The 144,179-nt window shown below is 36.2% G+C and overlaps 1 protein-coding gene across 1 annotated transcript; it reads right to left on the minus strand.

Annotated features, from left to right (window-relative positions):
* Window positions 1-7,885: 7,885 nt before the first annotated feature.
* Window positions 7,886-115,092, minus strand: ROS1 (ROS proto-oncogene 1, receptor tyrosine kinase). Its single transcript, XM_081296146.1, has 39 exons — window positions 115,006-115,092; window positions 108,877-109,078; window positions 108,162-108,238; window positions 106,619-106,741; window positions 105,983-106,167; window positions 105,124-105,221; window positions 97,184-97,680; window positions 95,683-95,895; window positions 94,832-94,942; window positions 93,692-93,870; window positions 91,539-91,730; window positions 88,118-88,218; window positions 75,264-75,478; window positions 74,780-74,940; window positions 74,265-74,409; window positions 71,867-72,129; window positions 69,615-69,678; window positions 69,123-69,325; window positions 66,964-67,166; window positions 65,807-66,093; window positions 62,957-63,136; window positions 62,662-62,712; window positions 50,795-50,997; window positions 49,317-49,461; window positions 48,327-48,559; window positions 48,059-48,235; window positions 41,928-42,096; window positions 40,381-40,498; window positions 37,472-37,662; window positions 35,732-35,815; window positions 32,374-32,509; window positions 30,869-31,031; window positions 29,216-29,280; window positions 27,708-27,837; window positions 21,992-22,089; window positions 21,575-21,778; window positions 20,363-20,497; window positions 14,585-14,748; window positions 7,886-9,171 (listed from the first exon to the last, which is right to left on the minus strand). The coding sequence occupies exons 1-39, from the start codon at window positions 115,016-115,018 to the stop codon at window positions 8,861-8,863; spliced, it is 6,489 nt and encodes a 2,162-aa protein (XP_081152272.1). The 5' UTR covers window positions 115,019-115,092; the 3' UTR covers window positions 7,886-8,860.
* Window positions 115,093-144,179: the final 29,087 nt, after the last annotated feature.

The following is a 144,179-nucleotide window of genomic DNA, read 5'->3' on the forward strand; positions in this document are numbered from 1 at the left end:
CAAGATTTCTTTATAAAACAGCTTTATTGACAATTTGCATGCAAATAACTTATATTGTGATTGTGTTTGTTAAGGACTTTTCCCTGTATTCCATTTTTCCTTATTAGAGTTTTAGAATTTATTATATACTCCTAAAATCTGGAGAAAAGAAATAAATATCCTAAGAACAGTGCCATTATTACACTTGCCATTTGTAGGTAATTGAAGGCATGACATTTACACAAGCAACAGAGTTAAGCAAGTTTCATATTTTCTGAACTCTTCCTGATTATCCATAAATAAATGTGAATCTAATAATACAAAAACAGTATCTGCAAAATAAATTCTGTTTATCCCAAATCAATCTCTCTCTCTCTCTCTCTCTCTCTCTCTCTCTCTCTCTCACACACACACACACACACACACACACACACATATATATGCAAGGCTAAAGAGAAATTAGAGACATCATGCCCTCAGACAGGCACAGATACAAATGATTATTCTCACTTGACAGACCAACTGTACCGCTCTTTCCTTGTATTTCACTCCAGCCCCAGAGGGCTGGATCAGGAAAGAGACACTCGATAGCTTCTGGTTCCGTGGTTGAAATATTTGTGAAGTTAACGCATAATCTGAAAGCAGAAGCTAATAAATTATAGGGTGCTAATTGGAGCTAGAGTGGAGTTGTCAATCATGTTATCCTAAACACAGAGAGACCCTCATAACCTAAAAAGGCAAGGCAGCCTCCTAGAACAACTCCCAGTTGTTTCCAGCCATGACCTCCAAACTTGCGTCCAGGCTGAGTGGCACTGACAGCAGAGGTGATTGTGCTAATCCAAGTTGACTTTAAGAGAGAGACAAACCTTCTTGCAGGAAAAAGAATAAAATATTTTGCTGAAAGTTTAATGTTTAGCCTTTAGGGAAATATATATTGAACTTACTAGAATAATTATGACTTTCATTAAAACATGTTACCCTTCATCTGGAATCTTTTACTTTAAAAAGAAACAAGTTAACTCAAAAAGAGAAAAGTTTTTCTACAATGGAGTGTCAGGTCTCAAATGATAGTATTTCTCAATGACAGTATTTCTCTGAGTTTTTCAATCTATTCTTGAAAAGCTAATCTCCTCTAACTAAAATATCCAAATTTCCTCTGCATTACTGGAATTCAATTGTTGCACTAGATAAACAGAAGCTGCATGTTTCCCATTCCTTTGTTTTGTCCTTAAAATCTCTTAGTAAGCTCCAGTTCTACTTAAATCCCAACATTTCAAAATGTCTTAGTGGAAAGCTCAAACTATCCTTCCTCTCATCATCATTTTCATTTCCTATAAAAAAAAACGCACAAGTTAATCAATTATCATTACATGAAAGAAATTTACATTAAAGGTAAACTAAACTTTGGAAAACAAAAGAACTTAAAAATTTTGATTCCAATCACAATTTGTACCACTTTACTGATGCAGTTACTGTTCAGAAAAATTTGCCCCCATTAATTTTTTGAAATTCATACTTCGATCTTTGCTTGTATTTACATTTAGGCAAGTATACTATTTACCTTATAATTTGGAAGCTTCTTTAGAATACTTTAAACAAAATTTATTTTCACTAAGGAGAGAAAAAAAATTTAAGGCTTTTTAAATTCTCAACACACATTTGATAGAAACAACAATTATGATTTGATCATTGGTGAGAATGTCACAGACTCCTTTCTTTTATTGCTAATTCTCAAACAACAGCCTTGCCCTCATTTTTTGGCAAATGTATTATCAACCAATAATGGTAGTGTTTATAAATAAGATGAAAAAAAAAACAAACCAATGTTTATGTTTTGTTGTTGTTATTGCTATTTACTTTTACTATGTACAATCCTGTTTCCTTTTTCTTCTTCTAGTACATTTTGCTCAATGTGTCATCTGTTCCAGAAAGCAACTGGATATTTTTTCCATAGCATTTTATGACATTTTTTTCACGTTTGTACCTGCTGTTTTATGGAATTTCTTGATATCTCTGGAAGCACTGCGTAAAAGTGCTATATTATCACAATTATTCCACCTTGCTTTATGGCGTGTGAAATTTCATTCTTTACCTCAGGGAGTTTCTTCTCTACTATCAGAAACTGACAGAAGGGTGTTGACAGACTGATTTTGGTAAGAAACACAGAGAACAGAGGTTAAGATGTTTGTTCTTCCTTGTTCAAAAGCTTCCTTTTAAAAAAAAAAATTCTTCACTCACACTTTTTTAAAGGAGTAAGAAAAGGATCTAGGGAATTAAGTCCAAACCCTGAGGGAAAAGTACTATGAATTTGCATTCAATTGGAATTAGCTCAACAGAATGGAAACATTGGTTGAATTTTCAAGAGAATTAGACTTAAGAAAGTAAAAGAGAAATTCTGTTATCAATAACTTGCAGTAATTTTTTGTAAAAGATCAAATTACAGTAAACCCATCTTTCCTTAATGAAAATTTCCTATGTTTACAGTCTGTCTCTTGGTATGCAAACAATCTTGTACTTTGATAATGAACAGTGAGAGATTTTTAAATAAAGCCTCAAAATATGAAAAAAAAGAAAGAAAATTATTCATGATCTTGTAGTTACCCATTCCAAATTATTTAGTTAATAAACAAAAATGGTAATGGTGGATATCAAGATTTTGCATGAAAACTTGAGAAGTTTAGTCATTTGATGTTTAAAGAATGGTGATATTGTGAATGGGACTGAAATTTTTAAAAATTCCACCCACACACACACAGAGAGATACAAAAATGTATGGAAAGTAAAAAAGAAAAATAAACAACACTCCACAGCCACCATCTGCACCTACATTAACCAGTTGGTATAGCTGAATCATCCTGTGTTGCAGGACAGCAGCAAATGCAAGACATTGACTATTTAAAAAGCTATACAGTTTAACAGTGTATGGTTTTTCAGGTCATAAAGCTCTGAATACATTTTTCGTGTTATTTTTGGGTGCATATTTAATTTGTGTCACCTCATTCATCACAGAGATTTCTAACTTGAACTCAGTTCACATCGTTTATTCTTCTTAGAAAGAAAATGCTTTTCTTATAAAGAAAAGAAAATGGTTTGCATGATCTGCTTCTTGGCCTTTCTTCTCCTTTATGTCTGTATCAATGCTCTAAAAGAAGTAAGAGCTGTCTTCTCAGTTTTCAAGAGGATATAAACTTACCATCAGATAAGATCTAGCCCAATGTTACACTATATAGATATTACCAGGTCTAGCTTAAGTTCTGCCACTTCTCTGAAGCTTTGTCTCTATACCAGATCACAGTAAATGATCTCACCTGTATGAGAACTCTCAGCACCTATACCTAATGCTGCTTGACACTTGTATAAAGCCAACCTCTGTAATTCAGGACTTCACAGGCTGCAGTAGTCCTAAAGTTTTTTTTTTCTTCACTCATTGACATAAGATTTTTTTTTTATCCCGCACTTAGTGTTAGCCACCATGAACAGGTACCACCAATTACTGTGAAAACACAAACTAGTGCATTAAAATATTTTATTCAGTTATATACAAATAAATTTAAAAATATGTGTTGATCTAAGGTTTAAAGTACAAGTTAAAAAAAAAAGTCTTCTGGAAGCCTGCTCAATAAAGAAAATCCTAGTATTAAAATGAGTGGAGAGAGATTCTGTCGCATTTAGTAGGAGCCAATTAGTGTCAAATATCATTTTCCCATGCTTGTATCCTGAGTGTCAATCTCTGTGTTCTGCTCAAGGACATCACTTCAACAGTTACCTTTTCTTCTTTTTGCATTATTGTTTTTTCCTCCCCATTGGATCATTCCCATTAAGAGAAAAGAGACTGTAATATTTGAGAATAAAACAGCAAAAACAAGGCCAAAAAAATCCTCCCTGGACCTCACATCCTTGTTCCCTCTCACCCACATACATACTTTTTTCAGTGCTGGGTATGGAACCTGTGAATGCCAGGCAAGCACTCTACACCAAGGTACCTCCCAGCCCCTTATTCTCTTCAAATGGCAAAACACCTTAAATGAGTTATCACCTAGCTCTTTTCAAGTACATTTTTATTTTCTCTTGTTTCCACTCTAATTTGGTTTCTATTTACACATTTGTCTTGGCCATTTGGGTCCCTGTGGCAAAACCTGAAATTCTTTTCTCAGTAGAATTTGTTTCATCATCAATAGTGTGGATCCTTTAAGAAGACGCTGAGACGTGTATCATACACTCATACGTTCTAGCAACATACATATTCTAGACTGACCTAGCAACTGTCGTTGGGGCTAATATTTGGTTTAACTTGTCACTTTTCAGTCATTCTCCAGCATTCTTCTAGTTTCTTCAGGAACTTGATGTTGATTTTTCTTTATTATTTGGGCTGAGATAGGGAAAGGAGAGAGGCGGTTTCAGAGCTTCACTTGACCTTCCACTGTGGTATCTTTTGACCTTACCCACAGGGCAAGAACCTGGTGAGAGGGCTACTGCAACCATAAAGTATGGAGATCCCAATTATACATTTAAGGAGCAGAGAAATGACCACTGGGTGGGGCTGTGGACCCAGTGGATGCATTGTAAGTTAGACTTTAGCCCCACAAGCCCCTCTGAGAGAGAGGGGTGATGATGATACTATAGGTCTCTGACTCCCAGTGTCTGCTCAGATCCTGTATCCAACAGTCTGCAGTGTCTCGGAATCCTCATTACAGTACACCTGCAATGGCATTACAATGTCCTTCAACCTAGAACCTGTTCTATAGTAAATGGGTTGCTGCTCTGAAAACAAGCTCAAATCTAGGAATTGAATAAGGATCATGATTTTTCTTTGAATGAGTGTGTGAGCCCTCTGCCCCTCCATTTTTTCCTTTGGATGGCTAATTTTAGGTGGCAACTTGACTCAAGAGAAACCAGATGGTAAAGCATTATTGGGTATGTCTGCAAGGGTGTTTCTGAAAGAGATTTGTCTTTGAATTAGTGGACAGAGTAAGGAAGATCTGCCCTCACTCAGTGTGGTAGCCATCATCTAGTCAACTAAGAGCTCAGATAGAACAAAAAGAAAGAAGAAAGGTAGGAGAGTTCCTTCCTCTCTCTCTCTCTCTCTCTCTCTCTCTCTCTCTCTCTCTCTCCTCTTTCTCTCTCTTGTCTGTCTATCTATCTATCTATCTATCTATCTATCTATCTAGTCTTTAGACTCTGGGTCTTATAACATCAAACCCCCTATCCTCACCTCACCAATTTCCCAAGCTTTTGGCCTTGGAATTAGTTACATCATTGGCTCTTCTGGGTCTGAGCATTTGGGACTTGAACTGAACCATGCTACCAGTTTCCTTAGTTCTTCAGCTTGCACATGGGTCTTCACATAATACATAATTTGGGGAGCCAGTTCCCCTAAAGAATTTCATATCTTCTATCATCTATCTAATATAGCTACCTATCTATCTATCTATCCACCCAAGTTTTGGTTCTGTTTCTCTAGAGAACTCTAATAGCCTTCTACTAACCATGGATGCTCAAGACTGGCTTCCCATTTATTCTTCCCTAGGAACAAAGGGATTTATTAACCATCTTCACAACTCTTTATGGACAAGTGCTTTTGGATGCCTCCCATTATCGTGCATAGGAGGTCCCCTGGCTTCTGGTGGTCAACTAAAGCTATCTTGTCTTCATTATTTCAATCTTTCATCATGCCCATGAGTGTTTATAAGCCCAGCTCTGGGACCAGCTATGGCAAGTAACCATTGCTAACTTCTTAGTGATGCTTAGAGATGCCCTTGCATCAACATAGTCCTTATGACTTTGGTGAATAGGGGAGGGGGTCTTCTGGCCTCACATAACATGCCCATATCAGCATTCCCACTTCCTCAACCATTTTATTCCTTTCTGTAACTTTTTAGGGGGGATGGAATCAACATTCATTGTCACCAGACATCCAAGGCCACTCTAGCCACAAATTTACTTCGACTCCATGGGTCTTTTCCACGTAGGTTAAATCTCACATTCCAGAAAAGTCTCACTCAGTTGAATGAATTCTTGCTTATTTAACCTTACCTTCTCATCTCATAGTTCAGGCACCTTCAGAATGTAATTTCAATTGTACCTGGCTTCTGCCAGTGCATTTTAGCTAATGCTTGGAGCTACTTTGGGATATTAACTCTTTCTTTCTTTATCAGACTCAGAAAATCATTAAGATATGCTGGAATTTAATTCTAGATATTGACTTGGCAGTCAGGAGGGGAAAGGAGTGCAACGTATGTTTTCTGTTTCAGAAGAGGCCTCTCTGGTTACTTCCTCTACAAAGTGCTAGCTCTTATTGTACATGCTCTGAGGGATCAGAAGGGTCTACTGAGTCAAAATTCTTGGAACATTGTTACAGTTTGGGTATTAGGTATTCTCCCAAAGTTCCTATGTTAATGCAGGAATATCCAAAGTGAAATGATCAGATTATAAGAGCCATGATTATTGGTCCATCTTAGTTTGAATAGACTAATTGGATGGAAACTGTAGGAAAAGGAAGAAATGGCAGGAGGAAGTGAATCTCTGTAGGCATACCCTGGAAGGGTTCATCTTACCTACAGCTCTTTCTCTACTCTTTCTGCTTCCTGGCCACCATGAGCAGAGCAGCTTTCCTTCATCACACCCTCCCACCACAATGTTCTGCCTCATCTTGGACCCAGAACAATGGAGTCAGCAGAACCTGAACTGAGACTTCTGAAACCATGATCCCAAATGAAATTTGCCTCCTCTAAGTTGCTCTGTTAGAGTATTTTGGTCACAGCAACAAAAACCTGCTGAATGCAGACATCCACCCACATACCCCCATTCTGTTTTTCGGGATCCCAGGTTTTTCAACAGATCTCCCTTGACTGAAACTTTAAACGTCTAGAACTCCACAACACTACTGAATGCTGAGTTTGCTCATAAGGATATTTGTTTGTTGTAAAGTCTACTCCCCTAAACAGCATACTAGAATATAATCTCTATCTATAGAAGGTGAGATGCACTTAAATAAGGGGTAAAAAGGGGGTAACTTGCTGAGTCTTGGGCAGGCTTAAGAACCAGGCTTAAAGGCAATGGAGCAAGGAGCAATGGCAAAGAGTAGACAGCAGAATGAGTCCAGTCCAGCCTGACTACAAGCTGCCAGAGTAGAGTCACTCTGCTGACTCTGCTGGCCTTGGACACTGGAGGCCACCTCCCACAGCACTGCCACCTCTGTGCCAGGAGTCAGACCAACTGCACTTGCTACCATTGCTGGGAATACTTGTTCTGGTTCTTGTTTCTTTACAGGCTTAACTCTCAATGAGAAGCCTGAGTGGTGGGGTCTGGGCATAAGGACCAGTGCACATGCCTGCCTTCTTCCTGAAAGAGGTGCCACGAGAGCAAATAGAACACAGCTCCCAACAGCACAGTAAAGGTGAAGCAATTCCTTGATGAAAGAAGGGACTTCATTTCCTAGGCTAACCCAAAGAATGACAGATGCCCATCAGAGGATCCCCAGAGCTGAAAGAAAACATCCTGCCATTATCAGAGGAGTATCAGATGTTGCAAGTAACAGTAAATCCTGGACCTTAACTTAGAGGTTGTTCCCCTAGAATTCTGAATTCACTTCCCTGCTCACATTCAGCCAGCTATCTCTTCATGTTCTCAGGTGGCAGGCAAATTAAAAGATTAATTATCCAAGGTGAAAGCAGACACATGGTCCTCTTCTACAGTAGTTTTTAGCAAATATCATAATCAGAACGTTTTTACTGTATACATCCCGTATACAGCCACTGAATAACACAGAAAAGAGTTAGTGGTATTGTTGATGCAATTGGAATTTTGAGATTTAAACAGGTAATTCCAAAAAAATATCAGTTTTAAGGAAGAATATTTCTCTGAAGAATTTTTAAAATAGTTCTCATATAAGAATTTATTATTTTATACCATTGTTAAAAATCATGTAGTTTGAATTAACATTATATAATCACATTTCTTAATTTCAAGGATGATACTAGACACAACCTTAAGGATTTTATGCATAAAAATAGACATGGCAAATAAAAACAGTCTTTTTTCTTTCTTTTTATTTTGTTATTGTTATATTTTTGTTCTGACTTGTTTTGGGTTTTTGCAGTGCTGGGGATGAAACCCAGAACTACACATGCTAGGCAAGTTCTCTACTACTGAGCCATAATCCCAGCCCCCCAAACAATCTTTATATTAGTTAATTTTCATAATAGCACACTAGTCACAGGACAATTTTTATGCAATCCAGAGATTGCAGAATGCTCAACTTTAAGACTCAAAGATCTTCATGGTCCTGTTTTCAGTATGTCTGAAGCTACTCTTTTAAGCTTCCAAAATACAAAAACACAAAAATTTTATAGTTATGATTAAAGATAGTTTATTGGAGTGATAGCTTTCCAAATGATTCTTGTATCACCAGTGCTGGCTCCTCCTGTATGTGTAGACATCAGTAATCATTTCCTCAGTTCTCTTTGAGACAATCTGTAACTGAGTGGGCCCCGCAGTGTGCTTCTTCCTTCAGGTCCCTGAACTGACCTATTTCTGTCTCAAAATTTTTTAATTGCAGCCCAGGCTGAAGGGTAGGTGATATCTTCAAGGACTGCATGGGAGAGGACAGCAGTGTTTTGTTTCCAGACTTAATGTCTCTTCCTGGGCTTTCCACACACATGGTTATTCACCCCATAATTCCACTGAAGGAATTATGGATTAGGAATTAGGCTGTTGGTATGGGGATTGCAGCAAATGAAACGAAAAGGCTCTCAGAACCCAGACTAGAACTAAGGAACTTTCAGTATTAAATTAGAGTCAGCCCACCACCACATCTACCATTCTTTTCTTTCTGTAACCACTCAGTGGGTGTGTTTCAACTCTGATTTCCCAGGCAGCACAATTAATCAGACCCATCTCCATATCCACTGTGAGCGAGACAGGCATAGTTCAGGCCTTCGAGCTTGCCAGGAGGGCAGTAAGCCACTTGTTTTTCTTGGCAGAAATCTTTGTCTGCATGTGGTTCCTTCTCTTCTTTCCTCAGACTACAAGATTCAGATTCCTTGGGGCAGAGAGGACCCTCTGAATTTTCTGCACCTTGACTGCTTTCTGTGGCAAGGACCATATAGTTTAACCCTTCTTGGTTCTTGGTTTCCATTAAAGCAACTGGCATAACGTCATCTGAATTCAAACTAATTATATTGCCATCTTCACCTGTGAAGAAGCAAGAATGTTATTCTAGCACCTACTCAATTTCCTTTATTTGTAATAATACACAGGTTGTATGAGAATTATGACAACACCAACTTTATAGATCTGTTTAGCAAACATTTATGAGGACCATTAAGTGCTGGGAAGACAAACAGAAACAAGACATTCTCCTGGCCTTGAGGTTGCACCAGTCCTAGTAAGGAAGCAGCTATATTACTATAGAAGGTGATGAGCACTTAAATAAGAGTCTATAGTAAATACAGTGAGGGTGCAGAGGCAATTAACTCCGCCTTAACAAATGGAACAGGTCATGGTCTTTGTGCCAGAAATTAGGTGGCTCCCAGATAGCTCTTTGTCTAAAACACTTATCTTCCATCCTGCCATAGCAGCCAAAAAAACTACCTTAAAAGCTTTATTCCTTTAGATTTAGCAATTTAATTACTTCTTAAGATAATATGCACTGAATGCCTATACAGGTCAGGCTATATTCTAGGTACTGATGATACAAAGTTGCTGCTCTTCGGAGTTTACATTTTAATGGGGAGAGGCAGACAATGAACTGCCAGACAGCTGATTCTATGTCAGGTGTTGAGAAGCATGATGGAGGACAATTTGGCAGAGTAGGGGGCAAGAGAATTATGGTGGTGGAAAGAGGCTGCTATTTGAGATGGGGCATCAGCAAAGTGCTCTTTCATGAAGTGAAATTCTAGCCGAGACACAAATTAAGTACGGGAATTCACCATTTGCCTATCTTAAAGGATCATCCAAGGAGAGAGAGAGAAAGGCAAGAACAAGGGTCCAAAGGCAGGAACAGGCTGGTATGGATTGAAGAACAGCCAGGCAGCTAATGTGGCTGGTCCTCCTCAGTCATCCCCCTGGGTTAAATATCATATGAAACTATTAATGCTAATTGGCATGTAAAACTGGCATGCTTATGACCTTAAAAGGGAACATATATAAACCTAGCAAATTTTGATCATGGGGTCGAGGGAGAAGGTCAAAGACATGAAACATTAGTAACTGTTAGGATTACTACTGATTCTGTGAGCTCTTTTAGAGCACTTACTACATGCCAGACTCTATTCTAACTATATATGTATGCTCACTAATTGTTCTCCTATTAATTAGGTTTTAGAATTGACCCCAATGAACAGATGAGGAAAATGAGGCATAGAGGAGTTAAATAATTTGCCAAAGTTCACTCTGCTGGAATGAGTCTGTGTCCTCCCAGCAGGGTGGGTAGAGTTGCCATGCTGTGTGAGGAGGAGCCATGTGGGCAGTGTGCCTTGCAGAAGTCCTTGGGAAGCACAAAGACTGGACACCCAAGGGCGAGGAGGAGTGGCTGTCAGCAGGAAAACGGGCAGTGAGAGGGTGACTGGCCTTCTTCACAATTATGCTCATATTACTTTGCTTTTGTCTACTTATGTCATACATTTTCAATTCTGTGAACATAATAAATACTCAATTATTGTCTCAGAATTACCACGGTAGTATACTTATTGCCAATTTACATTTTCGTAGGCATGCCCCAGATGAGACTATGGGACAAAATGGGTTAAAGGTGACCTCCTCACATAAGGAAATAAGAGGTCCCATAGAAACCTAACTACAGAGATTCTGAGACATATCACAAAATTATAAGGAATCAAAATGATACTTATGCAATATAAACATCAATACAGAAACATTAACTCTGAGAACTGCTTGTTTTTGTTTGTTTGCTTGCTTGCTTGTTTGTTTATGCAGTGCTTTCCACTCTCTGGGTATTCCTACCTGGATGAGAAATTTATAATCAGAAGCATTGCTGTCTTTTCATAAAGTATCATTTTAAAAATCAGAAGCGTTTCAGAAGACAGATGATAGCCCTTCCCTTTCTCCTCATCACCCTTCGAGCAGGAAGGGCATTCCAACATGTGCCCTTATTGGGTGAGGCCTGCTGGCCTGCTTACCTTGTGCACATAGCCCCCATGTGCACCCAGGCTTGGGTTATTTGGAATGAACTTAAGTTGATATAGGAGAAAAAATAAAATTATTTCAAAGGATTAAGGGGTATTGTACCTGTTTAGGGAATTTAATGGATCTACCTATTTATCATGTTCCACACCTAAACTACAAAACTGATTGTATTATAAGAGGATACAAATTATATCCCCACTCTATATCATGAGCTGTATATTTCTTTTGCAAATCCCCCCTATTGCTGAAGAACAAGATGGCCAAGCTACAAATGGGGCCCTTGGGCATCATCTCATTTTGTTCAAAATCATCATGGATCACATGAATCATCTGAAAAATCATTTCAAACCTCATAAGTAGTTGGACAGTGTTGTAAAATATCTCCCCCATAGAAAAATTTCATCAGATGCCAATCCATGCTGGAAACCTGTGGAAGGACCCAGCTGTTATGATTATTTCCAACATGTACTGGTAGTCATTGAGAAACTCGAAAGAATAACTTGCTAGGTGTGCTGGTAGCAATAGAAAATATTTTAAAATGTTAGGAAGAAATAAGATATTTGAGTAGTTTGATGACCCATGATTAGGAAAACTAGGATTTTTTTTAAAGGGCTTAAAGAAATTAGGCTAAAGGAAAGTTTAGAATTTCAACAAATACTTACATCTATAATATAGGTCTTCCCACCAGCTACATCAATGTCATACCTTTAAACCTTTAAATATTACATTGGAAAACTTGTACCAAAATATGATTTTAATTTTTTTTTGCTTGTTGAGGTTTTGAGAAATAATGTTTTATATGAGATAAATATTTTTTTTGGCAAATTTTGCTGCCATGTCAGAGAAAAAAAAAAAACATTAGCTAACTACTTCATTGGTTCCTACCACTTAGAGCAATATTTAGTAACTTGACCCTGGCAAGCTTTCAGCAATTAATACATCTTCTTGTTGCATAAAAAGCTTCTGAGAGACAGTGGTAATGGGAGCAGATTGTTTTGTTTATTTTTACCTAGAAATTATTTAATAGCCCACAGGTCAGACCTAAAGGCAGATACCCTGAAAAATACAATGTGTGCTCAGTAACCTCTTTAAGAGGGAAATATTAAAATAAAGCCTGCCGAGTAAGACAGGGTATTTACAGATGAGACATATGCCGGCTGACTGGCTATGTTTAGAACAGCAGAGGAGCATTTAGATTTGTTTCCTGTGGAACTCTCTGGGACTGATGAGGTGATGTTTACACAAATGTTTGGATGAAGTCACTAGGATATTTTTACTAGATGCCCAGATATGTTACTAATCTTCTCTCTCTATCCCCTCTCTACCCCATTAGGTCAGTAGGACCATAGGATAGGCATGGCTTCCTGTAATCCTAGGGTGTTTTATTTAAAAAAAAAAAAAAAAAAACTTCCAATGGCTTTCTTATCTTCTTACATATTTCCACAATAACAATGAAAACAGACACCTTATTGCTTTGTTAAATATACTCAACTGTCAATAAAGCAGCGTTACTAACATATTTTTATTTTTTAAAAAAGCAATTAAGTTTAGATTCACCTTGCAGGAACTGTTCCACTATTCCTATCCTTAAAAGATTGCAAACTCTTTCATTGTATTTTCTTCGTCTTTCCTGATTCTCTTGTTCCATCATGCTCTCAATTATCAAATTTTTAGTATTTTTCATACCTCTTTTCTTTATTGGTTTTCAGGATTTACATCCATTGCAAATAACAGAATGATTGTTGCTCTTTTACTAAATTTACACTTCCCTCATGGCCCAGAACTGCTTGTTTCTTTCTTAAGTTATCATAGCTGAATTATATTCCCTGTTAAACTCTTCTTATATCATTATTCTAAATATTTATGTCAGCTTCTGTACTTTTATGAACAACACTTAGAATTTTAATTCTTTTTAAATGTTTTAGTTGTAGATGGACACGATACCTTTATTTACTTAATTAATTTATTTTTATGTGGTGCTGAGGATAGAACCCAGTGCCTCACACATGTCAGGCAGGAGCTCTACCACTGAGCCACAACCCCAGCCCTAGAATTTTAATTCTTACTGCCAACAGATGGGCAGCTAAATAAACTTGGTATGACCAGGACAAAATGGTGTATCTCTTCCAACAGCCCCTGGAGTAAGAAGTCATTTTATTACATCTCGCTGTGCAGCACACTATTGATAACATCATAGGGGAATATGTGGGCAATTTCCTTACCACCGCCACAGCTGTATGTGATGGCTGAGATCAAAGACGCAAAAATGGAACCAAACTCTGGCCCCATCTCAGCAGTGTAATCATGGGAAAGTTGCTAAACCTCATTTTCACCATCTGTAAGACTGATTATAACACTTCATACAGCTATTGGAGTATTTAAGAAGTGAATCTACATAGCATAGTGAGTGGAACATAAAAAGTGCTAAAATAAAATTAACTAAGATTGCAATTAAAATACTTTCACAAAACAGATTTTGTTCTGTATCTTCAGTAAATCATTTGTTACCTTTCTCAGCTTCATAGATCAACTAAGGGATAGAGCATGGTAAAAAGATTTCACCCCAGACCTCCAAGAGTCTATGGAAATTTCTGATAGAGTCTAAGATACAGATAAACCCTCAGGCCCATTGTGGCGGTCTCTGTGATTTTTATAAAATGTGGTTTACATACTGGAAGGAAAGGATTCCATGACCAAAGAGTTGAGTTTTAAAATGAAATGTAAGTCAACTGTAAAAATCCATACATCCCTCTGGAAAGCTGACTGTCTGTGCAGCATTTGTTTAATCTTTCTTCAAGATCCCTTCTCCTTTGGGTTTCCATGACAATGCTCCCCTGTGGCTTTCCTCTTCCCTTTCTGCCTTCTCTCTACCGGCCCGCCATCTTTCTTAGTCCCTCACAGGCACACATACCAAACAATACACATTTTGCAGGAAAACATACAAATAAAAAGATATTCATTAAAGTAATTAGAATGGTTGCCTGGCTGGGGAAGGGAAGGAAATAGAACAGGAGAGGAATATGGGGACAAAGGGACTGAACAAATAAACAAAATAAGAGAGAAGCCCCACATAGGCCAGTGATAATAATGTGCCATAAATGGAGAGACTATAATTAACCCAACTCTGCACTTGAGGTCCAAACTAGTCTAAGGCAGGGAGGAGGAGGTGAACAGATCTCATGAAAGCATAGCCTAGTATGTTAATTCTTTCCCTAAAATTATCTTACAATATAAATCCAGGGACCATAGCACTATTTTAAAAAATTTAGTCTACAAAACAAAATAATTTTCAAGGAGGAAAATTATTTCATCATCATCACTTAATTGTGATGACCATGGTGACAGTATATTATTTCTTACCTACCCTAAAATTTCTTCTGTGTACATTCTATTTAATCTTGATCAGTTCTCATTGGGGAAAAAAAAAAAACTAGAAAATACTTGAAAAAATCAAACTTACCTTCAAAGCCTTCATTTAGGACTCCACTGGAGTTTGCCTCATCTCTGCACTGAGAAATACTACTTAAGGAAAAATTTCTGAATAACTGAAGCTGGTCTTGAATTTTCTGGAAAGTAGGCCTTTCCTCGGGTTCTTGAGCCCAGCATTGGGTCATTAAATTCCACCTGAATATGTGGATAAATACAGAAAAATAAATGATGATTGGATATCATTATTGGTAACCCAGGTAAGATCATTTTAGAAGTGAAAAACTTTGAGTTATTTCCAGGTTTTCATAACTTATTTAAGCGAACAAACAAAAACTTTGGATTCATATTTATGAGTCGCTTGCAATACTATCTTTAATAGATAACACCTTTCTTTAAAAAAAACTGACATTATCTTAATAGTTATTAATCCAAACAAATAGATGGAAGAATCTCTGTCAACAAAATCTTAACAGGACATAGGGGAAAAAGGAAATTTAGAAGTGCAAGTTAGACTGTTTCCATCTGGACATAACATTCTACCTTCTTAATAATGGTAGGTCTCCCCCTGAAAAAGTAGGGGGTCCCCTGCTCAGTGACCTCTTATGCTCCTTCCAAACTGGAAGACAGTAGGCAGTTGCTCTATGCCTTTGGGGTTGCTCACCTGATTTATCTGAAGCCTGAAGAGGACTGAGAACCTAATTACCCAATACCTTCACCCTCCCAAGGCTATCTATGAAGTTGTCTTCTTTCTACATTTCCGCAGAGCTTGTAAGTAGTGAGGTTTCTATTGATTTCTCTTTTTTATTAGACTGTTCTTATATACAGTTTTCATTCACACCTGGTACTTAATACACTAACAAAGAACTAAAGGATTTTAAATAATTCTCTCCTTCTCCAAAACTTGGTTTTCAAGTCTACTAAATTTACAAAAATTGTCAAATACCTGCTCTAATTTTTTTTATTTTTCTGGAGCTAGGAAGCAGATTGGGGCAGAGACAAGAAATATTAGTTCTTCCATGCTGGAAGAAAAATAAATTGTTCAAATTATGTTAACTTCTTTTAAAAAGCACTTAAGAAAATAAACATGAGTTCTAATAGAGATGGAGCATTTTTGGTAAGTTGCTCACAGAAGGTCTCTCTAAAGATATGACATTTAAGCCCAAGAACTTTATAGGAAAATAAGATGCTAGTCATGGGAATAGGGTGTGGATAGGAAAGCACACTAGAAGAGGGAAAAGCATGTGTAAAGTCCTAAATTTGGAAAGAGCTTGGCACAATCAGAACCTGAAAGAAAGCCAGTGTTACTGAAGTACAGTCATTGAGGGGAGAGAATGAGATGAGATCAGAAGAGAAAGGTGAGATCATGCAGGTCTCCCAGACCAGGCAAGGAACTGGATTTTATGTCACTACAATGAGAAGCTGTTGAAGGTCTTAAAGAAGGCATGCTTTTTACATTTTCCAAGGATTTCTCTAGCTGACAGACAGTGGGTTGTAGAGGGACCAATTGGAAGCTATTAAGGAAGGCTAGAAGAAAGAGAGTGATGGTTTGATTTAAAGTAATTAATGGAACTAAAACAAGATTATTCTCAATCACCAGGTGACAATGACCCAGAAATCATCATAGGTATTGAGTCTAAAATAACTAGTATCTATTTTAGGATTATAATCTTCAATCTCCTATAATGTGGCATATGAACTCCACTTCCACTTACTTCACTTCTTGATAAGCACCTCAGGTCAGAGTTAGCATATCAGGGTATGATAGGGAAATATAAACATTGGGTTTTGGGTTTTGGGGGTTTTTTTTGTTTGTTTGTTTGTATATTGATCTGATGACTTTTCATATGTATCACACATAATTTATAATCTGATCAGAAGAATACAAAACTTGGCTCCATTTTTACAAAATTAGAGTCATAGCTGAAAAATAACTGAAACACATCCTAATAGGTTGCATTTTTCTTTATAACCCTTGCCACGTAGAAATAAGGATGATACACAGATCACAATGGAGGATTATTAGATTTGACGTAAGATATAAAAACTAATATCAAATCATGGAACTTAAACAGTTAAAAGAAGAAGGTTGATGACTAATCTCAGTGTTGTGTTGAGATTTAAGAGGAGGAAGAAAAGCATTGTAATTATCCACCAGAAGCATATCTGAGAATAAATGTGATTATGTTTCAAAGATATCACCAAGGTACAGATAAAATCTCTCAAGACTTGACATATTTAAGTGATGAAGGCTTTACTTATAGTACTTATTTATAACCTGCTTCATTCCACAAAAGTTTCCATATGTTCAGTAGACCATGAGGAAGGAAGGAAGGAAGGAAGGAAAGAAGAAAGGAAGGAAGGAAGGGAGGGAGGGAGGGAGGGAGGAAGGAGGGAAGGAAGGGAGAAGGAAGCGAGGAAGGGGAGGAGGAGGGTGAGGACAAAGAAGTCATCCTCATGGCTGACACTTAGTCACCTACTTCTCATCTATACATTCACTGTACCCTTGAAAAGTTCTGCCTTTTGTTTCATCTAGTAATCCATTTAAGCAGTTATTCCTACTGTTTTTCATCTTTGGAGGTTTTAATTTACATTGAATCCAATCATTACTTTTTTAAAAATTTTACACCTTTTTTAAAATAACTTCTTGATGGCAAAACACATGCTCTGTTAGTATATAAAACTTTTCAGTTCCACCATCCAGGGACAAATGAAGAATAAGAAAAGAGGAGCTATATTAAATATAAATCATCTAAAAGTCAAGAATACAACCTGTGCTTTCAAATAGCAATAAACTGGCAATGGAATGAAATAGAGAGACTTTTAAGAATTTCAAAATACCAAGAACAGAATTTCTTGCCTTTTTCAGTAAACTTACAGTTTCTATAGCTGTGGCATAGGGGGATTGTCCCTCAGAAAAGTGCACCTGTCATTGTTCAGTATCATGCTTTATACACTGCAGTAATTACAGTTATAAATAATCAAAGATATTACTCAGATAATAATCTAAATAAACTTGCTGGTCCTTCAAGTTCATTAAAATTTACATGATTTGGCTGCACTATTCTACAAAAATATGCATTTATGCTTGAAGTATCTTGTTTGTCTAAGTATCCAGCTTCAAATTCCTCTACTCACTGTATGAACTCTTTGTTCCTCTTTGCCTTGATTTTTATTTTTTAAAATAGGATGGGACTCATTAGCTGTGTTCAATATTAATCTCTATGCTTATTAGAGTCCTAGAATTCATGAAGCCATTGACGTTGAACAAAGGAAAACTCCATAGCATCTTTTAGTGTTAAGGGGGCAGGTATTTAAACAAAGCTCATAAAATACAGATTTCAAAAATCCCTTACTCATTATACTCAGTCTTGGAGAGACCCAAGATACAGTTGTACATATTTTTTCAGAAATGAAAAGAAGAGGGTGAGACTCCTGCTGCTGTGACACATCTGTCATAGAACCCCCAAGAGCTCTCACTTGAGGTAGACTGCCCTTTGATCCTGTTTCTTCTCAGACTGGTGTAGTTGTTGTGCAAACTAAAGCTGAAGAGAAGACTGATGGCTGGGCTTTCCCCCCTCCACACATCTGAGCCTATGGAGAGAGGGGCAGGAATGCTCTGAATCCTGCATTCCACTAATAGCTAAAACAGCATAGCCATCTATAGGCTCACCTGACCCAGAGTGCATCCAGGTGCTGAGAATTTAAGCAGTGAATAGAAGAAGGTGCAGCGTGGCTCAGTGCAGACTTTCAACCTCTAAGCTGGGCCTGTGATCTCAGAGGACTGCTTCAAATAAAAATCAGTTCCCTCTGTACTCTAAAGAGAGTAGTTAATCTTTATCATGACAACTTAAGGCCTTGACCAGATTGAATGGCATCACCAAGAGCTCCATTTCCTAGCACAGCTTGTTTTGCAGGTTGGCAGTGGATCTTAACCCTTCCTGGAGCTCTGCAGAGTCATGCAGCACGTGGAAGTCTTGGAGCATTGCTCCCTTTTTTTAAAAAAATTAATAATGTAGAAATGAACTTTAACACCCCCTAGTGAAAAATCTGGGTTTCAAGGAAACTGGATTTTCATAAAAATTAGGATAATAATGTATTCAACCAATGAATTATTCAAGAGAACACCAGATAGAATATTATCTTTTCCCACTCTTATCAGGAATACTTTCCTAGCATTTTTGTAGCACTTCTTCTTCCTCCTCCTTCTAGTTGCATTTGTGCATACCTTTGGATGGAACAAAATTCATCAGACCTATATTTTTCTGCAGTGCAAATCAGCAATTTGTTATTCATCTCCATTCTCCCCAAACAAAATAATTAAATAAATCGGTCAAAATTTATAATTCAGTATCTATTACTAACGTGCCTGTACAAAAATATTGTATAATTATGAAGAGGCACATTACCTGCTCCTCAGGGGGACATACCAATAAAAATTTAAGAGCATAAGGAAAACTCTGCAATTGAAATTTTGGGGGACATTTCTCAGTGCTTGAGAGAAGTGTTAGAATGCAAAATAGATTAATGGTTACTTAAACTTCATTTCATATTCAGGTATGCTGCGGTTTTTTCCTTAAGCCATAGGTGAAATTTTTTAAATTTTTGAATGATTTCTTATCTCTAATTTGCAGAAATTTTCCCCATCTCTCCCCCAAAGGCTCATGAATAACTTTTTTTTAGGCACTGTTACCAAATCTGATCAAGTGTGTACATATCTCATCTCTTTAAAAATATTCCAGAAGTTGTAAAAGCTAAATTAGAAATGAGTAGTATTGCAGAAACATTCACCAGTAGAACACCAATCAAGGTGCCCAGCTCTTAATCATCTGTTGGCTCAGGGCTGAATAATCCTCTAAATAACACTGCATAGTCAAGGCAGTACAACCATGGTGTGCATCCGCATACTGCTAATTCCTTTTGCACTTGTCTGTACCACACAGTTTAGCACTTTATTACATGCTGGCTGGTCACCCAACTGCACCGTGTGTGTCTTTTCATTCAAAATACATTCCAAGATGCAGAAGAGCTGTGGTGCTAGTATAAAGACATTTGTACTCCACACAATCCTCGGCTTGGTATTGTGTATATAATTGAGATATTTGGTCATTTGTTCTTTCAGAACCTCTTAGGTAAAGTGTCAAGACTTGATATTTCTTCTGAGGTTCTTCACAGGAGGCAAATGAGTACCCAAGCATAATAACCTAGCACTTTGTTTTCACTCAGATTGAGACAAAAATTACTCTCTCTTCTGGGGATCACTATCAGAATTCTATAGTGGTGAGGATCAATTTGATAGAGTCACTAATATTTAGTCATTTTGTGTTAAGTTCATAAACAGATCACAATATGTATAATTTTTAGTAATACTATTTCCCATGGAAAATTATCAGTTAGATTAACAAAGGCAATATGACTTTGAAACAGTATATTCTTATTAAATAGGGCCTTTTAATTAAGATATTATCCAAATCACATCTCCCAAAATAAAATTAACAAATTCATGTACACACAGACAAACATACTTATTCATACACACAAAGCTATGTCTATTTGTTAGAATTAACTTGACAGGAGTACAAATAAACTCTACTGTCCAAATGTTTGTTTCTGAGTAAGCTGTCACATGCATATATAAATAAGAAGAAACTATAATGTGTTTAGTAAATTAAGTGTCACAATCAATCCACAGATTATGTGGCATACACAAATATATAAATTCCAGTTTTTATTTTAAAATGCCATATCAATGAGGCCTAAGATAATACACATTTTTGTTTGGGGGATGCTTGTGTTAATATAATTAACTTACAGATCATCAGGACAATTTCTTGGTGGTTCCAATCTCCCTCCTGTTTGCACATAGTTTAAAACATCAAGGTTGGAATGAGCTGGATAAGGCTGGTGACCAAGAGTTAAAATCTCCCAAATCAGAATTCCAAAAGACCTAAAGATATAAAGGGTTGGCTTTAATTATACTTATTAGAGATATCAGGTTTACAATAGGTTCTTCAACATAAATTATTCCTGTGACTATGGGGCCTACTTTTGTGGTTGACATTATTGGCCTCATAACAGGCAAATAGGAGACTTGAAAAAAGTTAGAACTTAAGAAAATGTAGCACAGTACACTGCATATGGGTCAATACTTCAAAAGTAATAAGAAAACTTAGTGGGGGCACATGCACACAGAGACAAATGCACACAGATGCACATGCACACATACACACACTCATGCATGCATGTACACATGCACACACAGATGCGTGTGTCTCATACATGCTTGCACACTGTTCCTCCCCCAGCTAAAACTTTATTATGGATTCCACTGCACATGGCTTTAGATAATCAGTGTGTGGACACTCATGTGGGTAAACAAGAGAGCACTTCACTATTTCTCACATTGAGGGGGATAGAATACTGGTAAACATAGAAAGAATCAATTTTATCTCAACCAAAATTTTGCCTAGGGCCAGCTCAACTTAACAGTCACTGGACAAATCTTTACATTTAAGCAACTCTAATCAAAAGTTGGAAGTCAAGTAGCAAAAATGAGGAATCTTATTCAAATAATAAAAATATGTCCAAACCTCCCCAATATCCTACTCTTTTTGCCATCTATGATTTAAAGTCTACCTGTGAATCAATCACCAAGAAACCCAAAATAGCAGACTTCTGGGCACATATTTGGGTATTAATTCATAAGCACCAATTTGTATTTGTCATATGCCTGTGGAAAGTAATAAAACACTTGAAGTAAATCTCTCTCTTTAGTATACAATTGTAAAATAAAGGATCAAAACTGATTGGGAGAGGAATGTAAGTGGCAGAGACCCAGGAATAGTTGCATCTTGACAACCAGCTTTCACATTAGCTTGAAGAAAATCGCTTAACCTCTCCGGTCTTCTGTTTTCTCACATTTAAAAGAAAAACGGTATTAGATGTTCTTTAAAGATCCTTTCTGACTCTGATGTTTGATGTTTGATGTTTCTGCCTGTGTTTCTCTGTGTCCCATTAGGCTCACCATACATCAGACTGAGTAGTGAAGATTCCATCCATCAAACTTTCTGGAGCCATCCACCGAACAGGGAGCAGGCCTTCCCCTCTCTTTCTATAATAATCATTTTTATAGATGTCCCTCGCAAGTCCAAAGTCCCCAATCTTCACTATCCGTGAAGGACTGGTATAGTCTTTCACAGACACAAGGCAATTCCGAGCTGCCAGATCCCTATGAGAGAAATTATATTTAATAATAAAGTTCTGGAGAAGAGATGAGTAACACTTGTAGGTAGTATAGAAGAGAGACTTCTTACAGAAATATTGCTGTTTTGAAGGAACAAAAATGTGTAAGTATCTTGTGTGATGTGTCCAAACTACAGGTAATATGGTACTAATGTCCATAGTAATCTTTTAAACAATATATTCCTCTTAGAGTCTATACCTGTGAATGAAGTGCATCTGCTCCAAGTAGACACAGCCTTTTGAAATATCTACACACACATCTACCAGGTCAACCAAGTTGAGTAAAGGACCATGAAGCTATGAGAAATTAAGGAAAAATTATTAGTACTTTCCCATTTTGCACAAAATATATACATATAAGTGTGACTATTTGGACACATTCATATATATTCACATACACATTTGTATATGATGTTCTGAAGAAATTTCTAGTTATGTTTACAATAATTCAAATAAGAGAAAAATGTTTTATATGATTTCTATCGAAACATACATAAATGAAAGACTATATTTATAATAAGGAGAGTTGATATGGGAAAAATCTCACAGTATAAGATTAGACAGACCAACATTTGAAAACTAATTCTGTTATTAACTAGTTATGTGAACTTGCTTAAATTGCTTAATTTACCAAGTAACTTTCTCATATGTAAAATGGACATGTAAAATGACCTTTAAAAAATCAAAATAAAATCTGTAATATTGTTGAGACACAGCAGGTACTTGATAAACAGTAGCTGTTCTCATGAATAGCAATAATATTTGACCAGTTCTACTTGTTTTAATTATTGGCCCTGGCACTCTAACATATCAATCAAGACTATGAAGTAGTTCCTCATATGAGAGTCTCATAAAATTGTTAGTAATACTCTTGGCTAAAAAAGAAGAAGAAAAAAAAAAGCCAGCGCAAATATAAACTGGAGCCAGTACTGGTTGCAGGTGAAAAAAATCAGTGAAAAATTTTATTCACAGCATATGGAAAAAAAAATCAAAGTTCCTTCCTGAAGGACATGATCATACATTGTGCCTTTCCATTTTCCTGCAATTACCTGGTTTGGGCTTTTTTTCACTCCTAATCTGATGCATTGAAAAACTTCCCATCTCTTCAGCTTCTTATACTTCCAGTAGATCGCCTTGTTGTGCCACTTCCTGTAAATTCCATTATAAATTCCTGAGTACCTCCCACCCCACCCCCTGCCTGTGGCAGCCCCAGACTTCACCAGCCTCTCTATATGTTCATTTTACTTCCTCTCATAATCTTTTGCTTCAGTCATTCTGGGATACATGTTGTTGCTTATAATTTCTCCGCATTTCTCAATCTCTCTTCTTTTTTTTTTTCCTATGATATTTTTCCCCCTTGGGATGATCTCCTTGTTCTTGATTTCCATCAACATCCTTTAATGAGCATCTCAAATGACTCCCAACCTCCAAATCCCTCAATTCCTCATGCAGAGGTGCTTTTAAGCGCTGCTCTCCGAGCCTTCTCTAACAATCTCAAATCTTGCCCTGAAACTAGTGATAATCCTACTATTCTGGGATTTAGTGTTGCCATAGCCCCACACAACTACACCTAGGGTGGATTAGCTAGGGTCTGACCTTACACCAAGAATCATCCCGCCTCCAACCTTGCTCAGGTCCACTAGATGACTATCTCGTGGCCTAAATTTAGTCGTCTCCTGAGCATCCTGACTGCTTGACTGGTTCCTGTGTGTGAATGGAACTCTGTTTTATCTTGGTAAAATCTACTCTACTCATGAAGACTTTCTCTTGATTTAGAATCCTGCTCCTGAACTTCAGTCTAATGATACTGCCCTGTTCCTTGTACTGCGGATGAGATTTCCATAATGCTGCCTGCCTGCCTGCTTGGATCCATGGCTATTATCACCTCCTCTTATCCCTGATGGGGACACCTCATCATTCTATGTTGGGCCCCCTGGACTTTAGATGCTGCCTGCATCTCCTGCCTGCTGTGTCTTGCTAAACCCTTCAGATGTATTAAAACTTCACCAGGTCCCATCCCTATTCAAAGCCTTAATCACTCAGGAGAAGATATAATGTAACCATTTATATCTCCTACCTTAGCTGTGTCCCAAACACATGACCTCCACCATGACACCTTCCTTGCTTTTCTTAATTAGGAATCACCTCTCTTTCCTCTTCAGCAATATATTCTCCACCCCACTTTAATGGGTCCTTCTTAATGGGTCTACTTGAGGGTAATATGTGACCTATGACAGCCATCCCTACCAAGTGGCAAGTTCCTTGAGACAAAGAACCACATCTTTCACTGTCATACAATAAATACCAACAGAAATTGAACAAATGAAATTGCTCTTGAAGACAACACACATTTATTACTGTATATTTGTATTATTTTGATAGTTTTTCTTTTTTTTTATCTTAATCCAATCCTAGAACATCAAAGCCAAAAAGAACCTTAGAAAGCTTTTGATTCAATATTTCAGTTTATGGATGAAGAAACTGAGTTCCCCAAATCGAAGTTTCTAGACCTAGTTGCAATCAATCCTTATTAATCAGTGTGGAAGCAGGACAAGGAGGTAACTTGTGCTGGTTCTTCTAGAATGTGTTTCTGAGCATCCCTGTGTAGAGGTGGCTAGTCTAGAATGCATCGCCCTGAGGGGGGACATCATGTCTGGGTATTCCCTCATGGGCACACAGAACCTAACAGCATCCTGTCCTCTCTGGTGGCAGTGAGTGAGATGAAGCCCTGGAAACTTCCTGGTCAGCCCACATGTCAACCCGTGAGAAAAGCAGCAAAAGATTTGGAATATAGTTGAAAATCAGCCATTATAACCATTGGGATCTTGGGTCAATAGGTAATATTTTTAAAAAGTAGATCTATATTCTTTTGATCCATCTTCATTCTCTCCCCCAATGCCACCAAAGTAAAACATACAAATAAACATTCTTTGAATGTGTGCATCTTTAGTTCTACTTTCTCCCTAACACTTACTAAAATGATGATGGGGGGGGGGTGTGTATTTTGGAAACTCACAAGGACAAATAGGTCAGGTGAATAGATATAACAGATAAAACATTTTGGAAGAGGGAAAGCAGATGGAGGAATGATTACATAAGGGAGCCAAGATTGGGGACAGCTGACTTCCAGCAGACGGAGAATACACAATTGACTTGTTTTTCATGATACAACCCCATAAAAGCTCCAGAATGGAGGTGGCAGGTATTTCTGAATGCAGGGATAAGGGTCAGGACAGAAAGCAAGGTGAATGTTTAGTTCTTTCAGGGTTAACTAGGTCCCAGATACCCTAGCATGGCAGGCATCTTTTCTCTGCAGAAGAAGAAGAAGAAGAAGAAGAAAATAAAAATCTAAATCAGAATAACTCTAAGTTAAATAATAATAATAATAATAATAATAATAATAATAATAACCATATTAAAGCACTGGCTGACAATGAAGAATGAAATTAAGTGAGAGTCCTCACTGAGCTTTGAGACCTCCAATCCCCTTTTGACTCCCTGAGCATCCGGGTTTTATTGCCCAGGGAGAAAAGACCAGCAAATCCCTTTCTGTTGAAACCAACATACACCAGGGAAGAGATTCAGATGGGAGCCCCAGGGGCCTGTTCAACAACCAGAAGGAAACTTCTTTACACACACAGGTCCCAGTCAGCTTCTTGGTCCTCATATTAAATATAAAGACCAGCTAAGATTCACCAAACAAGAATTGGAGGTGTGGCTCGGTAGTAGAGCTCCTGCCTCCATATGCAAAAACCTGAGTTTGATCCCCTGCACCAGGAAAAAGAAATCAACAAACATTTTGAGAAAACCTTCTCACATCGAAAACAGATTTCAAAACAAAGAGAAAAAATGAAATCAAGAATTGGAAGCAAATTAACTTTTTAAAAAAGGATTAGTATCCCAAGAAATATAAGACAAAATTTTGAATCTATGAGAAAAAATAGAATCTTATTTTAAAATGCAAAGTATAAGAACAAGTTTGTGAAAAGTTGAAATATGATAACAGAAACTTTATTCTATAAAAATTTTAAGGGATAAAGTCTAGGAAATCTATCAGAATGGAGAGAAAAAGAATAAGAGATAGAAAATAACAGAAAATAGCCAAAAGTAAGAGAATTTGAAACAAAGTAGCCCCCTGTCCAACTAAGAAGATTTCTGTAACTAGGAAATAGAAGGAACTAAAAACTGTATTTATTATCAAAAAATAATATTAAAAAAGGAAGGGATTGATTTTTCAGTCATTGTCCATAAAAGAGTATACCACACACAAAATTTCACTAAAATTTTCCAAAAAGGGGGACAAAAAGCAGATCACCAGGAATCAGGAATCAGGACAGCATAAGATTTCCTAGTGGCAGCTGTAGAAGCTAGAAAACAAAGATGGTTTTTATTTGGGAATAAGAGGATTTTTCAACATAGAATCTAACCAAATTATCAATCAAGTGTGAGGGAAGAATAAACGACGATATTTTCTCAAAAAAAGGGGGGACAAAAAACCAAAATTTTGCCTCACATGCACACTTCCTCATTCTTGCTCTTTCCTAAAACAAAAACAAAGAAGTCATGAGATAGAGGGTAAAAGGTCTAGCACAAAAAGAATTGAGATCCATGACCAGAATACATCTGAAGGAAATCTCTGGGGTAGCAGATGTGCAGCCAGATTGAAGGACAAGCACCTATATGGCCTCAGAAAGGAGGGACCCAAGGAAAAACGGAACAGCTGGATCACTTGATGGACTAGCCATACTGAGAAAAGTGATGTAATCCTAGCAGCAAGTTTAACTAATAGCAAGCAAAGCAAAGGAAAAAAATAAATAAATAAGAGGCATTTAATAAAATAACCCAAGCAGGGATGGGGTGGGAGGGATGGAATCAAAATCCCAGCATTTGAGTAACTGAGTTGCATATAATAGTTAAAGTCTGCAATAATGCAAAGATGGAATACTGATGTATTTGGAAAATGTGACAATAGTTGGAGGATGGGAAAAGCAAAGTTTTTCTGTGTCTAATGCTGGTAGGGTTGGGCAGATATAGGAGGAAGTATAAGTTAAAGTTTCATCTTTCATGGATAGATTTTTTCCCAGGATCAATGTGCGTCAGTGCAAGCAGAGTCTTCAAGGATGTGGAATTAAAACACCAGAAGATACGTGCAGGCCTGGGAAAGTCAGGCAGTACAGGGCTTCTATCATACATTTTAATTTTTTAGTCATATAATATAATATATTTGATAGGAAAATATCCAAATGTTTTAAATCTACAGATTTAAACTCTAATATCTTGTCTCACATGTTTTCTCAACTGAAACATAAAGTAGATTCCCACAGGTGATCACCTCCTGACTCTGTCCACTAATCCACAGTATCTCTAGAGTCCACACTGAAAAAGAGAAGACAGATCCGAGGCAGAACTGTAGAGCTGACAGGAGTTGAGAGCGTGGATGTAGGGGGAAAGAAGGCAAGGAACTGGATGGATGGGGCAGGAGAGGAATAGAAATCAAGAGGTTTGTATTGGCCAAAGCAAGTTCAAGATGCCTAATAAAATCCAAATTGATCTGTCAACCTAGGTAGATCTAAGTCAATAGATCTGACCTAAGGGTTTAGAATTTAATAAAGACTTTGGGACTGGAAATGTAATATGGGACAGACAAGCATATAGATAAGGTAAAGAGATGGGCCATTTCAACTGCACACAATCTCTATGTTCCAGAAAAAAACACAATTCTGACCATGAGGGACTTATTCTCCCATTAAATACTAAACAAAGGCTCAAATTGTCCCAATCTAATGCTAAAGGTTATCATGGAAATCTTGTAAGGTTCTACCTCCAGCCAAAACTACAACCTGTTGAAATAAAAATTAATGGGAAGCTATAGGCATTGGCACAAGGAAATCAATGGTGTGGACCCTTATGCCTACCGTTGTCATCCGGGCTTTACGCAAATAGGTTAAAAGGTCACCTCCTTCCATCAGTTCCAGGATAATGTACTGGGGTTCATTCAGCAGACAAACTCCAAGCTGCTTCAGAATGTTGGGATGATTAAACTTGCTAAAAGGTGGAAAGACAAAGACTAAGGACATGACAGCAACAGGAGACCTAGCTGAGACTCCTTATGAAATAGACAAATTCTTTATCCATAGTTTCCTTCAGAATCCCTGACTTACTTTCTTTAATAGGTGCAAGCTTCCTTTTCCAACTACTGGTCTGTGTATGTGCCTTATGGAGGTAACGTGGCAACCCCTGGTAGCCAATGTATGTGGATAGAATAGGGTGGCTTTTAGAAGAAATAGCATTTATATTAAAAAAATTTTAAATATTTCTTTTTAAATATTGTTTTTAGTTGTTGATGGACCTTTATTTTATTCATTTATTCATAGGCAGTGCTGAGAATTGAACCTAGTGCCTCACACATGCTAGGCAAGTGCTCTGAACCACAACCCCATTTGTTATAGAAAAGAAAGCAATTTGACTAATAGCCTTCTTCAAAAGCTGTTTGGAATCTTTGGTGATGTTTTTGGTCATCACAAGTGTGAAATATATTCTTTCCCTTTTAGAGAAACAACTCAAGTCTACAGGTTTTGGCTGCTCTACTGGTTTCTTAAGACATCAACATAAGCCCAGCCTACCATCTGGGACTCACAGTCAAGGATTCCCTGAACTGCTTCCTTGAGTCTTCATTTTAAGATGTTCTTGATAAAACAGAAGTGAGATCAGTAGAACAGCATTAGGGGATTGAGGATAAGGCGGGGAATGAGAAGGAACAGAAATGAAAATAAATTATGCTATATGCATGTATGAATAAATCACAACATATCTAACATTTATATATAACTATAATATAATAATTAAGGTATTTATTATATATACATTGTGTATATATAAGTAGAAGGGAAACTAGTAAAGCAGAGGCAAGGAGGGAATTATGTTATGTACAAACATGAATATGTCACAATGAAATGAACTCCACTATTATGTATAAAACATTTTAAATGATGTCCTTGAGTATATATCATGGCCATAAACTGATTGAAACCTTGCAGACAGGTTTACTAGACAGGGATATCAAATAATGCTTAAGAGAACTCTCCCTTACAGGGTCTACTTCACCCATTATCACATATTTTAGAACACAGATGTGTTTAAAGTTGAACAGCTTCAGAATTCACTTGCAAAGTATCCCTCTTATCAAAGATAAAAGAAAGGAGAACCTTTTGCCTAAGCGCTGCCTGTACCCTGGCTCAGCTGACTGGCCTCCATAGAATATTTATTAGTACAGACATATTTCCTCTCAAACTTTTCAGTCATGTTTGCTTTGAGCAAAATTTGTTATATCCAGTCATTTTGCATGTTAAAAATCCAATGCACAGAGACAAAAGCTTCCTACTCACATCAATAAGAGAAAATTATTTTGGAGCTACCCTGATACCTCATCAGATGTGCTTCCTTCAGGAATTCAATTTTCTCCTGGTCTGTGGAGCCCTTCTTCAAGGTCTGTGCAACAGAAAAACAAGTCAGTAATCAGTATAGCAGCCATCCTGTGAGCTCAGAGGGTTAATGAAGAGGGTTTTGTTTTTCAGTCTTCACCCTGAAAGCTGTAAATAGACCACAGATGCAGCATGTGAGTGTGACCTGTAAACCTCCTCTTATTGCTAATATAAGAAAATACGCTAGATAAAAGATCTAGTAATATTTATAAAACTTTTCTTCAAAGGATGGGAATTTTAAAAAGAGACCAATTTTAGCATTTAACAGGTCAATATCTTACTTTTCAAAATTTTCTACTCAATATGTATTTCCCTGATTTCTTTGCTAACAATACCCAAATTTATTTTTTAGGGACAAGGTGCCAAGTCTTAGGTAGTTGATGTAAGTTACTCATGAAAATCTGTCCTGAAATTCTCTAGCCTTCCTTGTAAATAAGTTTTAGTTCAGTTCTGGACCCAAGAAAAAATTGCTGAGCAGGAGAGAGGCTTGTGGAAAACATTTGCATTCCTGAACATATATATCTAGCACCATTTTACTCCCTTTTCCCTGGACTGAATGAAGATGTGATGCCAGGTTCTTTTCAGAGATACTGGCTCTTATAGGACATAGGACTGCACCAAAACCAGCAGTCATCTCATTATGTGAGAACAATAAACATTTGTTTAAACCAATTGAGACTTGATTAAGTTAAAGTATTTTTAAAGCATATTATTTAGAAGTGGAGAGAATTTTGCCATGTTTCTGGTTGTACAAGTTACCCTCAAAGCAATAAATTCCTAATAAGCTGTGATCATGATGGTGCACAATTGCATTAACAGTTTCATTATCCCTCTACTAAAAGAAAGTTTTACAAAAATACTAGAGTGTACCCAGTGCTTCCTTAAAAATACATCAAGCATACCATGACAAACAATCACATAATACAAATTTCAATGTTCATAAATAAAGTTTTACTGGAACACAGCCACACTAAATAGAACATATACACTGTGTCTGCTTTTGAGTTGCAATAGCAGAGTTGAAGAGTTGAGACGGAGACTGTGTGTTTATTTGAGAAAACACTTGTTGACCCTGCTCTGATTCTTTGAGAATGTATTTTGTAATTCCAGTTTTCATTTAGAATGATTGATGGGAAAAAAAACTGTTCACCAGGTCTCAGCTAACAACCTTAGAGGTCATGTAAACCCTGGAGATTTTCTGTTGATTATACAATCTATCTGGGAATTGGGAGGGATGGGAGGATAGTGACTTCTGTAGCTATGGATAGGCTTCTACATTCTATCAGTCAATTTTTAAGTTATTTTTATTTTTAATTGACATACTTGTGCATATTGAGATGTACAATGTGATGTTTTGATTTATGTATACATTGGTTAATGATCAAACCAAAGACTTTCATCATTTATTAGTGAGTACATTAAAAAATCCTCTCTTCTATTTTGAGAGATACATATACACTATTGCTAACTATATTCACCCTACTCTTGGTCCTCTTTTTAGCTAAAAGTATTCAACTTTTATTAAAGTCATATCCATGCCAACCCATATAAATATGGTGACCTAACTAGTCAAGAAGTCCAGAGATCCACGTTACCTTCACTGCCACTTTGATTTCTCCACTTCCATCTCCTAAGATGTCTACAGCTGTCCCTTCATACACTTCTCCAAAGGCTCCACTTCCCAACAAGAGGCGCAGGGTCAGTTTCTCCCGAGGGAAAGCAGGAAGATTTTCAATCTCCTCTTGGGTCGGAAGAGTACTGTAAAATAACAGCAATGTTTATTCTCACAAAATACATACAGCTTAAAGTTTGTGTTTGAGAGAGAAAGAACAATCTCAGGGCATGGCAGCATTGTCGGTTCCATGTGATATATAGAGTATGAAATTCTGTGCTCCTATTAATACTTCTCGATTCCACCACCTTTTACAGAGAGCAAGTAGCTTTGCTTCCAGGCATCTTCACTTCAACAGAAACATGCATGTGTATGTGTTGCTTTGAGATTTTTTTTTAAAACTAGTTTTATCAAAGTTAGCGGCTATGAACTTCTTCAGGTTGCTAATTTGTGTGAAAAATGATTAAAAATTAGCAATAGATGCATCTGAGTCTATGAGTTTTCATTTCAACAGTTTCATATACCTGATATGTTTTGTAAAATGGAATTTACTATTATCAAAAAAAAAATCAACCCCATCACCATGTAACAGGTTAATTTAGAAAGCCAGTCTCCTCACTTGGACTATCATGAGATGGAGTCTCTAGATTAAAGCTTTGGGTTTGCAGGGTGCAATTGGCACATGCCTGTAATTCCAGTGGTTTGGGAGGCTAAGGCAGGAGGATTTTGAGTTCAAAGCCAGCCTCAACGTCTTAGTGAGACCCTAAGCAACTCAGTGAGATCCTGTCTCTAAACAAAATATAAAAAACAGTTGATATGTGGTTCAGTGGTTAAGCTCCCTTGTATTCAATCCCTGGTAACCTTGGGATTTAATAGAAAATCTTGAATATCAGATATGCTGAGTATTTTGTCAAAGAAAAGTCAGTTCCAAATATCTGGTTACCTCTGTATCTACTTTAAACCCTTTGTTTTTATGTCATGAATTATAAATTTCTAGAAGCAAGACCTAAGAACATACCAGTACCATTCCTTTTAGTATACACTATAATACAAAGAAACATGCAAAGAAACACTTAAGTATTTTTCTCAATTATAATAACAAAAGAAGATCAAAACTCATCTGTTTTACAGAGATTTTGAGGCAATTACCATGCCACTTCTGAAATGGGCTAAAATTGGCTTAATATGAGATGCTGGGTATTTCCTTTCATCTCAAATTCTATCTCCAATGGAACCAACCACGTTACCATCTACTCTCTTCAATGTGGTATTTTCTTCTTTCATTTAATTTTTAACTACATGATAAAACACTGAAAAGCAATGGACTTTTCTGTATTTATTTTATAGGATAACCACATAATTTGCCAATCATCTCTGGTCACATCAGAGACTGGAAGATAAAGTTATCAATAATTATGCCAGAATAAGGGGCATATTGTCACCCACTCTTTGCATTGGAGCTCCATAAAGAATGCCCAGGCTACGTACTGTATTGCATAGCAGGCGTTAGCCAGTCCCACCCCAGCTGCCAGGCCTCGCAGCTCTGCCAACTCCTTGTCTTCGTTTAGGAGAACTGTCAGGCCTTCCTTGGAAGTTTTTGGATTCTTGAACTTTCTGTGCCACACTTTAAAGCAAAAAAAAAGAATTTAAAAAATAAAATATTGCTTCCTTTTTCCTTCAGGACATGCTAATACACTTTAAGTGCTTGTGTATAAGAGCACAATCCACAAAATAATAGAACTTGATTAAAAATGTGCCCGCAGTATTAAATCCAGATAAAATGTCCTAAAAATATACAAGTTACATACATCACTTTTATCTCACTTCTCAGAGTAAAGCTTAACATATTATTATAAATAAATTGAAGCATCTTAATATTAGAATTTATTTCTCAAAATGACCCAAAATAAATCAAAACATACTTGCATAATAACTATTAGTGAAACATTCATTTCTGACTCCAGACATATTCCATTTAGTAGACCTGAGGGAATGCTTTCAATAGAATGGCACACTAAAAAATGCTTTAAATATAATGACAGAATGCAAAATTATTAAATCTATTGTTGTTTATATGTGAATATTCAAATATATGGAAAAATAACTGGAATAAAAGCCACTAACTATTAGCAGGTTTTCCCTTTCATTTTGGAATCATGAGTAATTTATATTGTCTTTTTATAACATAAGCAGATATAATATAAAGTTTATTTTTCAAAGATTAAAATGCAATTGTAGATCTCCAATCTACAGTGTAATTTTGACTCAGAAGTTGAAAACTGCAAAGATGCTTTGGGAGATGATAGTTAAAATGTGGACTTCATTTCATAGTAGTTTCTATATCCAAGAGGGTTAGAGTTTTATTCACATGGAATTCCTCTGGAGGCCCTATAAAGGGAAAAGTTGCAAGTACCTTTGCTACTGCAGTTTTTCAACCCTGAGATGTTTTTCATGTGCTTTCTATATTTTTAAAGACCCAGGATAAGCCCTACATTTTTGGTGACATCATCTGAGACCCCTGCAAACTCTGTGGCTCTCTCATCTCTGAATTTCAAAGACCAATTGTGTCACTGTCTTGTACATTTCATGTTATTTAACACAGGTAGTGCTCTTTTCATACTTGTATGTCTTATCACCCTCATTAAAGGGCAAGTTCTAAGGTCAGTAATTGTATTTTTACAGCTTTTTATTTCCTTTCTATGCTCAAGCATAAGGCTAATGTTGCACATTAGATAAAACCACTCACCAACTCAAAGGCTGTCAATGCTTATTTTTAAACCATTCTTTCAAGTTTATAAGTATGACCAATGAGAACCCTTAGCACAATACAAATTTTAAAAGAATTGCTACTTCTCACCATTTTAATAACTCAGCCTTTTTTCATGCACTCACACACTACTAGCAAAACCACATGCACTGCTAATGAAAGCAAAAACTAGATTAGCTTAGCTACATTCAAAAAACCATGAGTTCCAAACAGAATAAAGACCTTTAAGTCCTGAGAAAGTCAGAGATCCATAGAATTTCTTGAAAGCACACAATAGGTTGTCTGAAATTATCTCATGTTCATCCACTAGAATCATGGGTTTAAACAATGGTGATGTACAAGCAGGCAAACAAAGGTCAGATGAAGGGTTCTTCATGTAATATCCTTTCTAGCACGAAAGCAGACAAGCAGTCAAGCCTATATGCCAACTGCCAAATATACTGCAGTCATATGTGTAACTGTGGAGGGGCCGGCTTAGTGGCACAAACATCAGCTGTGCAATACTTAGACTCCCTGGAACCACAGGTTAAAATCCTAGCAGTGTCAGCTGAAATTTTTAGCTTTCCCACTTTGCTGAAGGAGTTTATCATATTGTCTGAGTGGAATCTTTGAAATGAAATCTCGATTCAAGTTCAAAGTGCTCTCTGATACCTTGTGACTCCCAATCAGTTTAGAGAAAGAATAGGGATTTAGAACACTGAACGAAACATTGGCTTTCTTCATCATCAGAGAATCGGCTTTATGCTTCTAACTTTCCCTTCAATTTTCTCTTATTTATAACAAAATAAGCTACAGGTTTCTGATTATGTGCTTGAGTTCCTTTTCTGGCATTATGCTTTCCTCACAATGTTCCAGCTTGTCAGCAACAGAGAATGAGACCATATATGTTAGAACCCAAACCAACAAGACATTTTGAGAACTGTAAGAGAGTGCTATTGATACTTACAATGAAACAACAGGAAAAATCAGAACATATGATCACTAGGATCACCCTAAGGGCCCTATATCTGACTGTCTGTGTTGGGGTTGCTACTCTATTGTCTCATCACTGAACTAAATCTTAAAAGAGGGTGGAGTATTTTAAGACTAGCACATCCACTTAAAATGAATAATGGGAAGTAGCTAACTCACTATCTACCTACACTACTTCTTCTGCTTTCCTAGTCATTTACAATTAAGCAGGGTTTTGAAATAAGCCAGTCAGACATCTGAAAGTGAGCATGGATCCTACAAGCCAGAAATGGATCTCCTGAGAAAGAGGCCCTGCTCATTCCAAACCAGGCTGTCTGCCTGGAGACCAAAACTATCCTGACCAAAAATTGTCACTGGCCTCCCAACTAATCCTACACTCTTTTTGTACCCAGGGTTATTTTTCTTTTATTTATTTCAATATGAAAGCCACAAAACACTTGTTATAGCCAATCAGAAGCAAATACTGTTTTAAAGAAAGCTAGAAGATGGTGACCTTGAAAATAGTTTTATCTAAAGTACACCATGAAGTGTATACCCAGATATATTTTTCATAAAATAGTTACCCTTGCTATGGTTTGGACCTGGAATGTCCCTGAAAGTTCACGTGTTCAATGCTTAGTCCCCACCTGGACACTTTCAGGATGTGGTGGAAACGTCAAGAGGTGGGGCCTAAGGAGGGGTCATCAGATCACTGAGGGCATTCTCTTTAAGGGGAAAATGGACCACATCACCTTCCTCTTCCCCTCATTCATTCCTAGCCATGAGGTAAGGGCCTTGCTTGGTCATGTATTGCCATGATGTGTGCCACACACCCAAAGAAACAGGGCCAGTAATTAATGGACTGAAACCTCCAAAACTGTGAGCTGAAATAAATCAAATAAATCTCTAGAGTAACAGAAAACTTACTAATACATCCCTTGATTAAAAAAAAATTCACAGAAATTATTCATTATAAAACGATGGCCAAGGATAACATTGAATTATATGAATATATTTAATCAGGTAATGTCTCATGCAGGAGGTTAGATAAATTGCAAGATAAATCAATCAGTACAAAATCAAACAAACAATAGTTTGTTACCTAGTTTTAAAATCTCTGACACTTACCAAATGTCAATGGGATTGTAACAACCAGAAATACTCCAACCACAGTGATAAGTACAAAACTTGCTTCTGGTATCCAAAAACCATCTAATGAAATAAATGAGAAAAATAAATTAATTCACAGAATAAAACAAATTGTCCCAATCTGACCCAACTACCTACAGAGTGATTAGCCAGAGGTAGTTTCTACTTGATTTTTGTAAGCCAGTTGGTAGTTTGAAATCATCTATGGTGAGAGTATACACTCCATGGAAAATCAAAATAAAAGTCCCAACACCCAACTGAAATACACTCACCCAACTTGCTATTTTAAGGTGACAAAAGAAACACGTATGATCTTTTTAATGAATTCGAGACAAAGAAGTCTCAGTCTTTATATATTATATAGTTGGGATTATTATTTTTTTATTCATGTACATCTAATTTCATGGATATTAAGCTGAGGAGAGCAAACGTGAAAACATGGTGTTTTCTCTTAGGGATTTTCAGTTGCATAGAAGAGATGACATGTAAACCAGAGTTTGGCACACAACAGTCTGTGGGACAAATCTGGCTACAGCCTTATTTTGTTTTTCCCATGAGTTAAAAATGGTTTTTATAATTTTAAAGTATTACTTCAAAAAAGGTATGCTATAGAAAGCAAATATAGTTTGCAAGGTCAAAAGTATTTGCTATATTTGGTTCTTTTCAGGAAATGTTTGCTAAGATCTTATATAGATAACTAACCATAATACAAATAAGGATAAAGTTTTATATGAAAGGTGTGCACAAAATGAAATCATTGATTTTGCCTAAGGAGTGTCAGTCACACATCATGATGGATTCTTTTAAGTCAGGTTTTCAAGGATGAAGAGAATTTCAATTGGCAGAAAATTAAAGAAAAGCAATTCCAGTACATGGTAGGAGGGTGGCATCCCACCTTCTAGGCTAAAGAAGACACAAGGCCAAAGACCTAGTGACAAAAGATTTTCTAATTAGTCTAGTACAGCTACAGCACAGGATTAAATAATGGGAAAAATTAACTACAATTGGAAGATAAGTCATGGAAGACTTAATATGCCACATAGAAGTTTGTAGTGGCAGCAAATAAAAAACCATTTTGGTACATTTAAGAGGGTTAAGTGAGCTAGACTGTGCTTCAGCTAGAGTACTGTCAGCAGCATGTTTAAGCCAAAATCCAAGCTAGAAAGAATACCTTAAATCAGGAAACCCAACATGAAAATTGGAAAATACAAACTCAGCAGAGAGAAATCAAGATGGTAAAATCAACAGAACCTGGTGACTGCACTGAGGAAAAGATTAAATATGCTACTGAGACTTCCAGCCAAAGTGATTAAAAAGTTAAAGTATTGGAAACTAAAATAAGGCACACAGTACAAGAGGTAAGTATTAGAAAAGAAACCCCCAAAAAAGTGGTTCTAGGATTATTGCATGTAAGATGGGAGTGCCAGGAACAGGATAAAAGACTGAGTAGTTAAAGACCACATTGTGGATGCCTTGGAAGCCTACCCAGGAGTTCATGTGGTAGTCATTAAGGAGTATTTGGTTATTATTGAAGAGTAAAATGACATAGTGATAATGATGTTTTATATAGGAAGACCACGTCAGATGAATTGAATAGTTCAACAATAAGTGCATAAGTTATGCAATCACCATATCTGGTACTAAAGTTAAGGATGCACATATCTTTATCACTGAACTTTTATGTAGTAAGCTAGTGTGTAGGTAAATATGGTGACATACCTCCAACTAGTATAATATTCTCACTGATTCCACTGTATTCACCAAATCCAAGACTATTTGCAGCTACTACTCTAAATTGAAAAGTTCCTTTCAGGTTTTGGGACTTCCATGTGCAAAGGCTACTGCAGGATCCATTAAATGCCATCTTCCACCTTAAATTCTGGTTTTTTGAATCATTTGAAGTGTTCTCCCTGCAAAAGAAACACTAAAATAGTAAACACAGAATATAAACATGACAATATATGTGTTATTTCTGGTTACTCAGATATCATTTTAATGCAGAACTCCAGAGAGTTTCATTGTACACTTTACCCTGGATCTCATTTCTCCCACATGGTATGGCCGTAGAACTCAGCATGGTTTACAAAGTCACCCTACTCATAGAGGAGCCAAGCAACTCAGCCCATCCAAAAAGTTTTGAATAATCAGTAGACAAGAGAAAGATAGCAAATCTTTTCTTGCTGTTTAAAATGTGTAAAATTTCTTCAGCATTTAAACACATACAACAATTATTTCATAATTTTAACAGTAAAGTTTCAATTATTCTTAATTTTTAGTTTCTTATGATATTGGGAAAATCACTTATGCCATATCTGGATAAAATACACACTATAAATTGATAAGGAAGGTGCGATATTTCAGTCACCAAAGTTGTTATATCTGAGATTCCAAGGGTCCTTGCTTCCTTTTCTATTAGTCTACACTCTACCTCAAAGCCAATCCACATTGAAACAGAAAAAGAGCACAAGTTCTAAGTTCAAAAGATGAAACTAGAATGACTTTAAATGAAATCTACGGAAGGCAAGCTCAAGATCTTACATCTTCTCTGACAATGAAGAAAATTTCAGATCCTAACAGTTTTAGGATGTGATACTAAGCCGCTCGATCTTAGGGGTATGTAGTAGAAGCTATTTCTGCTTCTGATAATTGAGCGGTTCTGAAAGAACAACAGGATATGGAGGGCTGAGCCTCAGACAGGGCAAGGAATGGACAAAAACATCAAGAGCATCAGGGAAGTGAAGTTGGTCACATCTGTTTACAGGAGCAGGGTATCCTCAGGACCTTCCTGAGTAAAGTATTATGACAAAGTGCTTTTATACACTTAATGAAGTCTCTTGTTAAGCACTGGCAAATTTATTTTTTAAACAACTTTGATCCAAAAGAAACAAGTCCCTAGAAATTTAATAAGTGGCAAAAACAAAGTTCTAAAACAGAAAATGAGCAAGGATTTAAACATTGCCTATGTACTGGATTGAATAATGTTTCCCCCCAATCCATGTTCATCCATAGCCTGTGAATTTGATGTTGTTTGGGGAAAAAAGGGTTTTAACAGATATAATTAAGTCAAGATGAGATCATACTGAATGAGGCCAAGTCCTTATTCAATGACTGGTGCCCTTATTAGAAGAGGAAAATTTGGATACAGACACACATACACACATATACACACACAACATCGTGTAATGAAGGAGTCAGAGAATGGAGTGATACATCTACAAACCAAGTAACACCAAGGATTTCTGCCAACTACAAGAAGCTAGGAGGCAAAGGAGGAGTTTTTCTTAGAGCCTTCAAAGGGAGCATATTCCTTCTGATGTCTAGATTCCAGACTTCCATACTCCAGAATCATAACAGTACATTTTTGGTTATGTTAAGCCAATTAGTTGGTGTTACTTTGTTATGATAGTCCTGGTAGTCCTAGGAAACTAAAAGTCTGTTCAGCTCCCAAGTTTATACACTTTGCACAACCACTATACCATCAGCAAGCACACAGTCTAACTAGGGTGTCCTGACTGAAAAACTAACTTAAAGATACTGAAGTTACAATTCATCCTGGAGTCCATGTATTCATAATGGAAAGCTGGGACAAGGAGCATACAAACTATTCAGATGAAATCATGCACTAAAGGTGTTACTGAGGGGACCATAGTAAAGAAATCCCATCAGGAACCATAGTGTGGACTGGTTGATAAACATACAGGCCACTGTGATAATTCTGCAGGTCAGAATGTATTTCACTGTGCATGGAAAATAGTAACAGAACTTTCACAGAGGTTTCAACTAGAGATATGGCCAAGTAAATTCTCTAACATAAGCAGGAAAACTTTTTGAAGTTATGGGAATGCCAGAGCAAGATGATGCAAAAATAGATCTAAGCTTGAGTCGCCAGAACTATAATTATGGAAGTGACTTTCGTCCTTGGAGCTTCTTAAAAGATGGTTTCATAGTCCCGTGAGGGGAGTGTCTTTGGAATTTGGAATTCTCCCTTCAAGTTGGCATGAAATCCGTCCTGCTGAGCCAGTTATGGTTCGCTGAGCTCCTGGTACTGGCTAGGTCTGAGGTTTCATGTGCACATCAGCTGCTGGTTTTCATGGACAGCACATTTTCAGTCCCTGGGAACACACTATAAACTGTCATTTTCACAATGGATAAGAAGCCTGGGTGATTATAGGCCTCAGATCATTTCAGCCCCTCCTCTAATTTTACATTCTGAAAAATACCTAGCTCATGAACAGTTCTCGTTAGAGAGTGTTCTATCTTGCCAAAACAAATTATCAAGAATTTATATACCTACCATCATTTAACATCAAACATCAGCTTAGTTTCTTAAGCAGAATAGATATTAAGTAAATATCAGTTGCTTGAGCCTATGATTGAATAATTTCTCTAAGGATTATTGAGAAGTTTTAGATTTCTGAGAATGATATGATAGGCCTTATAATTAGAATACTATGGGTGACCTCTAGGAATTGAGCAAAGAACATAACAATGAATCCAAGGTCCTTAAACTGAAGATATTTTGTGTTTGTATATAAATATAATTTCATAAATATTATTACTTTTGGTCACCTAATAGTTAACTGCTTAGCTCTTTGTAGTTTATAAAGCACTTTTGCAAACAGACATACCTGATCTCAAGGATATAGTACATAAGTCTACTTCCATTATCTTCAGCTTTTTCCCACTGTATTGAATCTTTACTTCCCTCTAATAATTTGGGAACGCCTGGTTTACTTGGGACTCCAGCTTTGCGGAAAAAAGAACATGTTGATTAATATGTTAGAAGAATAAACTAGTCTGCATTGATATCTTTCTATAAAATATTCTGAGGAAAAATAAATACATTTAGGAAATATTCAGAAGTTTTCTGATATAAGTAGATTTTTTTAAATGAGTATCAGAAGTTTTATTAGTGATGGATTATATGTATTAGTTATAATATTAACAGTGTAACCTAGCTTGACACAAAATAAGTGATAAATGCAAACTTTAAAAAAAATCATAAGTTTTGGAGCATTTTCCCTCTACTCTCATAGTGATTGATTGGGATTTATGGTATATCTTTTTAAATACTAATTAGTTTAATAGACTTTAGATTTTTTTCCATTTCTTTAGCATCTGGAATATAGAATTTGTTTAATAAGTATTTGTTGAACACTTAGTTACATTTTTTCTTGATTTAGTTCTCCCTGAAAGATATCATAGTTGGACAGGAAATCAGTATGCTAAAAGGAGAAATAATTGTGCTCTACTCAGGATCTTACAAGACCAGGGCAGTGTTATCTTGTTACTGCCTTTAAAGACTCCTGACTTTTCAATTTCTTCACTTAGATTCTAGCAATAGTAATATACTCTTTGTAAAGCAAAGATTTCAACCTCTAAGATTGGTGAATAAGAAATGAAAAAGATTTGAGAACTTGTAGGCTTTTTTTTTTTTTTTTTTTTTTTTTGTACCAGGGATTGAACCTAGGGTCGCTAAATCACTGAGCCACATCCCCAGCCCTTCTTTTTTTTTTTTTTTCTTTTTTTATTGTTGGTCGTTCAAAACATTACATAGTTCTTGATATATCATATTTCACAGTTTGATTCAAGTGGGTTATGAACTCCCATTTTTACCCCGTATACAGATTGCTGAATCACATCATTTACACTTCCATTGATTTACACATTGCCATTCTAGTGTCTGTTGTATTCTGCTGCCTTTCCTATCCTCTACTATCTCCCCTCCCCTCCCCTCCCCTCCCCTCCCCTCTACTCTCTCTACCCCCTCTACTGTAAATCTTTTCTTCCACTTGTATTATTCTTCCCTTACCCCTCACTTCCTCTTGTGTGTAATTCTGTATAACCCTGAGGATCACCTTCCATTTCCATGCAATTTCCCTTCTCTCTCCCTTTCCCTCGCACCTCTCATCCCTGTTTAATGTTAATCTTCTTCTCATGCTCTTCGTCCCTACTCTGTCCTTAGTTACTCCCCTTATATCAAAGAAGACATCTGGCATTTGTTTTTTAGGGATTGGCTAGCTTCACTTAGCATAATCTGAAACAGGGTCTCACTGAGTTGCTTATGGCCTCGCTAAATTGCTGAGGCTGGGTTTGAACTTGCAATCCAGATTACCGGTGTGCACCACCATTCCCAGCTACTTGTAGACTTTCTGAGTGCCAAGTCAGTTAATACCTTTTGTCTTGAAGTTCTCTGGAAGTGAGGTGCTGTTTTCTCCTGTCATATAAACCACCACTACTCGGACATCATAGGAAGTATGAGGTTGCAGATCTGTGATGTTACAGACGTAAGCAGGACCTTTGCTGCATGAAGCTTCGACATGGTAAAACTCATTGTATTTCCACTAGAAAAAGAAGTCTCAACTAACATTTTTGTTTCTTTAAGAAAATCTTCTTAAACATAGAAATGTATAGTCCTGTGGCAAGTGATTAGAACTCAAAGTTTACTTTCTACTAAAGAACCACAGCTTCTTTATGAATGTTTGATTCCAAACATTATTCTCACCACCTATAGCCATTTTTTTTTCTCATGACAAGCTCTAAATGACCTGAATGACAATTCTTAGATAAAGCCAAGGTGAGACATGTAAACTTAAGTATATATATCATGGGGAACATTCTGAGCTGAGATTTTTCCATTATCCCTAAAAGTGGACACCTAAATTAAATCAAATGGCTGAGAATACAAAATCACAGCTGAGGAGCAATGAAAGAACAAAGATAACTTCAATTCTAGGGATTAGTTCATTTCAAAATAATAAATTCCACTTATTTCAATTCTTTGAAGAAGTCCATAGTGATTAACAAATTAAAACATTTAGGGTTTTCCCTCCTACCACCCTCTTCAAACATGTGACTAGCATCCTTTATATTTATACATAGGAAGGGTAAATCTTTACAAGAAGGAAAGTTTTTCCCACCATCAGGCAGCTACTAAGTAGCAAGGTTAAAAGTTAAATATAGGAAATGTTGCTTTAATACTGCTTTAGATACTGGTTCTCTAATTAAAGCTATCTGAAACTTATTTCTCTATGATATTTTTTTTAAAAGCTGTGTATTTGGATTCTTAAAGTCATTATTTGAAAATGGGTGATTTATTTCAGTTGTACAAATAGGAGACCAAGGATGTGGCATATTGTCAAGAGTTCTTGGTGTATTTTTCCTAGTAGAGTTTCCTAAGAAGGTCAGTTTCCATAAATAAACTTTACTTTGCATCTCCTTTTTCATTTAGTACTCAGAAGGTCACATCATTTCATCAGATGCACATTTCACATTAGTTTTCAATTAAATAGGAACATTCTCTATTGCACCTTGGGAAGTAGACCATCATGTTACAAAGAATTGGGGGGAAAGGAAACAGAATGCAAATTGAGAAATGCTGATGTTAGGGACATTGCCTGCATTAAATTCATAAATGTATGAATGCCTAATGAAATAGATGCACTGAATATGCAACATTTACTCTGAACTGAATGTGTATGTATGTGTGTGCATGCATGTAAGAAAAAGAGAGATTAAGAGAGAAATTCCTAGCTAAAAAATATTAGAGTATTTTGGCCTTGCCTCCTTAATGATCTGGTGTAGAAATAACTACACTAGATGATCCAACATTACACACCATCCAGAAATTCTCAGAACTCCTGCAACATACGGGAGGTGATTGCTTGAGGGCATTTTCTGGAAAATGGCAGTGTGTTGGCATTCCTACAGCACTAAATGCTATGGGCAGGCCATCAACTCTGAGAAGTGCTGTCGACTCTCCCAGAAAGTCACAAGGGAGTCAGAACCTTCCACTTGTCAAGAAACCAACAAGTGCAAGAATGAAGGCTACCCCAAAGAGATTTTCAAGTTATTTGGGCAGTGTTTGGGAGGTTGTAGGATATAATATCTCAGAGACTGGCACTTCAGAATTTTTTGATTCTCATAGACATTTGTCTGTACTGATGAGAAAAACATTTTTAATGGATTTCTATGAAGAAAAATTATCAAATTAAAAGGACTTGTTCCTTCGTAATCTTAAATTGAAGACATCCTTTCCTCTTTGGCACACTTGTGATTTTTTTCTTATATTGTTATTGGATTTTTTAAAAATTAAAATCTATGTAATTCAAGATCTAGATAGAAACTTAACCTTGTGTTCTAAATTGCTCCATTTTCAGACAATAAATTGTGACAGAAAAGACAAAGACAAAGTTTATCATGTTTTTCCTCTTTCTTTTGTAAAGCAAACTTATTAATTATGAAGACATCCATCTCTCTCACCACTCACCCCTCAGAGTTTCAGAATTCTGAAATCATTCCTAGCTGTCCTGTCATTATGAGGAAGGTTCAAGTTGCTCAAAAAAGACAAGAGCTTTCTGACTAGAGGTCACTCATCAGCCCTCTCAGAACCACTGTACTCATCCATTCGTGCTTCACTAGAGATGGTCATACATGTAAAAGTGACAGTATCCTGCATTTTCAGCTTCATGATTTTCTAAATGGTCTACAAGAAATCTGTTGAGAAAGTGTGAAAATAGAAAATATAAAAAGAAAAGCATTTCTTGATTCTTGGTTTTATTTCTTGAGCTTTAGGAGTCTTTTTAAGGAAGTCAGTACCCTCAACAATATATTGGAGTTTTGACCCTTTGTTTTCTTCTAGCAGTTTTAGGGTTCTAGTTCTTTAATGTACTTTGAGTTTTGTTCAAGGTAAGAAACAGGAATCTAGATTAATTTTTGTACATATGAATATCCAGTTTTCCCAACACTATAGAATTTGTTTAAATACTTTTTCTTTTTATAAATATAAAAATTAAAAAAATAAAGAATAAATATATTTTTATATTTGTTTAAAATACTATAATATTTGTTTAAAAAGCTATATTTTCTCCAACATGTTTCTGGCAACTTTGTCAAGGATCAGATGACTGTATCTATGTAGACTAGTCTATGTGTCTTCCATTCCACTGGTCTTCATGCCTGTTTCCATGACAATACAATGCTGTTATTGTTACGGTAGCTCTGTGGTATAATTTGAGATCAAGTATTATATGATGTCACCAATATCACTATTATTTCTCAGTATTATCTTGTCTATTCTGAATCTTTTATTCTTCCATATAAACTTAATGACTTTTTTTCTAGTCCTGTGAAGAATTTCATTGGTATTTTATGGGGAAATAAAACCAAGAATCAATAAGTGGAATGGCTTCAACTTAAAAAGCTTCTACACAGCAAAGAATACAATTTAACCTACAGAATTAGGAGAAAATCTTTGCCAGCTACTCTTTTGACAGGAGATTAATATCCAGAGTATATAAAGAACTATAAAAACTTAATACAAAAAAAACCCAATCAAAAAAAAAATGGGCAGATGAACTAAGCAGACATTTCTCAAAAAAATACAAATGATCAACAAATATATGAAAAAATGTTCAATATTCTTGGTGATCAGAGAAATGTGAATCAAAACAACATTGAGATTTTTCTCCCAATTAGAATGGCAACCATCAAGAAAACAAAAAACAATAGTTGGTGTCAAGAACATGGGCAAAAACATGGCCAAGTGCCCCTGAGTTCAATCCCCAATACTCACCGCCGCCCCCCGCCAGCAAAAAAAAAAAAGAACAGGGGCAAAAAGGTAAACTTATACATTGTGGGACTTTAAACTGTACAACCACTTTGGAAAATGGTATGGCGATTTCTCAAAAGAGGAGAGATGGAACTACCATATGACCCAACTATCCCATTCATTGGTATTTATCCAAAAGAACTAAAATCAACATACTATAGTAAGATGTGCATACCAATGTTTATAGCAGCACAATTCATAATCCCCAAGTTATGAAACCAGTCTAGGTGGCTGTAAACAGACAAATGGATAAATAAAATGTGGTATATATACACAAAGGAGTTTTACTCAGCTATAAGAAAGAAGGAAATTGTCATTTGCTAGTAAATGGATGGAACTGGAAAACATCATGTTAAGTAAAATAAGGCTAACTCGTAAATTAAAAATTTGAAATACCCCATTTGAAACAAATATATGATATATGATATGTCAAGATCAGTGTAATGTTTTGAGCAACTAATAAATTTCTGATGTTTAAAAAATTGAAATATTTCTTTCCAATGCAAAAGTTAGAGACAGAGAAAAAAATATTTTTAAAAAATGGAGGGGAGGATCTCATGAAAATGGAAGGAAAACCAATAATATTGAGGAAGAAAATCAAGCAGAAGGGAGGAGAGGAGGACATGGGAAGGACTGGAAAGCAAAATCTACCAAATTAGGTTATGTCCATGTATAGATTGCCATGATGAGTTCCACATATATAGATAATCATAATGCACTAATTAAGATAATAATAACAATAAAAGGGAGGTCAGTAGACTAGAGCAAGTAGATCAGGGAGAGGTAGAGAGGGAAAGGGAATATACTGGGGAAAGAGATTGAGCAAATTATGTGTACATATGAATATGACATAATGAATCTCACTATTATATGTAATTATAATGTACCAATTTAATTTTTTTAAAAAAAATCATTGCCTGAAAGTCATGAGGACTGGACCCAAGAGGTCCTTGTCTGCTGTTCTTTTTCCTAGATTTGAATGGGATGGGTGACTTAATGATTAATAGTTCTCTCCAAGGACATTACCCAAGCAGGACTGCTGTAGGGATGAGTTAGCTCTGAGACACTCCTATATCTGGTTAGTAATATCTGGCTTAGCATAGCATGCGTCTGGGTCTCCATGTTCTTATCAGTAAAATGAGAAGCTAGAGCATCGTTATTTCCAAAGTCCTTTTAGATTTAATTTGTTTAAACTAGAAAATGAACTTTACATCCCTTCCCTTGACTTTAGACTCAACTGCATTAAGCTACTTAAAGAGATGTCCAAAAAGAAAAAAAAAAGGTGGTCCTACAATTTTTCCAACCTTACTACATTTCAAGGCCAACATGTTCAATGGAAACATGTTCAAATGAGAAAAAATCCTATTAAACTATGGCCTTTGGTTTTAAGGTTCAGTTTTAAGGTTTAACTTAAGGTTCAGTATTGTTCTATATTTTCATAGTTTTATCTAAAAAGTACAAAATCATAGAAATATTTTATATAGCAAATTTTAAAAAGATCCTGGGTAACAACTTGTTTTTAAAGAATTAGTGAGGCGATGACTATACTGATTTGCTTTTAAGTTACAATTGAACAAAATATTCTTAACCAATCTTTACAAATATGCATGCATATATAGACATATATGTATAAACATATTATAGTGAAAAAGAAAAGTAGCAATTTAAAAAATTGAATAATCAATTCTTAGTATATCACTATAAATATCAATGTGAACCTTCCTTAGAAATAAATAAATCAGATTAGTTGATGCTTTAAAATTCAACAGGCATTTTTATATTGGTTAAAGCATGAAGAGTTTGTATAAAGAACCATTTAAAGTTTATGAGCCAACATCAAACTAGTTTGGAATAAACTGGCTTTATATTTTACTTCTCCCCTATGTGACAAAGCCCTCCAATGGTTTAAAGGACATTTCTAAACAAGTTTTGGGGTTTTGTTTTTTCCTTTCTTTTATTTCTAAAGAAACCACCAAGTTGTTAAAACAGATAACCATTCTGATAATATCAAAACTAAGAAAAAACATTATGAAATTACTAAACTGTAATATATACCTTTTGAATCTAACTTTTTAAGAGTAAATTACTTTCCTAGGAACTCTTTCTATCAGAAATTAGTATGCTTTAAATGCCAGACCTGAACGAATGAATATTATCAAATATGCTATTAATTTATACAGGAAAATCCTCTGAACACATGAAAAATCCTTATAATTTATTCTATTTCATAAAATTGTGAAGAAATAATATTTAAAGAAATAAGCCATGACTATGTGTTATGGTTTGGGGGATTTGTTTGTTTTGCTTTGTTTTATACCAAGGTTTGAACTGAGGGGCACTTAACAACTGGGCTTTTTTAAATTTTGAGGCAGTGTCTTTTTTATTTTTACTTTTTACTTTGAGATGGGGTCTCACTAAATTGCTTAGGGACTCAGTAAGTTGCTGAGGCTTTGAACTTACGATCCTCCTGCCTTAGCCTCCCAAGCTGCTGGGGCTAATCTTCTTTCAAGGTCCTACTTAACAAATATTCTCAACCAATCTTTACAAATTTGCACACATACATAGTCCTGTATTTATGCAAACAGACACATAAATATAGGATAGTGAAAATAACAAGTCGAAATTATAAAAGTGCAATCATCTATTCTTAGTGTATTGTTATGAGATTTACATAAAAATTTAAATTAAAAGTCTACCTTCTGGAGTTCAAACCAAAATCTAATGAGGCTAACATCAGGTGGAGCCTTCCAATCTAACTGCAAACTGGTGTTTTCTGGGACCAAGGCATAAGGTTTCTCTGGTGTGTCGAACATTTTGACAGTGACAGAATGACTTTCAGCACACCACATTTCCTTGGAATGGCAGGCCAGAACCTTTATTAGAAAGAAAAGAAAAGAAAAACAGCTGCTTTTCAAAATTTTGTGCTGTAAAATGGCAATAAAAAGTGCCCCATACACTCTGTACCTTTAACACATATTGTTGTCCACCAGACAGTGTAGTGACAAGGAGAGCAAGCCTGGCATTTGGATATTCACTTTGTCTTAGAGGAGTCTTAGGAATTAGGGCCAGATTTGAGATTTCCAGTTGATAGCGGACTGACTCTTCAGGTCCATTTGGCTTGTGAGATTCTCTCCAAGATACAAGGAGGCTGGTGTCTGACAGCACGGTTGTGTTAATGAGCCAAACTGCCTCTGGCACTGAAATAAATAGCAATGAAGGATAAGGGATGTTGCAACAGCATGGAAAGGTGCAAAGAAGAGAGGAAGTCTTGGTTGAGGATCCTGTCACGGGAGCAGAATGACTAACAGTGTCCAGAAGGAAAGTCAGTCTATTACACAATGGTAAGTTAGCAGGCTGCCTAAGCCTCTTGCCTCTTTCTCCAAATGACTACAATTTTACCTGACTCCAGCTCAAGGATAGGACCCTTCATGAATTACCCAATTTGAATGACTTTTGTGTGAAAATCATCAGAATATCTGAAAAAAAAATGATCATCACATCTTAGAACACGTTTTTGGATTATAGACTTTTTGTCTTTAAGGTAGAGATGTTATGTGATTTTAAATCTCAGCGGGTTCAGTGCAATACACATTGAAAAGAAGTCTTGGTTTTCCTGTCTCAAGTGTACAGAGAGCTATGAGTACATGGAAAGAGAGCGACACTGTGTGGTGAGACCAAAGAATGAGTTTCTTTGTGGAGCACTATTGATTTTGATGTTTCACCTCCTGACTGCTTTCCATTTTGATGGGTTATCATCTTCTTCTGTGGTTAAAATAAGGGCCAAGTTATCAAAACATTTTCTACAAATTCATTTTCCTTATTAAACTTAAAAAGGCTCACATAATAATTATTGGTTGGCATTTAGATCAAGAAAAACATAAACATATACATTATAAAATTTCACTCTAGAAACCCACACAAGTTCACAACTCACCTACAGAAACCTACACTCACCTCCACTTTTAGTTTTTCCTGAAATTTTTTTCCCCAGAGGTAAATGTTCCAAAGGATCCAAATAATAATTCCTTACAGCTGTATGTATCGTATATGTTGAAAATGGTTGTAAATTTTCAATAACAGCTATACTCTCCTGAGACTCCTGAAATTAATTCAAAAATCAATATCTGATTCTTATATTTTATATAAACAAGCAGAAATTATTTACACAAAGATAAAAAGGCTGATTTATTTTAAATTCTGGATTGTTCATAATGCCACATCCCAATCTACAAAGACCTGAGTTAATATCTCCACAAATAAATGCCAAGTGATTGTCATTTTGTGAAACAACTCATTTCACATAGGAAACTATTTCATAAGTATGACATTAGAAATTCAGCAGGAGGAATATAAGTGAACATAGTAAAATATAAAACTGTATCATCTAATCATTCTTAAAAATAAATTTTAAGAGGGTAAAAAGACATCCCTTAATGATTCTCAATTTTGATTGTGCTTTGGAATCACCTAAGAAATTTTAAGAAAATACTATATCTGTGTTTCACCCACAGATATCCTGATAGAATTGTGTGAGGTAAAGCCAAGATTGAGAACCCATCTTAGTCAAAGTGAAGACAATAAGACTAACTCTAATAAAGGAAATCTGTTCAAAGCCCAATTTTGATCAGCCAAATGATTCAATATCTTTCTGAAACAACTTTAGAAATGTTTTTTTAAAAAAATGATTAGAGCACAAAACAATAAAAGTAACAAAGAATCGTGTATGAATGGCCGAGCAGACAGTTTTGAATGTCCAATAGAAGAGGATTACTTTGACCTCTCGAACTGGTTAAATCAAGCCAAGCACGAAGCAATTATACATATTGGGTATGTATAATGTCATCACTAGAACTATTGAAACACTAATGCCAATGATGGAATAAATATTGCCTATCAATTCATTCATTCAAGAAATATTTACCAAATGTCTGCACAGTGCCAACTCTTATGCAACTGCTAAAAGGATACAATGGTAATTTAAAAACAGACATAATTCCTCAGATCACTGCATTTCACAATATGTAGGATATATAGACATAAATATTAAGTACAAGTTTATATTAGATAAATGCTATGGAAAAGAAGCATATATGGTAATATTCTTTCTGTCCAATTCATTTGTTACTCCTCAATCTTCCATCTGCTGTGTATACCACAAAATCAAGTTTCTGTCACTCTCTAGGGGTGAATAATCAGGGAAGGAGCAAACCCCATTTTTCAGGACATTCAGGAAACTATTACTATGAAAATCCATCAGCTGGCCAGAATTAACACATTTTCAAGTAACCTAACTTATTCCCAGACAATACATTGTTTTGATGAATCATCGACTGTAAGAAGTTGTATATGAGAAATGCTTCACTATAGCTAATAGTTTTAAATTTTAAAAAGGCATCTTGTACAAAGCCCCAAACCACTAGCTCTAATCTTACCAGTATTTTATACACCAGGTCAGAGCTCTTTTTCCTGCCATTAACTTCTGTATAGTAAACCAGGTATGTCGGTGTAGGACTGGTGATGCCATACCAAGTAAGATTTGTCTTGGCTGGAGGTAATCTGATTGTGAGACTGGTGTTAGTGGCATTAAGTATAGTTGGTCCTGAAATATCTGAAGCTATAGACAGAAATGCTTTATCTAAAATAAAAAGAAAACAAAGATGAAATATATGTAGAAGAGAAACAGCAGACTTATTTAGCATTAAGGGTAATATCAAAGGTTAGAAAGAAATTTGTAGAATATACATTATTTTTGTTAGGAAGGATAAGCATGAAAGTGCTTTGGAAATAATGTTCTCTTTGAAGAAATAAAAAAAGCTCCATCTCAATACTGTGTATGGCAGACACTGCTAGATTCTACCCAATATCATCCTCCTTTTCTTGAAACTCACTCATATAAAGTTGTTTAAGGTGGCATGCCCAGAGGGAAAACTCAGTTTCTGAATCTCAGTAGCAGCCTGGGCAAGCCCTGGCACACTCTAATCCTTCAGATGGAAGATGGGCGTCTGCTCTATGGGTCATCCAGAGCAGTAGTTATCTCCGTCACAATAAAGAGTAAGCATGCTGTTACATGCCCCTGCCCTTCACCTTCTCCCTGTCCAGGATGCAGATATGATACCTAGAGGAGCAACAGCTATTTTGTAAGAACTGACTAAAAGTCATGCTAAAGAAATCTTTGGAAAGACAGAAGTCCAGGTGCTTGATAGCATTGCTGCCTGAACACCACATACAACCGAACAAGCTATACCCTGCATAACTCTGGGAAGAACCATTCATGAGACTACAGTGGGTATGGGAATGATATGCTCTTGACCAGTGCAGTGGCACAACTCCATTGCAAACTCAGTAGAAGCCTAAAAATATCATGTTTCCAGCTGGGGATATAATTCAGTTGGTAGAGTGCTTGCCTCACATGCACAAAGCCCTGGGTTCAATCCCCAGCACCACCAAAAAAAAAAAAAAAAATCATGTTTTCATAACTTGCAGCTGAATGCAGCTTCTAATCCAGCCACTTTGATTAATATGTAAATTTTGATTAAGACATAAAATGCCACCTAAAACTACAGTGTGATCAAAGACAACACAAATGCAAATAACTCCAAATAAGATTTTATATAAAGAGTTAGCTAACTGTTTGACTAATGATCCATGGCACTTTGCAATCTGGCTCCTGACCTCTGTCCTACCCTATATCTGATTATGCAAAGTCATTCTTCAACCCAATCACATTATAAATAGTATGGATCAGTGCTGAACCTCCACCCAGACAGCCCTTCACATTGGCTGTCTCCTCAGTTTGGAAGGAACTTCCCCACCTAGGAACCCTTACTTTGGGCTCAGTTCCTACATCATCTCTCCTGGGAAGCCTCATTCAGTTGAGAGTCTCTCTCTTCTGTTCCCACCACACCCCTTATATTCTTCCACCATAGAACTAACCACATTTAGTTTGTTTTGCTTTTCCTTTTGGTGTTTTATTTCTTGATCACTAGAATGTGATGTTTCTTGGACTAAAATTGTATGTAATTTATCTTTGGGTGCTTGGCATATTTTAGGTACTTAATAAATGCTGCCAATATCTATGAATTTGTGTTATCAAAATATAAAATGCATCCTTTACATTCAACAAGAAAATGAGGGGGATGAGGGGAGTGTTTAAGTGCCAATGACTTGATCAAGCCTGCTCCTTCACTTCCTAACTTTTTGACCTTGGGAAGGATACTCTAGCTATTCTGTAAATGGGTAATTATCTATTCCATAGATACTTATATATTGCTTTATCCCTAAACATTGTGAGGATTTTTAATAAATGGTAGTTATTATTACCTTCATTATAAGCTATTAAAAACCAGAGGAACTAATGCTAGCCTGATCTGGGGATTTCAAATACAACTCCCAAAATGCAGAAAAGAGTGTGTAAAGTTAAAACTATCTCAAAAATTTCCAGGAATAGGGAATATGTAAGAAATCTGTGAACTGAACTTTGAGAACAATTGGAAGGCATGGTGATTCAAAGAAAGATAACTTTATAAAAGTTACAAAATGATCCATTATCCAGTTCAATTAATATTTATACAATAGTATTTATTCATTTGTGCTGATTTCTGGTCTAAATGGGGAATGGGATACTCATGTTAGCCACCAGAGTAATAATGTTTCAAATGTGATGGCTATTTTTGTCATTTAAAAATTTTTGTTTTAAAACATGGTGGTACATACTGAAGTATTGTAAATGTCATTCAGGACCAGAAAACAAGTAATTCCTGTTCATTTTCTTTGTAACAGGGATTGAATTCAGGGGCACTCAACCACTGAACCACATCCCCAGCCCTATTTTGTATTTTATTTAGAGACGGGGTCTCACTGAGTTGCTAAGCACCGCACCATAGCTGAGGCTGGCTTTGAACTCAAATCCTCCTGTCTCAGTCTACTGAGACGCTGGGATTATAGGCATGCACTACCGCACCTGCTCTTCTGCTTTTTTTATTCCCACACATTTTGAAGATATGAAATGCCTCAAGCTCAAAAGGAGCAAAGGAACTGGTAATTGCTTAAAATTTCCAGCAGATGGAGATAAAGTACCCTTAATTATGTACCAGGAAAGTAACAAAACAAAGTTGATGCTTTTTTTTTTCAAAGAAAATAATACATCATTATATTAATCTTATTTTAATGAGTCCTAGTACTAAAAATTCATGTTACATTTAAGACTGTTTAAGTGTAGGTGTGTGTGTGTGTGTGTGTGTGTGTGTGTGTGGCACATGTTATTCAACTTCAAACAGATATCACGTGTACTTTTTAAAAGAGACTTTATTATTGAGTGCAGTTTTAGGTTCACTGTATGATTGCAAGGAAAGTAAAAAGATTTCCCAGTATATGTCCCCACACATGCACAGCCTCCCCCATTAGAGATACCATGGGTAGATAGTAGTTTTATTGTCCTAAAAATCCTCTGTACTGTCTATCTCTTCCTCCCTCACCCCTAGCCAGCACTGATGTTATTACTGTTGTTATAGTTTTTACTTTTCCAGAATGTCATACAGCTGTAATCATACACTATGTAGCTTTCCAGGTTGACTTCTTTCATTTCTATGTATATAGCTTTTCTTCATGTCTTTTCATAACTTCATAGCTCATTTCTTTTTAGCTCTAAATATTTTACCTTAAGGTCTGTGATCTATTCTGAGTTAATTTTCATGAAGGGTATAAAGTTTATGTCCACAGTCATCTTTTTGCTTTTGGAAATCCAGTTGTTCTAGCAGTTTGTTTAAAAGACCATCAGTTCTCCACTGCATTGCTTTTGCCTCTTGTCAAAAATCACTTGATCATATTTATGTGTGTCTATTATCTGGGTTCTCTGTTCCTGATTTATTTGCCTATTCTTGCACCAATACCACAGTGTCTTGATTACTTTAGCTTTATAGAAAGACTTGAAGTTGAGTAGTGTCAGTCTTTCAACTATGTTCTTCCCCTTCATTATTGTTGCTAGTCCAGGTCTTTTACCATATCAAATAAGCTTTAGATTCAGTTTATCTATCCACAAAATAAATGGATGGAATTTTAATGGGATTGCATTGAATCTATGGACCAAATTGGAAGATGTTCCATCTTGACAACATTGAGTCTTGCAGGACATGAACAAAGAATATCTCTAACATTTCTTTAATCCTCCTTTGATTACTTTTATCAAAGTTTAATAGTTTTCTTCATGTATCTCTTATATATATTTTGTTAGATTTGTACCCAAGTATTTCATTTTGGGGTATGTTAATGTAAATAGTAATGCTTTTAATTTCAAATTTCACTTGTTTGCTGAAGAGGAAAACAAAACTTGTATTTTCATCTAATGTCCTGCAAACTTCATAAAATCACATACTAATTCTTGAAACTTTTTTTTAACCAAATCTTTCAGATTTTCTGCATAGGTGATCTTGTCAGAATTATCTTTTCCTCTCTAATCAGTTTAGTTTTTATTTTGTTTTCTTGTTTTATTGCATGCTGGGTTGAAAAGAAGGAGCAAGAGGGGACATCATTGTCTTGTTCCAGATCTTATTCAAAAAGCTTCTAGTTTCCTACATTAAGTATAATGTTAGTTGCAAGTTTTTGTAGATAGATAGATAGAAAAATACTCTTCCTCAAATAAAGAAAGAAATTTCCCTCTTTATTCTAGGCTTACTAAGAGTTTTTAATCATGAATTAGTGTTGGATTTTTACAAAAGGCTTTTTCTGCAATTATTAATATGATTGTGTGATTTTTCTTCTTAAGCCTGTTGATGTGGTAGATTGCATTAAATGATTTTCAAATATCAGATTTGAATAAATGGGATAAATCCTATTTGTGTCATATGATTGTTTTATATATCATTAGAGTTAATTTTCTAACACTTTGTTGAGGATTTTCCATTAATATTCAAGAGGGAGATTTATCTGAAGTTTTCTTTTGTCTGGTTTTAGTGTGAGGATAATGCTGACTTCATATAATAAACTCATTCTATAATATACATGAAAGAATTCCCCATTTCTATCTTTTGAAATAAATAGTAGGGAATGGTATAACTTCTTTTTCTTTTATTTTTGTATTTTATTTTATTTTTTAACTTCTTTCTTAAATGTTTGGTAGAATTCACTATTGAAACTAACTGGGTCTGGTGCTTCTGTTTTCAGTTATTATTGATTCAGCCTCTTTAAGAGATAAAATCCTATTCAAATTGTCTGTTTCTTCCTGTGTGTTTTGGCAGATTGTGTCTTTAAAGGAATTGGTCCATTTCATCTAGGTTATTAAACTTGTGGGCATAGTTCTGCATACTATTCCTTAGTTATCCTTTTAGCATTAAAAGGATCTATAATAATGTTCCCTCCCTCATTTATTTCTGATATTAGTAATTTGGGTCCTCTCTTTTTCTTAGCCTGGTTAGAGGTTTATCAATCATTTTATTTTCCTGAAAAATTGACTTTTGATTTAATGGATTTCTTGTATTTATTTCTTGTTTTCTGCTCTAATTCTTTTTATTTTGTTTCTCCTACTTATTTTGGATTAAATTTTCTCTTCCTAGTTTCTTAAGTTGGAAAGCTATTGTTTTTCCAAATCTCTTTTCTTCTCTAAAATAAACATTTGATCCTATAAATTTTCCACTAAGCACAGCTTTTTCCTGATTCTCACAAATTTTGTGTAGGTTGTGTTTTTATTTTCATTTAGTTGAAAACATTTCAGCATTTCCCTTGAGATTTCTTCTTTGGCTTGTACATTATTTAGAAATGCATTTTTTAATCTCCAACCATCACTCTGTTATTGATTTCTAGCTTAATTCCCTTATAGTGTGAGAATAGATATTGTGTGATTTCTGTTCTTTTAAATTTGTCAAAAGTATGTTTTATACCCGAGAGTGTGTTTGATCTTGATGAATATTGAATGTGAGTTTGAGAAGAATGTATATTCTGCTGCTGTTGAATGTAGTCAATAAATGTCCATTATATCCAATTAATTGATGGTGTTGCTATATTTAAATCTATACTTGCTGATTTTCTTCCTGGATCCATTCATTTCTAATAGATGAAGATTGATGTCTGCAACTTTAATATTAGGTTATCTATCTTCCTTTGTGATTCTATCAGTTTTTGTCACATGGATTTTTGACATATATACATTAAGGATTGTTATGTTTTCTTAGGAAACTGACCTATTCATCATTCATTATTCAAAAATGCATTGGTAAATATCCATGTGTTTATACAGTTTCTGTACTTTGTGTGTGTGTGTGTGTGTGTGTGTGTGTGTGTCTGTGTGTGTGTTGATTTCTATTTTTATTCCATTATGATCAGATAAGACACAGGGTATGATATCAACTTTTTTATTTGTTAAGAGTTGCTTTGTGGCCTAAAATATGGTCTGTTTTGGAGAAGGTTCCACGAGTAGCTGAAAAGAATGTGTATTTGGCTGTTTGGGGATGAAATGTTCTATAAATGTCTATTAAGCCAAATTGATTTATTTTATATTTATATATATATATATATATATATATATATATATATATATATATATATATATATATATATTTAGACCTGAAGAGTCTTTACTGAGTTTATGTCTGAAAGACCTATCTATTCATGAGAGAAGTGTGCTAACATTACCCGTACTATTTTACCGGGGTCTATTTGAGTCTTTAATAAAAATAGTGTGTGTTTTGTATAATCAGGCGTACCAAAGTGTGGGGCATAAATATTTACTATCTTTATATCTTTTTACTAGATTGTTCTCTCTACCAGTATAAAGTGACCTTCTTTTTTTCTCTTTTAATTAATTTTGGCTTGAAGTATGTGTTGCTAGATATGTGAGTAACTGTTCCTGCTTGTTTTGGGACTCTATTCACATGATATGTTAATTTCCATCTTTTCATTTTCAGCCTGTGGCTCTCTTAGTGTTGCAAACAACATATGGTAAGATCTTCTTTTTTAAAATCCATCTGCCATCCTGTCTTTTAATTAGAGAGGTAAAAGCATTTACATTCAAGGTTTTTATAGAGAAATATGTATTAATTTCTGCAATTTTTATTTATTTCTAATGTTTAAATTGGTCCTGTTTCTCATTTTCCTAGTTACTCTTCAAATGAGATATGTTGATTTGTGAGTTCTGGGTTTGGTTGTTTGTTGTTTTTTCCTTCTGTGCGAAGTATTTATGTTATTTTCTGTAGTGCTGGTTAGGAGTCATGCATTCTTTTAGTTTCTGTTTATCTTGGAAGATTTTTATTCCATCTTTGATTTTGAAGGATAGCTTTGATGGTTATAACAATGTTGAGTTCTTTGGGGGCTTGGAACACATTATTCCTATCCTACTAGATTTTAGAGTTTGTGCTGAGAAATCAAAAGTGATTTTGATTGTCTTGTTTCTAAAAGTGAACTGACATTTTTCTCTTGAGGCTTTTAAAAATTCTATCTTTGTCTGTTTGTGAGGCATTTTAGTTATAATGTGTTGTGGAGTGTTTTTAAATTTTATTTTGCCTATTTGGAGTTCTAAATGCATCTGTATCTATATGTCCACTTCATTACCAAGGTTTAGAAATTTTATTATTTCCCTGAAGAGATTATCTCTGCCTTAGCCTGCATCTCACAACACTTTTCAATTATTTTCTTTTCTTTAGTACTGCCTGAATGTTCAAGACCTGCTCCAAGAACTTGTGTCTTCAGCATGGTCTAGTCTACTAGAGAGACTTTCAACTGAACACTTAATTTGATTTATTATGCCTTTCATCTCCAAAGTCTCTGTTTGGTTCTTTTTAAATATCTATATCTCCTTATTGAATTTATCTTTTAAATCCTGAACTGACTCCTTAATTCATTCAGTTGTTCTCTGTGTGCTCTTGGACATCACTGATCATTTTTATAATAATTCATCTGAATTAATTATCTGACATTTTATCCACTTCAATATCTTTGGAGTCAATTGTTGGTGAATTATGAACTTTTGGGAGGTGTCATGCTATCTTGTTTTTTCATCTTTCTTGTATTCCTTTATTGGGTTTTAGGTATCTGTTGAGATGGCGTTCTCTTTCACTCTTGTGTGTATGCTTTTTTAGGACATAATCTTCTTTTGCAAAAGTATTCTAAAATGATCTAGATTAAAACCCCTCATGCATGTGTCATCCAGATCTTTTTGTTAATTCTGTTTTTGCTATAGAATTGAATGGCCACAAGTAGAACCTACTTGGGGCCTGATTGTTAGTCTGGGTTTTTTGTCTTGTTTATTCTTTGTATTAAACTATCAGTGAAGTCTGAGTGTGGTTAATTTGTGTGTGGGGTAAGGTGCATTGTCACTTGACTGAGTTTATTTCAGCAGTAGAGTCTCTACTCTGTGAACTTGTAGTGTCTCTGTAGATTCCCAGAACTTCAAGATACAGGGGAAAACAAACAATAGCAACAACCAAAGCAAACAAGTAAAAATGTCCCATGCCTACATCTATAACATTAATTACCACAAAAACAGAAATGGTAAGGTCAGCAATTGCCAATAGCAAAAATAATAAATAGCTATGAAATAATCTGGCCTTAAAGTAAACAACAAGTGTCAACTATGTGATGCATAGTACTAATAAATGCATCCACATGAATGGTGGAGGCAGGAGTTATATAAATCAAATAATTCTAAAAGTTAAAAATACTGTTCATTAAAAGAAAAGAAAATGTTATGGGAAGGTAAAAGAAAGTTTAGAATGTTCAAATGTAAACTGAGAGAATACAGAAGAGATGTAGCAAGTGGTGGACATAAATTAGAAGGAAGAGGAAAACTAGAACAAAGTAAAAAGAAAGAGGAAGCAAAAATAAGAGAATTTTACTGTCAGCAAGAGAAGAACAGAGAGAAAGAGAGACAAAAACAAAGCAAAACAAAAATAAGAAAACAAAAAGCCATAATCCTCAAAAGACAAGGAAAAATAACATTTAAAAAATGCTAAAAATGAGGAAAAAATTTAAAAATACATATAGGTATATATATATCTACAAACCAAGTAGCACAGCAACACACACACACACACACACACACACACACACACACACACGAGCAACAGTAGGAAAAAGAAAAGAAAAATATTCTTAAAGAAAAATGAAAGAAATGTCATCACTGAGGTGTTAACAAGGATGGATGGTCACTGCTTGTACCCAATTGTCCTTCTTTCCATTTCTTCTTGGGTTATGCACTAAGGAAGGGGAAGCACAAGGGCTAGAGAATGTTGATTTCTTCCTCTCTTTGTGTTGGAGCCTAAAAACTGAAATTGGTTGAAATAGCTTTCAGCTTCCCCTTCTCACCAGGGTAAGAATGGAATGGGAAGTACTATTGCTTGGAGTCTTGTCAAGACAGACCAGATCAATGGACTCCCCGGGTGGGATTGCTGGGGAGTTCTAAGACGGGAGTTCTAAGATGGGAATTCTGGTAGCTGAGGCTTACCTCAACTCAGGCTATAGGGACTTTATTGAGTGATAGCTGTTCTGGAGAGATTAGATCAACACACCCCTAAGGAAAAGGAGATGAAGATCTCTGCTCAGAGTCTGGATCTCAGGAACCTCCAAGAATTCTACTCACAGGGCAGGGGAGACAACTCGCCACAGGTCTTACACACCCTGCTGCCCAAGAATACAACTTTCTCAGGCTTACACCAGGAGTGTATTCACACTGGCTTGTTCCGTTTCTAGATCCTCTTCAGCTGGTCATAACAGCCACCAGACTCGAGGAAAAGCAGGTTGTACTCCCCTCTATTTTTCTGCCTTGAATTCCCATCCCCACCCCGAGTATAATCTCTGTCCCTGTTTTAATCATGTTCTGCTAGGCAGACCCTAGGCCCCATCACAGGAGCTTCTCAGGACAGTATATTTGCTAGGATCTCCCAGGTTTCTGCAGCAGCAAGCTGCAGTGTGGCCTCCTCAAGATGCTCCTGCCTCAGCTCTCCACTTTCCAGTTAAGAAACACAGAGAACTTCACAAACACTTAACCATGCGGCCTCTGGATCAGCTAAGTGCAGGCTGATTTTCTGATCTACATGTTTTTCTGAACTAGGTTTGTCTATTGTGTTTCTCTGTTTATATTGCTCCTCCCCTCTGTGGTGAACCAGCATTGCCTCTGCTGTCTCAATTGGTTTGTCTCTGATGTAGGCTTTATTGTTCTTCATGTAATGCATCTGAATTTGTGAGTCTAAATCTCTGATATTGAATTTCAGTGAATTCCCTCTTTCACCCACCTTGATGAGAAACAATATCCCCACTGCTTGAATTCCAAACCACAGAGCAACTGGAAATGCAGTCTTCCTCTAATCTGCCCTCTTGAACGGCTCTGTTTTGAGGGTTTCTATTGAGAGCTCTTCAAGCTCAGAGTTTCTTTCCTCAGCACCCTGTCCAGTCAATTAATAAGCCCTTCAAAGACATTCTTCACTTCTGTTACAGTATTTTTATTTTTATCTCTGGCATTTCTTTTTTTTTTCTTAGAATTTCCATCTTTTTGTTTACAATGACCATCTGCTCTTGTAACTGACTATTTTGTTCATTAAAACTGTTAGCATTTTAATTATAGCTTTTTAAATTCACAGTCTGATAATTCCAACATCCCTGCCATCTGAGTTTCATTCTGACTCTCACTGTATCTTCAATCTGTATTTTATGCCTTTTAATTTTTTTTTCTTGATAGTAAGACTTGATGTACTGTGTAAAATAAATTGCTATAAGTAGTCTTTTAGTAATGTGATTTTGAGGGAGTAGAGAAGGCTTTTCAATGTCCTAGATTAGGTTTCAGACTTTGATTTGGTGCCTCTGGACTGTGGGCTTTACGAGTTCTTCTTAGTCCGTACTCTTAAATGAAATTGCATGGCTACAGTGGGCTGAATTGAGTACTTCCATTTTCCAAGGTAAATTATATTCTGATAAAAACCCAGAATGTTAGACTGTGGCTAAATAGTTTCTCTTAAGAGCCAAGCTTGTTAAGAAGAATAGAATGCTCTAGTGTATTTTGAAACAATTCCTTTTCCCTTCCTCCTGCTGGCAACACAAGGAGATGTGCTAAGATCTTCACTGTGAGAACCAGGTCAAGTTCCTAGAGAGATAACTCAGAATAAGTGTGGGAGCTCCCCCAACTAAATGCCCCTGGAGTTTTTAACTCTCAGAGTAATCCATGAAGTATCTAGCAATTCATCAGTTCTAGTTCAGAATTCCTTACCCTTGGCACTAGTTCCCACAAGGTTTTTTGCTTTTGGATTTCTTCCTCCAGTAAATTGCAATTCTCTACTTTTACCATCTTTCTTTCTAGTTTGAGGGGCTGAGACCTCATTTTTTTTATAGATCTAAAAAGAGTTGAGTCTTCCATTTGCTTTTTACTTACTGAAACTGGTTGAAATGGCTTTCAGCTTCCCTTTTCACCAGTATAAGGTAGAATGGAATAGGAAGTACTATTGACTGGAGTTTTATTCAGACAGACCAGATCAATGGACTTCTAAGGTGGGAGTCTTTTTACTCACTATTAGGGAAGAATGGTACCTTTCAAGCTTCTAAAATGCTGGGTCAGAAACCATAAGTCCCATAAACATTTTAAATCTCTTAGTATTCTTATAGTAAAAAGTGAATTATTTCACCAAAATATGAAGTAAGCCTATTTATTAATTCTTACATTTTTTCAACTTACATATTTTAAAACAATATATTTAAGCACAGGAAGTTATTTCATTCATTTTTGTTACTCTCTAAGAGATATTAATGCTTAACTGAGAAAGACACCTGAACCTTAATGGCGAGGAGAATTTGATAAAAAAAAAAAATCTCAAATTGCTTGAGATTTGAATGTCACCAGAGATAATGCAATGCAGTTTTTGCTTCTGTTTGTTGGTTTTCAGCTTTTTTAAAGTTTACTTTTACTCCCAGTAGAAAATATTTAGTTCTGCTTTAATATGATACATACATTCCTATAAATAATTCCATAAATTCAAAGAGGTCATGGGAAAAGTAGGACTAGAGGAACACACTAAAAATTTCATCAGTGACAACTTAAAAAAAAGATAAAAAGTTGGGGTTATAGCTCAATGGTAGAGCACTTGCCTAGCATGCATGAGGCCCTGGATTTAATTCCTAGCAGAACAGAAAAGGAGAGAAAGAAAAAAGGGAGGATAAAGAGAGAAAAAGAGAGAGAGAGAGAGAGAGAGAGAGAGAGGAACTTAAGTAAAAATGGCAACACCAATTTACACATATTAAATGGCACTATATATTACCCCAACATATTAGCACATAACACTTCAATATATAATGCATACTACATCATACTACAACAAATATAGCACTTTACCTTGAAAAATAACTGGGACTTTATGAAATGCTTTTACACACCACTGGGAAGCTGAAAATATCAGTAAAGTGGAAAAAAGACAGAAATAAGAGAAATTTTGTGACTGAAAAGAGAAAAAAACAGAGACAATTCAAGTCAGAGGTTTCCCACATCTAAAGTTGACTCTGCAACCCAAGCTGTGCAAACACACAGAGGTAATTTGTGACCAGGGCAAACCTAAACACAGTTGACAGCATAACAAAGTGACTAGAAGGACAGCCTAGAGGAGGAGACAAGCTGATTGTGACTTTCTTACCTGGAAAAGGCTGCATAACTGAACTGTAAACCAAGATACATTTACTCCTTCCGGCCTCCACCTGGGAGAGGATGACCCCAGTTCTTTTCTTTGCTTGATAAATCTGGGTGTTTTCTTTTGTTGTGATGATCCAATATATAAATTCCCCACCCACAGTTAGGCTAGCCAGTGTCTTTTCTGCTGAATAAAAACATAAAGAACAAATCATACATCTTTAGTTTTCTACTCTAAACTTTTCCTGTTAAGTGCTAAGTTTTGAGTCTTTCTATTTCTCAATATTAAAAAAAATACTTTTATACTACTTGGCTAAATGATGTATTCTCTCATTTTAGCTCCACATAAAGTCAATAAATAAGGTAAATGCTATTATTATCAGCTTCATTTTGTGAAAATGTATACTGAGATTTGTAGGACTTAAATAATATACTCAGGGCCATAGTTAATTAAGATCAGAGCCAGGATTTAAAACCATTTATGCTACTCCAAGTCGAACAATAGCAATCTGTAACAGTAATAGGCCCAAGGCTCAGTGCTTTACTCAATGTTTTTATCCATAGTTTGGAATGAATGCATGATAAACATATTAAAGATATTTGAAGATAATACACAATTATCACTGTCACCAGTAGGTTCAGTTACTACCTTAAAATTCTAAAGTATCACAACAGCATCAGGAAATTAATTGAAATGTAGTAGAAACAAATATAAAATCCTAAATTCAAGTTTAAAATAAACCCTATAAATTAACAAATAAAAGAGACCTGGTTTACTAACAGTTTATGTGAAAAAAAAAAACTATCAGTTTTTTAAACAGTAGAAAACTCAAAGATTTGATGCTACTTTTATCTTCAGTAAGAAGACTTAGGAAGTCAGAGTCCCCCTGCACTGATCGGGACATGTTAAAAGGACAACATATTATTATGGGGGTGACATTTAATTAACTGGAGTTAAACAACAGGAAGATAACTAAGGCAAATAAAGTCCTAGAAGCTACGTCACTGAAGAGTAGTTATAGATACATACATTTTCTTCTAAAGAAAATGTTTAGAATGGACTATGACACCATCTCTACATAGTTAAATGGCAATCAAGTAAAAAGTGACTAATTTATTTTTTATAAATTTATAGATTAAAATCAGTGAAGAAATGGAGAAAAGATTTTGGCTAAATATCAAGAAAAAAATCTAATTTCAGAATTGTTCCAAAATAGATTTTCTTATAAAGTAGTAATTTTTTTATAAACCTGTGTTCAATAAAGGTTATTTTTTATGGAGGGGCTTTCTTTCAACATGACAGCTAAATAATCTCTAAAGGCATCTAATTTTCTAATTTTAGGATTATGGATTCTAATCGTGAATTTATGAAAGACTGTTCTTTATCTATATGATAAGGGCTCACTGGATAATCCTCGTGTATCTGATTTTAGAGAAAAGATTTTTCTGACACTTATTAAAATAAGAAACACATTTTTAAGACTAGCACAATATTGTAATAGAGAAGACAGATGTTGCAATACAACAAAGATAGGTAGGGATTTATAGCCAACTAGAACGAGGGAGTTAGTGGGTGGAAAATTACTGAGGAGACATCAAGGGTAAGAAGATTCTTGATACACTAGCCTAACAGGATTCTTGCTAAAGATCAGCCAGGGCCTATATATCAAGAGTAGGGATGAAGAACTTGATCAGATATCAAGAGTAGGGTTTTCTCTAAACTAATTTGGTAGAATTTTTGCTAAAGGTGGTCTTGCTAAACTACGGACATGTAAGGTCAAGGTAGAGGTGTGGGAAAAAAAGTGCTCAAAGTAGTGTAACTCCTTTGATCAAAGAAAGAGTCTGTCACAAAAAGCAGAGACAAGAGGAGAAATTCAAAACATCATCTCTACTTTTAATCCTACCGAGAGTATATAGAATTGTTTCTAAAAGACTCCGGGAGACATGTCTATAAAACCAAATGTACAATAACAACCCCCACCACACACACACGTTTTTAATGTCAAAACTTTACTTTATATTCCAGCATTACCCAAGAGAACTTTTCGGTGACAATGGAAAGGTTTTATGCCCACATTGTCCAGTAGAGTGGCCACTAACCATTTCTGGCTTTTGAAGCACTTGAAATGTGGGTAGTAGAACTAAGGGAGTAAATAGTTAATTTCTTAAATTTTAATTCATTTAAATTTAAATCATCACATGTCACCTGTGATTTCTATATTGGACAATGAAGAGAAGACTGTTAACAGCATATGGGCTAGAGTCTATTTTTTTCTGATGGAGTTACTCCTAATTAGGAGACTTCCCAAATCATTTTAGACTTTCAAACATTTCCTCTGTAAGTCTGAATTTCAACAGATAGATGCCGCATATTGACCGACTCATACTGAAAGTGGAATCAAAGAGGAAATAGAGCAGGGTGCTGGTAAGACCATCACTGTTGTAGTTGGCCCTGTTTTGACTTCTCTATTAACTGTGACCCTGGAACTTCCTTTCTCAGCCTAAGTTTTCTCATCTGTAAAATGAAGATACCAGTTCCTACCTCACCTAAGAATTAGAAGATTAAATGGGGCATGCATTTAGTAGCATGCTTAGAATATATAGTTAAGTTTGTTAAATTTTAGGTCTATTGTTAATTACAGATCTTTTTAAAACACTGATTTAGAAAATTATGTGAACGCCTACATACAATTTGCCTGTATACAACTTGATTTGAATTCTACAACAGTTGGCATAATCCAGAGCAAATACCATAAGCATATTCCTTTAAGTATATGTGGAATTCAAGCCCTTCTTAATGGGACAGGAGGAATTGCTGCTACTGGTGAAGATCTATGTGCACCCGTAAGCATATTACCAAGCATGGCAGGCACCATGACAATTCTCCAACACTGACATCCTTCCAGATCCATGGCCCAGATCTCTTGCCGTTTAGCAAAGTATATTCGTGGCTTCTCTAGTTCAGAGGTATCAATAGTCATCACTCCACTTAACTCAGATTCAGTCACATTACAGGAACATTGACTTCTTCCATTTTGTTTGTTTGTGGCTGCGGGTTGCAGAATGCGATGCAAGGTGTGATTGATAATACTGTAGTAGAACATCTGAGAGCCCAAATCGGAAACTTCTGTCCAATACAAGCGACTACAGAGGGGGAAAAAAAAGTCCCTCCAACTTAATAAGCAAAGTATATCATTTCAAATAGTAGATTCTAATGAAGATCAACCATTTGTATAATTGGAGGACAAATGCAGCCTTAGGAGAGAGCATGTCCAAGAGTCTAATAATGTTTCGAGCTGGGGAAGACACAAGAAGTCCAACTCATACCATTTTCCAATGATTTTTCAACTAGTGTATTTACAACTAAAGCCTTGGTGCATAATTAACTTAGATACTTATAGTCTAAGTGACTTACATATCATTAATGGCTGTAAATTTTCTAATTTTTCATTATACCCATCTCCATTATTTTCTTCATTCGTTCCTATTCTTAACACCAGTATCCTGGTGAACAATCTGGTTTCAGAATAGCCTAAACTTATTAGGGAACAAATAAAAATATGTCTTTCCAGCCTGGTAAATTGCTATTCAGTTGCTGAGTAGAGACCTTAAGATTCATTTGATGAAGACATTAATTAAGCCAAGATGGCTGAGCCCAGGGTAGCTTTTGCTATGCAACACCTGTTGTACACCTGTTCCTTATCATCTATCACTGTCTCAGTCCTCTTTTTGTCCTTACCAACTTATGATATTATTAGATACATTAGTACAAAACTCTACTATTGGTTTCCTCCTGGTAATTAGCCTAATTTTAGGTTAGTCAAATTTTCTGTATGGATTAAAATTACATATTTGTGGTTATGAGCTCATATGCAAAATTATGGACTCTAAGTTAATATAGTGAACCAAGAATGCTAAACATCTAGTTTTCATTAGAAAAATTAAGCCAAAAAACATTACATTAAATATGTTGACATTGGTTTCATCACAACAGAAAAAGATAGGATAACATACCTTAAAAGAGGAGATACAGAAAAAGAAATTATTGTTGAATTCCTTTTGCAAATCTTCAGCTCCCTGGGGTACTTCACCTTGTGTTCTAGATCCACATCAAATATTTGGATTCCATCTTGTGATTCTTTCACAAAGTAGAGATGTCTTGAAATCCAGTCAATTGTGATAACTGTGATATCAGAAAACAGTGCATCTCGGAAAAGCTTAAAGTTAGGTAAAGAACACAGCCAAAAAGATATTGTTAATTTTTTTAATGTGAAGACTTTTCTGTAATTATCTATATCACTTATTTACTGAACTTCTCCTTTGTCATCCAAAGCCTCAATAATTCTGGATTGTGTAGCATTGTAACATGAGCCATCCTCTTATATTGTGTATTTTTCCTAGGTAATTTCAACTATCTTGACTTCAACTACTATCCACAGACCAATGCTAAAAATTCACATTTTCAGCCAAGATCCTTTACCAATTCAAATATCAAACTACCTACTGAACACCTCTACATGGATGACCCCATAAAACAGAATTTATTGCCATACCCCAAAATCTCCTTTTCTCTTGCCCTTTATATATTTATGGATTTCCAATATTCACCCGAGGAACCAAATAGGACAAACGTGGTTCCCCTTCACTTTTTTTTCCCTCACAAATCTATACACAGTGAACTAATCTTACTTTAAATATCTCCCAATGTGTCTCCACCTTTCTCAATTCACTGCCTGGCTAACTCAAGCCCAACATTTCCTGCCTGGATTTCTGAGATTCCTTCCTAATTGTCTCAGTTTTACCTCTCCAAGTCATGACATACACTGCTGACAAAGAGGTCTTTCTAAAATATAACTTGACCAAGTTTATGACCCATGAAATTTCTTTGATGGCTTCTTGCTGGCTGCCAAACTTGATACCAGACTCTTTAGCATGGTAAAGGAGGTTCATAATGCTTGGGCTCCTGCCTACCTCTCCAGCTTTGCCGCCTGTTTACTTTCCCTCCACTGTCACCCCCTACCTGCATGTTCCTTCTATTTGTAGCTCCTGAGCATGCTCCTTGGAATGCCTTGGCACTTGCTTCTCTCTCTGCTTTTCTCTCCCTTCCCTTGGCTCATCTTCCTTGTGCCCAACATGTTTTTCCATTCTACCCACACCACCACAACCACCTCAGCCTGGATTGACACTCATTTCTGTGATTCTTGTATATTCTGATCACAACCTACCAGTTACACTAGTCTGATTTCTATATTAGCTAATTATTTAGTGAATGCCTACCACATTCCAGGCATTGTGCTGTGTTTTAATAGATTCTCTCATTTAATCTTCATGGGAACCCTATGATGAAGCACTATTTAATCACAGAAGTTAAATAACTTGTTGTTAGTCACAGAATGGAGCCAGAAATAAATGCCGGCTAGTCAAATCCCAAAACTTGCCCTCTTAATTACTGTGTAGCAATGGCTTCCTGATGTCAGACTAATACTAGACCCAGTTTTGTTAGGAGCAAAGCCTGTGATTTTTTTAATCCCTCCCTATAGTTTGGATCTGGAATGTCACCCAAAAACCCATGCATTAAAGACTTGGTCCCAATTCACAGTGCTATTGGGAACTAATGGAATCTTTACGAAAGAAAGGGGGACTAGTAGCAGGTCTTTAGGTCACTGGGAGAGCATGCTCTCAAAAGGGATTGTGGGACCCTAGTCTCTTCCTCATTATTTCTTTTGGCCAGGAGGTGAGCTGACTTTGATCTACCACATACACTCCAACATGATGTGCTGCCTCACCACAGGTCCAAAAGCAGGGGTTTGGAGGGGAATGTTGTGGAGAGGGCAAATGACCATGGACTGAAATATCCAAAACGTGAGCCAAAATAGGTCTTTTGACTTTATCAGTTGATTATCTCAAGTATTTGTTCCCGTTTCAGAAAGCTAACACACTTCTCTATCCTCAGATTCTAACATAACCCCTTAAACACAGTAACCAAAAATTAATCCTGAATGACATTTGCCCAAATCTATAGTCTTTGTAGCTAAATAATTATACAGTATCTGTCCTTTTCAGTCACTCTAATCCTAGTAGCTCAACCACTGGCCATTTATTTTAATTATAAGGTAATATGATATGTAGATAGTCCACTTCCTTCATTTCAAAAGAATTACAGAGCAATGTACTTCAGAGCTGGAATGATTCTGCAAATTCAGGAGGAAGAGTGAGTCTCCTTGAACATAATAACCCATCTCGTTATCGGCTGTGTAGCCTACAGCACTGATGTTTCCTTCTGCTGAAAATGCCCACACAACTTGATTTTGATCCATATCTAAAAGCACTAGCTTGTTGCCAAGAAGAGTTATGAGGTAAGGAAATGGGTTGATTTCTGAAAATGAAAAACAAATAGATATCATGTATGAGAAAATCAGATCAGCAAAGTCTCTTGAGCCAGTATCGGGCGGTTTTTAAATCCACTGGCCTCTTTTGGGTTCATCTAATAGTTTCAATGAAAAATTTTAAGCCTTCTAACCCTAGATTCTTCAAAGACATTTTGGTGATGAGAAAATTGATTATTTTATTTCACCTCAACTTCAGAGTTGCTGTTCATATCTATATAAAGATATCCATGGGATAAGGGTGCTTTAAATTGTTACACAGATTTAGATAACAAATACCTGATGTATAAGACTTTACTATGTCAGAAAATGGTCCAGGTCCTTTAGATGTGAAAACTCGAACCTAAAGAAAAGGAAACAAATGGATACATTCAATAGTGTTGTCTGTGGGAATAAATAACTTCTGAGACTGACAAATTATTGAATGTCTTATTTTCACTCCTGATACACGATATCAATAATTTCAAATAGCTGCTTAAACCTAAGTATATGGCAATAAATAAATATATTGTCCCATACTTATGTTGCTGGGTTTTTTATTTCTTAGTTTTTTTGTCTTGTTTTGTTTGGGGGTATAGAAAAGTTCAAAAAATAGCATAATTTCTATTGCAAAGAAAGAAAAAGAAAAACTAATTTCTGAAAACATCTGCAAATTTAATGTACAGCATGGGTGGTGATGGATGTGTAGATCAATATGATTCTGATCGTCATTACACAACATAGACACATATCAAATCATCACATTATACACCTTGAATATGTACAATCTTTTCTTGTCATTTGGACTTTATAAAATAACTAAGAGATCTCAGCTAATTCCAAGATTAGGTTACATAGAACACAACAGAAATAAAACTATACAAATTATGATAAATTTCTACTTAAATTCAATAGCTAAAAGTATCACATAACTAAATTTACTATATTTTTAAAAGGACACTTATAAAAGAAAACAATTAAACTTATATTAAAAAATAATTATGCATTTCAAACCATTTTCATATATATTATCTCTTTTGAGGGGGATATTGAATGCCAGGAATTGAACCCAGGACAACATCCTCACCCCTTTTTTATATTTTTATTTAGAGACAGGGTCTCACTGAGTTGCTTAGGGCCCTACTAAGTTGCTGATACTGGCTTTGAACTTGTGATCCTCCTGCCTCAGCCTCCGCAGCTGCTGGGATAATAGGCATGCACCACCGTGCCCAGCTATTATCTTTTTTGATCCTCACAACTACTAGGAGTAGAAACTGGATCTGGATTATAATTAAAGTAATTCATCTAATAATGAAAAATGTAAAAAGAGGCATAACAACCAAATCATCCAAAGTTTGCATAATTTTCTTTCCGTTGTTTCACTCCACATCCTGACAGTCAAATTTTTATTGAGTAACAAATCATCACCATTTTCAAAACTTGTATATGTGCTATCTCAATCACAGAACTTTGAATTGCCTTTATTATATGTCTAGCATTAAATACACTTTATTATGCTCTGCATATTAACATCTGTATGATTTATAATGGTACATTTGTATATAGCAGTCTTAACTTTTTACACAGAACAGTGTTAAATGAAACTCATTCATATCCATGCATACATATCACTTTGCATGTTTTATGGTGACTGAAATTTGAAACTGTCTACATATAGACAGATATACTTAGCCAGAATATTTATTTAACTAGAATAAATTAAATAATATGAATTATCTTTAATATTTTATTAGTATATGTAAGCCTAATTATCAAAATAATTATTAAATTAGAATTTTATCAAAAGAAAAAAATCCATAGGAAACTCAAATCTTGAAAACATCATTTCTCCAAAAAAGAAATGGAAATTAACTCCAAATATGTATAATTGTCACAAGTATAGTAATTAATGAAGATGTGAAAATCATCAAGACTCCTATTGTAAGTGAAAAGTTATTTCATATTAAATATTTAAATTATCAAAATGCAATGACAATAGATTTTTTTTTCTTAACTGATGTTCTTCTTCTGCTCTGTCAATAGACAAGTGGTAACTGTGAGATACCAACTATGCAGAACCTCAGCTTTTATTTTTATTGGCATTTACCAAGTCAGGGCATCTAGATGGTTCACAGGGGTGTTTTGATGTGGTTATAAAGGAGTCTATGAGTTGAATTATGGTATATCACCTCCTAGTCATGCAACTTTGATAATTGATACTCATGGGGTTTTTCTTCATGGTATGAGATCAAATGAGATTAAGAATATAAGAATACAATCATGGTACCATTGACAAATATTGCTTTATTCTGAATCTGAAAAGTACCCTTAATGCCAGAAAGTTGCTGAGATGTTCTTTACCCAAGCTGTTTTCTCCTTCCTGTACATTTTTGCTGCCCACTTGACCCCTCTGATCACAGTGCACTTCAAGTTATTACAGAGTAGGAATTCTCAACTTATGCTCTGCATATTAACATCTGTATGATTTATAATGGTACATTTGTATATATTAACCCTCTGTGGCACTAGGTAAGACTCCCATATTTTAGTACCTGGAAAGCAACAATGTACCCAGGACTCATGCCCTCCAGTCGAAAGGACATCACTGAAGGAATGACATTGACGGCAATCCATTGTTTAAATGTATTGTTCAAGTCACTTTGGTTGGATATATGGTAAAAAATTTCAAATCTTGTTAACACACCATTTTCATGCTTAGGTTTATTCCACCTAAATTCTATCACAACTTCATTCTTATTGAGGTGTTTTCCACTTGGTAATATAAATATTCTGGGGTTCTCTGGTGCTGATGGAACTGAAAAACAGAGGCATAGATAGGGCAGAAAAGAATATAAGGCTTTAACCACTCATAATCAGGGTATGCATATCTTAGAAGTAAGTATTTCTCTTCTCAGGTAGTTGAGGTACATGTCTCTCATTCTTAAAGATCTTCAGGAGAGAAAATTCTATAGATTTCTTCAGGAATATATCCTGATGTTTCAGCAAGTCTTACTAACAGGAATGGCTTCCTGTGTCCAACTCAAACCCCTCCTACTACCACTTAAGCATATTTTTTCTCATCTGTGCCCTGTGTAGATCGAAAATGACTGGTTTTCCTTACAAAATACAACACTCACTCTCATCCTCATTGAGCAATTTAGCTGGAGGTAGAAAAGTCAGTCATCAGAAAGGGAGACAGTAACTTTAAACAGGCTTCAGCCAGCTCAGGGTATAAAATACAGTATATTAGGAATCCTCTCACTCTAAACTCCCTAGGAGGCAGGAAGTTTTGGAGAAAGCTGATAACATCCCAAGGATATGACCTGGTTGCTAGAAGCAAACCAAGCAGTTCAATCTCTTAGTTCTTTAATCAAGAGAAATTCCTCTGCCTGATTTCTAAGTCCTTCTACCATAGACATCCCCTTGTTTCTCAAGACTCCTCCACGAGTTTCCACATCTGCCCCAATTCCAATGGCATTGCTCCTTAATGTTCACCACTAACACCATCAACCCCAGCCATACTGTGTTTCTCATATGGGGGGCCTCTTCTTTCTCCATCTCTCAGAACCCAGCTAAAGTTTCCGATACCCAAAGACCTTCCATGGTCATATCAGTCCATGTCCTTCTACCTCTTCTAAAAATATCTGAGGCAGCTTGAAATGCATGAAGGTTTCACAATGTCGTCTGCTCACTTACAACATTTCTACTCAGTTTTCACTATCCTATTGCTATTATGCTAGCAGTGCATGTATTTATCTCTACACCATCTTATGAGCTCTGTCAGAGAAAGCATCTTTTCTTATTCCTTGTCAACTCTCCACCAAATCTGGTGTAGGACTGGCACAAGTAAGTCCTTAATAACGTTGGTCAATTTGAATAATGTGTTGCTACACTGTAAATATCCTGAAGGTGAGAATCAAATCCTATCTTCTTTTTTATTGCCCCCAACATCCAGCAGATGTTGAGTCTGTCCTGCTGTGGAATCCCTTGATGGATGCAATGAAGTTCATTTCCACAGAACAGTGCCACCAAATTTGATATTCCAAGACAAGAACAAGTCCAAGGTGCACTATGTTTCTGTTCTGAGACTCATGGATAAATATTGTTGAACAAATTGTAACAGTAAAAAACTGCAATGGTTAATGTATATCTATGTTTATTGAGCTCTTGCCACCTGCCAGGTCCTAGGTTAGGAAGTATATGTAAATTAAATTAATATGAAGTTATTATTTGCCAACATTTGCAAAAGTGATTGAATGGAGATGTGCTGAATCTGGAATATAAATTCTGAATTAGATCCCAGCCCCTCCCATGGGCAATTACTAGGCTTCCATTTCATATAGATTATAGAGTAATCTATAACACCTGTCCTATGCACCTTAGAGCTGTGTGAGGATCAGATGAAATGATCTTTCTGACACATAATGGTTATATAATAAACTTTTAATAAAGGAATGATACATATGAATGTGCTTTATACACTTTAAAGTGATATATACATGCAAAGATATGGCTAGTATTCTTTTGGATACATTTGCAAAAGACAAAAAACAATATTTAGGCATAAGTTATTCACCCATAAAACATTCTGAGTTACCATGTTTATGAACACCTGCCTTCCAAGAAATTATCTCTGCTTTTAAATGTTCATTTTCCTAAGGAAAATTTTCAGAAATTGCCTGAAACTATTTGTGATTTTGCATCTTGTGCATCACTACAACAAGGTGAAACAGTCTTTAAGAGATCTTTGAAATTTACTTCTTCTGGAATAAACTATGCAGATGTATTTAATAATGCTACTCTAATCTCCAAATATTTATTTGAAGGGTAGTGAATCTGAATATATCTACAAAACTTAAAGTTATTTTAAAATATTATTAACTACCCATTCCAAACAATGGGAACTGAGATTCTGCCTTTTTTTTTAAAGAGAGATTTTTACCCCTATACCTGTTTCAGGTGCTCGAAGTAATAGAGATGTTTTGAGGCCCTTTCCCCAGTAGGTATAAGGAGTGACTGAAAGATTAAATAAGGCATAAGGCTCCAGCCCTTCCACAGTAAATACAGGTAAAGGATGTTGTTCACTAGCCAGGAACTAAAATAAAACACACAAAAAACATTTTCTCAGGGGAAGAATTAGAAAATTTTTCATTCCTAATTACCTAAAATCTCAAAACTTCAGTTGACATGTGAAGTCAACACTTGCAATTTTGGAAATGTTCATTTTAGTAAATCCTATATTTTACTATATATTCCAGTTAAAGTGTATCCAACATAACAGTTAACACAAAGTGAGCAGAGAATGGCTATAAACCAATGCTCTCAGGAATAACACCAATAACCAAATACTATGGAAGCAACAGGAAATAGGCTTAATTGACAAAGTACAAATGGGTTTGTATAGGGGCTGATGCTGATGGTACAGACTGTTTGGAAAATTGAACTTACTAGAACCAACACCATACCTTTGAATGAGCACTGAATTCCACACTGTAGAAGACGATGCCCCAGTCCAAAGGAGGAGGTGCTTCCCATAAGATTTGAAAATTTGAAGCATTTCCTTCAATCCTAAATGAAGACTCTTGAACAGAATCTGGGATAACCTTAGGGGTAGAGGAAAAGTTCCCTTTGGGATGAAGAAAGAAAGGAAGGGAGAAAGGATTTAAGATGATCAATCTATATAGAATCATGGAAAATAAATAGAAATTACTATTCATTAGAACTAAAACAAAATTCTTTCTTTAATATATCTGAAAACTATCTTTTTTGTGACTTTTTCAGACTGAAAAATTTGGATTCAAACCAAACGGACTACAAATAAACCAACAGAAATTAACTCATACCTTTCTCCTCTTACAACATAATTCTTAAGAGAAATTCCCAACCTAAATGTTCATTTAACAGAAGGTATGGGGATAAAGGGTACACAGAAATAATAAAATAAAGTACCTGGCAGAGGCTTGAGAGATGTCTGAATAATTGTGAACTGATTAAATTTAGCTGGCTCTGAAACAGACACACTGGTTCTCTGACCTATTTCCTGAGCTGTGATAATCCTAAAGCCATTGATCCAGAAGAGTCGACCACTATAGTACATGAGTGCATTCTGGGAAATTTCAGAAGTACTCCAGGCGGCAAATTCTGTGATGATGACATCCTCAGTCCTGCTGAAATAATGCAAATTAGTGCATGCATCTGCAGGAGAGGAAGAGCTGGTACATGCAAGTACTCATGAAAATATGTGATAAATACATGTGTATAGGAAAATATAGGGGACATAGTTTGCAACAATAATTGGCATTACTTTTACTTCCCTATTAAAGAGATTTTTTGCATTTTTCTTAAAGTAACAGACATAAGCCAATTTTTCTAGGTTTTTTCTTGTTAATGTGATATTGCATTAGCAGGATCATTTACACAGTTGCAGCTTTTGACAAATGCTTGTGATTTTGGTGATACTCTACATCAAAGGTGCAACTTGAATTCCCATAACTTTATTATCACAGAGATCACATCTTTGGTTTATTCCATGTACTCCTACAACATTTGCATTAACAAAAGAAAGACATGAGGCAAGGTACTGATAGGACTAGAAAATACTGATTAAAAAAAAAAAAGTGGAACCAGTAAAAACCAATGCATCAAGGATAAACTTGCCATCTGTACAAAAGGCTCAAAAAGCACTGACAGATGTGAGGCAGAGGGTTTTGAGACCAAACAAGAACAATGCAATAGACCAGTGCTACAGATAGTACAAGCTAGATTTCAGCTATAATTTTACCTAAAAGAAAACAAAGGAAAGCCTATTATGTCTGAGAGATTTGTAAAGAAAAAAAAAAGGAGATTACCAAAGACCAAGAATTTTCAGGAATTTATCCAGAATTAACAAGAATAACAGTTCCTGACTGTGGTATCCATGGGAACTCCAGTCCATACAGACACAGAATAGCTCTGCATGTCACAAACTTTGCCAAGACCCTGTGTGGTCATTCTTCCTGTCTATCCATCAGCTTCACTCAAGAAACCACTTCATATCTAATCTGGTTCACATGACACCAAGCAGGAGTGGCCTACATGCCCTCATGATTACACCCATTCCTGAATATAACCATGTCCCACTGTGGATTAACAAATTTGCAGTGTAGCCAATACTTCAAAGCCAAACAGAACTGTGTGGAATCCCCAGTTCAACCAATTATTAGATATGCAACTTCAGGCAAATAATTTAAACTCTCATTTGACCATGTATAAAATGTAGATATAATAATACCAAAAATTCTATATATGGAAGAAAATGATCTCATTTTATCATGACTTTCTCAAGAAATAAAAAGACAGATTAAAACAATTCTATGACCCTCACCACCCCATCATGAACAGACATGCCCAACAAGATGAACAGTGAAAACCAATTCAGAAGGCACTGTCCATTGAATGGCTTCTGCTCATTGATTCAGACCTCTCCCCTACTCTTAGTCATCTTATTTACTTGTCACTCATTAGCCTGTGTGATCCTTCTGTTTTGTGAACATTTTTTCCTGTTCACAAATATCTGTTTCTTCAGTGATGGTTATCAGCTTCTATGGTTTAGTCAAAACACTCCTTTTCCAAATAAGGAATTCAAAGAGACTATTGTTCAACTTGTTTGTAGATTTTTTTCTCAATGAGAGAGAAGTTAATAATGACTTCTACTTTTAAAATCTGTATGGTTGTTTATAAACTTATGCCTGTTGCCTAGTATTCCATGTAAACTATCTCAGAGATTCTCAGTGTTTGGGAGTGGTGAATTGATTTTTAAAAAATGATTGTGTAAATCATTTTAAAGTGTTGACATTCTCCTCTACAAAATTATAAAATATGGCATTTGAAATCAAAATAATTTTTTAATTTTTTTTGAGAATTTCACAATTTATCCTTGAGAAAACAAAATTACCTTGGAACATCATAGCTGGGAACTGTGAATCTTATGATGAAGATGTATATTCACAATATCATTCCTATGGTCCTTTTTCTGGCAAGACACTATTTTTCCAATCCTACAGAGGTGTGAAGGCTTTGGATTTGCACCCCTTTGTCCAATTTTACATTTTATTTTGTTGACCTTCTAGAAGAGATATACAAAACCGAATTCCAGGTGGAAGAACACTCACCAAGCAGTATGCACTTGGTCTGAGAAAGCTTCTGGACCACCCACAGGGCTGCTGCAGCCTTCAGGGGGAAGGTGTTTAGTCAGCCTTGCTCTCAGGTTTTGTTATATGTTTCAGCATTGTTAAAGCGGTCCCTAGGATAGAGAATTTTCCTGCAGGACAAGACCAAATCCCTTAGTTCACTGTCTTGGATTGTTCCTTAACTTCCAGGTGAAGACTCCTCCCTCATGTGAAATTCTCCTACATATCTGGGTTAGCCCCCAAAATTCTTAATATCTAGAGTTCTGCATAACTTCAACACAATTACCTTACTTTCAGGAGGTCAGTACCCCAAACGCTTCATTCCTTAACAAGTTAACTTGAATCAAAACTTAGCTAAAAATAAAATCACAACATAGCATTTGCACCATAAAGCCTTCCATAAAGCATAAGATGTATGAGGCAAGTATTCTACTGAGAGTTGGTTCATTCAATAAATGTTGTGTGTATTTAGTTCTATATTAGCCGTTAGGAATACAGTGGTAAATAAGACAAATACAATCGCTGCATTTATAGAATATTCAGCCCTGATGAATAGGCTAATAATTTTCAAATAACTACATCATTGAATGGATTGTAAGAGAAAAATTAAAGTGAGTTCCTTAACAAGGAGATCTAACTGGGCCTGGACAGTCAGAGAAAGCCTCCCTTAGGAAACAGTGTTTGAGCCAAGTCATGCAGACCGAACATGAATTACCTAGGGGAATTAGGCTGGGGGAACAGTTCAGTCAGAGGGAACAGCAAAGATGTAGGCTCCTCTGAAGCAGTATAATCTGCCCTGACATAGCTAAATATATCTGAACTCTCATGACAAGTGCACCCTTTTCAACTTCTAAGTCAGAAATGTTGTTACACTATTTATAGGTTTATTCTTTTATAAACTAAAGGGAATGGTTGTACATAGGAGGGGGAAGAGCAATTTGAAGGGAAACTCCATTAAAATTCACAAGTGCAGATGTGATGGATAACAGCTGATCATCTTTACTCCCTTCCTGAGCATCCCTCTAATTAACCATGTGACATCAGGCAAATATATGAATGTCCTAGACATCAGCATCTTTATCTATGAAAAAAAAAAATCATGCCTAAATTTTCCCTCTAAATGTTTTATGTGTTATATTTTAATTCCAAATGTGTAGCTATTCAGATAAAGTTAAAAACTTGACTGTTTAAGCTAAAATAACAAAAGTATATGTATTTTATAGTATGCATAGGATTAAAATATATGATACTAAAAACACAAAATGTGGAAGGATAATAATTGAATATATATAGTCATAAAGTTTCCAAATTATTCATGAATAAAATTTTTGAATATTCACTTAATAAGTTGAAGATTCATAATGTAAAAATGCTAAAAATGTGCATTTTAATTCTAACACAATGTGAAAATATAGACATGATTAAAATTTCACTACAGGAGACAGTTTCAGAGTATTTATATATCTACAAAAGAAGCAGAAATATAGGAACAAAGAAACAAAGAGCAGAAGATACAAATGAAAGTCAAACTTCAACACAGTAGGCTTAAATCCAAACATATTAATCATTATATTAAATGTAAATGAACCAAACACCCAATTAAAAGGCAGAAATTATAACACTGCATAAAAAGCAAAACACTATATGCTATTTACAATTAATACACTTCAAATTTAAAGACACAAATAGATTAAAAGTAAAGGAATGAAAAGAGATGTATCACATAGTCTTTAAGGAAAGCTGACAAGGCTATATTAATATCAGACAAAGTAGTCTTTATGATGCAGAATATTTCCATAAATGAATAAGTTTAGCTTACAGTAATAAAAAGAAAATTGATATTGTATATACTAAATGCAAAGCACCTGGATACATGAACTAAGCAAACCATAGGCAAATCTAGAACCACAGTGCAAGACTTTAACACCTCTTTCTCAGTGATAGATAATACAGGCAGATAAAAATATTTTAATGACACTATTAATGAACTTCACCTACTTGACATTTATAGACCACTGCAGAAAGAAAAGCAAAGAAAACATTCTTCTCTAGTTCACATAGAATATTCAGCATAATACATCACATGCTAGTACATAAAATACTTCAATAAATGTAAAAGGATTAAAATTAAACAGAACATGTTTTTTGGCCACAATGGTGTTAAATAAAAATTAACATAAATAATATTCTTAAAATTACAAATACTCCAAAATTAAACAACATACATTTTTTTTCTAAAACCTATGAGTTAAAAAAAAAAAAAAGGAACATTAGAAAATACTTTGAACTGGGGAGGGTTCAAGATAGTGGAATAGATGAGGTTCCTTTCCTGGATGCTCCATGGTGTAAAACCAAGAAAGCAGACAGACAACTTCTCAGCAAGGTGGGTGAATAAAAAAAAAAGGGGGGTACTTTACTGGAATTTAATACTGGAAAGTCAAAGCAGATTTATGACTAAGGAGGTTGGATATAATAAAATAAGGAAGAAATCTCCAGCACCAATAGCCACTGCTGTGGCTGGAGGTACCAGATTGGAAAATACTGGGCCCTGGAGGTGCACTGATATAAAAATCTCCACATTGATTGGCATCCAGCAAGAACCTAGAGCCTACCTAAGCCTTAAACCCCCCTCCAAGAGTTCTGTTTACAGCATTACCTCTCTCACACTAGCAACCCTACCTTGAGGATGGAACAAGCATCATACTCCAGCAACCCCACTTAACTGATGAGAAGGGAAACTGAGAATATTTTGAACTACAATGGAAACAATTCTTTAACTTTTTATTTATTTATTTATTTATTTTTCTTTTTAGCTTAAGAGATTTTTTTCTTCATTTTTCTTTTCTCTGCTTCATCGTGACCTTAATGGTTCATGGACATCAATACATATTTTTATTTGTTTTTTGTTTCTTTTCTCATTTCTAGTATTTTTGAAACCAGTTATTTTTCATGGATCATGTTTTTGAGGACTAGAAAGTTTGATTAGAATATTTCAGTTTTGTTTTGTATTTTTGTATATTTTATTTTTAATTTTTAAAATTTTTATTTCATATATTTTTCTCTCATTTATCTGTTTTTATTTAAGCTCTTTCTAAATTTTCTTCTGTTAACAGGCAATCTCTATTGTTCTCTTTCACTCTTCCTTTATTTTTTTACTTCTATCCTCTCTACTCTATTCTCATAATCATCACTTCTGTTATCATCACTTCTGTTATCTCCCAGTCAACCACTTGAAGTTATAAATTTGCAAACTTATTGTTTTTACTATAGTCAATAACTGATCATACCATTTCTGTTTATTGTGACCATTGTAGATATCATAGCAGGAACTATTTGGTTTAATGCTATATAATGTTTGCATTGGTTATTCTTATTATTTGTCTTCCCCTAAACAGTGAGGTACTGGAAACCTTCAGGGACAATATAAGTCCAAACTCTACTGCATCAGTTCCATACCATTAGATGGATAGACACAAAAACAACATGAAAAAGCAAGGAAAAAAAAATAGCCCCAAACAAAACAAGATACTTCAAAAACAGAATCCATCACCATCACAGTGGAAAAAATGTCAGAGAAGGACTTTAGAATAAAACATAGTTAAAATAATCTGTGAGGTAAAGGACAATGTAAGGATTGATATTAGAGAGAAAATACAGAAAGTGAAACATCGCTTCAATAAAGAGATAGAGATTCTGAAAAAAAAAATCAAGCTGAAATCTGTTAGAGTCTGTAAACAAGTCAGGATGGCGCCTGGCAAAATGCCAGAGGGAGTAGTTTGTGAAGTAACGCCAGTGAGCCATTAAGTGTGGAGATTCCTTATTGGTTGACTGCTGTATCTAGTTTATGTTAATTAAGATAAGCTGTGTGGAATGTATAAATACTCCTCCTGTCCTACAATAAACGGCTCCCACTCCTGCTGTATCAAGGTACACAAGTTGTTCGTCACCCCCAGTTATTTTGCTGCAGCCGGACTGCGGCAGAAATCCTTTAAATGAAAGACTTAATATACCAAGTTAAAAATCAAGGAAAATATCACCAACAGACTAGACCACTTGGAAGACACAGTTTAGGCAATGAAGACAAAATATATAATCTTGAAAATAAAGTTGACCACGGATAAAAGATGTTAAGAGACCATAAACAGAACTTCTAAGAAATATTGGATAGCATGAAAAGACTAAATATAAAATTTATTAGAGTAGATGAAGCCTCAAAGATACAAACCAAACAAATGCATAATCTTTTCAATGAAATAATATCAGAAAATTTCCTAAATCTGAAGAATAAAATGGAATCAGGTACAGGAGGCTTACAGGACACCAAATGTACAAAATTACAACAGACCCACACCAAGGCACACTATTATGAAAATGCCCACAAACACAAAATAAGGATAGAATTTTAAAGGATTCCAGAGACAAACAAGAGAGAAACCAATCAGGATCTCAGCTGATTTCTCAGCCCAGACACTCAAAGCTAGAAAGTCTTGGATTAATATATATCAAGTTCTGAAAGAAAATGGTTGTCAGTCACAAATACTATACCCAGCAACATTAAGCTTCAGAATTGACAATGAAATAAAAACTTTCCACACACAAAAAAATGAAAGTTGAAAGAATTCACAATGAGAAAGCCTGCTCTACAAAACATACTCAAGAAGAAATGAAAAATAAAAATGAAAACCATCAAAAGGAGGAACTACACTAGAAGAAAAGTCAATCAAAGGAGAAAATAATTCAAATTAAAAACTAGAAATAAATCAAAATGACAGGGAATAAAATTCATACCTCAATAATAACATTGAATGGAAATGGCCTAAACTCATCAATTGAAAGACACAGACTGGTGGATTGGATTAAAAAACAAGATCCAAGAATATGCTTCCTACAAGAGACTCACCTTATAGGCAAAGACATCCACAAACTGAAGGTAAAGAGATGGAAAAAAAAAACATGTCATTCTCATGAATCCTGTAAACAATGAAGGGTTTCTGTATTATTATCAAATAAAGTGAACTTCAAGCCAAATTAGAAGGGACAAAAGAGGACATTTCATACTGCTTAAGGGAATTATACCTCAACAAGTTATGACAGTCACAAATATTTATGCACCAAACAATGGACCATCTATGTACAACAAACAAACCATTCTCAATTTCAAGAATCAAATAGACCACAACACAATAATACTGGGTGACTTTAACACACCTTTCTCACCACTGGTTAGATCCTCCAAACAAAAACTAAATAAAGAATGTATGAAACTAAAAAAAATATACAATTAATAATTTAGACTTAACAGATATATATAGCATATTTCATCTGTCAATGACTGAATATACTTTCTTCTCAGCATCACCTGGATACTTCTTTAAAATAGACCATATCTTAGGCTACAAAGCAACTCTTAACAACAACAACAACAACAACAAAAAAAAAAAAACAGAGATAATACCTTGCATTCTATTGGATCATAATGGAATGAAACTAAAAATCAATAATGAAATAAAAATATAAGCTACTCATAATACCTGGAGCCTAAATGATAAGCTATTGAATAACCAATGGAAAGCAGACGAAATCAGGAATGTAATAAAAAAAATCCTGAGAGGTAAATTAAAATAGCAATACAACATATAAAAATCTCTGGGACATTATGAAGGCAGTGCTAAGAGGAAAGCTCATTGCACTGAGCTCATTTATTAAAAGAATAAAAAGTCAACAAATAAATAACCTAACAATATGTTGTAAAGCCCTAGAAAAAGAACACATCAATACCTAAAGCAATAGAAGACAGAAAATAATTAAAATCAGAGCTGAAATCAATAAAACTGAAATGAAAGAAACCAACCAAAAAATCAACAAAACAGACAAAAAAATTTGATTCTTCGAAAAATAAACAAAATTGATAAATATTTAGCCACGCTAATGAAGAGAAAGAGAGAGAAAACTTAAATTACTAAAATTATCAATGAAAAAGGAAATATTACAACAGACACTACAGAAATACAGACAATAATCAGAAACTATTTTGAAAATTTATATTCTAAAAAAATAGAAAATCTTGAAGACATGGATAAATTTCTAGAGACATATGACCTATCCAAATTGAAACAGGAAGACATAGAAAACTTAAACAGATCAATTTCAAGCAATGAAATTGAAAATGCCATCAAAAACCTACCAAGAGGGGCTCGAGTTGTGGCTCAGAGGTAGAGCACTTGCCTAGCATGCATGAGGCACTGGGTTCGATCCTCAGCACCATGTAAAGGTGAAATAAAGGTATTGTGTCCACCCACAACTAAAAACAAAAACAAAACAAAACAAAAAAAAAACCTACCAAAAAAGAAAAGCTCAGAACCAAATGAATTCTCAGCCAAGTTCTACTAGACCTTCAAAGATGAGCTAATACCAATCCTCCTCAAATTATTCCATGAAATAGAAAAGAGGAAACCCTTCCAAATGCATTCTATGAAGTTCATATCATTCTAATACAAAACCAAAGACAATCAAGGAAAGACAATTTCAGAACAATATCCCCAAGGAACACAGATGCAAAAATTCTTAATAAGTTACTGGCAAATCACGTACAAAAACATACTTAAAAACTAGGGAATCATGATCAAGTGGGGCTTATCCCAAGGATGCAAGGTTGGTTCAACATATGGAAATCAATAGACATAATTCATCATATCAATAGACTTAAAGACAAGAATTGCATGATTATCTCAATGATGCAGAAGAAAAAAAAACATTGAACAAAATACAGCACCCCTTCATGCTCAAAACACTAAAAAAACTAGAGATAATAGGAACATACCTCAACATTGTAAAAGCTATCTCTGCTAAATCTAAGGCTAACATCATTTTAAATGGAGAAAAATTGAAAGCATTCCCTCTAAAAACTGGAACAAGAAAGGATGTCTTCCTTCACCACTTGTATTCAATATCGTACTAAAAATCTAACCAGAGCAATTAAAAGAAGAAAGAAGTTAAAGGAAGATGAATAGAAAAAGAATAAAACTATCTCTATTGGCCCATGACATAATTCTATATTTAGAAAATTCAAAAAAAAAATCCACCAGAGAACTTCTAGAACTCATAAATTAATTCGGCAAAGTATCAGGATATAAAATTAACACCCATAAATTAATTGTGTTCCTATATATCAGTGATGAATCAACTAAAATAGAAATTAAGGAAAATATTCCATTCACAATAGCATCGAAAAAATTAAAATATTTGAGAATCAATTTACCAAAAGAGATAAAAGATCTCTAAAATGAAAACTATAAAACTCTAAAGAAAGAAATTGAAGATAACCTAGAATTTGAAAAGATCTCCCACGTTCTTGGATAGGCAGAATAAATATTATCAAAATGGCCATTCTACCAAAAGCACTATTCAGGGCTGGGGTTGTCATTCAGTGGTAAAAAAATAAAATGAAGGTCCATTGACAACTAAAAAATATATTTTTAAAAAATGCTATTCAGATTCAATGCAATTTCCATCAAAATACCAGTCATATTCTTCATAGAAATAGAAAAGGTGGTCATGAAATTTATTTGGAAATGTAAGAGGTCCAGAATAGCCAATGCAATCCTCAGCGAGAAAAGCAAAGTAAGAGGCATCACAATACCAGACCTTAAATTATGCTACAGATCTATAGCAACAAAAACAGTGTGGTATTGGTGCCAAAACAAACATGAAGACCAATGAAACAGAAGATGTAGAGACAAACCAACATAAATACAGTAATCTCATACTAGACAAAGGCAACAGAAACATACATTGGATAAAAGACAGCCTCTTCAACAAATGATGCTGGGGAAAACTGAAAATTTATATTAAACAGAATGAAATTGAACCCTTATCTCTCACCCTGAACTCAAAATGGACCTGTGCCTACTAGAAGAAACGTAGGGTCAACACTGCATCATGTGAGCTTAGGAACTGACTTCCTCAATAAGACTCCTAAAATGCAAGAAGTAAAATACATAATAAAATAAAATAAATAATCAAGAAATGGGACAGAATCAAACTAAAAAGCTTCACAGCAAAGAAAACAAGAGTGTGAAGAGAGAGCCTACAGAATGGAGGAAAAAACTTTGCCACCTGCAAAGATTTAATCAGATGGAGCACTAATCTCCAGATGTACAAAGAACTCAAAAAACTTAACACCAAAGAAACCAAATAACCCAATCACTAAATGGGCCAAGGAACTGAACAGGCCTTCACAGAAGAAAAAGGAGAGAAGGTTCACCGGATTAGACAGGGGGAGTCAGGGGAAGGGAGGGGAGATGAGAATGGGAAAGATAGTAGAATGAATCAGACCTAAACTTTCTTATGTTCATTTATAACTCCACATCATTCACAACCAAAAAAACAGGATATTATACTATGTATGTTTGATATGTCAAAATTCACTCTACTGTCATGTATAGCTGAAAAGAACAAATAAAAATTTAAAATAAGGAAAATACTTTAAACTGAATGACAGCGAAATTTATAGTATACAAATAATATAGTCCTCAAAAGAAACTTATCATTTGAAATACTGAAGCTATCATATCAATATTGAAATATTGAGGAGTGGAATGATATGAAAATGATGACCTTTTCTTTTGCCTTAAAATGTTAGGAAAAGAAGAAGAAATTACACCCAGAACAAATTTTTAAAATGTAAGATTGGAAATTAGTGAAATAGAAAATAGAGAAAATTAACACTACCAAAAGCCAATTATTTGAAAAGAATAAATTTAATAAACACTTGGCAGGAATGATCAATAAAATGTACCAATAAAGGATATTACTACAGATACCATAGGTATTACAATAATGAGAAGATGCTATTAGCCAACCCACACAAAGTGTACAAATCCATGGAAAAAAAATTACAAAAGAAGAAATAAAAACCTAACTATTCCAAATACTTAAAATAACTGAATTTATAATCAAACAATTTTCTATAAAGATAATTCCAGGACCAAATGAATTCACTGGTGAATGCTAAGGAAGAATGAATATCAATTTTATACAAACACTTTCAGAAAAAAATGAAGAGAAAGAAATGTTCCCTAACTCTTATTATATGACAATAACAATGCTTTAGTGAAGTATTCCATAAGAAAATGAATAAAACATATAAATGAGTTTACAATGTATCAAAATGTAAAGCCAATATACAAAAAATCAATTGTATTTATTCAGACTAATAATGAACATTTAGAAAATGGAATATTTTAAATATAATATATAAAGCTTCAAAAAACAGATACTTAGGAATTAATTTAATGAAAGATATTTAAAATTTGTACACTGAAAACTATAAAACACTATTAAGATAAATAAAATAAAATCTAAATTAAATGTAGAGATACCATTTTCATTGATTGGAAGACTCACTTATTTTAAGATATCCATTCTCCCTCAACAGAAAAGAGATTCAAAGTTTTATAAGGCTTTATTCTAAATGATTTTAAAGTTTATTTAGAAAGGCAAAAGATTGAGAATAGCCAAAATAAAAATATTAGGAAATAATAAAGTTGGAAGCCAGGCATGGTGGCACACACCTGCAATCTCAGTCGCTCAAGAGGCTGTGGCAGGAGAATCTCAAGTTCAAAGCAAGCCTCAGCAACTTGGTGAGGTAGTCAAGACAATGAACTATATAAATATAGTACAAACACTTTTAAAAACTGGCAAATTCTTAAGACTATAAACATATATCTGCCTTATCTTTCATTAATTTCACTCCAAAGTATTTATCCAAGTATGCATCCATAAAAAGCCTTTTATAGCAATATTCATACAGTTTTGTACATGAAAACCAAATTTAGTAAGCAATCCAAGTGTTCATTAAGAGAGTAATAGATAAGTAAATCATGGTATGTTCATGCAGTGGATTACTACTCAGTCATTAAAAGAAAAAACTAATATACAAAACAACATTGATAAATTGCAAACAAAAATAATATGTCAAGTAAAAGAAGACAGATACAAAAATGTATGTATTCAGTGGGGGCAGTAGGATTCACTGATAAGGGGCACAAGGAACTTTCTGTGATGACGGACATGTTGCATGTTTTAAAATGCTTCCATCAAAACTGGTATAATAGAATATTTAAGATCAGAATGTAAATATATATTATGCCCAATTTTTAAAAAATATGTAAAAAATTATATAGGAAAAAACACTACTAATATAGAAGATTTAGAGATGCCAAGAAGAGTTATCTTAGTAGAGTTGCTTAGTTTGAGGACACAAATCAAGAAGTTATTTACGTGGTTCTCTCCACTCTTCAGATTTTATTTGGAATATCACAATATGATTTCTGCCTGTACTGAATAATGTGCAGTCCTCTTTGTTAATAAGCAGAACATGCATTTATACATTTCCTGGGCTCTTGATTCATATTCTCTTCAGTGTGTCATAACCCATTCCAGCACTTACAATATCGTATGGTAAAAAGTTGTTTATAAACCTATCTTTCCTCATTAACACGATGCCTGCAACACAGTGGGTAATTTGTAAATACTTGTCAAATGAATGCAAGAATTCTCATACAGTATAGTTTGTCACTAAGGCTCAAGTCATCATTTTCTTTTCAATTATTGTCTTTGAGGGACACTTCTTACCCTTGTCCTCGAAGAATAGCCGTGTACAGGTGAATACATTGATTGTCCTGAACCAACCAATATAGGAGCCCATCACTAAGGTCTAAAGTTAGAGCAATTACCTACATAGAAAATAAAGTAAGAAATTGAACCACACACATTTGAAGTATAATTTTGTGATCACACTTCAATTTTAGATTTCTCTTTAACATCTTTGTAATAAGAAATTCAATGATTTCCACTTTTGTTGAATATAAAATTTATATGATTATTCTTCTTGCTATTGTATTTGAATGTAAGTGGTGGTTTTCTAAAATTCTCAAAGAAGCAGGAAGTATCTGTTATTCACCTTTATATATTTAAGCTCCAGTTGTTATCAAAGTATGATTTTCAGACCAGCAGTAGTTATATCATCTGGAAACTGGTACGAAAACAAATTCTCAACCACGCTCCAGACCTCCTGAATTTGAAACTTTGATCCTGCGTCAAGCCTTGTCTAAAACTAGCCATAACTTTGGACTTTTTAGCCACATGAGGCAATGACTTTTGTTATTGCTTAAACCAGCTGTTCTCAAACAGTGCTGCACATTAGAATCATCAGTGGAATATTTTTAAAACCTATTCTCAGGCTGCATCCTATTAAATTATGATTCCTGGGGATGAAATCCAGTTTCCATTATGCTTTAAAACTCCTCAGGTAATTCCAATGTGCAACCAAGGGTGACAACCAAAGGTTTAAACCATTTTAAATTGTATTTTTCTATTAATTACAACCAAAAACATCCTGATGTACTTGGCAAGAATAATACACTAAGGGTGTTTATGTGTTATAATTAGATGATGATGTGCATGTGAAGTGCCACTTCTAGAAGACATCTGAAAACCACTTCTTACTACTCTAGTCTTCTTGTTGTAATCCGTATCTTAATCTTATGTCAGTTGCCTAGATGAGACCAGAGGAAAGATTACTTCCCCTATGAAACAGGGTACAGACAATAAAAGTTACTATCAAAATGGCCTCCTTTCCCATTGCTATTGTTGTTCTTTGGCTTCACAGATATTTTTCAAATAAACTGAGATTACCAGGAGCCTGACCTCAGGGTAGTGAAGGCCCCTATAAAAGACCCAGAGACTGAGAGGTAGCAGAAGGAATTAAAACGATGACTGCATCTTTAGAAAGTTAACAACAGCCTTTAAACAAAAATAATGAATCAGTGAAAAATAAATACAATAAGGAATTCAATAACTAAAAATACTCTCGTCAGGTTACCATGCTACAAAGAAAGTCATAAGGCACTTGACTGCAACAACCCTTCAGTTGTCATATAAATCACAGCATTCTATCTTCAAATGAATTAAGCCTACCCAAAAGGTAAAAGTCTATTCTGGCAGTTACCAGCCTTTAGGGAGTTGAATCATGTCCTTGCTTCGTTCTAAAAGTAATTTATGGATTTATTTTTCTCAGTTACAGTGAAGTCAAGCTAATCTTGTTTAGTTATTTATGACATGCAGAGTTTTCTAAATTACAAATTAACTCTCCATCTCAAAAAAAAAAAAGTTCTACAAGTCCGTTTGTTAGGGACTTGCAAAGTATTCAAACCATAAATAAATTCAGGTGTTGGGCCATTGCCATTCCTCTGTATCCATCAGCAGCCCCATATTTAAACAGAGTCAGAGGTATTCCATAAATCTTTGGTAGCCATCATTATGTCTAGTGACATCCATATCTTGAAAACAAACTCTTTGATCTAAACTAAAACCTTTATGCTGAAATTTAACCCCATGGTAAAATGTACTCTACACTAAAAGTTGAACTCATCGGATGTAGTAAGAAGTATCTTTTTCACTTTAGATGAATCTCTTATTTCATTCTCCTTTTTCATCATACAGATAATCGTTTTTCTATTAATAATTGGCTGACTTTATTTCCTTATATTTGCTGGAAGAAAGTATCTTGTGTCCAAGTGATAAATCTGAGTGACACAAAGGAAGGGCAGAGAAATGGAAAGCTTTGCTGGGTGCAAAAGGTGTTGCTTCAAAATATCCTCTAGCATTCATGGAGCAGATGGTCAGACATCAAACCATAAAAGCAGAACACAGATTTATAAAGCAGTCACCAGCCTGGAGGGAGGGGGTTGGAGTGGGAATTTAAAGATGCATTTTCCCAATATGTTAAGAAATTTAATGATTTACTCATTTATGGAAACATCCCCACGGTCACTCCGGACCTGGGAGAGGAGACAAGATACTCTTAAAATATTATCCTAAATAGGATTTTGCAAAAACAAAAGTGCTTTTCCTTAGCAATTACATAAAACATGAATGTGTGTGTGTGTGTGTGTGTGTGTGTGTGTGTATTTTTGCATTCAGACTCAAGTGTCTCAAAAATAGAATTAAGGGACCTTTCAATTAGTTGACTAGATTGATCAATCTTCAGATATGGTGTATACATTTCTGTCTCTTTAAAATATCTGGCTATAATCTGTATATACAAATTAGATATCTTTAAATATTCTAGGAATTGTAGCTTATCTATCCTATGGAATTGGGGATCATTTGACTCAATAGTCTGCTAATATATATGTATATTTTTAATGATCTGATATATCTTCTTATAAGTCTCTACAAAAAAAGTCAAAAATAAGAAAAATTTAAGGGATCATATTAAATAAAAATGGTACAAATGTTTTAGTTCTTAATTTTTTTGTAATTTCCAAATTTTCTATAGTGGACATATATTACTTTCTTGATAAAAAAATGAGATTCAGAAATTTAAATAGCTACCTAGGGGTTAGCAAAATAGATTTTTTTAAAAGTAAGTTTTACTTCTAGAAGTTTAGGATATAAAAGTAACATCTATTTTTGAAATATTCCTTTATCTGGTGTATTTTTCAGGTTGCATTACAATATTAAGAGCTTCACATTGGGCATTTACTATGTGCCTGAAACTATCCCACTACAACACATGGATTATCTTATTTAATCTTTAAAATAATTCTAAGAGATAAAATAATAATAATTCCATTTTTTCACATTAAGAAACATATATAGAGAAGTCAAATAATTTGCCTTGGAGTTACACTGTTACTACTCAAAACTGATTAAAAACAACAAAATACCTAATCACCACTAAGAAGCTCTAAAATACTCAAAGTCATTAAGATGATAAAAACACCAAAAAGTTAAGAAGATATTGAACATGGGTCCATTCAAGATTAAAAAAAAAAAACACTACAAAACTCTCCATACTATATTTGAATTTGTATAATCAATTGTGACATCAAATAACACCAATGAAATTTTTGTTTACACCAAAATTTTACTATGGTAGTATTTCCTTTAGGATTGTACCTTAGCTACTCACAATAAGCAGAAACAGTGTTATAACTATAGAACACTACCATTAATATTAAATGATCAGATCTTATTTGTAACTTGTTACCTTTTTCCCAGAAAACCAAGGCTGTGCCTGTAATATAAGGGAACTTTCCCCATTTAGTCTGGTGCTTTCAACAGAGTATAGCGTGGTCCAATAGAGATAGCCACCAACCGAATCCACCACCATGTCATTCACCAGTAGTTTCACATGAGTCACAATGTCTGTGTGACCAGTCAACATTGACTGTCTTTGTATCTACAAAACATAATGGTATAATCAGTTAATGATTTTTAAGTGACTTCAATATTTTTGAATAACTTATTGTAATCATTGTCAAATTGTCCCATTCATCCATCCCTTTATTTATTCAACCACAAATATTTATCAACACTGCATGCTGGGTTATGTTAAGCCTTGGAAACATAATAAAAAACACACACAAATCCTGCCTTCATGGATCTTATTTCCTTTCAGGTCTCTAAAGTGAAGGGAAATAAATTTATTTTGAATCAAAATATTCTGTATTCCCAATTACACATCCAATCAAAACACTTAGGTATAAGAACAGATTTGATTGGATTCCTGAAAAAGATGTGTACATCCTGATAAATGACCTCTTTCCTTACTCCTCTCTTCCTGATATTAATTACTACTATTGAGTAACTATTATATGACAGGCACTGTAGATTTACTTTTATCTTTAAGAAATTTTCCTCCTGTAATCTTCACATTAAGTATATGAGAATTTTTTTCATATATATATATATATTTTTTTTTTTTTCCTTGCAAGTAAACTGAGTTAAACAAAGTTGAGCAATCATCTTCCCTGGAGTTAAGCCATTTCAAAAGAGATAGAGCAAATACTAGAAAACAGTTTTTATATCTACTCTTCCACTCCTTCAAAACTATTTTTAAACTCAATTGTTTTGGAAAGCATTCTGTGAATAACCCCTCTCAACTCTATCCAGCTTGCCTATGTCTGGCACCTGTGAATTTCCCTCTAAATACACACTTTTTGTGTTTCTTTTATTATTTTATATATATCATCTCTTCAAAAGAGCTAGGACAAGTGGCAATGGTCACAAAATGCCAATCATAGTAAAAACCCCTTAATTTTACTCAATAAAAGGATGAATTTTATGGTATGTGAATGGTAGCTCTTCAAGCTGATTTTCTTTTTTTAAGAGCAGGGACATTTCTACTATTGAATTTATATTTCCTACTGTGCCTACTCTCAAGACTATCAACACAATGGTAATATATAAATGATTGTTGAACAAATTAATGAATGGACAAAAAGAACCCTCATAATTAGAAAACAATTTCAGTCCCATATTTTTGATCTGTCAGGCCAGTGTTCTCCTCATTGAGCATCATCCTTTTTCTGCAATAACTGCAAACATGTGCTGAATGTTTTCATTTTACTGCAGGTCTATTCTCCATACCTCTCCACCCTCCTCTGTGTCCCCAGGGGCTGACATCAATGGACTATGTAATCTGCTATATCTTATTCTCTGGATTCTAGTGAGGTTTGGCCAATGGAAATAGCAGATCAGCAGGCAGGAGGAAAGACAGTTGGACACTAATGCCCCCCAGCTCACTCCTTGCCAGACTACACAGCTTGATAGTGGCTGGTTTTCTATGTCTAAAGACATAGTTCATGTCAGCAACTTTCCTACAGCTATAGACCTCTCCAAGTTCTTCCCCTTCTTCACACCTGGGGTTATATCTTCCCACAATTAGCCCAGGGGATGATTTGCTAATCCTTATTCACTTTACCTATCCTCATCTACACTTTTAAGAATAGTCTTTTCACTTAGTTTCCTTTAATCAGTCTTTGGAGTCTGCTATGTTACTGCCAAGATACTGATCCTCAAGTAAACATTTTATTGTATATATTTTAAGATACTAATAAAAATATATAACTAGTACACCAATATCTGTTCTTATCTCTACTCTTCCACTTTCTTCAAAATTATTTTTAAACTAAACTGTTTTAGAAAGCATTCTCTGAATAACCCCTCTCAACTCCTTTCAGCTTGCCTGAATGCACTTTGCACATAAATGTACTTTAAGATCGAGCAGGTATAGAGACAAATATCACATAAATGGTAGCAGAGGTGGTACCTGAGAAGGAAAAAGAGTTAAAAAAAATGCTAATCACTAAAGTGGGTAGGCATTTATTAGAGGATCCAGGATGCCAGGTTTTAACGTACCACATATGTCTTTCCAGCCCAGTAGAGAAAGTGACCCAGCCACTCAAAAGCTAAAGCACCTGCTCCTGCAATGTTGGGTATGTGATAATTCTCAGAGATAACCGTCCCATTCAGCAGCCGCACATAAACGTCACCTTTCACATCACTGTAGTAGAGGCTGTTGTTATACCAATCCATGTCTCCAAACAAAGACAAAAAATCATTAGCAGTTATTCTCATCTATGCCAAAAAAAAATCAGGTGAGTCAACAAATCACACAGACACTGCAGTATAATTTTAAAGCACTAGAATGTCAGAGATCTGTCAAGAATATTTCAATAATGTAAACTAAGAATCTCAACCCCTAGAACTGGGCAGAGGAGCTAATATTCATTGAGCATCCCCTTTATGCCATATATTGTCCCAGGAACTTTACATGTCCTAAAACAAAGCTATGAAGTAGGAATGACTCCCATGTCTAAGATGGCAAATATGAGATACAGCGAGATTAACTCTTCTGTCTGAATCCTCACAGCTAAAAAGAAAGGAAGCCCAGATTCCAACCAACTCCAAAGTATCATCCTTTCCATTAGCACCACTCTACCTCCTAAATCCAGATCCCATGTTAGTAAGAAACATTGTTGTGCTTTTAATAGCCAAGCCATTTGATAAAATAATTAGGTAATTATAGAAGACATCATCTTCAGGCAAAATAAATATTATATCACCTTAGGATGATGAGTTATTTTTCTCCTAGTCAAAACTCCCCATTCTTTACTTAATAATCATCTCTGTCCACAAATTCTTTCTTAAACCTTATTGAGAACTCTACCCAGCAGTTCCTTGCTGCAGTCCTACAGGAAGCACATAGCATATTAATTTAAGAATAGCTGTCGGAGTGGAAATAGGCTGTTCCTATGAGGTGACATTTATTGATTAAAATACAGGAGCAATATATCAAAGACTTCCTGAACTGGTTATACATCAATAAATAACCTCACATTTTGTGAACACAATATCCCTGGCAGTATCACCCAGTCAATATTTTTTTTTCTTTTCACTATTGACCTAGTAGCAAAACCACAATTCTTTTCACTCATTGAATCACTTAGGAAGCCATATGAGGATAAACTTGTCATCTACATAAACAAGGGTATTTACCTGACACATTTCCTATGTCAGAGGATAAGAACTCTCCTGGGCCAAAATTATTTAAAGGTTTACTCCAAAGCCTATCTTCTTTCACAGCCATGATGAATGGTGGTTCAGTAGCTATTTGATGAAATAAAAATAAAAGAAATATCACAGAAACCATGTTTTCTAAGGTAAATGTCTTATAAAATTTCTTTTATAAAGTAAAAGAATTATCAGTATTTTAAAAAATACTATGGAGGAACATCAGTAATTCTATATTCTTTATAGAATTATTTATCTATCATATTAAACATACCTTCTGATTTTTACATAAAGATTTGAAATTGAGTGTGAATAAATTTGTGTGGCAATGTTGCCTCTATGATAGTGTCATGGTCATGGCAGAGTTTTGGTCTGTGGCTACTATCTAAATGGTTCCATTCCAAGTGCCCAGAAGTAATTGTGATAACAACAGCAATAAAAGTGATACAGTGAGCCTTTCATTTCTTTCAGCTAAGAAGATAGAATGTGACATAATTGACATCCCCTAAACTTCTCCCTTAAAGACCTTCAGAGTTCAGAGATGCTATGGCTTAGTAAGCCATGAGAAAGAGGAAACTCATGAAAAAAGAAAATTATTCTGTTTCCTCAAATATATCTTGTAAAGTTTAAAACAGCAAGCCAGAAGCACAAATTTCACACTGTTTTGCTTTCTTTCCTGATCTCAGGTATGTATGTGAGTGTGTGTGAATCCTCAAGAGTTGACACATCTTCATTCTAATTTATTTCAACATATTAGGGGCACAGAATTTTAAAGGACTCTTGGGCTAAGACTCTTTTTGTCAGAATCACTTCCTGTATCCAAAACAGACTCTCACCTGGCACCAGGGTAGTACCCACCGAGGGTTCTGACCAGGGGCCTGGTCCCTTGGGAGAACTTGCTCTCACAAAAACCTTGTATTTTGTAGCACTCTGCAGCCTGGGCACATTAAGCATGGTCCCACTTATGTTTGAGAAAATGTGAGTGATCTCATGAAGGTCTTGTGATGATACTTTCACCTCATACGTCCAGTTCTGCCATGCAGAAGGGCCTAATAAAAAGAGTTCAACAATGTCATTGACCAGGATGACAACAATAAGGGCAAACCAAGAATTGTCAATAAGTTCCTCAACAGCTTCATCTCAAATGAAGAATAATTGGGCAGTAATGCCCATTACTCATCTAACCATCAACATCAATCTGACAAAAAGACTGGGACAGTGCTCATTCCTTCCAAGCCACTCACTTTGCTCTACAGACAGGGCCATCATTCCCACCAGTAAAACTGTCCTTCAGTCAGAGCTATATTGTTGGCCTCGTAGGATTGCAGAAGCATTCTCTATAACACTACCGGATGTAATCAGGCTGTTAATAAAAATGTCTATTGATGAGTCTTCAATATAATTTCTGTGTTTGCATAGTACCTCCAAGAAGCTCAATCAATATGGGGGGAAATTACTCATTGATTCTCAACCATTTTGGAGATATGCAGCACACAGTAATAATTAACTTTGTCTTAAAGTAAAAACATAACCAATGTTTGCTAAGTTTTACTGCTTAGTGGACCAGGGTTGGCAAACTATATAGCCCATAGGTCAAATCAAACCCATTACCCATTTCTGTAAATAAAATTGTACTAAAACATAGCCTCAGTTATTTCTTTACATAATATCTATGACTGTTTTCACATCACAGGAATAGCTGAGTAACTGTGACAGAGACCACCTGACCCACAAAGCTCAAATTACTTACCATCTGGCTCTTCCTTTAGTAAAAAGTTTGCTGAACTCTGTGCTAGATACAGTTCTAAGTGTTCTCCTTCTGTCTCTTAATTTAATCTGTCTGGCAGTCCCATTAAAAGATATCATTAAAAGTCTCATTTTCTAGTTATAGAAACCAAGTCACAAAGTGGTTAAGTAATTGCCCAGAGTCATTCTGCTAGCAAGATCAGGATTTGAATCAGACTGGCTCAAGAGCTTTCCTGTTTACCCACATGCTACAAGTTCAAAGAGTTTCAGAGACTTGCTCAAATTTATGCAAGATCTCAACCCCAGTCTTCGATCCTCTTGGCTAGTAAATTCACTCTGACCAGGGTGTCAGAGTCTAGCTCCTAGTAGATGGTCAATAAATGGCCAAATTGTTCTGTTAGGATCCACCTGGGAATTATAGAGATCATCCTATTGGAAAAGTAATAAATGCAGAACAAATGTACAATCACCTTTTCTTAGCTAAGTAGCAGTGACTAACAATATGTGGGCTCTCAAAATTGAATCCCAAGCAATTCAAGCCTCCTCTCCTTCCAATAAGGCCAGTAGCCACCCAGTGGACAGTGTACTCACTGGCTCCTATGGCGAGGGCAGGAGGCTTCCATTGAACAAGGGCTTGGTGAGAGCCAAATAGCACGGAGATCTCCTGCGGACGGCCTGGTAGAGGGTGCGGCTGCACGGAAGAGCCAAAGATAACCAAGTTACCAAACCCAAATTCTTCTATATGACTTAGGTCACATCCCACAATGAACTCATTAAAAGAGAGTGTGTCCTGTTGGAAAATGGCCTTGCCATCAGTGACAAGGAAGTCATTGTTTTCACAAGCAAAGCTCTTCACATCATCAAAGGGGACCTGAGGTAGGACAAGATGGGAAGCCGAGCCATCCAGAAATGTTGACATGAAGACTTGGGCAGTGTCGTTGAAGTAAATGATTCTCTTGGACTGTGGCTTGACGGCAAAGTCTTTCAAGGTACTACTCGCCACGATGTGCACAGCTTTAGCATCCCTGCCAGGTGGCTCAGGGAGGTCAACTCTGTAAAGGCCATCTCTCAGGAGATAAAAGACATACCTGACATGGGAACAAAGAGGCTGGTGTGATTCAGTGCAAGGTGACAAGCAACCTCCTCAGCTAATTGCTTTAACCTTTTGTACAATCAGAATCATGTATCTCTGGAATCACTAAGTACAGAGCCCCAGAGGTACAAAAGGGTAAAGGTCATTTCTAACGATATGCTCTATTCATTTAAGTTTGCAAAATTTCAGCATTACTTGTAATACTTCATCTTTTAATTATTATAAGTGTTTTTTTAAGGTATCATGAAATTGAAGAACAGAAAAGATCCTTCAAAGGAGAGCATGTTATATAAAAATTACATGGATAAATATGTTATTTACTATAAAACATTTTCCTCCAAAATACACAAAATTTTTGTGTGAATTAAGTGTAATTATCAGTTAATTTTTTATACATTGTAAATGATAAATGGAAGAAAGCAAAACTTTAAAGAAAACACACAATTTGGAGACAAACGTCATGGTAGCAGGCAGGTCATCTTTCAATAATTAAAAAGAAAACACACCACCAAAATATTCCACTGATCATCAAATGTGTAAGTGAAATTTTAACTAAAATGTAAAATCACTGATTGGCACTAAATTGGCACTAAAATGTAAAATCACGAGAGGGGAAGATGGCGGCGAAGGGAGTGCATCACCCCTGTGCGCCGCGTCACTGTGCGGGAGAAAGACGAGGTGAAACAGCTGAAGGCTGTCTTGTTGGGAAATTCCAGCGAAATTAAGGTGCTCCAGAATCTAGTAGAGGGATTTCCATCGCTCGAGGTTCGGCTGTGGGGGCTCAGACGCGGGCGATTTCTCCTCACGGTGGATCGCCCCGCAGCTGGAGTCTGCAGCGCACGCTGGGAAGCGGCGAGGTGCCGGAGCAGGGGTGCAGCCATGCGGATTCTGGGGGCTCCTGCCAGCGGTGCAATGGCTGTGCTTAGTGCTGAGTTCTGGCTTTGAGACGGAGGAGAGAAGCGGTCCAGTTAGGTTCTCGACACCGGTCGGACCACGGAGGAGGACAGCGGGCGCCGTCTTGGAGAGCTGATGGAATCATCCCTGTTTTCTACTGATCTCAGCTCATTCAGCTATGGAACAGGTGATTTCAGGCTGGCATTTGCCTGCGTCTCGCAGACAGATCGCTCAGGCTCAGGACTACAGAACCTGTGGAGAATACTCCTTGGGGCTCGCTCCTAGCAAAGCGTGCACCGAGCTCTGAGCGGCCGGGCCCTGGCTCCCAGAGCTGCTTTGGCCTAGGGCTGGGGAACCTGCGGAGATCGCTTCTTGGAGCCTGCTCCTAGCGGAGCGTGCACCTGGCTCGGAGACGCTGGGTTCTGGCTCCCGGAGCGGCTTTGGCCCAGGGACGGGGACCCCGCGGTAACTACTTCTCAGTCCTGGTCCTGCTGGGTGCAGTGGGGGCCAGAGGGGCAGAGTGGAGCTGCCGCCTGCGCCCAGAACAGGCCAAGTGACCCGCCAGCGTGGTATCACGACACCCCAACTGCAGCTGGGGCCGAGGAGAGTAGCCGCCTACGCCTGGAACAGGACCAGTGACCCGACAGCGCGGTAGCCAAGTCACCCCATTTGGAGTAGGGGCTGTGTAGAACCGCCGTCTGAGCCTGCAATGTAGGCAGACCTGCGACCCACTGGCAGGACAGGCCCGGTAGCCTGCCAGCGTGGTGGACATGTAGCACCTTAGCCATGCTAATGAAGAGAAGAAGAGAGAGAACTCAAATTACTAGCATACGGGATGAAAAAGGCAATATCACAACAGACACTTCAGAAATATAGAAGATAATCAGAAATTATTTTGAATCCTTATACTCCAATAAAATAGAAGATAGTGAAGGCATAGATAAATTTCTTAAGTCATATGATCTGCCCAGATTGAGTCAGGAAGATATAGACAACCTAAACAGACCAATAACAATAGAGGAAATAGAAGAAACCATCAAAAGACTACCAACTAAGAAAAGCCCAGGACTGGATGGGTATACAGCAGAGTTTTACAAAACCTTTAAAGAAGAACTAACACCAATACTTTTCAAGCTATTTCAGGAAATAGAAAAAGAGGGAGAACTTCCAAAAACATTCTATGAGGCCAACATCACCTTGATACCTAAACCAGACAAAGACACTTCAAAGAAAGAAAACTACAGACCAATATCTCTAATGAACCTAGATGCAAAAATCCTCAATAAAATTCTGGCGAATTGGATTCAAAAACATATCAAAAAAATTATACACCATGATCAAGTAGGATTCATCCCTGGGATGCAAGGCTGGTTCAATATATGGAAATCAATAAATGTTATTCACCACATCAATAGACTTAAAAATAAGAACCATATGATCATCTCGATAGATGCAGAAAAAGCATTTGACAAAGTACAGCATCCCTTTATGTTCAAAACTCTAGAAAAATTAGGGATAACAGGATCATACCTCAACATTGTAAAAGCAATCTATGATAAGCCACAGGCCAGCATCATTCTGAATGGAGAAAAATTGAAGGCATTCCCTCTAAAATCTGGAACAAGACAGGGATGCCCTCTCTCACCACTTCTGTTCAACATAGTCCTCAAAACACTGGCCAGAGCAATTAGACAGACGAAAGAAATTAAAGGCATAAAAATAGGAAAAGAAGAACTTAAATTATCACTATTTGCAGATGACATGATTCTATACCTACCAGACCCAAAAGGGTCTACAAAGAAACTATTAGAGCTAATAAATGAATTCAGCAAAGTGGCAGGATATAAAATCAACACGCATAAATCAAATGCATTCCTGTATATCAGGGACAAATCCTCTGAAACGGAAATGAGAACAACTACTCCATTCACAATATCCCCCCAAAAAATAAAATACTTGGGAATCAACCTAACAAAAGAAGTGAAAGACTTATACAATGAAAACTACAGAACCCTAAAGAGAGATATAGAAGAAGACCTTAGAAGATGGAAAAACATACCCTGTTCATGGATAGGCAGAACTAACATCATCAAAATGGCGATATTACCAAAAGTTCTCTATAAGTTCAATGCTATGCCAATCAAAATCCCAACAGCATTTCTTGTAGAAATAGATAAAACAACCATGAAATTTATATGGAATAATAAAAGACCCAGAATAGCAAAAACAATGCTAAGCAGGAAGTGTGAATCAGGCGGTATAGCGATACCAGACTTCAAACTATACTACAGAGCAATAGTAACAAAAACAGCATGGTATTGGTACCAAAACAGGCGGGTGGACCAATGGTACAGAATAGAGGACACAGTAACCAATCCACAAAACTACAACTATCTTATATTTGATAAAGGGGCTAAAAGCAAGCAATGGAGGAAGGATAGCATCTTCAACAAATGGTGCTGGGAAAATTGGAAATCCATTTGCATCAAAATGAAACTGAATCCCTTTCTCTCGCCATGCACAAAAGTTAACTCAAAATGGATCAAGGAGCTTGATATTAAATCAGAGACACGGCGTCTGATTGAAGAAAAAGTTGGCTGTGATCTACATACTGTGGGGTCTGGCTCCAAATTCCTCAATAGGACACCCATAGCGCAAGAGTTAACAACTAGAATCAACAAACAGGACTTACTCAAACTAAAAAGTTTTTTCTCAGCAAAAGAAACAATAAGAGAGATAAACAGGGAGCCTACATCCTGGGAACAAATCTTTACTCCACACACTTCAGATAGAGCCCTAATATCCAGAGTATACAAAGAACTCAAAAAATTAGACAATAAGATAACAAATAACCCAATCAACAAATGGGCCAAGGACCTGAACAGACACTTCTCAGAGGAGGACATACAATCAATCAATAAGTACATGAAAAAATGCTCACCATCGCTAGCAGTCAGAGAAATGCAAATCAAAACCACCCTAAGATACCATCTCACTGCAGTAAGATTGGCAGCCATTATGAAGTCCAACAACAACAAGTGCTGGAGAGGATGCGGGGAAAAGGGTACACTTGTTCATTGTTGGTGGGACTGCAAATTGGTGCAGCCAATTTGGAAAGCAGTATGGAGATTTCTTGGAAAGCTGGGAATGGAACCACCATTTGACCCAGCTATTCCCCTTCTCGGTCTATTCCCTAAAGACCTAATAAGAGCATGCTACAGGGACACTGCTACATCGATGTTCATAGCAGCACAATTCACGATAGCAAGATTGTGGAACCAACCTAGATGCCCTTCAATAGATGAATGGATTAAAAAATGTGGCATTTATACACAATGGAGTATTACTCTGCATTAAAAAATGACAAAATCATAGAATTTGGAGGGAAATGGATGGCATTAGAGCAGATTATGCTAAGTGAAGCTAGCCAATCCTTAAAAAACAAATGCCAAATGACTTCTTTGATATAAGGGGAGTAATCAAGGACAGGGTAGGGACAAAGAGCTTGAGAAGAAGATCAACATTAAACAGGGATGAGAGGTGGGAGGGAAAGGGAGAGAGAAGGGAAATTGCATGGAAATGGAAGGTGATCCTCAGGGTTATACAAAATTACATATAAGAGGAAATGAGGGGTAAGAGAAGAATAATACAAGTGGAAGAAATGATTTACAGTAGAGGGGTAGAGAGAGAAGAGGGGAGGGGAGGGGAGAGGAGGGGGGATAGTAGAGAATAGGATAGACAGCAGAATACATCAGACACTAGAATAGCAATATGTAAATCAATGGAAGTGTAAATGATGTAATACAGCAATCTGTATACGGGGTAAAAATGGGAGTTCATAACCCACTTGAATCAAACTGTGAAATATGATATATTAAGAACTATGTAATGTTTTGAACGACCAACAATTAAAAAATAAATAAAATAAATAAAAAATAAAATGTAAAATCACTAAATAACTTATTTAGAATTTGTGACCATGAAGACAGAGGCTAATGAAAGTGCACTTGTGCTTGGTAAATTCTTATCACAGCCCCGGCAGTGGCAGCATTCCCACCTCCATCACAACTGTCAAGACCATTTTCCTTGTCATTGCTCAGTTCACTCTTATTCCCCTGTTCCTATTCTTTATTGATATGATAGAGTAACACCCTGAGATATAAACTGCCTTTTGAGATCATTCTTTTTCTCAGGGGAAGCTTCATAGCAGGCCAAATGCATGGCTCTTAACTTTCTGCTTTTTTTCCCAAAAAAAAAAAATTTTAGAGGAATTCCAGAGTAGGTAAGAGGAAAGATTTGTGGAATAAAGACAAAACAATTCCACTGGGAACAGTGGTGCACACCTATAATCCCAGCTCCTAGCGTCTCTGGAGGCTGAGGCTAGAGGATCACAAATTCAAAGCCAGCCTCTGCAACAGTGAGACACTATGCAACTCAGTGAGACCCTGAATAAATAAAATACAAAATAGGGCTGGGGATGTGGCTCAGTGGTTGAGTGTCCTGAGTTCAATCCCTGAATACTTGCCCCCCCAAATGAACAATTCCTGTATTGAAGCAGGAAAGAGTGTGGATCTTGAACTCTGATCACAACTTCAGAAGGAAAAGAGAAGGAAGGAAGGAGAAGAGCTGGGGAGTGGGAGAAATAGGACAGAGGTAGGAGGAGAAAAAGCAGAGGCAGGAGGCAAAGGGAACCAGGGAGGGGAGATGGGCAAAGGTTTATAACAAGTGCATACTCAACTAGGGAATAATTCAATGGTACAGAAATAACAGCATAAAAAATATTGTTAATACCAGGAGAGAAAACTGCTTCATATATCAGGTGTCCTATAGAAGATTCAATACAAATTATGGCTAAAAGTTACATGCTGATTTTTACAGAAATTCTCTCATATGGTATAAAGAGATGAGAAGAAAAGGCCCCAAATTGGTTCCATCACAAAATAACTGTGTGACCTTGGACAATTACTAAATCAACTTGTACTTCACTTCCTTTATTTCATAAAAGTACCTACCTCATAGGGTTGAACAAGGATAAACAGAATTATTGGAAGTAATATACTTAGAAACACAAGTATAAACAAATTTGTATAAATTGTAGTTATCATGATCATTTATAGTCACATTTCAAAATCTAAGCATAAATCAATTCTATCCTAATTGGAAAAAAGAGCTACCAATATATATTGCATTTAAGAATTGACTTGTTGAAGTTCATTATCCTCAGAATGAAACATTTTGTGTAACTGCCAACAATGTTAGATTTCATAGGTTTTTAAACTTTTACAAATGAGAAAAATAAGATCTAGAGAGTTCAAAGAACTTGCCCTATATCACAGTGTTTTTTAAAATACTCTTTAAAATTCAGTGATTCATTCAAACCTAAAATAAAAAATGAATCTTTAATAAATCTTAAGAGAATATGAATAGAAAAGTTTGATGTTAAAGCAATAATAATCAATCCTTTTTTTATTGTGGTGCTGGGGGATTGAACCCAGGGCCTTGTGATTGCAAGGCAAGCACTCTGCCAACTGAGCTATATTCCCAGCCCAAATAAAATTTTAGTTTGTGTAAAATATATGTTATGGGCTATATTTTTTTTTCATTCAAAATGAAAACAATTTTATTCCCACAGAAAAAGTAATGTTTAATCATATCCACATTTACCTGTCTTATTAGTTACTAATCTGGTTATCTGGATATACTTAAGAAAAAATAACCCCAAAATAACAATCTGTGTTTTCATTTTTCACACTTGTGTTCATTTGGAGTTCACAAAATACATTCACAGTGAATACAATGAGATACTGAGTCCCATCATAGACAAATTGTTATGGTTTGGATGTGAGATATTCCCAAAAATCTCACGTGTGAGACAATGCAAGAAAGTTTAGAGGATGGTGTTACAAGAGTCTTAACCCGATCAGTGAATTAATCCCCTAATAGGGATTAACTGAGTGGTAATTGGCTGGAGAGGTGGGAATTGGGAAGTGGTTTGGGGGTATCTGTAACTGCCAAGTGAAGACCTCCCTCTCTGCTTCCTGATCATCATGTGAGCTGGTTCCCTCTGTTACACTTCTCAGCCATGATGTTCAGCTTCACCTTGAGCCCCGAGGAATGGAGCCTACTGTCTATGGATTGAGACCTCTGAAACTGTGAGGCCCCAAATAAAACTTTCCTCCTCTAAAATTGTTCTGTGTTCTGATCAGATCTTTTAGTCACAGCATCAGCAAAAAAAAAAAAAAAAAAAAAAAAAACTGACTAAAACAGAAATCAAGAATTACAACCCAGGACTCTGAGCCCTAGACCAAAGGTCTTTACATATACCCATATTTCAGAAGTAGAAGAGGAGTCAATAAAGTTTGAAAGAAATGTTCTCCTGGATCTATAAATGAAAAATCCACCTGGAAATGTAATCAAATTTATCTAAAATAAGATGTGTAGACTGGCTCACCCAGTGCCATAGAGCAGTATTCCATTACCAAGTAAGATCCATGAAGATTTTTGCCAATGGATAAAAAATCATATTTATAAGACTAAACCTTACCCATTGTAGGAGTCAGCCACAATTTTTTGAGGTGCAATAATAGATGGTGGAGTAATTTCCTCAAAGTTTGAGCAGTTTTCTAAATCACAGACACATACCTATAGAACCAAAAATATATCAGTAGGATTAATGTCTGTCTGTGCTCAATCTGGCCAACAAGTATTTTCTGAGTCCCTGTTCTATGCTTGGAATTGTGCTACTCACTAAACACTTTACAAAATAAAAGAAGCCCTTAAAATCCAGTTCTATATCCTATATCCTAATGAGTTCATATTCTATTGGTAACAGTGAAATACAAGTACCTATTTTCCAGGCTTGTGAGACACCAAACTATTTTTAAGGTGTAAACCATATCCAAGCTTATGTGCTTCCAGGCATAGTGATATTCTTGGCTTGTTGTGACAAGCCTGTACCTTCCAAAGAAATATAACTTGAAACACATAAAGATTATATCTTCTCTAATGCTTTAGTACTACTTATTTTCAGAGGCCTACTACAGTTGCCCTGGGTTATAATATAATTAAAAATGCCTCCAACTGACTTTGATCCTGATGGATAGTTTTATCTAATGATAATTACCAGTACTGCCACTATCTTATCATGGATAAATTATCATTAGTATTTACTCACAACTCTGGAAAATCATAAATTAAAATGTTCTATTAGTATGGCATGACTAGTACTAGGTAAAGGCTAGATACTCTTGCAGACCAGATTTAGGATTGATTGCTACTTTAATGTCCTAAGTAAGTACCAAATGAGTATGTATTGGATGAGGGAATTGTGTTTACTTTTAAATATACTAAGATATGAGTATCAGTATATATCTACGTTATTCACTTTAAATTCTGAGACTTACCAGTCCATCCATGATGAAATATATTCTCTGGTAGAGCCAGTCTATAGAGATGGAAGAAATTAATCCTGAACCTCTATAAAAAATTCTCAGGTCAGACACATCAGACATGTTGGCAGCTTCCTTCACCCAAATGAGAGCTCCTTCAGAGAAATAAACAACTTGCTGGTGGACATTAACTGATATTCCTAAAAGAGCCACACAAATACATGCACATTATTACATAACAACCAGGACAAAAAAAAAAGAGTTTACATGATATTTATTTCTTTAATGTTTAATAAAGTAATCAGATTCTATTTTAGAAGAAAATGTTATTGTAAATTATTCTTATGTGTATAGAATAGATTATAAGACCTTAGAAGAGTATATACTAAAAAAAATTAAAAATGGGTTTTTTTTGTTTTATTTTATTTTTTTGTATTTTGTTTTTTATTATGTTTGCTTGTGGTGTTGTTTTTGGTTTGGGTACTGGAGAAAGAAGCCTGGGCTCCTTCATGCCAAGCACATGTTCTATCACTGAGTGCTCCTCCAGACCCAAAAATATATTTTTAATATTCCTCCATTCTAGAAGCATTTCCTCTAGAAATTTCAAGTATTTATTTTCACCTTAAGGAAACATTTCTTTCTGATACTGACCTGTAATATTATGGTGTATAGCATCTGACCAAAGGCAATGTGCTTCATCTACTAAGTGCTTTAAAGATCTCTTTCTTAGAGAAGTTTTTCTGGATAAAAAGAGCCACTGTTCCTCTTCTTGAACTGAAAAGCAATATAATTTTTAGGTAAACAGACCAAATAAATGCACACTAATATATATATATATATCAACACTACCATTCAAAGCAAAGGGAAATCATGCTTAAAAGAGCCCAAATATTCTCTGAAGGCACTGGGGCATTTCATCTATGGTATAATCCACGTTATTCCATGGTTAGAGGTAAGAAGCACTGTGGCAGCCAAGCAGGTCTTGTGTGTGTGCGCCCTTAAATACTCCCAAAATTATATCATATGAGGTATTACCATTCCCAACATCCTTGCCCCAATAGGAGCTCCACTCACTGTCCCTAGACAGGAGCATTGGTTGGCAGAAGTAGTCCATTCACAGCCAAAACAGGTTGGTGCATAACACACACACACACACACACACACATAGACAGACATTGGTTGTATCTATGTTGTCTTCAATATCCCTCCCTTTGAGGCAAGAGAGACCAACGCAGGGTCCATGGCTGATGAACACTTTTAGGCCAATTAATGATGTATTGCAATAATCACATAACAACCTTAACACAGATCTATATTTAACATGCCCTTTGGACATGCTTCTTGCATAACAAAAATACCTCTCCTTTCCTAGAGTCTAGGAACAGCCAAAAAAAAACTAAAGACTGGTGATAGATGACATTCAATACCCTCTGGCATAGGCATGTGCAGATGAGGGTAAGGGGCGGTCAAGTCAACAAATGGAGTTCTGGTGAAAACAGCAGACTCCTAGAATTATAAGTCCTAGACTGTTGTTCCAAACCCTTTTACTAATACTGGCCCCAAATGTCTAATGCCTCTTAGAAAGCATTTTCATTTATTATTTTGCTCATATAGGCATAATACAGTAAGAATTTAACCACTCAGGGCCATGGTTAAAATATTAAAGCCAAAAAGCTATCCTTTTATTTTGTTGCTGCCAAACAATAGAAAAGATGATTTGGTAGATTAAATATTCAAAATGGCAAAATATAAATTATCAAATTCCAGATATAATTAAAAACTTATGGAGACTGCAGAAATAAGATGTCTGATAGGACTCCAATAACAGCACATAATGTAGGGAGTAAGGAAATAAGGCTATATGCATCATTTAGGTGTGTTTAAAAATAAATCACAATCCTTGTGATTTCAATTGAAACTAAGCATTTGAGACTTTTTTTATTCTTAAAATTTTAAATTCTGTTTTTTAAGTTCTTAACTTCTAACATGAAAACTTCCAATTTAACCACTTAATTCTATTTGTCAAGTACTTAACCACTTAAAATCAAAAGTTTAAAGTACCCAAAATTGACATACATTTGGGCAGAAGAGGAGGCATCTTGAGGTCTACCAGATGACTCAATACCACTGAATTCTGAACCTACCTTTGTCACCTTTCACTTCTATGTAACAAAAGCACGACCCTGGGCCATACCTGCTAGGGATGATGTGGTAATACTAGATTCTGCTTCTGGCCCTTCACCAACTTCATTTACTGCTGCAATAGAAAACCTATTCCAAAAACAATTTGGAGAGATGTGTTTCACATGGCATGGTGTGAACATGAGATAAAAATAGAAGAAGCAATAACATTTCTATTTAAAGGACTGTGTGGCAATGCATATATCTAGTTACTTAGTGTCACTGCTCAGCACTAAAATGACCATCAATCACATCCTTGTTTGCATTTCCCACAGAAGAGTTCAGGGTCATTGAGGTCAAAGCTGAACTCTACTATCTGCATAACCCCCATTCTTCCTCTAATTTAAAGATCCCTTAGTAAATGCCACAGAAGCTAACAATGACAAAATAATCCCCAATGGTAAATAAAAATACAATTACCAGAATTTTTCCTCCTTACTTTGTTCATGTTGGATCTAATGAAGAAATGTCATTTGTGGTATTTATGATGTTTTTATTAGCTTAAACTTATATGGATCCTCTGAATAAAATAGAAGCACTTGAAAATATTTTTGCTGAGGATTATGTGATCATATAAGCATAGAAGTTCCAAGACTGGAACCCAACAGCATGGAATCAGTGACACTTCTCAAAATATATTTAAACTATGTTAGTTATTTTAAAAAAATAATTATGCTTGCAGCCATGTTGCCTACATTTTCCCTTGCATCAGTCCACTGAAATCGTACCTGTAGGTGGTATTTGGTAAAGTAGAGTAAAACTGGAAACTGGTTCTCTGTGTTCCTGAATCTAGTTTTTGGTTTTTGCTGATCAACCTTAAGTTATAACCCAAAATAGGTCCACCTGGGAATTGGGGTGGAGCCCAGCTGACTTCCACAGTATCCGGACTTGAACTTTCAATATTCTTAATGAATGGAGCAGTTTCAGGAACTAGAAGAAATAATGACATAATGAAAAATGGAAATGTACAGGATTTATGATCTTAAAATAGTACAGGAAAAAAAAATCTCAGTTTTTGAAAAGTTAACAGAATTTTTTTTTATGGTACTGAAGGCAGAACCCAGGAGCTCTCTACCAATGTGGTACAAGCCCTTTTTACTCTTTCTTCTAAAATAGTGTCTCACTGAATCACCCCGGCTGGCCTTGAACTTGCAATCCTCCCACTTCAGCCTCCTGAGTCACTGGAATTACAGGCATGCACCAGAAGGCCCAGCCAGAAATAAAATATTTTGGCAAATACTCAAAATATGTGATAGAATATGGTAAGAAACCATGATCTGCAACTCTGGATCACTAAATCACACCAATTAAATATTAATGTTTACCAAAAGACTCCTTCAAATGTTATTTTCTTCACTTCTAATGTATGACATAAAATTAAATTTTAAAGTATACAAATAGAATAAATATTCTAGCAAAAGGGTTGTCAAAACTCTCTAGAGACCTAAATGTATTGAATCCAGGATGGAACCAAGTTAAGAAGGAGAAGAGAACCTGAACAAACTAGAGTCAATGATTAACGTGAATTGAAAAAAAAAAAAAAAGGGTCCTGGGATCTTTCACTCCTGTTGCTGTAGTCACACTGGTTTCAACTGAAGATGTGGATTCAGATAGGCCAGAATTGGACCAGTCTACTTCACTCTTGTGGCCATCAGCTCTGGTGATCCAGACAATACCTTCCTTATCCCCTCAAAGTCCCTGAGAAACCAGGTGACTTGGCCACACAGTGCCCCCACCCTTGCCAAGAATAAAAGCATGAATTAGATGATTAAACATTCATTCACAAATATCTTCATAACACTCTGTGACTCTATGTATTCATTCACATTTGTGAACAGGAAAGAAGGAATCATCTCCCACTGAATTAGAATCAAACTGTCAAAAAGAAACCCATTAGGGTCATTATGCCCAGATATGATCTGCTCCACTTCAGGCAAGTTAAATGCCACCAACATGGCATGATGTGTAATAGTTCAAATGCCTCCACAACAAATCCCCCAAGAAAGGGTGGCATTCCTTGTCTAACCACCATCCTCTTAGTTAAGGAATTGTCTCCTAAAAGGCCCCAGTTAAAGGCAAACACAATCTAAAAATCACACAATTCTCATAGCTGTAAGAGAATAGGACTAGAAGACAATGAACTCAGAACAGATAAGTTTCTAAGTTTTGATATGGCTAGAAAAGTGAGGGAGAATCTTAAACATGAGATGCTCTGCATGGAAAAGATCCACACCAGGTGTAGAAGACTTGGAGGGAACATGGGTTATCATTTCCAAAAGAAAGTCCGAGAAATGGAAAGCGAAATTGGTCTTCTTCATTACTTTAGCTTGACCAGCCATGAGTCCTGAATCATGGTAACTCTCCAACTCTAGAAAATGTTTCAGCAATGTTGGAGTACATGAGGCATTGAGTGGAGCAGGGAAGAATCCACGTATTACATTCTGATCTGAAACTTTACAAACATGGCCCTAGACCAATGTCTAATGTTCTAAGCAGAGATGGTCAGAGAATAATCAGCACAGCAGCCACACAAACCCTGAGACTTAATAGGCAAGAACAGGGCTCTCATCAGGGAAGGCAGGGATGCCCCAACCAATTTCATCAGCTGCCCAGCTCTGCTGAAATCCAAGACCAAGCTCCACTTGAGGCTCTCTGGACACAGTCATATCTCTGGGACTGAGAGGCAGGGTGCCCATGCATCCTGAAACAAGTCTTCCTGAGCTGCCTCAGCTAACTCTAATGTATCAAACAAGTCTCCCTGAGTGTGTGCCCTAGCGTCGCTCACTGCAGGGCTTCAAGGCTGGAATCCCTTCCCTGATAGAGAAGTCAGATCTTCAAAAAAAGAAATCAAAAAATACACCCATATACATACAGTTTCTTTAAACTTGTCTTTGATGAAATGTTAAAAATATTAGAATAGCCTCCCAGTTGATCTAACTTTCCAATCCCCCTTATCCCCTCAATTCATTCTATGTAGTTGCCAAAATTCTTTTTTTAAAGACCATATAAAGCAATTACTCCTCTGCTTTAAAGCCTTCCATAACCCCCAACTGCTTTCTAAATAAAGCTTTCCATTCAATGTTTTTGGAATCTGGACTTAGTCTCTTTCCCACTGCTATTCTGTTTCTCTTCCTGTATCCTATGGTTCAAGCAGATGGAATACTCACTTTTCCCCCTGATGCTTTAGAATTCAATCTCTATAACTCTACTCATATAGTCAGCTGGGTCTCACCTAATGTTCAACTCAACAAATGAAAACCTCTTCCAGAAAAATTTCTTTGATATTTTGTTCTAGAAATATCTCCCTCCTCTGAACTTCCACAGGAATTTGTCAGTGCTTCTGATTAAAATTATTTTTATTGAATTATTTTATTTCAGGGTCATTTAAGCATGTGCTTGATCTCCCCTGTAAGAGAGTAAGCTACTTAAAGACAGAATCAGATCTATGCACATATAGATACCCCATAAATATATTTTAAATGTGACAACAGCAGCATTTATTTAGAACTAGTTGGGGCTGGGGTTGTGGCTCAGCGGTAGAGTGCTTGCCTTGCATGTGTGAGGCACTGGGTTCCACCCTCAGCAACACATAAATAAATAAATAAAGGTATTGTGTTATGTACAACTAAAAAAAAGAAATTAAAAAAAAAAAAAGAAAAAAAAAGAACTATTGTTGCTTTAAGAACATAGGAGCATTCCAAAGAGAACAGTTTAGTTAAACTACATTTTGACAGAGCAATATTCTAAACAAAGTTGGGAAAAATAGTGAAGCTGTAATCAGGCAGAAAAGATAAGTTTGGTTACTTTCCAGAGATAATGAAACTGTGTCATTAATAACCCTCATTTCTGAAACACTTCATCACTTAGCTATGAGACCATGAGCTCCAGAGTTTCTTCCTCCTTACTGGCTTTGGTCTTCCTCTTCTTGACTTTATTGCCAAATATTGGGATGCTCCAGGATTAACAATTGGCCCTCTCCTCTTTTCAACATATATTTATTCTTAGCCTATAACCTCCAGGCCCGTGGTTTGAAATCACATCTATATGTACATGAAGGATACATTGGTATTTTGGATATCTCTAACCTACCCCTGAGTTCCAAGTTCATACATTTAATTGCATCTTTGGCAACTCCATTTGAATGTCTGGTAGGCGTCTCAAATTTTACTTGGTCAGAACAGGCATTTGATTTTCCCTAGAAAAGCTGCCCCTGCACCAGTCTTCCCTCCATCTAAGCCACATGGCTCTCAGGCTGCTAAGCATGCATCCGGCCTTCTGATCCAAGCTAGGAAGCGGCCCCAGAGTCATGAAGCAGCAGAGTGGCAACCTTGGTGGGTTGGAACACAGGCAGCAAGCACCACTTGTGCTCATGTGGAACCTGCCAGGCAGGTATGGTGATCCTGAGGCACTGGGAGCCAAGGTACACTGACTTGTCACCCTTCGGTGACTAGGCCTGGGCATGGTACCTCTCCTGGAGAAGCCCACTCCTTGCACCTCTATAGCCAGGGCCTGCAAACAGATCATCAGGACCTCAACCTCCCCCTTCCTGAGTATAAAAAATGGAAGTGGGGCAGACCTGAATGAAAGTTGGGATTCAAGAATTGACCCATAGCATTAATAATTTTCCAAAAAAAACAAAAACAAAAACAAAACAAAAAAAATAATTTTCCAAACCCGAATTAGCTTAAGTTGGGACCAAAAGCAGTGACTCAGGTGCTATATAAACCCCTAGACTAGCACACTCAAGGGGAAAAAAACTGCTCTTGAGTTCTCTTCCTGTTTCTATTCTTCAACAAATCCTACTCTTACACTAACTCATCCTGGTCTGTGGATTTCATTCTTGGAATTCACAACACAACAACCCTGAAAGAAGGATTTGATGATGAGCTCCTGGGGTCTGCTGCAACCCTGGAGAGAATAGCCCACCATTAAGAGCTGCAACACTTCTCAGCCACAGAGGCCTGCACCTTTCTCAGACCCCACCTTGGAGCAGAAGAGAGAAACTCTAGTCTCACCTGCTGGGAGAAGCAGGGAATTAAGTTACATCTCAAAACTTCATCAGTAGTTTCAAAGTTTCATCAGTAAATGGCAACACCCAGGTGTTCAGAAAAACTCTAAGTTATGGAGATTGATCCTCCATCCTCCTCGCCAAATCCATTCTTCAACTCCATCAGCTCTATCTTCAAAATATATGGCAAATTTTTCCACCACCTCCATCATGACCACCCTAGTCAGAGCCACCATCATGATTTGCTTGGACTGTTCCGTCCTTCCCTTGGCCTATCTCCACCCACCAGTCTCCATGCAACTGCCAGAATGAAAATTTTAAAACTCGAATCAATCCTAATCCCCTAGTTTAACACTCTCCAAAGACTTGCTGGCACACTTAGAATAAAAGCTACATTCTTTATGACAGACTATGCGGCCCCATGTGACCAGGCCTCTGAATACCCTGTTGTATCTCATCTCCTTCTCTCCATCTTACCCACTGCCTTCCAGCCTCATCAGTCATTCCTCAAATAAACTCAGCTCATTGCCAACACTGCTCCTTAGTCCTTGCTCTTCCTTCTTCCTGGGAAACTCGTTCCTGGGTATCTGCATAGCTTCTTGCCTCTTGTTATTTAAAGCCCTGAATAAATGTCATTCCCAGAGAGGCCTTCCCTGACTAGCTTTTCATCCAAACTAGGTCTCCTCCTCAGACATTCTTTATCAATTATCCTATATTATTTTTCTTTTTAGTCCTTATTCCTATGCAAAATTATACTGTATTGGTTATTGAGATATTTCCTTATTCCTCCTGCCATACCTATTTGAATCTTGTGTAAATATTCCTGTCTCTTACCCACACTAGTTCTCCTTACAGAGAAACACGAGTTCCTACTCATTGGTAACAGCCATTGCACCATAATTTTCTGTCAGGTAGAGGTAATAATTCAGAGATTTTTTTTTTTCTTTTTGGTACCAGGGATTGAACTCAGGGGCACTCCACCACTGAGCCACATCTCCAGCCCTATTTTGTATTTATTTAGAGACAGGGTCTCACTGAGTTGCTTAGTGCCTCACTTTTGCTGAAGCTGGCTTTGAACCTGTGATCCTCCTGCGTCAGCCTCCTGAGCTGCTGGGATTACAGGCATGCACCACTACACACAGCAAGTTCAGAGATCTTGAAAAAATATTTTGGTTTCTTTATCCTTTCCTGTCTAACAAAATCAACAAGAGGCAGCAATTAGTCAGCTTTGCACAGTCAGACTTTCCCTTCTAAAGTCTAAGCTGGGTCTAAGCAGGTTGTTAGCAATTCATCCCACTTTTTTTTATGCTAAGCTACATCATCCAACTTAGACTTTATCAAAAATAATGATGATATTCCTGCACCCACCCACAGACATATATGCATTATCTTTCATTAGTTCAGAAATCAGGAAGAAGGATGCTACTTATTGAATTCTCTCACAAAGTCAGTAAATACGTTTGCTTAATTACTTCTCTGCCTTCTCCAGTAGCTGGATTGTAAATCCTTCAAGTATTTGGACTTCAGCTTCTTTGGTTCCTAGAACAATAGCTGATATGTAATAGGTGTTTGAAGAAAATGTGTAGAATGAATGAAAAGAATACCTGATCTTCCTCTGATGACATTAAAATTATAGTACCCAAATGACCAACTTCTGAGGGGAAAAAAAACAAGCAAGGAGCTTAATCTTTGCACAGATATAATTGCTACATAGCCCCCCAAAATACTATAACCTAAGTAACAGAAAGACTAAAAAATATCTCAAGACATGAATATAAAACCAAACACTTCTTAACACCCCATGGGCCACTGTAACAGCCACCTACCAGGTCTACCTGCTTCTACCTACCCCAACTGTCCATTCTCCATACTGCCTTTCAAAATGTAAGAGAGGTCACCTCAGATCATATCACTCCTCTGTTCAAAAACCAACAGCAATCTCCTTCCACAGTCTTTACAAAGGTCTCTGAAGCTGACTGATATTTTACCCCTCCAACTCTGTGACCTTATCTGTTATTCCTGCACCTTCTTCACTTTCATCCAGCCATGCTGGGTGCTTGGCTGTCCTTTGAAATAGCCAGGGATGCCCTTGTCCTAAAGCTTCTGTATGGCCATTTTCTGCCTGGATTGCTGTGTATCTAACATGTCTTCTTGACTGACTTCCTGGACTCCTTTGTTCAAATTTAACCCTCCCACCCCCAACTCAATGAGCCTTCTTCTTACCACCTTATTTAATACTGGAACAGCCTCCCCTCTCCCAATCCCACATTTCTAATCCTCTAAAGCACAAACTCTGGTCAAATGTTTATTTTATGATAGCACACAGTACCATGCTATTTTATAATATCTTCATCTTATTTATTGTATATTACAGAAAATATTGCTCTTATACCAAACTGTTAGTCCTATCAGATCAGGGGTCATTGTTCTGATCGCAAAGTCATTTTGAGCATTACTTGGCACATAGGAACTCAATTGTTGAACAGAATTAACAAAGGAATAGATTTCTTTTATTACTCAAAATAAAAACAAACTAAACCAAAGCTTTAGAATAATGTCCTTATTCCACAAACAATGTGTGTGTCATACCTCCATAAGGATGTGTCCTGTAACTGGGACTTGGGGGAGAATACAACTGCAGCTGGGCTGTGAAGATCCAAACCACTCGAAAAATATATTCAGTGAAAGGATGCAGGGACTCTACCTCATAAGAGAGCTTGGACACAGCCTAGATCCATGAGAGATCAATAATCAGCATTTATTATATCACCACCATACAACGTGACTCAAAAGAACAGGTTAATTTGTAGAAGTTGGATGGTCTTTTGGATATTGGGGCACCTAGATCCTGCCAGATGGGATGAAACAGAGGGCTGGAGCTTAGAACTGAACTTAGAACCAATCTGCAAATTCACACAGAAATTCTCTTCTGAGAATATAGATTCAATTATTTGGCACTTTCTTCAACAATTTACATAAATATTTATGTATTATTATACTTGGTGTCGTGGAACTATTTTTTTTTCTGAACTTTCCCATGTTTTTATAAAAAAAAAAGACAGTTTTGAATGGTTATGATAGACAGCATTTGTAAATTGAAACAAGTGCCTGTGAAAATCTTTCTCTTGCCCTGATCCTGGATGTAGTCATTTAGGAGGCATGGTCCGATAATGACCAATGAAATAATTGCTTATGTGATTCTGGGCTGAAGGAATTTAATATGTGGCCAACATTATATATTCCTCATAAAATAAAGGGTTTACAGAGTAGCCAAAGTTGAAGCTCATCTACTCCAACCACTTATGCTTAAATCTTTTCTAGAATGCATTAGCGCCTATATGTAATCTCCCCTTATTCATGGGGAGACTACATTTCAAGACCACAGAATATACCTGAATCCTCAGAGAGTACCAAACCCCATATACAAACACCGTAATATAAATACTGTGAGAGTTCATCTGGTAACCTAGGCAGCTACTACTAAAGGTATAACAGATGGGTATATGCTGAACAAAGGGATGGCTTACTTCCCAGGGGAACAGAACAGGAATCCATGAAATTTCATCATGCTACTCAGAATGATGTGCAATTTAAAACTTAACAATTCTTTATTTCTGAATTTTTTCATGTAATATTTTTGGAACATCATTGACTGCAGATAACTTAAACTTCATAAATAAAATTTACAGATGGAAGGGGAACTACTATAATTAGATGTAATATGTTGGCACTTGAATAATTTGAGAGTTTTTATTTAGATACAAAGGCAGTTTTGCATACCTCAGTGTAGGTCCAGCTTCCTGGAAGTTGCTCATATTTCCACTGAATGATGTATTTTACTCCAGAAATGTTAGCAGATTTCCATCGTAATGTCACACTATGGTTTCCAATGGAAGAAGCGAAGGGTGCTGTAGGAAGGTCTGTATTTTCTGGGGAGAAAACAAAGTTTCACTCACCATATATTCCTGTCTATCAAAGCAGAAGAATATAGGAATGTTTAATCCAGTGTTATCAGCATTCTCCTGCTCCAATCACTCACCTGAACAATAAGTGGTATACATTTTCAAGACAGTCTTCCCTTCTTTTAAAAGGCAACTTGGAGTGAGACTGTCCAGTTTTCTCTTATTTTACCACTTTCTTAGTAGCAAGAATGGGAGGTACCAAAAGCATGTCATGGCACAGCAGAATCATCTGTTGCCAAGAATATATACCCCAAGGCAGTTTTTAAATTTTATACTATAATTTTGCTGTTACTATGCATCTTGTCAACAAAATTTTTATGTATACAGAGTTACTGCATTTATGGAAAAGGACTCTACATCCCACTGTTTTGCATTATAAAACATTTCATGATTTCTAAACATTTAGACAAATTACAATATGTGGGACATATTTATTGGATGCAACTTGCCAGGCACTGTACCAGGGGTTAGATTCCTGCATGGCATGTACAACTGGGATGCAATATATATATACACACACACACATATACTTTTTTTAGTTGCCAATGGACTTTTTACTTTACTTATTTATATGTGGTGCTGAGGATCGAACCCAGGGCCTCACACATGCCAGGCAAGTGCTCTACCACTGAGCCACAAACCCAGTCCAGGGATGAAATTCTTTTACTTTACTTTTTTTTTTAATTTATCCAAAATTTACTTTTTTTTAATTTATCCAAAATGAATTTCCCACTTCAACTTTGTTATAGAAAAAAAAATCACTACTTTGTTTGAGAAAGCCTGGTAGGTTTGGTAAGGAGTTTAAAATTCTTAAATACAAATCCCGAGACTAACAATCTTTCTTTGAAAAGATTATTCTTATCCTTACAGGTAATGGATATAAAGTAATTAAAGTCCATACTCTCCAATCAAAAAAAAAAATTAAAGACATTTTCATCTGAGGGGCCAGTTCACAAAAAGGTCTAGCATAACCCTTCTCTCCTGCTTCATCTACTTGTGGTTCATTTGGGGGATATGAAAGCTGTATAAGCAAAGCACACTCCTCACCCCCAAGCTGGTAATGGTCAAACACTGAATACCAAGGATTTGCAGGTGCTACAGATATCTTGAAGAGGATTTCAGTAATGGAGTTATCAGCAGACAAAGAAGGAAAACTGGGAAGCATCAGAAATCACAAACAGGGTTGAGCCAGAGTTATGTAAGTATAATTTAATTTCACAGCTAAATAGAGACGTAACGTGTCAAAGTTTTGTGATACATACGAAAAATCAGAGGGAAGGAAAGTTTATTCTAAAATACCAAGGCAAGAGTGATTCAAATGAAAAAGCAAAGCTGGGCTGTTACACACTACTTTCATTAAGTGGAAGTCATAACAGCATGACTGCAGTCAGAACGGGGTTGTAATTCCTGCTATGTCTCTCACTAGCTTTAGGCCCCCAAGAACGTGTTTAAACATTACTCTTCGATTTTCTCATCTGTCAAATGAGGTTATTTATAGTATTTATTCATCTGAAGACTAAAGGAGCTAATATTTATAAATTAATGACAATAGTACCTGGCTCATAAATACTTAATAAAAAATAGCTATTGCTATTTTGATGGATTGTTAGCTATTTTCCCCCAAATGAGAAAGTATCTAAAATTGTGATATGCTAGAGACAAACAGAGTCTTAGATGCATAGTCTTAGGTCATCACAACAAACTAAAGACACAGTCTATAATCTTAAATGCTTTTATTTACATTTGGTACATTTCCTTTGTTAGTCACGCATAGAAATTGATCAACAGCCCATGAGAAATTAAATAAAGCATTGATTATACTTGTATTCTAATGGAATTAGATAATTAAATTGGTAATATAATTTTAGAATGTAAGAAAAAGATGTAAATCAAAGGTTCCAGCTTTCTCATGTTGGGAATTCTTAGCATCACAGTAATTTTTTTAGACTCTTTGGATCAAATAACTACCTGATGGTTCCATTTATTAAGTAGTATTAACAATAAATGTGTATGTCTAACAGCTTAATAGAAGCTTTAAAAATAATACATATATTGAAGGACAAAATCATATATTTATTTCATCCTTAAATAAAAACTACTTCATAATAATACATCTATGTGCCCCTTGGGCACTACACAGCTTCTCTAGTCTTATAATCTGATTAGGTATCTCCATCCTTATTTCCTATTTCATGTTGAGTTTCCTGTGGTACTTGCTTGTTACTCCAGAAATCACCCAAAACCCCAGCATTGCAAAGAGATAACGTCATAGAAAGGACTTCAGCGTGATGTGTTTTTTTTGTTGTTGTTGTTGTTTTTTTTTACAAGGAGAACACCAAACATACTTTATTAGCACAAAAAAGCAGCCATAACAAGGCACAGCAAGCAGAAACATACATTAGCAGTCAGAATAGTATGTAATACAACTTGAGTGATGTGTTGTTTATGTCATGAACTTTCCCTAATCAACAGATCCATCAGTGTCCAAACAGATGTAGACCATCCTTACATTTCCCTTGTGTCTGAATATACCCTAAGGCTCCTTACAGAGGACCCTGTGATGCCCTGGAGCATTTCAAGATACAGTTTTAAAACCACAAAAATATGAATTTGACCTACAGCTAACTTTCACAACACAGAAGGAAAAACATATTTTAAGGTATTCACTGTCTCTCCACAGAAACATTAAAGTGGGGTGTTTGTTTTGTTTTGTTTTGTTTTTGGTTTGGTTTGGTTTGGTGGGACACTAAATGAGAACATCAAGGTGACAATATCCTTTTGATTTCCATCAGCCAAAATGTAAGGAAGAAATCAGTGAAACAAGGGCTTCAACATATGGAAGAGCCAAGCATCCCCCACAATGGAGGGAACTGTCTCTCAGTGGGAGGAGACCCCAGTGATTTTTGCAAAAGATAACTGCTAACATCCAGACTATGACTTATCAAAGCATTGGCCCTTCAGAAACCAATGGAGATTTAACACATTATGGCAAAGCCACTCACAAACACTCAGCCTACTTTGAAATCAAGCAGAGAGAGATGATGTACACCCACATTTTCTACTTACTCAAAATCTAACACTGAGAAGTATGGCTTCTATACATTTCACAAATTCCTAGTGCCTTTTAGGGGAGCCATGCACATATTGGGTACTCAACTGAATAACTGTTAGCAGAATAATGTAATGCACATTAAATAAATAATCCTATACTTTTAGATACTAAAACTATGGCATTTTCTAAATCAAATCTGCTCAGAATATACATTGCTCCCTCACTAAGACAGAAGGGACTATGTATACTGATCATGAGGGCAAAATCTGGTCCTAAACATAAGTCATGTGCCACATTTCTCACTATGTCTGGAAGAAGAATCTTGCTAAGTCTCAGAATGTTCTCAACTTTTGAAATAATTTAATTTTCTCTATAAATATATTTTTGATGCTACTGAGATGTAGAAGTCTTGATATTTTAAGAAGCTTTTCACTATACTTTGATAAGAGCAAGTCACTAATTGGTATAGATACGAAATAATGGTCAAGTGCATTTTCTTACCCAGTACTTCCTCTTCATATGCACCTTCTGCACTACTGCAACCGACTTCACAGAACTCTCTCTATGGAAGACAGGTAGGACACAATTCAGTACAGCCTTTGTGCTGGTTTTGCTAATAAATTTCGAATTTAAAATCTGAAGACCTGTGTATCTTTATAGCAACTATTTCAACTGTAATAAAGTTCCCTCTTGCTAGTGAAATTAGATCAGTCCTTTCAGACTGTTTTTGAACATATTCCACAGTAAAAATAATAATAAAAAATTAAAATTAAAAATAATTTAACAAAACAACCTAGGATACATATACACACTGAAAAGATTCTTAAAACTAACTTGTTTTCCCCATTTTAGCAGTTTTATTGAGATATTTCACATACCATAAAACTCACCCATTAAGAGCATAGTTTCAGTGGCTTTTAGTGTTATTTACAGAGTTGTGCAATCACCACCACAACATAATTTTAAAACATTTAAATCAACCCCAAAAGAAACCCTATACCTGTAAGTGTTCTTATATATTCAATTCTATTCCATTTTATTCTGTTTCAGTGTTTCATGTGACTCTTGATTTGCTGAATTGATTTTATGACCCTCTAATGGATCCTACCCTACAGTTTGAAAAAGCAATTATATGTATGCCACCCTGGTCAAAGTTGTATGAACTAGAAACCTAAAATTCTAGCCTAAAATGATGCTTATAGATTGCCCTATTTCTCATGTTGTCCATGTTCTCCTTGGAAAAATTAAAAACTGAAATTTATATAAAAATTTTATAATTGCTGAAGATTTTAATGGATAGCTTAATACCAATGTTAAATTTTAAGATCTACTACATAATGATGATTAACACCTTATCTCATTAATCAAAAACAGAGTATGGATCTGATGAAAGAACCCAAATCTGCAACTTTTAACAGATGCATTAACATTAACTACAGAAAAAAGAAAAAGAACTTGGAGAAAGAGCACACATCATAAAAGCACAATGCAATCATGATCAATCTTCCTGCTTGCCTTGAATTTATAATTATTCCTAGGACAACATGCTATTGTTTCTCATGCTGATAGTGGAAACTGTGGCACACTATATTTACCCTGAAAAGAAGGGCTGTAACTTGTAAATACTAACTTTTCAATGTTTGATTTGTGCACTGAAAGGAAGTGGAGTCTGATAAGCCCAGGTTTGCTTAGTTAAGGATTAATTTAAATACCTTGGTTTGGGCTCAGGATAATTTAACTTAAAAGTTTAGTGTACTTTCACATGCTGTTTGCAAATTTCAGTAAAACACATTCAAAACAATACATTAACTACAGAAAAGAAACAAACCAAGCAACAACAAAAAGTATTACATAACATGAGGTTTTCTTTTCTAATAAAGAAAACCAAGGAAGAAAAAAGAGAGAAATTGAAATATAGACTATTTAGAAATATGGCTAATCCTGACAATCAGGGAAAATGGTGGCCCTATTTTTTACAGGGGAAACATATAGTAAATTTTCCATCCATCCGAGAGTTTAAATGTTATCTCAAGAGGAGGCAAAGCTATCAACTAGCCTTCCCTTCCCCCACCTCTCAGTTCATGGAGGCAATCCAGCATTAGACTTCAAATGAGACTATCCAGTGTTCCTAAGCTCAAGTTGTCTAGAGATAATCTAGAGAATTGAATCTAAGCAATTTATAGCATCTGATCTGTAAGCCCCCAGATGGAACATTAATACAGCACACTTCTGGTTTGTGAGCTGCCGATCCGACTGTTTACTCTGCCTGGGGCTACATCAGTCTGCTGTCTCAATTCCCATTCCCACTTCCATTTTTTCCATAGTATTTGAGTTTCCCTTTTGCTCCACCCTTGGTTTCCAAGGCTGCCAGGTACCTTTTCTAACTTCTGTCACACAGGAAGACACACCCCCAACTCACCATAAGAATTGTAGCATTGTTTCCTAAAGCATTCATTCTTTTAAGAATAGTTAAGTATTGATGTTGATTTTGCATCCAGCTACTTTGCTGAATTCATTTGTTTACTTTGCTGAATTCATAATTTGATTTCTTCTTTTCCTATTCATATACCTTTATTTTTTTTCATCTGTTTGATTGTTCTGCCTAGAGTTTCAAGAACTATGTTAAATAGAAGTGGTGAAAAAAGCATTCCTATCTCTCACCATGCACAAAACTCAACTCAAAGTGGATCAAGGACCTAGGAATAAAACCAGAGAAGTTGCGCCAAATGGAAAGAAAAAGTAGGCCCAAATCTCCATCATGTCAGATTAGGCCCCAACTTCCTTAATAAGAATTAAAACCAAGAATCAATAAATAGGATGGATTCAAACTAAAAAGCTTCTTCTCAGCAAAAGAAACAATCAGTGAGGTGAGTAGATAGACTACAGAATAGGAACAAATCTTTACCACAAGCACATCAGATAGAGCACTAATCTCTAGGATATATAAAGCACTCAAAAACCTTAACACCAAAAAAACAAATAACCCAATCAACAAATGGGCCAAGGACCTGAACAGACACTTCTCAGAAATTGATATACAATCAATCATCAAACATATGAAAAAATGTTCAACATCTCTAGCAATTAGAGAAATGCAAATCAAAACTACTCTAAGATTTCATCTCACTCCAGTCAGAATGGCAGCTATTAAGAATACAAACAACTAAAAGTGTTGGTGAGGTTGTGGGGAAAAAGGCGGACTCATACATTGCTGGTGGGACTGTAAATTGGTGCAATCTGGAAAGCAGTATGGAGATTCCTTGGAAAACTTGGAATGGAACCACCATTTGACCCAGCTATCCCACTCTTCGGTTCATATCCAAAGGAGTTAAAAACAGCACACTACAGGGACACAGTCATAGCAATGTTTATAGCAGCACTATTCACAATAGCTAAAATATGGAGCCAATCTAGATGCCTTTCAGTAGATGAATGGATAGGGAAATTTTGGTATATATACACAATAGAACATTACTCAGCATTAAAAGAGAATAAAATCATGGTATTTGCAGGTAAATAGATGAAATTGGAGAATATAATGCCAAGTGAATCAAGCCAACCCCAAAAAAATAAAAGCCAAATGTTTTATTTGATAGAAGATGTTGACTCATAATGGTGATGGCAGGGCATGGAAGGAATGGAGGAATTTTAGATAGTCATCATTACCCTAAGTACATGTATGAAAACACAAATGATGTGGAAATACTTTGTGTACAATCAATGACTTGAACAATTGTGCTCCACATGTGTAATATGAAATGAATTGCATTCTGCCATAATGTATAACAAATTAGAAAAATAAATATTCATATATATATATATATGTGTGTGTGTGTGTGTGTGTGTGTATAATATATATATATGTATATATATATATATATGTATATATATATATATACATATATATATATAAATAGTGAAGTATCTTTTATGTGCTCTGTTTTAGGCCTAAAAATATGTCAGTGCACAAGATAGGTAAGTTCCCTCTGCCTTTGTGGAACTTACATTCTCAGGAAAAGACAGATAATAACCAAGACATATTTTTTTTAAAAAAAGTGACAAGTTTTTTTTTTAAGTTAAGAAAATGAAAAATGCTATGAAGAAAAAATAAAGCAAGTTAAAATATGGGGCATGGTTAGACAGGTAGGAGGCTTCTTCCATGAGGGTGATCAGGAAGGACTGTGAAGTGACCTTCAAGCCAAGACTTGAGCATGGGAAGGAGTGGGTCTTTCAGAGATCTGCATGGTAAGGACAAAAGCCTCGAGGCAGGAATGTGACTTCTGTGGAAAAGGAAGAGGGAAAAGCCCACTGGCTGGCACAGAGAATAAGACAATAAGGAATCATAAAAACGTTTTCAGAAACAATAAAATCAACTCTTGACCTTAGCCCAAAGGCTGAGATGCTGTGATAAAATCCAGTCTGTGTTTCATATTATCAGGGCCAAGCCATCTTACTTGCCATTATCATTTTCCAAGTTGTATTTCCCTAAACTTTTACTTCAAGGATGTTCCTCCAAGAAACATGAATTGCAAAAATTTCAAGCTTCCTAGGTGGAAACATTAGTGATGAAAGAGGATGATTGTCCAAAGCATGAAACACTGAGTTCAAATATATCTATCTATATTACATGTATGCTTTTCTCTTCAGTCCTACTTTATTTAAATTGTAATATTTTTAAGTGTAAAATATAAAGTATAAACAGATATTAGTCATAAAACCAATAGAAAGATTACTATCTGTAAATACAGACAATTGAGCAGTATAATGATTAACGAGGAACTGGTAACTCAGGCCACACAATCCTGGGCAGCTTTGTTGCCTGAGAGATGTTCTTTCTCCCTGGTTTTCCTCACCCCGGCACAATCTCCTTAGGGACTGTTCTTTGCAAATGATTTTTCTTTAATCACATAAAAGGTCCTCAGGAAGCTTGCTTTTAAAAAACTCAATCAGGAAAGATCTTTAATTGTCTATTTATGGGGCAAATTCCCCACCCATTTTATTTCTTCTTAACCAGCTGCCACCTCTACCCACTCTCAAGGGCAATTTGAGAAAATGTTCCAATTTAAGATTTTTTATTCTTGTTTTGTCCTCTGTTAAAAGGAAATTTTCTGCTTTACTAGAGATGATAATTTCTACCCCCTCCCCAAGCAGGATATGACAGTCCTCTTCTCTGGTTACCAGGACATTTAAATAGAACATAACAAGGTTTTGAAGTGAGAAATAATACTGCTACTTCTTATCACCTATTGTCAAGTAACCTAATTCTGAGGTGATGGAATCAAGGGCAGATAAGTTTAGCTGAAGAAGACTCAGTAGAAAGAGATCAAAATCCTAAGGTCTCTTAGAAGAGGAGAAAATCAAGTGCAGGAGAGAAGAGCCCAGAGGACAACAGAGACCTGCATGGAAGCCCAAGCCAATGTGAAGTCACTCATTATCACAGCAGAGAGAAAAACTGTGTTTCAAAGTGTAGGCAAAGGATTATGTTAAATAATAAATCTGCAATTGCAAGGTTCTCTTTTAATATGGTGAATTTCATGGTAGCACACCATATATTTAGGGGAAGAAAACACCATTGGCAGAGATACCTCTGGGCGTGCCCTTCCATTCTCCCCTCCCCTGCCAGTCCCAATACCCTTGCCCTCTACCCAGACTCCAGGAATTATACATTTTCAAACCACAGAACAATAATATACAGTTAGCACTCTGTATTGGTAAGTTCCACATCTGCAAAATATTTTTCTTAAAAACTTAATCCTGACTAAACTTGTATAGCTATTTTTCCTTGTCTTTATTCCCTAAGCAATCTAGTGTAACAGTTATTTACACAGCATTCACATTGTATTAGGTATTGGAAGTAATCTAAAGATTATATAAACTGGTTATGTGAAAATACTATACCATCTGGACTTATGCATCTAAGAATTTTGGAATCTACAAAGTTTCCCAGAACCGCCTCAATCACCTTCAGATACTGATACATATATATTTTGTGTGTTTTATGTATATTATGTACATATATTATGTACATACATGAAACACAACAAATGTTTGTTGTGGTATATATAATATATATGTACTATATATTTTATATATATATATACTCTGACATAGCATACATATAGAATATATAGAATAGTGTATATACATATTCATATATATGAATGTACATATACACATATATATTCACACATATATACAGTATTATATATGTACATGTATACACAAAACACAACAAATATTTGTTCCCCAAAATAGAATTATACCTTCATTTTTATACCCACAGTAATAACACTTCCAATAAGATTAATAGCTGTTTAAAGACTGGAGATAAAAACATGAGGTTTGATGACATCTTTTTTCATGTTATTGTCAACTCACCTCACAAACGGTGGCATAGGTATCATTCTGCATAGAAAAAAAATGAAAGAAAAAGTACTTAAAACTCTTAAAGTTGTAAATAATTTTAATGATGCTTAGCTGTACATTTCTTCCAAATTAATTTCTTGTCCCACCATTAATAACCAACAAAAACCAAAAAGGATCCCAGAGCTGGACCTTCTGTCCAGGCAGGTCATTGTATGCATGGCTCTAAAACTCATGTTATTTCCATAATTAGTAAAAATGGAAGAGTATGATGTCTGCAAGAAAATCTCAGTCAACTAAGAGAGAATCTGTGAACAAATTAGGGAATGAATGAGTGTCTACAGAGGTCTAAGGGGAACAAACTGAAATGAAAATCATCACCCATAGCTCTGGATAGCAAAGGCCAGCAAGTTCTTATGCTCAGACTGACTGCTTCATCAATAACTCTGCTTTTTGAATTGTTGCCTGGCAACAAATGGTACTTCCCATTCATTCATTTGGCAAGTATTGATGATGGAACAGCTACTTTGTAGTAGTGAGTTCAGAGAATACAGTCTGAAAACTGTCCTCCCCTGATCAAGCTTATATACTGGAGAAAAAAATATTAAACATACACCTAGACAAATAATTACATAAGTTGCAATTTGTGAGAAGTGTATGGCAGTTACCAAGTCCAGAGGACAAATGCTCCTCTTTTTAATCACTTCCACTATATGAGGCCCACAGCTACAAATATGGGGATGGGCAAAATAATTCCTGTAACAGAAGTCTTCAAGGACACACTAAATAAGAAAAACTGTAAGGAATATATATATATATATATATATATATAAAGAGTTTAGTGTCCTTATTTAAACTTTGCTGCCATAATCTACTCATTAATATAAAATAATATTAGTATTACCCAACATTATTATGATTCATACTGATTTAACCTCTGACATGAACACCTAAACAAATGACAAAATTCCTATCCATGATATCAGAATACTTATAATGTGTCAGTAACCATCCTTAGAAGAAAGATTGTATTATTATCCTAATCTACCTGTAAGAAAAGTAAAGAATGAAGGGGTTAAGTGCCTTAATTAAGTTACACACTAAATGAAAAATCCAAGTCAAATGAAAAATAAAGTCTCTGAGATCAATTTCTTAAATGCAGTGGAGTGTTTGTGACCTCTGGATTAGATTGCTAGGCTACCATGTTTTCTACAAAGAAATTTTGAACATGATCTAGTGCCTTCCTATCCAAAATGTGGTTTGGGGACCACTAGCGTCTCATCACCTAGAAACTTGTTACAAGTGCAGAATCTCAGGCCCCACCCCTGATCTACTGAATCAGAATCTGCCTTTTAGTATACTGTATACTAAATACCTTTTAGTATTCCAGTATACTGGAATCTTGTACATTAAACCTTGAGAAGGACAGGGATAGAAAATAATAAATACCTAACATTCTACTAAAATGTCTTTATAGTGAAGCATTTGGGCATCCCTGGTTTGCATCAACCTTCCTTGGATGATACATTTATAATGCTGATTTCAGCTTTTTTCCCATTACTACTTATTACTCAGGCTGTCATGCTTTTTCTTTAGGGTTAAGAAAACTAGCTGGAAATGGGAATGCAAATGGGAATCCTCTTAGACAACTTTTCTCTAAAGGGAGACATTAATATCAAAATTAAAAGATAGCTAATACTTACACACTTTAAAGCACAGTTTTCCTGTTCTACAGAGTTCCAAAAATGACATCCTTGGATGCACTGCAAGAGACAATAACAGATGATAATGACTGAAGAAATGTGACTTTTTCTTGTCATCTGGAAATGCATAGTAACAAAAAGTATCTCCCATGTTTTGGAAACAAAGCTACTAAGAGGTTGAGGCCTCCAAAGGATCAGGACCTTTTGGATTCTAATTAGAGCTGTCATATGTCTACAGACAGACTAGGGCTTTATGTGGTTCCCTGCAGGGCAGCAGGTTGCCGAGGGGAGTTAAACCCTGGCCAGGCCCTGACCCAGGAAGCACCCAACTGTCCAGAACATACTGTCCACTGGCAACAGGTGGAGTCTAGGGAAGCATGGCATCAAGTATATCCTGGGTCCACAGGTCATTGTCACTTAACAAGCGAAACCCAACACTAGGGACACAAGCAAAAGGTGACATGCTAAAAGTTAGTAGGTAGACCATTTGGGAAGTCAGCTGCCTACTTGCTGGCTTGTCTTCCACAGCTGCCCTACAAACATCCTCCCACAGCTGCCCTGACCTCCTATTGGGCTGAGTTGGTACAATTCTTCTTACTTGCTCTTTCTGTGCCTATGACTGTATTGGTCATTCCTTCCACAAGTCACATGTGGATAACCCCCAAATTAATAACGGCTCCTCTCTAACTCCAGATCCACATATCCACTTGCTTTTTGGACATTTCTACTTGAGTCCCTGCAAACACCTCAAATGAGCATATGAAACATTAATTTCCTTGTTTTCCACCCTCATCTCTTCTCTTTCTCCTGTGTTTCTTGTAACATGGCCCCAATTTAATGAGTTGTTTGAGCCAGGAATCAGTGCTCCTTCTCCTCTCATGCACTATCCCCCATCCTCATAGACAAGTCATCACCAAGTCCTACTGACTTATCTAGTCATTAACTGAAATCCATCCAGGTTCCTCACTCACTGCCCTGATTTTCTGCTTTGCCCTTCACCACTTGCCAACAACCTCATGAACTTGTTTCCCTATTTAGAGTGATCTTTTTAAAACCCAACCTGGTCACAACCTTTGCTTACCTTGAATTCTGTCTCTCCATTATTTTCTGGATTAAGGCCAAGTTACCAAGAATGATATACAGCACCCTTCATGACCCGGCCTCACCTAACTTGCCAGTTTTCCTCTTCCACATCCCTCCCATTCCATACACATTGCATTTTTTCAAAGAAACTGAAAAACTTTTACTGTTCTGAACAAGTTAGGCTGTTTTGCACTTTTGTTCCTTGAAAAAAAAAAAAAGCCCTTTAACTGATATGCCTTTCCTTCATCTTCTAAAAATCTCTTCCTCTTTCTAATTTCAGTTTAAAGGTCTTGCAGGGAACTACAGAGCCTTTTTCTTTTTTCTTTTTTCTTTTTTCTTTTTCCTTGTATGTAATCCTTTAACACCCATCTACTCACACCCATACAATACATCACTATTTTGGTTCTCAGATGCTGTATGGCCATGGTTTTATATATGTCTCAAAAGGTTGATAATCCTCTTAAAAAGAGACTGTTTATTCCGTAAATCTCTGCTATGTAACTCAGTGCCTGCTTCAGACCAGTGCTTTGAATCACTAAACATTTGTTTATGTTATGGTTTGGATGAGGTGTCCCCCAAAAGCTCACGTGTGAGACAGTGCAAGAAGGTTCAGAGGATAAATGATTGGGTTGTGAGTACCTTAACACAATCGGAGAGTTAATCCCCTGGTAGGTATTAACTGAGTGGTAACTAAAGTATTAGGGTGTGGCTGAAGGAGGTGGGAAAGGGGCATGGCTTTGGGGTATACATTTGTATCTGGTGAGTGGAGTATTTCTCTGTTTTCTGATCACCATGATGTAAGCTGTTTCCCTCCACCACATTCCTGTCCCCCCACACACCCTTTACCTATAAAATGTGATTTTAGAAGAAACATTGAAGACTGTCTAGCCCAACCCTCACAAACAATACATAGAAAAACTAAGTCTTAGAAATAGTAAGCAAATTATCCAAAACCATGCAGCTACACAGAATCAAAAATCACAATCTTGGGTTACTCCAGTGCTTTTTCCATCTTAACACACTTCATTTTTTAAAAAATACTCCATAATCCAGACTCCTCACTATTTCCATTGATCACTTTTTAGCAGGGATATTGTTAATGGTTTGGATACAAGGTGTCCTCCAAAAGCTCACGTGTGAGACAATGCAAGAAAGTTCAAAGAAATGACTGGGTTGTGAGAGCCTTAACCCAATCAGTGAGTTAATCCCCTGGTAGGTATTAACTGAGTGGTAACTGAAGTAGTAGGGTGTGGCTGGAGGAGGTGGGAATTGGGGAGTGGCTTTGGGGTATATATTTGTATCTGGCGAGTAGAGTCTCTTCTTTCTGATGTGAGCTGCTTGCCTCTGTCACACTCTCCTACCATGATGTTCAGCCTCACTTTAAGCCCCAAGAAATGGAGGCAGCCTTCTATGGACTAAGACCTCCCAAGTCCTCAAATAAACTTTTTCTCCTGTATAACTGTGCTGCTCAGATCCTTTTAGTCACAGCAGTTAGAAAACAGACTAAAACTGACAGGTAAATGAGATTTTATTTAGTAATTATCCTTATTGTCACAAAACCTGATCGTTGTTCCTGTTATATTAACACAAACAGGGTGAAGCTCTTGACAAGGGAAGCAGTTACTCACCGGTTCGCTCAGGTTGTATGGTGTGCCAATGTCAAGCTGCCTTGCCTGGAATAGAGAAGGAGGTGGTAAATACCAGTATCAATTGGGCTCAGCATAACTAACTGCACCTTTTTTTATTTAAAAAAAAAACATCCTGGAATTGTATTGCCTCCTCATTGTTTTCTAACTGTAAGTAGAGAAACCAAATGTTTCCAAGTCATTAAATCCATCATGAAACTAGACAAAATGCTTCTACAATTTATAGATAGAATGCCTAAGTGTTCTGCAGGAACTACCAGGGTGGGAGTGAGTGTGACTCTAAGGAGTGGTGAAAGATGATGAAGAGAGTCTCATAGAGACTCAAGTAATTCGGAGGGTTAGTCATTTAATCAAGTCAGATGAATTATTCTCAGATTTTTCTTTTTTGCAATTACTCATTAAAAAGCAGAAAAAATACAAATTCATAATGTCATACAAGTTATGTTTATTTCTCACAATTTTTAATTTTTAATAAGAGAAGTTTCAATGGGACAAAATAAAAGGAATAGGCAATAAAGGGGAGGGTCTCCAAATTTCTCATCCTTTCCTGGTCATTATTTGAATGGAGTCCTTCATCAATAGAAAATTGGCAAAGCAGGGAAATGGATGGCACTAGAGCAGATTATGCTAAGTGAAGCTAGCCAATCCCTAAAAAACAAATGCCAAATGTCATCTTTGATATAAGGAGAGCAACAAAGAACAGAGCAGGAAGGAAGAGCATGAGAAGAAGATTAATATTAAACAGGGATGAGAGGTGGGAGGGGAAGGGAGAGAGAAGGGAAATTGCATGGAAATGGAAGAAGACCCTCATGGTTATACAAAATTACATATAAGAGGAAGTGAGGGGAAAGTGGAAAAATAAACAAGGGAGAGAAATGAAGTACAGTAGATGGGGTAGAGAGAGAAGATGGGAGGGGAGGGGAGGGGGGATAGTAGAGGATAGGAAAGGCAGCAGAATACAACAGACACTAGTATGGCAGTATGTAAAAACGTGGATGTGTAACCGATGTGATTCTGCAATCTATATAGGGGGGAAAATTGAGAGTTCATAACCCACTTGAATCAAATGTATGAAATATGATATGTCAAGAGCTTTGTAATGTTTTGAACAACCAATAATAAAAAATTTTAAAAAATTTTTAAAAATTTTTTAAAAAGAAAATTGGCAAAGGATGGCTGTACTGGGCCTATGATAATGAGATAATACCTGAATAGTGTCACATGGAAATGGACTAATTTTCAATCATAAAATCAATCATATGCTCCACTGATTCACTTAGAATCAGAGACAGAGGCAACCTAAGTAAATATTTCTAGTAATTCTAGTTGGTACCTATTAGAGCCTCCTCTTAAAGCTTTGATGATATGAACCACTGAATTGGAGAAGTGATTAATCCAGCAAGGTACATGGCATCTGTCCTTGGCTGACCCAGTACTACAAACAAGATATGTCACAGGAGATGACAGAAAATCCCAAGGAGGTTCTGGAGGTGGCTTAAGTATCTGATGAGGCCTCAGAACAGCCTGTGTTGTTCAAAGGAACGTAGAAGACATTCCATCACTAAATTCACTGAATACTCTCCTCCTTTCCATCCATTTTGCTCTCACTTTATCCCCAATGCCAAGAACAGTGCACGAGGGACGACAGATCGTCAATAAATACCTGAGGAAGGAATAAATCCATGAATTCAGGTGGTCTCCCACTTCATAATGCTCCAGAAAGCCATTGGAAGCATTGTTCCATGGCCTAGCATTGTGTGGGTTAAATTCAAAAGTAATCAGACACAGAAACCAGAAAAAATAAAGGTTGTCTTTTTTCCCCTCTCATTTGATACGTGAATAAGATTTCTCTAAACTCTATTCCCTAACCACTTATATTTTGGGGAAAAGAAGAAGTTTGCTTATATATTTTTTATTTTCATAAGATCTAAATAATAACAAAATTTTGTTTTTAGAAAGGACTAAACGATTAATCTTTTAACCAAATGTTTAATAATACCTTGCTTCCACAAATTTGTTCAAAACAAAGTTTTGATTCCCCTTTATATGAATCAATCTCAATTATATAAACTCAATTGAAAGACAATGAGTTCCTAATTAAATTTTTTTCCAGTCCCTTTCAAAATATACATTAGTTCATGAAAGCAAAAAAGTAGATGATCAGTAGTCTTTGAGTTGTGTTTTAAACAATAAAACAACAGAGATATTTCTTGGTGAACATAAAGTCACATGGTAACAGTAATGAGTTTTTCTGGTACTTATGGAGATTAAATTTAATGGGCTGAATGAAGTACCTGTCAGGCAGTATTGGAAAAGGTATCTTCATGAGTCAGGTGTATGAATTTTCAAAGGAACATGTTTTGTCAACATCTTCCCTATTTTCCACTCATTTTCCATCCTTCTCCTCATAATCATCATAGCAAACATTTATTGAATTATTCTAGTGTTCCAGAAAGTCTTATAGGAGTTTTACACTAAATCTTTTTTTTTTTTTTGGTGTGAACATACTTTATTTTCTTTTATTGTTGGTCATTCAAAACATTACATAGTTCTTAATATATCATATTTCACAGTTTGATTCAAGTGGGTTATGAATTCCCATTTTTACCCGGTAAACAGATTGCTGTATCACATCAGTTACACTTCCATTGATTTACATATTGCCATTCTAGTGACTGATGTATTCTGCTGTCTATCCTATTCTCTACTATCCCCCTTCCCCTCCCCTTTTCTCTCTCTACCCCCTCTACTGTAAATCATTTCTTCCACTTGTATTATTTTTCTCTTACCCCTCCTTTCCTCTTATATGTAATTTTGTATAACCCTGAGGATCACCTTCCATTTCCATGCAATTTCCCTTCTCACTCCCTTTCCCTCCCACCTCTCATCCCTGTTTAATGTTAATCTTCTTCTCAAGCTCTTCGTCCATACCCTGACCTTGGTTACTCCCCTTATATGAAAGCAGTCATTTGGCATTTGTTTTTTAAGGATTGGCTAGCTTCACTTAGCATAATCTGCTCTAATGCCATCCATTTCCCTCCAAATTCTATGATTTTGTCATTTTTTAATGCAGAGTAATACTCCATTGTGTATAAATGCCACATTTTTTTAATCCATTCATCTATTGAAGGGCATCTAGGTTGGTTCCACAATCTTGCTATCGTGAATTGTGCTGCTATGAACATCGATGTAGCAGTGTCCCTGTAGCATGCTCTTATTAGGTCTTTAGGGAATAGACCGAGAAGGGGAATAGCTGGGTCAAATGGTGGTTCCATTCCCAGCTTTCCAAGAAATCTCCATACTGCTTTCCAAATTGGCTGCACCAATTTGCAGTCCCACCAACAATGAACAAGTGTACCCTTTTCCCCGCATCCTCTCCAGCACTTGTTGTTGTTGGACTTCATAATGGCTGCCAATCTTACTGCAGTGAGATGGTATCTTAGGGTGGTTTTGATTTGCATTTCTCTGACTGCTAGCGATGGTGAGCATTTTTTCATGTACTTATTGATTGATTGTATGTCCTCCTCTGAGAAGTGTCTGTTCTGGTCCTTGGCCCATTTGTTGATTGGGTTATTTGTTATCTTATTGTCTAATTTTTTGAGTTCTTTGTATACTCTGGATATTAGAGCTCTATCTGAAGTGTGTGGAGTAAAGGTTTGTTCCCAGGATGTAGGCTCCCTGTTTACCTCTCTTATTGTTTCTTTTGCTGAGAAAAAACTTTTTAGTTTGAGTAAGTCCCTTTTGTTGATTCTAGTTGTTAACTCTTGCGCTATGGGTGTCCTATTGAGGAATTTGGAGACCGACCCCACAGTATGTAGATCATAGCCAACTTTTTCCAAATCCCAACAGCATTTCTTGTAGAAATAGATAAAACAATCATGAAATTCATATGGAATAATAAAAGACCCAGAATAATAAAAGACCCAGAATTAGTTCTAGTAGTTTCTTTGTAGACCCTTTTGGGTCTGCTAGGTATAGAATCATGTCATCTGCAAATAGTGATAATTTAAGTTCTTCTTTTCCTATTCTTATGCCTTTAATTTCTTTCGTCTGTCTAATTGCTCTGGCCAGTGTTTCGAGGACTATGTTGAACAGAAGTGGTGAGAGAGGGCATCCCTGTCTTGTTCCAGATTTTAGAGGGAATGCCTTCAACTTTTCTCCATTCAGAATGATGCTAGCCTGGGGCTTATCATAGATTGCTTTTACAATGTTGAGGTATGATCCTGTTATCCCTAATTTTTCTAGAGTTTTGAACATAAAGGGATGCTGTACTTTGTCGAATGCTTTTTCTGCATCTATCGAGATGATCATATGGTTCTTATTTTTAAGTCTATTGATGTGGTGAATAATATTTATTGATTTTCGTATATTGAACCAGCCTTGCATCCCAGGGATGAATCCTACTTGATCATGGTGTATTATTTTTTTGATATGTTTTTTAATCCAATTCGCCAGAATTTTATTGAGGATTTTTGCATCTAGGTTCATTAGAGATATTGGTCTGTAGTTCTCTTTCTTTGAAGTGTCTCTGTCTGGTTTAGGCATCAGGGTGATGTTGGCCTCGTAGAATGTATTTGGAAGTTCTCCCTCTTTTTCTATTTCCTGAAATAGCTTGAAAAGTATTGGTGTTAGTTCCTCTTTAAAGGTTTTGTAAAACTCTGCTGTATACCCATCCGGTCCTGGGCTTTTCGTAGTTGGTAGTCTTTTGATGGTTTCTTCTATTTCCTCTATTATTATTGGTCTGTTTAGGTTGTCTATATCTTCCTGACTCAATCTGGGCAGATCATATGACTTAAGAAATTTATCGATGCCTTCACTATCTTCCATTTTATTGGAGTATAAGGATTCAAAATAATTTCTGATTATCTTCTGTATTTCTGAAGTGTCTGTTGTGATATTGCCTTTTTCATCCCTTATGCTAGTAATTTGGGTTCTCTCTCTTCTTCTCTTCGTTAGCATGGCTAAGGGTCTGTCGATTTTATTTATTTTTTCAAAGAACCAACTTTTAGTTTTGTCAATTTTTTCAATTGTTTCTTTATTTTCGATTTCATTAATTTTAGCTCTGATTTTAATTATTTCTTGCCTTCTACTTCTTTTGCTGTTGTTTTGCTCTTCTTTTTCTAGGATTTTGAGATGAAGTATGAGATCATTTATTTGTTGGTTTTTTCTTTTTTTAAGGAATGAACTCCATGCAATGAATTTTCCTCTTGGAACTGCTTTCAATGTGTCCCATAGATTCCGATATGTTGTGTCAGTGTTTTCATTTATCTCTAAGAATTTTTTAATTTCCTCCTTAATGTCTTCTATAACCCATTGATCATTCAGTAACCTATTGTTCATTCTCCAAGTGATACATGATTTTTCCTTCCTTCTTTTATCGTTGATTTTCAGTTTCATTCCATTATGGTCAGATAAGATGCATGGTATTATCTCTACTCCTTTATATTGTCTAAGAGTTGCCCTGTGACATAATATCTGATCTATTTTTGAGAAGGATCCATGTGCTGCTGAGAAAAAAGTGTAACTACTTGATGTTGGGTGGTATATTCTATATATGTCAATTAAGTCTAGGTTGTTAATTGTGTTATTGAGTTCTATAGTTTCCTTATTCAACTTTTGTTTGGAAGATCTGTCCAGTGGTGAGAGAGGTGTGTTGAAGTCTCTCATGATTATTGTATGGTGGTCTATTAGACTCTTGAACTTGAGAAGAGTTTGTTTGATGAACATAGCTGCACCATTGTTTGGGGCATATATATTTATGATTGTTATGTCTTGTTGGTGTATGGTTCCCTTGAGCAGTATGTAGTGTCCCTCTTTATCCCTTTTGATTAACTTTGGCTTGAAATCTATTTTATTTGATATGAGTATGGACACTCCTGCTTGTTTCCGAAGTCCATATGAGTGATATGATTTTTCCCAACCTTTCACCTTCAGTCTATGTATGTCTTTTCCTATCAAATGCGTCTCCTGTAGGCAGCATATTGTTGGGTCATGTTTTGTGATCCATTCTACTAGCCTGTGTCTCTTAATTGGTGAGTTTAAGCCATTAACATTTAGGGTTATTATTGAGATATGGGTTATCCTTCCAGCCATATTTGTTTATTTATGTTACTGAATATGGTTTGTTTTCCTCTTTGATCACTTTCCCCCCTTTACTGTCCTACCTCCCACTGTTGGTTTTCATTGTTATTTTCCATTTCCTCTTCCTGTAATGTTTTGCTGAGGATTTTTTGGAGAGATGGTTTTCTAGCTGCAAATTCTTTTAACTTTTGTTTATTGTGGAAGGTTTTAATTTCATCTTCCATCTTGAAGCTTAATTTTGCTGGATACACAATTCTTGGTTGGAACCCATTTTCTTTCAGTGTTTGAAATATGTTATTCCAGGACCTTCTAGCTTTCAAAGTCTGTGTTGCAAGATCAGCTGTTATCCTGATTGGTTTACCCCTAAATGTAATCTGCTTCCTTTCTCTTGTAGCTTTTAAAATTCTCTCCTTATTCTGTATGTTGGGCATCTTCATTATAATGTGTCTAGGTGTGGATCTCTTATGATTATGCACATTCGGCGTCCTGTAGGCTTCTAGGATTTGGGATTCTGTCTCGTTCTTCAAGTCTGGGAAGTTTTCTCGAATTATTTCATTGAATAGATTGCTCATTCCTTTGGTTTGGAGCTCTGTGCCTTCTGTATCCCAATGACTCTTAAGTTTGGTCTTTTAATCTTATCCCATATTTCTTGGATGTTCTGCTCATGGTTTCTTAACAGTCTTGCTGAGCTGTCTATGTTCTTTTCAAGTTGAAATACTTTGTCTTCATTGTCTGATGTTCTGTCTTCTAAGTGTTCTACTCTGCTGGTAGTATTCTCAATTGAGTTTTTAAGTTGGTTTATTGCTTTCTGCCTTTCTAGGATTTCTGTTTGTTTGTTTTTTATTACCTCTATCTCCCTGTATAGTTGATCTTTTGCTTCCTGGATTTGTTTATGTACTTCATTGTTGAAGAGATCTTTCATTGTCTGATTTTGCTGTCTAATGTCTTCCTTGGGACTCCAGATCATCTGAAGCATGTATCTCCTGAATTCTTTATCCGACATTCCATCTGCTGCAGATATTACCTCTTCTAACGTTGAGTTGAACTGCATTGCTTGTGGTCCTTTCTTTCCTTGTCTCTTCATACTGTTCGCGTTTCTTTCTGCTTACTGAGACTGTTGTGTTGTTGAATTTTCCCCCTATATATTTGTATTACTCTTGTATAGTTGCAAAGTCTCCCGCGCAGGTGTGGGCAGGGGCTCTGCTCCTCCTCCATTTGGGGCACTGTGCCTACCACATCGGCAGGCCGCTGGGCCTGTTCTGCTGGTTGGTAGCAGGTGCGCCTACCTTGTAGGCGCGTGGGGCGGCTCTGCCACTCCAGGTTGCTGGGCCTGACCTGCTGGTGGGTTGCAGGTCCGGCTACCTTGCAGGCACGGGGGGAGGGCGCACACCTATTTGTATTTAGACAGTTACGCGAAATGGAGGACGTAATGCTTGGGATGAAAGTTGGGGGGAAGGGGAAGGTAGGTGCTCTTGAAAAGAAAGAAGGAGAGGGAGATAGATAGCATAGAGGAGAATGGAAAGAGCAGTAAAACTTGGAAGGGGAGAGAGAGAGGGAAAAGGGAGAGAAAAAATTAAAATGAAATAGGAAATAAAATTAGGTCTTAGAGATCCATTTTCTTCTCTTCCCGTAGGCAAGCTGTGCCCTCCGGGCTGAGTTTTGCCCTCAATGTGTCAACAGCAATCCCTGTAAGGCGGTTCCTGGGAGTCTCACAATCCTGTTGGACCAGAGCCGTTTCACTTCTACGGCCCCTCCTCCCCTTCCTCCTGCCAGCCAGCCAGGTCCTGCTCACCAGAGGCAGTTCCCCAAGGATTTGGTTACACTTTCAGCTCCACCGAGTGCTCTATTTCCCTAACTACTGAGCACTCTCGCTGTCATTCATCTAAGCCCCAGTGCTGTGGAGCTGTGGTCTGGGAGTCAATTGTTTAATTTTTCCCGCCCCTTTGGTGGGCACACCTTCAGAATCTGGCAGCTAAGACCATTGGTGTCGCTGCTGGTGGTAATAGGAGTTGGGGGTCGAGGATCCCCTCTACTTCCCTCAGCCCCTACAGTCACAACCACACTGCTGGCGGTAGGAGGAGTTGGGGGTCTGGAGTGTCCTCTGTTTCCCTCCGCCCCTACCGTCACACCCTCTCAGTTCGCGGTTGGGGGATTTGGGGGTGGGGAGTCTTCTCTGCTTCCCTCTGCCCCTACAGTCACGCCCTCCTCACTGGCAGTAGGGGGAGTTGGGGGTCGAGAGTCCTTTGGCCCTTACGGTCACGCCCACGGAGAGATTTTGAAGTTTCCCGGTTGTTTGTATCTGGTGTGGATGGGAGTCACACACCTGCTAAAGTAGATTCCACTGGGAAGGAATCTCTTTGGCCGAACTTTGGTGATTTCCCCTCTCTGCTATGGCGGGCCCCTGGCTCCTTGCTGGAGTGTCTGAAGGGAGGGGTGGAACTGGCTTGTCTCTGGTCTGACACAATCTCTGGTTTTAGTTCCCAGTTCGCTATTTCGTAAAGGGTTGGTTAGATTCCCTTCACGCTGTCTGGGGGGGGAGCCGTTCGCCGGGTGGGCGGGGCTGTTATTAGAGCCGGGAGGGCACGGGCTGTCTGCTGGGCCAGGCGGGGACACTTCTCGCTGCGCCGGGCCGCCGGGGGCTGCCTGTAGAGCCGGGCAGCTGCGGCCGCGTGGCTAAGATCCGGGCGGGCGGGGTGGCTGTTCGCTGAGCGAGAGCGGGGCCTCCCGGGACGGCGGGATGGCGGGTGCCGTCTGCGGGTTCGGGCAAGCCGCGCCGCTCAGGGCCGCTGGCCACTTTCTGAAGCGGCTGGTGGCCGTGGGATTGTATCTCTGCACCCGCCGGGGGGCCGCCTGTAGAGCCGGGCAGCTGTGGCCGCGTGGCTTCGAGCCTGGCAGGCGTGGTGGCCATTCGCAGAGCGAGAGCAGGGCCTCCCTGGGACGGTGGGATGGAGGGTGCCGTCTGCGGGTTCGGGCGGGCCGCGCTGCTCTGGGCCGCTGGCCGCTTGCAGAAGCAGCTGGTGGCTGCGGGACTGGACCTCCGCGCCCGAGTGGCCAGCCAGGATCCACTTGTCTGGGACAAACTGACACTTCTAATAAACCTACCAATTCCCAGCAGGTCCCCTTTTAACGGAATTTTGCTAGAAGTTCCTCAGTAGGTAGACTGCCGCTGTTCCAATGGGTCTTTCTGATCCCGTTAATGTGGAGACATTGGAATCGCTGCTTCCTCGCCGGCGGCCATGTTGGATCCACACTACACTAAATCTTACTCAGCCATCTCAACAACCCTATAAGGTGGATGCTAGAATTAGTCCCATTTTATAGCTGTGGCACAGAGGGGTTTAGTAAACTGCCAGAGTAAGGATTTGAAAAGGGCTGGTAGATTGCCTTCAAAGCCTGTGCTTCTCATGAATGTACAAGCCCTCCTAGCACCAAATTCATATTTCTCTCTTTGGACCTTAGGATCTCTCAGCAATTTACCTTAGTCCCAATGGCTCCAATTATCTGTCTCAAAGAGATAAACTCAGGCCCACATCTCAGACCCTTTTAACTTAACATCCACTTATTGGCACAAGCATTTCTGTTATGCCCACCTCAGTTGAAAATAATCTCATTCTTTGATTCCTACCCTAATAAACAGAACAGAGCAGAATGATCTGCATTTTCATCCCACATATTATACTTGCTCTCAATATGAAATTTTAAACTGAGTGTTCTCATCTGACACACGAATAGGATTATATATTATTCATAAGGTTCTGTGAAAATTTGATTAAACAATGTGTTAATTATTATTGTACAGAGCAGGCCTTATAATCCTGTTATTAATATTATGTGCAAACCTGCTATAAAGAGCCCTTTGCACACATATCTTTGGTTGGTTATGCAATAATCCCCTTAGATAAATCTCTTGAGATGCAGGGTTGAAGGTGTATTTTCCCTTTCGATTTTGTATTAGTTAACCCATACCACTATTTTCTAGATATTTATCAATGTACATCCCAACCAATAGTAAATGTAAATGCCAGCCTTCTCATACCTTTGCCAAATGTAAATGATTTTATCTTTGCCAACCTGATAGAGGAATTAAAAATTCATTTTTACATTGCAATTCTGAGAAGTTTGATTATCTATCACTCAATTTTTAACTATCCATACCTCTTCCTTTTTGAAGAAGTTATTCAAGTTCTGAACTTATTTTACACAGTTTTTATGTATTTTGAGATTGGTAAAATTTTATGTATAATAATAATAAATAAACTGTATTTGTAATAATTTATGTAATATATTTTTTTCATCCTTTTTTTTAATACCAGTGCCAGGGATTGAACCCAGGGACACTTAACCACTTAGCCACATCCTCAGCCCTTTTTATTTTTTATTTTGAGACAGGGTCTTGTTAAGTTGCTTAGGCCTTGCTAAGTTGCTGAGGCTGGCCTTGAACTTGTGATCCTTCTGCCTTACTCAGCCTCCTGAGCCACTGGGATTACAGATGAATGCCACCATGTCAGGCTCTTTTTTTCACGTTTTGCCTTTGTTTGTATTGTATTCTGTTTATTGTATAATAGTTTGAATTTAAATAGTCAACTTTATTGATCTTTTAGGGAGACTGGATTTTTTAAATCAGGCTTTTCAAAGCATTCCCATTCCAAAATTATAGAAACATTCAGCCCTATTTTCTTCTAATATTTTAATGGGACAGATGAGGTTTTTATTTGTTATTTGTCTGTGTGTATTTCAATCACATCCTTTGCATAATTACTTCCTAGAATTTATTTGAATCTGATAGTAATGTAGGTATTTATTTTTTATTAAAAATAGATGGTGCCTTCTTGGCTTGAATTCTCATCTTTATCATATTCCACACTCCCTTATAAGAAATGGACTTATTTCTGGAATATATTCCATTTTATGATCCAGTCTATTTTTATATCAATATAAACTGTACTAATTTCTGGACGCTTGATAGAAGTTTTGGATTGTGGTTTTGTTCCATCACACTGTTTTAATTTTACATTTTGATGTACAAGAAAGATAATGATATTTGTACATGATTTTTTAAAACCAGACAACTCTCTGTGTTCTATGGTTCCTAATAATCTCTCAGTTGATTTTGGAAGATTCCTTCGGAATTTTAGAAGAAAATAAAAAAAGTTATTATCATCATCCTCCAATATTTTAAAACCTACAATATAACCTATTTGTAGTAGCTTTTAGCTGTCTAGTGTTGGAAGCCTTAATATCTTAACATGCCATAACTTCCAATAGGGCAGAAATTGCACAATCTTTTTATAATCCCAAGTGGGCTTACCACAGAGCTGACTACACATAGATACCCAGGAAATTTTATTGGATTGAAGTGATACTTCCAACTGAACACTTCTCAACATTAGTTCCTCAGTTGCTGGGATTTATCACTCAAAAAAAGGATTGTATTGCCAAAGATTAGAAAATTGTGATTAAACAAATCCTTTATACTGTGCCCTACAGATCTACTAAAAGGGTGGAACAAAATGCACTTCCTCAAATTATGTGACCATCAATTTTGTTTATTATTTTCTTTTTTATCAAGAATCTCCCATACTGGTTTTCTGAAGAACATTACTTATTTATTCTGCTGCCGATGGCATATGGAATTCAAGCATACTTGCCAGTTAATATACTCAACTAACACGTATAGATCCCTTAAATAATGGGAACACCCATCTTCGAGCACCAGAACTCAGACTTGTGCATTTTATGTGGTGCTGAGGATTGAACTCAGCGCTTTGCCTATGCTAGGTGAGCATTCTGCTGAGCCACAACTCCAGCTCCTTGCCCAGCAATTCTAACATCCTCTTGTTCAAGACTGTTTCTTCATTAAATCAAAAAATGCTTCAATATCAAGAATCACTCAGTGAAATCAAGGATGATCTTACAGCAAACATCCATGTTAAGAGGATGGCCCAGGACATAATAAGCCACACAGCCTCTGCCCTGATCCAGGGCTATGCTCACATTCACCCATCCAAGACCTGGGTGGGCGGCCCTGATCAGATTATTCTTATCACAGTCTCTAGTCAAATTGGCAGGCTGTGTCTCTCCTGCTGTCCCCCACCTCATCAGCTGTGCCATTCCTGTAGGTGGGGAGCGGAAGGCAGCTCAATAAAGGAACAAGCTGTCCACTCTCATAGCCAAAACCTGACCCAAGCAGCCCACACAGAAAGACAAGAATAAATACAACTAATCCAAACCAAACATGGAGCCCACAGTGCTGAAGAATCACAGTTCGATCCAATAGCAGGGAAATTAACAAATTAGAGTGATACTCAGGGTTTAGGGGGAAACTCATAATACAATGTGAAATGAAAAGGCCTGGTGCACAACCGTGTGTAGAATTGTATGTAAATATATATTTGAGGATATATTTGGGAGAAAACACAAGGATATATTTGGGAGATAAAACAATTAATAGTTCCATGCTTCTGTTGTTTTCTTTGTTGTTTATTGTTGTTTTGCAGGACCTTGTACCTGCTAGTGAAACGCTGTATCACTGAGCTACATCCCCAGCCCAGCTAGGCTTCCATTTTTAAGTTTGGATTACAATTATAAAAAACTGAAGTCAATATTCAACATTAAAGGCAATGAGATCTTCAGCAAAGATTTCTATAAAACATGGATCTATTTTTAAAATGCTATTATCTATAGTAAGCTTAAGTAGTATTTTAAACTATAATTTAAATCAAACTAAAAGTGTGTAACACGAGTTTCTTTTTTAATCTGCCACTGAATTCTATCTCTAATGTTAGCATAATAGTGATGAACATATTTGGTACTTCATTATTTTTAAATATGTGACAATGTGTCATATGTAAGTTCTCATATTATTTCCTTGGTCTTTAGATAGGAAAGTACATTTTTCTTTAACCAGCAAATACTTGATTTTAAAAGATGATTCCATGATTGTTTAAGGCACAACTAAATTGCAAGTGAAAAATATGATACAACATATGCAGAAGGTATAGAAGGTGTAAAAAACAAGAAATAAGAAAACAAATTTCCATATGAAAAAAATTCATTAATTAAAAATTACTTATGCACAGCCAGAAATAAGAGAATTTACAAATAATTTTTTCTTTTGAAGTGAAGTGTTTTAC

Source organism: Spermophilus citellus (genome assembly GCF_964194105.1).
Source record: "Spermophilus citellus genome assembly, chromosome: 5".
In the NCBI taxonomy this organism is placed as follows: Eukaryota; Metazoa; Chordata; class Mammalia; order Rodentia; family Sciuridae; genus Spermophilus; species Spermophilus citellus.

Excerpts from the sequence above, each read along its gene's own strand:
- ROS1 (XM_081296146.1), bottom strand. Across the intron at positions 106,742-108,161 it reads TACCACATCATCCCTAGCAG|TTCAAGAAGAGGAACAGTGG; the intron begins GTATGGCCCAGG and ends ATTGCTTTTCAG. Across the intron at positions 62,713-62,956 it reads AGTTATGCAGCCTTTTCCAG|CTTCCCAGTGGTGTGTAAAA; the intron begins GTAAGAAAGTCA and ends TGATATTTTCAG.